The sequence below is a fragment of the Taudactylus pleione genome, unplaced genomic scaffold, assembly GCF_031769625.1.
Source record: "Taudactylus pleione unplaced genomic scaffold, aTauple2 ptg000473l, whole genome shotgun sequence".
Classification (NCBI taxonomy): Eukaryota; Metazoa; Chordata; class Amphibia; order Anura; family Myobatrachidae; genus Taudactylus; species Taudactylus pleione.
Window position 1 is genome coordinate 5350379 of NW_028284875.1, and position 118213 is coordinate 5468591.

The window sequence follows — 118213 nt, forward strand, 5'->3', positions numbered from 1 at the left end:
TATTTGTGTTCTTTGCTTTACAAATCCCAGCATGAAATGTGATTGTACTAACCAGACCTAATAGTGTGGACCCTCATGTTACATTGCAGCAAAACAGATTGATGCAACTCTTTTACCAATAAAGAGGTAGTCTTTTGCATTCCATTTTGTTGACTAACTAAAGTAATGTTTACAGTGTATATGAACCAAAGCAGATATGTGTACTGGTACCTTAAAAACAGTCATGTTTGTGATTTTTTTCTGCCTTCATATCAGGATGTTCAGGTAGCAGATGATAATCATTAACTGATGACATTAGAAAAAAAATTACATTTGCACCAGGTGAGGCTTGAACTCACAACCTTGGCTTTGCTCAACAGATACTGTCTTATAAGTACCGCGCGCTAACCGATTGCGCCACAGGAGCACATGGTCAAAGTGTATTATTTTTAGTTGAGTGATTTTAGCATTGAGTTGACTAAGTATATTAACTTGGTTTATTAATTTTAAATTAGTTACTTTTTAAATCCACTAAACTACTGCACCCAATACTAAAGTACCTAATAAAAGTAATATTCTAATCATAAGTTAATCAATTATATTGTGCATTTGTGTTATTGCCCAGTTTTATGTATCCTTAGGTGTATATTGCAATGAATTCATGCCATTGCTGTACAGTTCAATATTATCAAAATTGTAAAATAATTCCTGTTTATAAATAATTTCTGTTTATTTATCTTAAATAATATTTGCTATAAATATATGTAACTTCAATGTTGCATAGGGAAAATATACACTATAATACCAAAAAGTGCAGTATCTTTAAATAAAAATAATTTAAATCTCACTTGTGCTCTATATTTAAAGGTAAACATTGTTTTTTTGGTCTGTAGCACCTAAATTGTCAGTAAAGTCAGTGTCCAAAGAAATATAAAAAGCAGAAAATTACCCTTTTGATGACATGGATGAAAGGACTTCAAGAAACCCATCAGCAATTGCCATAGACATTGTTATTTTGTAGCCACTCTGATATTAAATTGCAATTAAAACTTAATAGGTATGTTTTGGTATATATGGATTTCATGCAATACCATTAAGACAGTCACCTGCATTGAAAAAAAGCATAACTTCTAGAATGAGAATGAGCATCAAAGGAACATGCATTCTAGATTAGACTTGAAGCCACTGTCCCAGGAGATAGCAAAATTATCCGGAAACTAATCCACAATGTCATCAGGATAAATGTCTGCTTTTAGATACAGGGCCATAATTTTGCAAGCTGAACAGTACCGGATTGTTAAGCAGATAAAAGTTTCTGGTGGAGCCATTTGTGCAGTATCAAGCAAGAATAAAGGGAACATCTCCAGTAATTATATGGATGAAATAAAGCCCAGATGACACTTGAAACCTCAATCCCTAGCTTAGGAGGCCAGTGCATTATCCTTTAGGCCAGTGGGGCTTAGTAACATCTTTGTGTGAAACTGATTTTTTCATTAGTATAATCATTAATTGTTGCGATATAGAAAAGCCGTTTATTTGTGTTCTTTGCTTTACAAATCCCAGCATGAAATGTGATTGTACTAACCAGACCTAATAGTGTGGACCCTCATGTTACATTGCAGCAAAACAGATTGATGAAACTCTTTTACCAATAAAGAGGTAGTCTTTTGCATTCCATTTTGTTGACTAACTAAAGTAATGTTTACAGTGCATATGAACCAAAGCAGATGTGTGTACTGGTACCTTAAAAACAGTCATGTTTGTGATTTTTTTCTGCCTTCATATCAGGATGTTCAGGTAGCAGATGATAATCATTAACTGATGACATTAGAAAAAAAATTACATTTGCTCCAGGTGAGGCTTTAACTCACAACCTCGGCATTGCTCAACAGATACTGTCTTATAAGTACTGCGCGCTGACCGATTGCACCACAGGAGCACATGGTCAAAGTGTTTTATTTTTAGTTGAGTGATTTTAGCATCGAGTTGACTAAGTATATTAACTTGGTTTATTAATTTTAAATTAGTTACTTTTTAAATCCACTAAACTACTGCACCCAATACTAAAGTACCTAATAAAAGTAATATTCCAATCATAAGTTAATCAATTATATTGTGCATTTGTGTTATTGCCCAGTTTTATGTATCCTTAGGTGTATATTGCAATGAATTCATGCCATTGCTGTACAGTTCAATATTATCAAAATTGTAAAATAATTCCTATTTATAAATAATTCCTGTTTATTTATCTTAAATAATATTTGCTATAAATATATGTAACTTCAATGTTGCATAGGGAAAATATACACTATAATACCAAAAAGTGCAGTATCTTTAAATAAAAATAAGTTAAATCTCACTTGTGCTCTATATTTAAAGGTAAACATTGTTTTTTTGGTCTGTAGCACCTAAATTGTCAGTAAAGTCAGTGTCCAAAGAAATATAAAATGCAGAAAATTACCCTTTTGATGACATGGATGAATGGACTTCAAGAAACCCATCAGCAATTGCCATAGACATTGTTATTTTGTAGCCACTCTGATATTAAATTGCAATTAAAACTTAATAGGTATGTTTTGGTATATATGGATTTCATGCAATATCATTAAGACAGTCACCTGCATTGAAAAAAAAGCATAACTTCTGGTGGAGCCATTTGTGCAGTATCAAGCAAGAATAAAGGGAACATCTCCAGTAATTATATGGATGAAATAAAGCCCAGATGAGACTTGAAACCACAATCCCTAGCTTAGGAGGCCAGTGCCTTATCCATTAGGCCAGTGGGGCTTAGTAACATCTTTGTGTGAAACTGATTTTTTCATTAGTATAATCATTAATTGTTGCGATATAGGAAAGCCGTTTATTTGTGTTCTTTGCTTTACAAATCCCAGCATGAAATGTGATTGTACTAACCAGACCTAATAGTGTGGACCCTCATTTTACATTGCAGCAAAACAGATTGATGCAACTCTTTTACCAATAAAGAGGTAGTCTTTTGCATTCCATTTTGTTGACTAACTAAAGTAATGTTTACAGTGCATATGAACCAAAGCAGATGTGTGTACTGGTACCTTAAAAACAGTCATGTTTGTGATTTTTTTCTGCCTTCATATCAGGATGTTCAGGTAGCAGATGATAATCATTAACTGATGACATTAGAAAAAAAATTACATTTGCTCCAGGTGAGGCTTGAACTCACAACTTCGGCATTGCTCAACAGATACTGTCTTATAAGTACCGCGCGCTAACCGATTGCGCCACAGGAGCACATGTTCAAATTGTGTTATTTTTAGTTGAGTGATTTTAGCATCGAGTTGACTAAGTATATTAACTTGGTTTATTAATTTTAAATTAGTTACTTTTTAAATCCACTAAACTACTGCACCCAATACTAAAGTACCTAATAAAAGTAATATTCTAATCATAACCGATTGCACCACAGGAGCACATGGTCAAAGTGTATTATTTTTAGTTGAGTGATTTTAGCATCGAGTTGACTAAGTATATTAACTTGGTTTATTAATTTTAAATTAGTTACTTTTTAAATCCACTAAACTACTGCACCCAATACTAAAGTACCTAATAAAAGTAAAATTCTAATCATAAGTTAATCAATTATATTGTGCATTTGTGTTATTGCCCAGTTTTATGTATCCTTAGGTGTATATTGCAATGAATTCATGCCATTGCTGTACAGTTCAATATTATCAAAATTGTAAAATAATTCCTGTTTATAAATAATTCCTGTTTATTTATCTTAAATAATATTTGCTATAAATATATGTAACTTCAATGTTGCATAGGGAAAATATACACTATAATACCAAAAAGTGCAGTATCTTTAAATAAAAATAAGTTTAATCTCACTTGTGCTCTATATTTAAAGGTAAACATTGTTTTTTTGGTCTGTAGCACCTAAATTGACATGGATGAAAGGACTTCAAGAAACCCATCAGCAATTGCCATAGACATTGTTATTTTGTAGCCACTCTGATATTAAATTGCAATTAAAACTTAATAGGTATGTTTTGGTATATATGGATTTCATGCAATACCATTAAGACAGTCACCTGCATTGAAAAAAAGCATAACTTCTAGAATGAGAATGAGCATCAAAGGAACATGCATCCTAGATGAGACTTGAAGCCACTGTCCCAGGTGATAGCAAACTTATCCGGAAACTAATCCACAATGTCATCAGGATAAATGTCTGCTTTTAGATACAGGGCCATAATTTTGCAAGCTGAACAGTACCGGATTGTTAAGCAGATAAAAGTTTCTGGTGGAGCCATTTGTGCAGTATCAAGCAAGAATAAAGGGAACATCTCCAGTAATTATATGGATGAAATAAAGCCCAGATGAGACTTGAAACCACAATCCCTAGCTTAGGAGGCCAGTGCCTTATCCATTAGGCCAGTGGGGCTTAGTAACATCTTTGTGTGAAACTGATTTTTTAATTAGTATAATCATTAATTGTTGCGATATAGGAAAGCCGTTTATTTGTGTTCTTTGCTTTACAATTCCCAGCATGAAATGTGATTGTACTAACCAGACCTAATAGTGTGGACCCTCATGTTACATTGCAGCAAAACAGATTGATGCAACTCTTTTACCAATAAAGAGGTAGTCTTTTGCATTCCATTTTGTTGACTAACTAAAGTAATGTTTACAGTGCATATGAACCAAAGCAGATGTGTGTACTGGTACCTTAAAAACAGTCATGTTTGTGATTTTTTACTGCCTTCATATCAGGATGTTCAGGTAGCAGATGATAATCATTAACTGATGACATTAGAAAAAGAATTACATTTGCTCCAGGTGAGGCTTGAACTCACAACCTCGGCATTGCTCAACAGATACTGTCTTATAAGTACTGCGCGCTGACCGATTGCACCACAGGAGCACATGGTCAAAGTGTATTATTTTTAGTTGAGTGATTTTAGCATCGAGTTGACTAAGTATATTAACTTGGTTTATTAATTTTAAATTAGTTACTTTTTAAATCCACTAAACTACTGCACCCAATACTAAAGTACCTAATAAAAGTAAAATTCTAATCATAAGTTAATCAATTATATTGTGCATTTGTGTTATTGCCCAGTTTTATGTATCCTTAGGTGTATATTGCAATGAATTCATGCCATTGCTGTACAGTTCAATATTATCAAAATTGTAAAATAATTCCTGTTTATAAATAATTCCTGTTTATTTATCTTAAATAATATTTGCTATAAATATATGTAACTTCAATGTTGCATAGGGAAAATATACACTATAATACCAAAAAGTGCAGTATCTTTAAATAAAAATAAGTTTAATCTCACTTGTGCTCTATATTTAAAGGTAAACATTGTTTTTTTGGTCTGTAGCACCTAAATTGTCAGTAAAGTCAGTGTCCAAAGAAATATAAAAAGCAGAAAATTACCCTTTTGATGACATGGATGAAAGGACTTCAAGAAACCCATCAGCAATTGCCATAGAGTTGTTATTTTGTAGCCACTCTGATATTAAATTGCAATTAAAACTTAATAGGTATGTTTTGGTATATATGGATTTCATGCAATACCATTAAGACAGTCACCTGCATTGAAAAAAAGCATAACTTCTAGAATGAGAATGAGCATCAAAGGAACATGCATCCTAGATGAGACTTGAAGCCACTGTCCCAGGTGATAGCAAACTTATCCGGAAACTAATCCACAATGTCATCAGGATAAATGTCTGCTTTTAGATACAGGGCCATAATTTTGCAAGCTGAACAGTACCGGATTGTTAAGCAGATAAAAGTTTCTGGTGGAGCCATTTGTGCAGTATCAAGCAAGAATAAAGGGAACATCTCCAGTAATTATATGGATGAAATAAAGCCCAGATGAGACTTGAAACCACAATCCCTAGCTTAGGAGGCCAGTGCCTTATCCATTAGGCCAGTGGGGCTTAGTAACATCTTTGTGTGAAACTGATTTTTTAATTAGTATAATCATTAATTGTTGCGATATAGGAAAGCCGTTTATTTGTGTTCTTTGCTTTACAAATCCCAGCATGAAATGTGATTGTACTAACCAGACCTAATAGTGTGGACCCTCATGTTACATTGCAGCAAAACAGATTGATGCAACTCTTTTACCAATAAAGAGGTAGTCTTTTGCATTCCATTTTGTTGACTAACTAAAGTAATGTTTACAGTGCATATGAACCAAAGCAGATGTGTGTACTGGTATCTTAAAAACAGTCATGTTTGTGATTTTTTTCTGCCTTCATATCAGGATGTTCAGGTAGCAGATGATAATCATTAACTGATGACATTAGAAAAAAAATTAAATTTGCTCCAGGTGAGGCTTGAACTCACAACCTCGGCATTGCTCAACAGATACTGTCTTATAAGTACTGCACGCTGACCGATTACACCACAGGAGCACATGGTCAAATTGTATTATTTTTAGTTGAGTGATTTTAGCATCGAGTTGACTAAGTATATTAACTTGGTTTATTAATTTTAAATTAGTTACTTTTTAAATCCACTAAACTACTGCACCCAGTACTAAAGTACCTAATAAAAGTAATATTCTAATCATAAGTTAATCAATTATATTGTGCATTTGTGTTATTGCCCAGTTTTATGTATCCTTAGGTGTATATTGCAATGAATTCATGCCATTGCTGTACAGTTCAATATTAGCAAAATTGTAAAATAATTCCTGTTTATAAATAATTCCTGTTTATTTATCTTAAATAATATTTGCTATAAATATATGTAACTTCAATGTTGCATAGGGAAAATATACACTATAATACCAAAAAGTGCAGTATCTTTAAATAAAAATAAGTTAAATCTCACTTGTGCTCTATATTTAAAGGTAAACATTGTTTTTTTGGTCTGTAGCACCTAAATTGTCAGTATAGTCAGTGTCCAAAGAAATATAAAAAGCAGAAAATTACCCTTTTGATGACATGGATGAAAGGACTTCAAGAAACCCATCAGCAATTGCCATAGACATTGTTATTTTGTAGCCACTCTGATATTAAATTGCAATTAAAACTTAATAGGTATGTTTTGGTATATATGGATTTCATGCAATACCATTAAGACAGTCACCTGCATTGAAAAAAAGCATAACTTCTAGAATGAGAATGAGCATCAAAGGAACATGCATCCTAGATGAGACTTGAAGCCACTGTCCCAGGTGATAGCAAACTTATCCGGAAACTAATCCACAATGTCAACAGGATAAATGTCTGCTTTTAGATACAGGGCCATAATTTTGCAAGCTGAACAGTACCGGATTGTTAAGCAGATAAAAGTTTCTGGTGGAGCCATTTGTGCAGTATCAAGCAAGAATAAAGGGAACATCTCCAGTAATTATATGGATGAAATAAAGCCCAGATGAAACTTGAAACCACAATCCCTAGCTTAGGAGGCCAGTGCCTTATCCATTAGGCCAGTGGGGCTTAGTAACATCCTTGTGTGAAACTGATTTTTTCATTAGTATAATCATTAATTGTTGCGATATAGGAAAGCCGTTTATTTGTGTTCTTTGCTTTACAAATCCCAGCATGAAATGTGATTGTACTAACCAGACCTAATAGTGTGGACCCTCATGTTACATTGCAGCAAAACAGATTGATGCAACTCTTTTACCAATAAAGAGGTAGTCTTTTGCATTCCATTTTGTTGACTAACTAAAGTAATGTTTACTGTGCATATGAACCAAAGCAGATGTGTGTACTGGTACCTTAAAAACAGTCATGTTTGTGATTTTTTTCTGCCTTCATATCAGGATGTTCAGATGATAATCATTAACTGATGACATTAGAAAAAAAATTACATTTGCTCCAGGTGAGGCTTGAACTCACAACCTCGGCATTGCTCAACAGATACTGTCTTATAAGTACCGCGCGCTGACCGATTGCGCCACAGGAGCACATGGTCAAAGTGTATTATTTTTAGTTGAGTGATTTTAGCATCGAGTTGACTAAGTATATTAACTTGGTTTATTAATTTTAAATTAGTTACTTTTTAAATCCACTAAACTACTGCACCCAATACTAAAGTAGCTAATAAAAGTAATATTCTAATCATAAGTTAATGAATTATATTGTGCATTTGTGTTATTGCCCAGTTTTATGTATCCTTAGGTGTATATTGCAATGAATTCATGCCATTGCTGTACAGTTCAATATTATCAAAATTGTAAAATAATTCCTGTTTATAAATAATTCCTGTTTATTTATCTTAAATAATATTTGCTATAAATATATGTAACTTCAATGTTGCATAGGGAAAATATACACTATAATACCAAAAAGTGCAGTATCTTTAAATAAAAATAAGTTAAATCTCACTTGTGCTCTATATTTAAAGGTAAACATTGTTTTTTTGGTCTGTAGCACCTAAATTGTCAGTAAAGTCAGTGTCCAAAGAAATATAAAAAGCAGAAAATTACCATTTTGATGACATGGATGAAAGGACTTCAAGAAACCCATCAGCAATTGCCATAGACATTGTTATTTTGTAGCCACTCTGATATTAAATTGCAATTAAAACTTAATAGGTATGTTTTGGTATATATGGATTTCATGCAATACCATTAAGACAGTCACCTGCATTGAAAAAAAGCATAACTTCTAGAATGAGCATGAGCATCAAAGGAACATGCATCCTAGATGAGACTTGAAGCCACTGTCCCAGGTGATAGCAAACTTATCCGGAAACTAATCCACAATGTCATCAGGATAAATGTCTGCTTTTAGATACAGGGCCATAATTTTGCAAGCTGAACAGTACCGGATTGTTAAGCAGATAAAATTTTCTGGTGGAGCCATTTGTGCAGTATCAAGCAAGAATAAAGGGAACATCTCCAGTAATTATATGGATGAAATAAAGCCCAGATGAGACTTGAAACCACAATCCCTAGCTTAGGAGGCCAGTGCCTTATCCATTAGGCCAGTGGGGCTTAGTAACATCTTTGTGTGAAACTGATTTTTTCATTAGTATAATCATTAATTGTTGCGATATAGGAAAGCCATTTATTTGTGTTCTTTGCTTTACAAATCCCAGCATGAAATGTGATTGTACTAACCAGACCTAATAGTGTGGACCCTCATGTTACATTGCAGCAAAACAGATTGATGCAACTCTTTTACCAATAAAGAGGTAGTCTTTTGCATTCCATTTTGTTGACTAACTAAAGTAATGTTTACTGTGCATATGAACCAAAGCAGATGTGTGTACTGGTACCTTAAAAACAGTCATGTTTGTGATTTTTTTCTGCCTTCATATCAGGATGTTCAGATGATAATCATTAACTGATGACATTAGAAAAAAATTTACATTTGCTCCAGGTGAGGCTTGAACTCACAACCTCGGCATTGCTCAACAGATACTGTCTTATAAGTACCGCGCGCTGACCGATTGCGCCACAGGAGCACATGGTCAAAGTGTATTATTTTTAGTTGAGTGATTTTAGCATCGAGTTGACTAAGTATATTAACTTGGTTTATTAATTTTAAATTAGTTACTTTTTAAATCCACTAAACTACTGCACCCAATACTAAAGTAGCTAATAAAAGTAATATTCTAATCATAAGTTAATGAATTATATTGTGCATTTGTGTTATTGCCCAGTTTTATGTATCCTTAGGTGTATATTGCAATGAATTCATGCCATTGCTGTACAGTTCAATATTATCAAAATTGTAAAATAAATCCTGTTTATAAATAATTCCTGTTTATTTATCTTAAATAATATTTGCTATAAATATATGTAACTTCAATGTTGCATAGGGAAAATATACACTATAATACCAAAAAGTGCAGTATCTTTAAATAAAAATAAGTTAAATCTCACTTGTGCTCTATATTTAAAGGTAAACATTGTTTTTTTGGTCTGTAGCACTTAAATTGTCAGTAAAGTCAGTGTCCAAAGAAATATAAAAAGCAGAAAATTACCCTTTTGATGACATGGAAGAAAGGACTTCAAGAAACCCATCAGCAATTGCCTTAGACATTGTTATTTTGTAGCCACTCTGATATTAAATTGCAATTAAAACTTAATAGGTATGTTTTGGTATATATGGATTTCATGCAATACCATTAAGACAGTCCCCTGCATTGAAAAAAAGCATAACTTCTAGAATGAGAATGAGCATCAAAGGAACATGCATCCTAGATGAGACTTGAAGCCACTGTCCCAGGTGATAGCAAACTTATCCGGAAACTAATCCACAATGTCATCAGGATAAATGTCTGCTTTTAGATACAGGGCCATAATTTTGCAAGCTGAACAGTACCGGATTGTTAAGCAGATAAAATTTTCTGGTGGAGCCATTTGTGCAGTATCAAGCAAGAATAAAGGGAACATCTCCAGTAATTATATGGATGAAATAAAGCCCAGATGAGACTTGAAACCACAATCCCTAGCTTAGGAGGCCAGTGCCTTATCCATTAGGCCAGTGGGGCTTAGTAACATCTTTGTGTGAAACTGATTTTTTCATTAGTATAATCATTAATTGTTGTGATATAGGAAAGCCGTTTAATTGTGTTCTTTGCTTTACAAATCCCAGCATGAAATGTGATTGTCCTAACCAGACCTAATAGTGTGGACCCTCATGTTACATTGCAGCAAAACAGATTGATGCAACTCTTTTACCAATAAAGAGGTAGTCTTTTGCATTCCATTTTGTTGACTAACTAAAGTAATGTTTACAGTGCATATGAACCAAAGCAGATGTGTGTACTGGTTCCTTAAAAACAGTCATGTTTGTGATTTTTTTTCTGCCTTCATATCAGGATGTTCAGGTAGCAGATGATAATCATTAACTGATGACATTAGAAAAAAAATTACATTTGCTCCAGGTGAGGCTTGAACTCTCAACCTCGGCACTGCTCAACAGATACTGTCTTATAAGTACCGCGCGCTGACCGATTGCACCACTGGAGCACATGGTCAAAGTGCATTATTTTTAGTTGAGTGATTTTAGCATTGAGTTGACTAAGTATATTAACTTGGTTTATTAATTTTAAATTAGTTACTTTTTAAATCAACTAAACTACTGCACCCAATACTAAAGTACCTAATAAAAGTAATATTCTAATCATAAGTTAATCAATTATATTGTGCATTTGTGTTATTGCCCAGTTTTATGTATCCTTAGGTGTATATTGCAATGAATTCATGCCATTGCTGTACAGTTCAATATTATCAAAATTGTAAAATAATTCCTGTTTATAAATAATTCCTGTTTATTTATCTTAAATAATATTTGCTATAAATATATGTAACTTCAATGTTGCATAGGGAAAATATACACTATAATACCAAAAAGTGCAGTATCTTTAAATAAAAATAAGTTAAATCTCACTTGTGCTCTATATTTAAAGGTAAACATTGTTTTTTTGGTCTGTAGCACCTAAATTGTCAGTAAAGTCAGTGTCCAAAGAAATATAAAAAGCAGAAAATTACCCTTTTGATGACATGGATGAAAGGACTTCAAGAAACCCATCAGCAATTGCCATAGACATTGTTATTTTGTAGCCACTCTGATATTAAATTGCAATTAAAACTTAATAGGTATGTTTTGGTATATATGGATTTCTTACAATACCATTAAGACAGTCCCCTGCATTGAAAAAAACCAAAACTTCTAGAATGAGAATGAGCATCAAAGGAACATGCATCCTAGATGAGACTTGAAGCGACTGTCCCAGGTGATAGCAAACTTATCCGGAAACTAATCCACAATGTCATCAGGATAAATGTCTGCTTTTAGATACAGGGCCATAATTTTGCAAGCTGAACAGTACCGGATTGTTAAGCAGATAAAAGTTTCTGGTGGAGCCATTTGTGCAGTATCAAGCAAGAATAAAGGGAACATCTCCAGTAATTATATGGATGAAATAAAGCCCAGATGAGACTTGAAACCACAATCCCTAGCTTAGGAGGCCAGTGCCTTATCCATTAGGCCAGTGGGGCTTAGTAACATCTTTGTGTGAAACTGATTTTTTCATTAGTATAATCATTAATTGTTGCGATATAGGAAAGCCGTTTATTTGTGTTCTTTGCTTTACAAATCCCAGCATGAAATGTGATTGTACTAACCAGACCTAATAGTGTGGACCCTCATGTTACATTGCAGCAAAACAGATTGATGCAACTCTTTTACCAATAAAGAGGTAGTCTTTTGCATTCCATTTTGTTGACTAACTAAAGTAATGTTTACAGTGCATATGAACCAAAGCAGATGTGTGTACTGGTACCTTAAAAACAGTCATGTTTGTGATTTTTTTCAGCCTTCATATCAGGATGTTCAGCTAGCAGATGATAATCATTAACTGATGACATTAGAAAAAAAATTACATTTGCTCCAGGTGAGGCTTGAACTCACAACCTCGGCATTGCTCAACAGATACTGTCTTATAAGTACTGCGCGCTGACCGATTGCACCACATGAGCACAATCGGTCTGTGCGCGGTATCATCTGCTACCTGAACATCCTGATATGAAGGCAGAAAAAAATCACAAACATGACTGTTTTTAAGGTACCAGTGCACACATCTGCTTTGGTTCATATGCACTGTAAACATTACTTTAGTTAGTCAACAAAATGGAATGCAAAAGACTACCTCTTTATTGGTAAAAGAGTTGCATCAATCTGTTTTGCTGCAATGTAACATGAGGGTCCACACTATTAGGTCTGGTTAGTACAATCACATTTCATGCTGGGATTTGTAAAGCAAAGAACACAAATAAACGGCTTTCCATTATCACAACAATTAATGATTATACTAATGAAAAAATCAGTTTCACACAAAGATGTTACTAAGCCCCACTGGCCTAATGGATAAGGCACTGTCCTCCTAAGCTAGGGATTGTGGTTTCAAGTCTCATCTGGGCTTTATTTCATCCATATAATTACTGGAGATGTTCCCTTTATTCTTGCTTGATACTGCACAAATGGCTCCACCAGAAACTTTTATCTGCTTAAAAATCCGGTACTGTTCAGCTTGCAAAATTATGTCCCTGTATCTAAAAGCAGACATTTATCCTGATGACATTGTGGATTAGTTTCCGGATAAGTTTGCTATCACCTGGGACAGTGGCTTCAAGTCTCATCTAGGATGCATGTTCCTTTGATGCTCATTCTCATTCTAGAAGTTATGCTTTTTTTCAATGCAGGTGACTGTCTTAATGGTATTGCATGAAATCCATATATACCAAAACATACCTATTAAGTTTTAATTGCAATTTAATATCAGAGTGGCTACAAAATAACAATGTCTATGGCAATTGCTGATGGGTTTCTTGAAGTCCTTTCATCCATGTCATCAAAAGGGTAATTTTCTGCTTTTTTATATTTCTTTGGACACTGACTTTACTGACAATTTAGGTGCTACAGACCAAAAAAACAATGTTTACCTTTAAATATAGAGCACAAGTGAGATTTAACTTATTTTTATTTAAAGATACTGCACTTTTTGGTATTATAGTGTATATTTTCCCTATGCAACATTGAAGTTACATATATTTATAGCAAATATTATATAGGATAAATAAACAGGAATTATTTATAAACAGGAATTATTTTACAATTTTGATAATATTGAACTGTACAGCAATGGCATGAATTCATTGCAATATACACCTAAGGATACATAAAACTGGGCAATAACACAAATGCACAATATAATTGATTAACTTATGATTAGAATATTACTTTTATTAGGTACTTTAGTATAGGGTGCAGTAGTTTAGTGGATTTAAAAAGTAACTAATTTAAAATTAATAAACCAAGTTAATATACTTAGTCAACTTGATGCTAAAATCACTCAACTAAAAATAATAGATTTTGACCATGTGCTCCTGTGGCGCAATCGGTCAGCGCGCGGTACTTATAAGACAGTATCTGTTGAGCAATTGCTTGATAGTGCACAAATGGCTCCACCAGAAACTTTTATCTGCTTAACAATCCGGTACTGTTCAGCTTGCAAAATTATGTCCCTGTATCTAAAAGCAGACATTTATCCTGATGACATTGTGGATTAGTTTCCAGATAAGTTTGCTATCACCTGGGACAGTGGCTTCAAGTCTCATCTAGGATGCATGTTCCTTTGATGCTCATTCTCATTCTAGAAGTTATGCTTTTTTTCAATGCAGGTGACTGTCTTAATGGTATTGCATGAAATCCATATATACCAAAACATACCTATTAAGTTTTAATTGCAATTTAATATCAGAGTGGCTACAAAATAACAATGTCTATTGCAATTGCTGATGGGTTTCTTGAAGTCCTTTCATCCATGTCATCAAAAGGGTAATTTTCTGCTTTTTATATTTCTTTGGACACTGACTTTACTGACAATTTAGGTGCTACAGACCAAAAAAACAATGTTTACCTTTAAATATAGAGCACAAGTGAGATTTAACTTATTTTTATTTAAAGATACTGCACTTTTTGGTATTATAGTGTATATTTTCCCTATGCAACATTGAAGTTACATATATTTATAGCAATTATTATATAGGATAAACAAACAGGAATTATTTATAAACAGGAATTATTTTACAATTTTGATAATATTGAACTGTACAGCAATGGCATGAATTCACTGCAATATACACCTAAGGATACATAAAACTGGGCAATAACACAAATGCACAATATAATTGATTAACTTATGATTAGAATATTACTATTATTAGGTACTTTAGTATTGGGTGCAGTAGTTTAGTGGATTTAAAAAGTAACTGAATTAAAATTAATAAACCAAGTTAATATACTTAGTCAACTTGATGCTAAAATCACTCAACTAAAAATAATGCATTTTGACCATGTGCTCCTGTGGCGCAATTGGTCAGCGCGTAGTACTTATAAGACAGTATCTGTTGAGCAATGCCGAGGTTGTGAGTTCAAGCCTCACCTGGAGCAAATGTAACTTTTTTTCAAATGTCATCAGTTAATGATTATCATCTGCAACCTGAACATCCTGATATGAAGGCAGAAAAAAATCACAAACATGACTGTTTTTAAGGTACCAGTACACACATCTGCTTTGGTTCATATGCACTGTAAACATTACTTTAGTTAGTCAACAAAATGGAATGCAAAAGACTACCTCTTTATTGGTAAAAGAGTTGCATCAATCTGTTTTGCTGCAATGTAATATGAGGGTCCACACTATTAGGTCTGGTTAGTACAATCACATTTCATGCTGGGATTTGTAAAGCAAAGAACACAAATAAATGGCTTTCCATTATCACAACAATTAATGATTATACTAATGAAAAAATCAGTTTCACACAAAGATGTTATTAAGCCCCACTGGCCTAATGGATAAGGCACTGTCCTCCTAAGCTAGGGATTGTGGTTTCAAGTCTCATCTGGGCTTTATTTCATCCATATAATTACTGGAGATGTTCCCTTTATTCTTGCTTGATACTGCACAAATGGCTCCACCAGAAACTTTTATCTGCTTAACAATCCGGTACTGTTCAGCTTGCAAAATTATGTCCCTGTATCTAAAAGCAGACATTTATCCTGATGACATTGTGGATTAGTTTCCGGATAAGTTTGCTATCACCTGGGACAGTGGCTTCAAGTCTCATCTAGGATGCATGTTCCTTTGATGCTCATTCTCATTCTAGAAGTTATGCTTTTTTTCAATGCAGGTGACTGTCTTAATGGTATTGCATGAAATCCATATATACCAAAACATACCTATTAAGTTTTAATTGCAATTTAATATCAGAGTGGCTACAAAATAACAATGTCTATGGCAATTGCTGATGGGTTTCTTGAAGTCCTTTCATCCATGTCATCAAAAGGGTAATTTTCTGCTTTTTATATTTCTTTGGACACTGACTTTACTGACAATTTAGGTGCTACAGACCAAAAAAACAATGTTTACCTTTAAATATAGAGCACAAGTGAGATTTAACTTATTTTTATTTAAAGATACTGCACTTTTTGGTATTATAGTGTATATTTTCCCTATGCAACATTGAAGTTACATATATTTATAGCAAATATTATTTAAGATAAATAAACAGGATTTATTTTACAATTTTGATAATGTTGAACTGTACAGCAATGGCATGAATTCATTGCAATATACACCTAAGGATACATAAAACTGGGCAATAACACAAATGCACAATATAATTGATTAACTTATGATTAGAATATTACTTTTATTAGCTACTTTAGTATTGGGTGCAGTAGTTTAGTGGATTTAAAAAGTAACTAATTTAAAATTAATAAACCAAGTTAATATACTTAGTCAACTTGATGCTAAAATCACTCAACTAAAAATAATAGATTTTGCGCATGTGCTCCTGTGGCGCAATCAGTCAGCACGCGGTACTTATAAGACAGTATCTGTTGAGCAATGCCGAGGTTGTGAGTTCAAGCCTCACCTGGAGCAAATGTAAATTTTTTTCTTATGTCATCAGTTAATGATTATCATCTGCTACCTGAACATCCTGATATGAAGGCAGAAAAAAAATCACAAACATGACTGTTTTTAAGGTACCAGTACACACATCTGCTTTGGTTCATATGCACTGTAAACATTACTTTACTTAGTCAACAAAATGGAATGCAAAAGACTACCTCTTTATTGGTAAAAGAGTTGCATCAATGTGTTTTGCTGCAATGTAGCATGAGGGTCTACACTATTAGGTCTGGTTAGTACAATCACATTTCATGCTCGGATTTGTAAAGCAAAGAACACAAATAAATGGCTTTCCTATATCGCAACAATTAATGATTATACTAATGAAAAAATCAGTTTCACACAAAGATGTTACTAAGCCCCACTGGCCTAATGGATAAGGCACTGGCCTCCTAAGCTAGGGATTGTGGTTTTAAGTCTCATCTGGGCTTTATTTCATCCATATAATTACTGGAGATGTTCCCTTTATTCTTGCTTGATACTGCACAAATGGCTCCACCAGAAACTTTTATCTGCTTAACAATCCGGTACTGTTCAGCTTGCAAAATTATGGCCCTGTATCTAAAAGCAGACATTTATCCTGATGACATTGTGGATTAGTTTCCGGATAAGTTTGCTATCACCTGGGACAGTGGGTTCAAGTCTCATCTAGGATGCATGTTTCTTTGATGCTCATTCTCATTCTAGAAGTTATGCTTTTTTTCAATGCAGGTGACTGTCTTAATGGTATTGCATGAAATCCATATATACCAAAACATACCTATTAAGTTTTAATTGCAATTTAATATCAGAGTGGCTACAAAATAACAATGTCTATGGCAATTGCTGATGGGTTTCTTGAAGTCCTTTCATCCATGTCATCAAAAGGGTAATTTTCTGCTTTTTATATTTCTTTGGACACTGACTTTACTGACAATTTAGGTGCTACAGACCAAAAAAACAATGTTTACCTTTAAATATAGAGCACAAGTGAGATTTAACTTATTTTTATTTAAAGATACTGCACTTTTTGGTATTATAGTGTATATTTTCCCTATGCAACATTGAAGTTACATATATTTATAGCAAATATTATTTAAGATAAATAAATAGGATTTATTTTACAATTTTGATAATATTGAACTGTACAGCAATGGCATGAATTCATTGCAATATACACCTAAGGATACATAAAACTGGGCAATAACACAAATGCACAATATAATTGATTAACTTATGATTAGAATATTACTTTTATTAGGTACTTTAGTATTGGGTGCAGTAGTTTAGTGGATTTAAAAAGTAACTAATTTAAAATTAATAAACCAAGTTAATATACTTAGTCAACTTGATGCTAAAATCACTCAACTAAAAATAATAGATTTTGCGCATGTGCTCCTGTGGCGCAATCAGTCAGCACGCGGTACTTATAAGACAGTATCTGTTGAGCAATGCCGAGGTTGTGAGTTCAAGCCTCACCTGGAGCAAATGTAAATTTTTTTCTTATGTCATCAGTTAATGATTATCATCTGCTACCTGAACATCCTGATATGAAGGCAGAAAAAAAATCACAAACATGACTGTTTTTAAGGTACCAGTACACACATCTGCTTTGGTTCATATGCACTGTAAACATTACTTTACTTAGTCAACAAAATGGAATGCAAAAGACTACCTCTTTATTGGTAAAAGAGTTGCATCAATGTGTTTTGCTGCAATGTAGCATGAGGGTCCACACTATTAGGTCTGGTTAGTACAATCACATTTCATGCTCGGATTTGTAAAGCAAAGAACACAAATAAATGGCTTTCCTATATCGCAACAATTAATGATTATACTAATGAAAAAATCAGTTTCACACAAAGATGTTACTAAGCCCCACTGGCCTAATGGATAAGGCACTGGCCTCCTAAGCTAGGGATTGTGGTTTCAAGTCTCATCTGGGCTTTATTTCATCCATATAATTACTGGAGATGTTCCCTTTATTCTTGCTTGATACTGCACAAATGGCTCCACCAGAAACTTTTATCTGCTTAACAATCCGGTACTGTTCAGCTTGCAAAATTATGGCCCTGTATCTAAAAGCAGACATTTATCCTGATGACATTGTGGATTAGTTTCCGGATAAGTTTGCTATCACCTGGGACAGTGGGTTCAAGTCTCATCTAGGATGCATGTTTCTTTGATGCTCATTCTCATTCTAGAAGTTATGCTTTTTTTCAATGCAGGTGACTGTCTTAATGGTATTGCATGAAATCCATATATACCAAAACATACCTATTAAGTTTTAATTGCAATTTAATATCAGAGTGGCTACAAAATAACAATGTCTATGGCAATTGCTGATGGGTTTCTTGAAGTCCTTTCATCCATGTCATCAAAAGGGTAATTTTCTGCTTTTTATATTTCTTTGGACACTGACTTTACTGACAATTTAGGTGCTACAGACCAAAAAAACAATGTTTACCTTTAAATATAGAGCACAAGTGAGATTTAACTTATTTTTATTTAAAGATACTGCACTTTTTGGTATTATAGTGTATATTTTCCCTATGCAACATTGAAGTTACATATATTTATAGCAAATATTATTTAAGATAAATAAACAGGATTTATTTTACAATTTTGATAATGTTGAACTGTACAGCAATGGCATGAATTCATTGCAATATACACCTAAGGATACATAAAACTGGGCAATAACACAAATGCACAATATAATTGATTAACTTATGATTAGAATATTACTTTTATTAGCTACTTTAGTATTGGGTGCAGTAGTTTAGTGGATTTAAAAAGTAACTAATTTAAAATTAATAAACCAAGTTAATATACTTAGTCAACTTGATGCTAAAATCACTCAACTAAAAATAATAGATTTTGCGCATGTGCTCCTGTGGCGCAATCAGTCAGCACGCGGTACTTATAAGACAGTATCTGTTGAGCAATGCCGAGGTTGTGAGTTCAAGCCTCACCTGGAGCAAATGTAAATTTTTTTCTTATGTCATCAGTTAATGATTATCATCTGCTACCTGAACATCCTGATATGAAGGCAGAAAAAAAATCACAAACATGACTGTTTTTAAGGTACCAGTACACACATCTGCTTTGGTTCATATGCACTGTAAACATTACTTTACTTAGTCAACAAAATGGAATGCAAAAGACTACCTCTTTATTGGTAAAAGAGTTGCATCAATGTGTTTTGCTGCAATGTAGCATGAGGGTCTACACTATTAGGTCTGGTTAGTACAATCACATTTCATGCTCGGATTTGTAAAGCAAAGAACACAAATAAATGGCTTTCCTATATCGCAACAATTAATGATTATACTAATGAAAAAATCAGTTTCACACAAAGATGTTACTAAGCCCCACTGGCCTAATGGATAAGGCACTGGCCTCCTAAGCTAGGGATTGTGGTTTTAAGTCTCATCTGGGCTTTATTTCATCCATATAATTACTGGAGATGTTCCCTTTATTCTTGCTTGATACTGCACAAATGGCTCCACCAGAAACTTTTATCTGCTTAACAATCCGGTACTGTTCAGCTTGCAAAATTATGGCCCTGTATCTAAAAGCAGACATTTATCCTGATGACATTGTGGATTAGTTTCCGGATAAGTTTGCTATCACCTGGGACAGTGGGTTCAAGTCTCATCTAGGATGCATGTTTCTTTGATGCTCATTCTCATTCTAGAAGTTATGCTTTTTTTCAATGCAGGTGACTGTCTTAATGGTATTGCATGAAATCCATATATACCAAAACATACCTATTAAGTTTTAATTGCAATTTAATATCAGAGTGGCTACAAAATAACAATGTCTATGGCAATTGCTGATGGGTTTCTTGAAGTCCTTTCATCCATGTCATCAAAAGGGTAATTTTCTGCTTTTTATATTTCTTTGGACACTGACTTTACTGACAATTTAGGTGCTACAGACCAAAAAAACAATGTTTACCTTTAAATATAGAGCACAAGTGAGATTTAACTTATTTTTATTTAAAGATACTGCACTTTTTGGTATTATAGTGTATATTTTCCCTATGCAACATTGAAGTTACATATATTTATAGCAAATATTATTTAAGATAAATAAATAGGATTTATTTTACAATTTTGATAATATTGAACTGTACAGCAATGGCATGAATTCATTGCAATATACACCTAAGGATACATAAAACTGGGCAATAACACAAATGCACAATATAATTGATTAACTTATGATTAGAATATTACTTTTATTAGGTACTTTAGTATTGGGTGCAGTAGTTTAGTGGATTTAAAAAGTAACTAATTTAAAATTAATAAACCAAGTTAATATACTTAGTCAACTTGATGCTAAAATCACTCAACTAAAAATAATAGATTTTGCGCATGTGCTCCTGTGGCGCAATCAGTCAGCACGCGGTACTTATAAGACAGTATCTGTTGAGCAATGCCGAGGTTGTGAGTTCAAGCCTCACCTGGAGCAAATGTAAATTTTTTTCTTATGTCATCAGTTAATGATTATCATCTGCTACCTGAACATCCTGATATGAAGGCAGAAAAAAAATCACAAACATGACTGTTTTTAAGGTACCAGTACACACATCTGCTTTGGTTCATATGCACTGTAAACATTACTTTACTTAGTCAACAAAATGGAATGCAAAAGACTACCTCTTTATTGGTAAAAGAGTTGCATCAATGTGTTTTGCTGCAATGTAGCATGAGGGTCCACACTATTAGGTCTGGTTAGTACAATCACATTTCATGCTCGGATTTGTAAAGCAAAGAACACAAATAAATGGCTTTCCTATATCGCAACAATTAATGATTATACTAATGAAAAAATCAGTTTCACACAAAGATGTTACTAAGCCCCACTGGCCTAATGGATAAGGCACTGGCCTCCTAAGCTAGGGATTGTGGTTTCAAGTCTCATCTGGGCTTTATTTCATCCATATAATTACTGGAGATGTTCCCTTTATTCTTGCTTGATACTGCACAAATGGCTCCACCAGAAACTTTTATCTGCTTAACAATCCGGTACTGTTCAGCTTGCAAAATTATGGCCCTGTATCTAAAAGCAGACATTTATCCTGATGACATTGTGGATTAGTTTCCGGATAAGTTTGCTATCACCTGGGACAGTGGGTTCAAGTCTCATCTAGGATGCATGTTTCTTTGATGCTCATTCTCATTCTAGAAGTTATGCTTTTTTTCAATGCAGGTGACTGTCTTAATGGTATTGCATGAAATCCATATATACCAAAACATACCTATTAAGTTTTAATTGCAATTTAATATCAGAGTGGCTACAAAATAACAATGTCTATGGCAATTGCTGATGGGTTTCTTGAAGTCCTTTCATCCATGTCATCAAAAGGGTAATTTTCTGCTTTTTATATTTCTTTGGACACTGACTTTACTGACAATTTAGGTGCTACAGACCAAAAAAACAATGTTTACCTTTAAATATAGAGCACAAGTGAGATTTAACTTATTTTTATTTAAAGATACTGCACTTTTTGGTATTATAGTGTATATTTTCCCTATGCAACATTGAAGTTACATATATTTATAGCAAATATTATTTAAGATAAATAAACAGAAATTATTTATAAACAGGAATTATTTTACAATTTTGATAATATTGAACTGTACAGCAATGGCATGAATTCATTGCAATATACACCTAAGGATACATAAAACTGGGCAATAACACAAATGCACAATATAATTAATTATCTTATGATTAGAAAATTACTTTTATTAGGTACTTTAGTATTGGGTGCAGTAGTTTAGTGAATTTAAAAAGTAACTAATTTAAAATTAATAAACCAAGTTAATATACTTAGTCAACTCGATGCTAAAATCACTCAACTAAAAATAATACACTTTGACCATGTGCTCCTGTGGCGCAATCGGTCAGCACGCGGTACTTATAAGACAGTATCTATTGAGCAATGCCGAGGTTGTGAGTTCAAGCCTCACCTGGAGCAAATGTAACTTTTTTTCAAATGTCATCAGTTAATGATTATCATCTGCTACCTGAACATCCTGATATGAAGGCAGAAAAAAATCACAAACATGACTGTTTTTAAGGTACCAGTGCACACATCTGCTTTGGTTCATATGCACTGTAAACATTACTTTAGTTAGTCAACAAAATGGAATGCAAAAGACTACCTCTTTATTGGTAAAAGAGTTGCATCAATCTGTTTTGCTGCAATGTAACATGAGGGTCCACACTATTAGGTCTGGTTAGTACAATCACATTTCATGCTGGGATTTGTAAAGCAAAGAACACAAATAAACGGCTTTCCATTATCACAACAATTAATGATTATACTAATGAAAAAATCAGTTTCACACAAAGATGTTACTAAGCCCCACTGGCCTAATGGATAAGGCACTGTCCTCCTAAGCTAGGGATTGTGGTTTCAAGTCTCATCTGGGCTTTATTTCATCCATATAATTACTGGAGATGTTCCCTTTATTCTTGCTTGATACTGCACAAATGGCTCCACCAGAAACTTTTATCTGCTTAACAATCCGGTACTGTTCAGCTTGCAAAATTATGTCCCTGTATCTAAAAGCAGACATTTATCCTGATGACATTGTGGATTAGTTTCCGGATAAGTTTGCTATCACCTGGGACAGTGGCTTCAAGTCTCATCTAGGATGCATGTTCCTTTGATGCTCATTCTCATTCTAGAAGTTATGCTTTTTTTCAATGCAGGTGACTGTCTTAATGGTATTGCATGAAATCCATATATACCAAAACATACCTATTAAGTTTTAATTGCAATTTAATATCAGAGTGGCTACAAAATAACAATGTCTATGGCAATTGCTGATGGGTTTCTTGAAGTCCTTTCATCCATGTCATCAAAAGGGTAATTTTCTGCTTTTTATATTTCTTTGGACACTGACTTTACTGACAATTTAGGTGCTACAGACCAAAAAAACAATGTTTACCTTTAAATATAGAGCACAAGTGAGATTTAACTTATTTTTATTTAAAGATACTGCACTTTTTGGTATTATAGTGTATATTTTCCCTATGCAACATTGAAGTTACATATATTTATAGCAAATATTATTTAAGATAAATAAACAGAAATTATTTATAAACAGGAATTATTTTACAATTTTGATAATATTGAACTGTACAGCAATGGCATGAATTCATTGCAATATACACCTAAGGATACATAAAACTGGGCAATAACACAAATGCACAATATAATTAATTATCTTATGATTAGAAAATTACTTTTATTAGGTACTTTAGTATTGGGTGCAGTAGTTTAGTGAATTTAAAAAGTAACTAATTTAAAATTAATAAACCAAGTTAATATACTTAGTCAACTCGATGCTAAAATCACTCAACTAAAAATAATACACTTTGACCATGTGCTCCTGTGGCGCAATCGGTCAGCACGCGGTACTTATAAGACAGTATCTATTGAGCAATGCCGAGGTTGTGAGTTCAAGCCTCACCTGGAGCAAATGTAACTTTTTTTCAAATGTCATCAGTTAATGATTATCATCTGCTACCTGAACATCCTGATATGAAGGCAGAAAAAAATCACAAACATGACTGTTTTTAAGGTACCAGTGCACACATCTGCTTTGGTTCATATGCACTGTAAACATTACTTTAGTTAGTCAACAAAATGGAATGCAAAAGACTACCTCTTTATTGGTAAAAGAGTTGCATCAATCTGTTTTGCTGCAATGTAACATGAGGGTCCACACTATTAGGTCTGGTTAGTACAATCACATTTCATGCTGGGATTTGTAAAGCAAAGAACACAAATAAACGGCTTTCCATTATCACAACAATTAATGATTATACTAATGAAAAAATCAGTTTCACACAAAGATGTTACTAAGCCCCACTGGCCTAATGGATAAGGCACTGTCCTCCTAAGCTAGGGATTGTGGTTTCAAGTCTCATCTGGGCTTTATTTCATCCATATAATTACTGGAGATGTTCCCTTTATTCTTGCTTGATACTGCACAAATGGCTCCACCAGAAACTTTTATCTGCTTAACAATCCGGTACTGTTCAGCTTGCAAAATTATGGCCCTGTATCTAAAAGCAGACATTTATCCTGATGACATTGTGGATTAGTTTCCGGATAAGTTTGCTATCACCTGGGACAGTGGCTTCAAGTCTCATCTAGGATGCATGTTCCTTTGATGCTCATTCTCATTCTAGAAGTTATGCTTTTTTTCAATGCAGGTGACTGTCTTAATGGTATTGCATGAAATCCATATATACCAAAACATACCTATTAAGTTTTAATTGCAATTTAATATCAGAGTGGCTACAAAATAACAATGTCTATGGCAATTGCTGATGGGTTTCTTGAAGTCCTTTCATCCATGTCATCAAAAGGGTAATTTTCTGCTTTTTATATTTCTTTGGACACTGACTTTACTGACAATTTAGGTGCTACAGACCAAAAAAACAATGTTTACCTTTAAATATAGAGCACAAGTGAGATTTAACTTATTTTTATTTAAAGATACTGCACTTTTTGGTATTATAGTGTATATTTTCCCTATGCAACATTGAAGTTACATATATTTATAGCAAATATTATTTAAGATAAATAAACAGGATTTATTTTACAATTTTGATAATATTGAACTGTACAGCAATGGCATGAATTCATTGCAATATACACCTAAGGATACATAAAACTGGGCAATAACACAAATGCACAATATAATTGATTAACTTATGATTAGAATATTACTTTTATTAGGTACTTTAGTATTGGGTGCAGTAGTTTAGTGGATTTAAAAAGTAACTAATTTAAAATTAATAAACCAAGTTAATATACTTAGTCAACTTGATGCTAAAATCACTCAACTAAAAATAATAGATTTTGCGCATGTGCTCCTGTGGCGCAATCAGTCAGCACGCGGTACTTATAAGACAGTATCTGTTGAGCAATGCCGAGGTTGTGAGTTCAAGCCTCACCTGGAGCAAATGTAAATTTTTTTCTTATGTCATCAGTTAATGATTATCATCTGCTACCTGAACATCCTGATATGAAGGCAGAAAAAAAATCACAAACATGACTGTTTTTAAGGTACCAGTACACACATCTGCTTTGGTTCATATGCACTGTAAACATTACTTTACTTAGTCAACAAAATGGAATGCAAAAGACTACCTCTTTATTGGTAAAAGAGTTGCATCAATGTGTTTTGCTGCAATGTAGCATGAGGGTCCACACTATTAGGTCTGGTTAGTACAATCACATTTCATGCTCGGATTTGTAAAGCAAAGAACACAAATAAATGGCTTTCCTATATCGCAACAATTAATGATTATACTAATGAAAAAATCAGTTTCACACAAAGATGTTACTAAGCCCCACTGGCCTAATGGATAAGGCACTGGCCTCCTAAGCTAGGGATTGTGGTTTCAAGTCTCATCTGGGCTTTATTTCATCCATATAATTACTGGAGATGTTCCCTTTATTCTTGCTTGATACTGCACAAATGGCTCCACCAGAAACTTTTATCTGCTTAACAATCCGGTACTGTTCAGCTTGCAAAATTATGGCCCTGTATCTAAAAGCAGACATTTATCCTGATGACATTGTGGATTAGTTTCCGGATAAGTTTGCTATCACCTGGGACAGTGGGTTCAAGTCTCATCTAGGATGCATGTTTCTTTGATGCTCATTCTCATTCTAGAAGTTATGCTTTTTTTCAATGCAGGTGACTGTCTTAATGGTATTGCATGAAATCCATATATACCAAAACATACCTATTAAGTTTTAATTGCAATTTAATATCAGAGTGGCTACAAAATAACAATGTCTATGGCAATTGCTGATGGGTTTCTTGAAGTCCTTTCATCCATGTCATCAAAAGGGTAATTTTCTGCTTTTTATATTTCTTTGGACACTGACTTTACTGACAATTTAGGTGCTACAGACCAAAAAAACAATGTTTACCTTTAAATATAGAGCACAAGTGAGATTTAACTTATTTTTATTTAAAGATACTGCACTTTTTGGTATTATAGTGTATATTTTCCCTATGCAACATTGAAGTTACATATATTTATAGCAAATATTATTTAAGATAAATAAACAGAAATTATTTATAAACAGGAATTATTTTACAATTTTGATAATATTGAACTGTACAGCAATGGCATGAATTCATTGCAATATACACCTAAGGATACATAAAACTGGGCAATAACACAAATGCACAATATAATTGATTATCTTATGATTAGAATATTACTTTTATTAGGTACTTTAGTATTGGGTGCAGTAGTTTAGTGAATTTAAAAAGTAACTAATTTAAAATTAATAAACCAAGTTAATATACTTAGTCAACTCGATGCTAAAATCACTCAACTAAAAATAATACACTTTGACCATGTGCTCCTGTGGCGCAATCGGTTAGCGCGCGGTACTTATAAGACAGTATCTGTTGAGCAATGCCGAGGTTGTGAGTTCAAGCCTCACCTGGAGCAAATGTAATTTTTTTTCTAATGTCATCAGTTAATGATTATCATCTGCTACCTGAACATCCTGATAGGAAGGCAGAAAAAAATCACAAACATGACTGTTTTTAAGGTACCAGTACACACATCTGCTTTGGTTCATATGCACTGTAAACATTACTTTAGTTAGTCAACAAAATGGAATGCAAAAGACTACCTCTTTATTGGTAAAAGAGTTGCATCAATCTGTTTTACTGCAATGTAACTTGAGGGTCCACACTATTAGGTCTGGTTAGTACAATCACATTTCATGCTGGGATTTGTAAAGCAAAGAACACAAATAAACGGCTTTCCTATATCGCAACAATTAATGATTATACTAATGAAAAAATCAGTTTCACACAAAGATGTTACTAAGCCCCACTGGCCTAATGGATAAGGCACTGGCCTCCTAAGCTAGGGATTGTGGTTTCAAGTCTCATCTGGGCTTTATTTCATCCATATAATTACTGGAGATGTTCCCTTTATTCTTGCTTAATACTGCACAAATGTCTCCACCAGAAACTTTTATCTGCTTAACAATCCGGTACTGTTCATCTTGCAAAATTATGGCCCTGTATCTAAAAGCAGACATTTATCCTGATGACATTGTGGATTAGTTTCCGGATAAATTTGCTATCACCTGGGACAGTGGCTTCAAGTCTCATCTAGGATGCATGTTCCTTTTATGCTCATTCTCATTCTAGAAGTTATGCTTTTTTTCAAAGCAGGTGACTGTCTTAATGGTATTGCATGAAATCCATATATACCAAAACATACCTATTAAGTTTTAATTGCAATTTAATATCAGAGTGGCTACAAAATAACAATGTCTATTGCAATTGCTGATGGGTTTCTTGAAGTCCTTTCATCCATGTCATCAAAAGGGTAATTTTCTGCTTTTTATATTTCTTTGGACACTGACTTTACTGACAATTTAGGTGCTACAGACCAAAAAAACAATGTTTACCTTTAAATATAGAGAACAAGTGAGATTTAACTTATTTTTATTTAAAGATACTGCACTTTTTGGTATTATAGTGTATATTTTCCCTATGCAACATTGAAGTTACATATATTTATAGCAAATATTATTTAAGATAAATAAACAGGAATTATTTATAAACAGGAATTATTTTACAATTTTGAGAATATTAGACTGTACAGCAATGGCATGAATTCATTGCAATATACACCTAAGGATACATAAAACTGGGCAATAACAATGTTTACCTTTAAATATAGAGCACAAGTGAGATTTAACTTATTTTTATTTAAAGATACTGCACTTTTTGGTATTATAGTGTATATTTTCCCTATGCAACATTGAAGTTACATATATTTATAGCAAATATTATTTAAGATAAATAAACAGGAATTATTTATAAACAGGAATTATTTTACAATTTTGATAATATTGAACTGTACAGCAATGGCATGAATTCATTGCAATATACACCTAAGGATACATAAAACTGGGCAATAACACAAATGCACAATATAATTGATTAACTTATGATTAGAATATTACTTTTATTAGGTACTTTAGTATTGGGTGCAGTAGTTTAGTGGATTTAAAAAGTAACTAATTTAAAATTAATAAACCAAGTTAATATACTTAGTCACCTCGATGCTAAAATCACTCAACTAAAAATAATACACTTTGCCCATGTGCTCCTGTGGCGCAATCGGTCAGCGCGCAGTACTTATAAGACAGTATCTGTTGAGCAATGCCGAGGTTGTGAGTTCAAGCCTCACCTGGGGCAAATGTAATTTTTTTTCTAATGTCATCAGTTAATGATTATCATCTGCTACCTGAACATCCTGATATGAAGGCAGAAAAAAATCACAAACATGACTGTTTTTAAGTACCAGTACACACATCTGCTTTGGTTCATATGCACTGTAAACATTACTTTAGTTAGTCAACAAAATGGAATGCAAAAGACTACCTCTTTATTGGTAAAAGAGTTGCATCAATCTGTTTTGCTGCAATGTAACATGAGGGTCCACACTATTAGGTCTGGTTAGTACAATCACATTTCATGCTGGGATTTGTAAAGCAAAGAACACAAATAAACATCTTTCCTATATCGCAACAATTAATGATTATACTAATGAAAAAATCAGTTTCACACAAAGATGTTACTAAGCCCCACTGGCCTAATGGATAAGGCACTGGCCTCCTATGCCAGGGATTGTGGTTTCACGTCTCATCTGAGCTTTATTTCATCCATATAATTACTTGAGATGTTCCCTTTATTCTTGCTTGATACTGCACAAATGGCTCCACCAGAAACTTTTTTCTGCTCAACAATCCGGTACTTTTCAGCTTGCAAAATTATGGCCCTGTATCTAAAAGCAGACATTTATCCTGATGACATTATGGATTAGTTTCCGGATAAGTTTGCTATCACCTGGGACAGTGGCTTCAAGTCTCATCTAGGATGCATGTTCCTTTGATGCTCATTCTCATTCTAGAAGTTATGCTTTTTTTCAATGCAGGTGACTGTCTTAATGGTATTGCATGAAATCCATATATACCAAAACATACCTATTAAGTTTTAATTGCAATTTAATATCAGAGTGGCTACAAAATAACAATGTCTATGGCAATTGCTGATGGGTTTCTTGAAGTCCTTTCATCCATGTCATCAAAAGGGTAATTTTCTGCTTTTTATATTTCTTTGGACACTGACTTTACTGACAATTTAGGTGCTACAGACCAAAAAAACAATGTTTACCTTTAAATATAGAGCACAAGTGAGATTTAACTTATTTTTATTTAAAGATACTGCACTTTTTGGTATTATAGTGTATATTTTCCCTATGCAACATTGAAGTTACATATATTTATAGCAAATATTATTTAAGATAAATAAACAGGAATTATTTATAAACAGGAATTATTTTACAATTTTGATAATATTGAACTGTACAGCAATGGCATGAATTCATTGCAATATACACCTAAGGATACATAAAACTGGGCAATAACACAAATGCACAATATAATTGATTAACTTATGATTAGAATATTACTTTTATTAGGTACTTTAGTATTGGGTGCAGTAGTTTAGTGGATTTAAAAAGTAACTAATTTAAAATTAATAAACCAAGTTAATATACTTAGTCAACTCGATGCTAAAATCACTCAACTAAAAATAATACACTTTGGCCATGTGCTCCTGTGGCGCAATAGGTTAGCGCGCGGTACTTATAAGACAGTATCTGTTGAGCAATGCTGAGGTTGTGAGTTCAACCCTCACCTGGAGCAAATGTAATTTTTTTTCTAATGTCATCAGTTAATGATTATCATCTGCTACCTGAACATCCTGATATGAAGGCAGAAAAAAATCACAAACATGACTGTTTTTAAGGTACCAGTACACACATCTGCTTTGGTTCATATGCACTGTAAACATTACTTTAGTTAGTCAACAAAATGGAATGCAAAAGACTACCTCTTTATTGGTAAAAGAGTTGCATCAATCTGTTTTGCTGCAATGTAACATGAGGGTCCACACTATTAGGTCTGGTTAGTACAATCACATTTCATGCTGGGATTTGTAAAGCAAAGAACACAAATAAACGGCTTTCCTATATCGCAACAATTAATGATTATACTAATGAAAAAATCAGTTTCACACAAAGATGTTACTAAGCCCCACTGGCCTAATGGATAAGGCACTGGCCTCCTAAGCTAGGGATTGTGGTTTTAAGTCTCATCTGGGCTTTATTTCATCAATATAATTACTGGAGATGTTCCCTTTATTCTTGCTTGATACTGCACAAATGTCTCCACCAGAAACTTTTATCTGCTTAACAATCCGGTACTGTTCAGCTTGCAAAATTATGGCCCTGTATCTAAAAGCAGACATTTATCCTGATGACATTGTGGATTAGTTTCCGGATAAGTTTGCTATCACCTGGGACAGTGACTTCAAGTCTCATCTAGGATGCATGTTCCTTTGATGCTCATTCTCATTCTAGAAGTTATGCTTTTTTTCAAAGCAGGTGACTGTCTTAATGGTATTGCATGAAATCCATATATACCAAAACATACCTATTAAGTTTTAATTGCAATTTAATATCAGAGTGGCTACAAAATATCAATGTCTATGACAATTGCTGATGGGTTTCTTGAAGTCCTTTCATCCATGTCATCAAAAGGGTAATTTTCTGCTTTTTATATTTCTTTGGACACTGACTTTACTGACAATTTAGGTGCTACAGACCAAAAAAACAATGTTTACCTTTAAATATAGAGAACAAGTGAGATTTAACTTATTTTTATTTAAAGATACTGCACTTTTTGGTATTATAGTGTATATTTTCCCTATGCAACATTGAAGTTACATATATTTATAGCAAATATTATTTAAGATAAATAAACAGGAATTATTTATAAACAGGAATTATTTTACAATTTTGATAATATTGAACTGTACAGCAATGGCATGAATTCATTGCAATATACACCTAAGGATACATAAAACTGGGCAATAACACAAATGCACAATATAATTGATTAACTTATGATTAGAATATTACTTTTATTAGGTACTTTAGTATTGGGTGCAGTAGTTTAGTGGATTTAAAAAGTAACTAATTTAAAATTAATAAACCAAGTTAATATACTTAGTCACCTCGATGCTAAAATCACTCAACTAAAAATAATACACTTTGCCCATGTGCTCCTGTGGCGCAATCGGTCAGCGCGCAGTACTTATAAGACAGTATCTGTTGAGCAATGCCGAGGTTGTGAGTTCAAGCCTCACCTGGGGCAAATGTAATTTTTTTTCTAATGTCATCAGTTAATGATTATCATCTGCTACCTGAACATCCTGATATGAAGGCAGAAAAAAATCACAAACATGACTGTTTTTAAGTACCAGTACACACATCTGCTTTGGTTCATATGCACTGTAAACATTACTTTAGTTAGTCAACAAAATGGAATGCAAAAGACTACCTCTTTATTGGTAAAAGAGTTGCATCAATCTGTTTTGCTGCAATGTAACATGAGGGTCCACACTATTAGGTCTGGTTAGTACAATCACATTTCATGCTGGGATTTGTAAAGCAAAGAACACAAATAAACATCTTTCCTATATCGCAACAATTAATGATTATACTAATGAAAAAATCAGTTTCACACAAAGATGTTACTAAGCCCCACTGGCCTAATGGATAAGGCACTGGCCTCCTATGCCAGGGATTGTGGTTTCACGTCTCATCTGAGCTTTATTTCATCCATATAATTACTTGAGATGTTCCCTTTATTCTTGCTTGATACTGCACAAATGGCTCCACCAGAAACTTTTTTCTGCTCAACAATCCGGTACTTTTCAGCTTGCAAAATTATGGCCCTGTATCTAAAAGCAGACATTTATCCTGATGACATTATGGATTAGTTTCCGGATAAGTTTGCTATCACCTGGGACAGTGGCTTCAAGTCTCATCTAGGATGCATGTTCCTTTGATGCTCATTCTCATTCTAGAAGTTATGCTTTTTTTCAATGCAGGTGACTGTCTTAATGGTATTGCATGAAATCCATATATACCAAAACATACCTATTAAGTTTTAATTGCAATTTAATATCAGAGTGGCTACAAAATAACAATGTCTATGGCAATTGCTGATGGGTTTCTTGAAGTCCTTTCATCCATGTCATCAAAAGGGTAATTTTCTGCTTTTTATATTTCTTTGGACACTGACTTTACTGACAATTTAGGTGCTACAGACCAAAAAAACAATGTTTACCTTTAAATATAGAGCACAAGTGAGATTTAACTTATTTTTATTTAAAGATACTGCACTTTTTGGTATTATAGTGTATATTTTCCCTATGCAACATTGAAGTTACATATATTTATAGCAAATATTATTTAAGATAAATAAACAGGAATTATTTATAAACAGGAATTATTTTACAATTTTGATAATATTGAACTGTACAGCAATGGCATGAATTCATTGCAATATACACCTAAGGATACATAAAACTGGGCAATAACACAAATGCACAATATAATTGATTAACTTATGATTAGAATATTACTTTTATTAGGTACTTTAGTATTGGGTGCAGTAGTTTAGTGGATTTAAAAAGTAACTAATTTAAAATTAATAAACCAAGTTAATATACTTAGTCAACTCGATGCTAAAATCACTCAACTAAAAATAATACACTTTGGCCATGTGCTCCTGTGGCGCAATAGGTTAGCGCGCGGTACTTATAAGACAGTATCTGTTGAGCAATGCTGAGGTTGTGAGTTCAACCCTCACCTGGAGCAAATGTAATTTTTTTTCTAATGTCATCAGTTAATGATTATCATCTGCTACCTGAACATCCTGATATGAAGGCAGAAAAAAATCACAAACATGACTGTTTTTAAGGTACCAGTACACACATCTGCTTTGGTTCATATGCACTGTAAACATTACTTTAGTTAGTCAACAAAATGGAATGCAAAAGACTACCTCTTTATTGGTAAAAGAGTTGCATCAATCTGTTTTGCTGCAATGTAACATGAGGGTCCACACTATTAGGTCTGGTTAGTACAATCACATTTCATGCTGGGATTTGTAAAGCAAAGAACACAAATAAACGGCTTTCCTATATCGCAACAATTAATGATTATACTAATGAAAAAATCAGTTTCACACAAAGATGTTACTAAGCCCCACTGGCCTAATGGATAAGGCACTGGCCTCCTAAGCTAGGGATTGTGGTTTTAAGTCTCATCTGGGCTTTATTTCATCAATATAATTACTGGAGATGTTCCCTTTATTCTTGCTTGATACTGCACAAATGTCTCCACCAGAAACTTTTATCTGCTTAACAATCCGGTACTGTTCAGCTTGCAAAATTATGGCCCTGTATCTAAAAGCAGACATTTATCCTGATGACATTGTGGATTAGTTTCCGGATAAGTTTGCTATCACCTGGGACAGTGACTTCAAGTCTCATCTAGGATGCATGTTCCTTTGATGCTCATTCTCATTCTAGAAGTTATGCTTTTTTTCAAAGCAGGTGACTGTCTTAATGGTATTGCATGAAATCCATATATACCAAAACATACCTATTAAGTTTTAATTGCAATTTAATATCAGAGTGGCTACAAAATATCAATGTCTATGACAATTGCTGATGGGTTTCTTGAAGTCCTTTCATCCATGTCATCAAAAGGGTAATTTTCTGCTTTTTATATTTCTTTGGACACTGACTTTACTGACAATTTAGGTGCTACAGACCAAAAAAACAATGTTTACCTTTAAATATAGAGAACAAGTGAGATTTAACTTATTTTTATTTAAAGATACTGCACTTTTTGGTATTATAGTGTATATTTTCCCTATGCAACATTGAAGTTACATATATTTATAGCAAATATTATTTAAGATAAATAAACAGGAATTATTTATAAACAGGAATTATTTTACAATTTTGATAATATTGAACTGTACAGCAATGGCATGAATTCATTGCAATATACACCTAAGGATACATAAACTGGGCAATAACACAAATGCATAATATAATTGATTAACTTATGATTAGAATATTACTTTTATTAGGTACTTTAGTATTGGGTGCAGTAGTTTAGTGGATTTAAAAAGTAACTAATTTAAAGTTAATAAACCAAGTTAATATACTTAGTCAACTCGATGCTAAAATCACTCAACTAAAAATAATACACTTTGACCATGTGCTCATGTGGCGCAATAGGTTAGCGCGCGGTACTTATAAGACAGTATCTGTTGAGCAATGCCGAGGTTGTGAGTTCAAGCCTCAACTGGAGCAAATGTAATTTTTTTTCTAATGTCATCAGTTAATGATTATCATCTGCTACCTGAACATCCTGATATGAAGGCAGAAAAAAATCACAAACATGACTGTTTTTAAGGTACCAGTACACACATCTGCTTTGGTTCATATGCACTGTAAACATTACTTTAGTTAGTCAACAAAATGGAATGCAAAAGACTACCTCTTTATTGGTAAAAGAGTTGCATCAATCTGTTTTGCTGCAATGTAACATGAGGGTCCACACTATTAGGTCTGGTTAGTACAATCACATTTCATGATGGGATTTGTAAAGCAAAGAACACAAATAAACGGCTTTCCTATATCGCAACAATTAATGATTATACTAATGAAAAAATCAGTTTCACACAAAGATGTTACTAAGCCCCACTGGCCTAATGGATAAGGCATTGGCCTCCTAAGCTAGCGATTGTGGTTTCAAGTCTCATCTGGGCTTTATTTCATCCATATAATTACTGGAGATGTTCCCTTTATTCTTGCTTGATACTGCACAAATGTCTCCACCAGAAACTTTTATCTGCTTAACAATCCGGTACTGTTCAGCTTGCAAAATTATGGCCCTGTATCTAAAAGCAGACATTTATCCTGATGACATTGTGGATTAGTTTCCGGATAAGTTTGCTATCACCTGGGACAGTGGCTTCAAGTCCCATCTAGGATGCATGTTCCTTTGTTGCTCATTCTCATTCTAGAAGTTATGCTTTTTTTCAATTCAGGTGACTGTCTTAATGGTATTGCAGAAAATCCATATATACCAAAACATACCTATTAAGTTTTAATTGCAATTTAATATCAGAGTGGCTACAAAATAACAATTTCTATTGCAATTGCTGATGGGTTTCTTGAAGTCCTTTCATCCATGTCATCAAAAGGGTAATTTTCTGCTTTTTATATTTCTTTGGACACTGACTTTACTGACAATTTAGGTGCTTCAGACCAAAAAAACAATGTTTACCTTTAAATATAGAGCACAAGTGAGATTTAACTTATTTTTATTTAAAGATACTGCATTTTTTGGTATTATAGTGTATATTTTCCCTATGCAACATTAAAGTTACATATATCTATAGCAAATATTATTTAAGATAAATAAACAGGAATTATTTTACAATTTTGATAATATTGAACTGTACAACAATGGCATGAATTCATTGCAATATACACCTATGGATACATAAAACTGGGCAATAACACAAATGCACAATATAATTGATTACCTTATGATTAGAATATTACTTTTTTTAGGTACTTTATTATTGGGTGCAGTAGTTTAGTGGATTTAAAAAGTAACTAATTTAAAATGAATAAACCAAGTTAATTTACTTAGTCAACTCGATGCTAAAATCACTCAACTAAAAATAATGCACTTTGACCATGTGCTCCTGTGGCGCAATCGGTCTGTGCGCAGAACTTAAAAGACAGTATCTGTTGAGCAATGCTGAGGTTGTGAGTTCAAGCCTCACCTGGAGCAAATGTAATTTTTTTTCTAATGTCATCAGTTAATGATTATCATCTGCTTCCTGAACATCCTGATATGAAGGCAGAAAAAAAACACAAACATGACTGTTTTTAAGTACCAGTACACACAGCTGCTTTGGTTCATATGCAGTGTAAACATTACTTTAGTTAGTCAACAAAATGGAATGCAAAAGACTACCTCTTTATTGGTAAAAGAGTTGCATCAATCTGTTTTGCTGCAATGTAACATGAGGGTCCACACTATTAGGTCTGGATAGTACAATCACATTTCATGCTGGTATTTGTAAAGCAAAGAACACAAATAAACGATTAGTTTCCTGAAAAGTTTACTATCACCTGGGACAGTGGCTTCAAGTCCCATCTAGGATGCATGTTCCTTTGTTGCTCATTCTCATTCTAGAAGTTATGCTTTTTTTCAATTCAGGTGACTGTCTTAATGGTATTGCAGAAAATCCATATATACCAAAACATACCTATTAAGTTTTAATTGCAATTTAATATCAGAGTGGCTACAAAATAACAATTTCTATTGCAATTGCTGATGGGTTTCTTGAAGTCCTTTCATCCATGTCATCAAAAGGGTAATTTTCTGCCTTTTATATTTCTTTGGACACTGACTTTACTGACAATTTAGGTGCTTCAGACCAAAAAAACAATGTTTACCTTTAAATATAGAGCACAAGTGAGATTTAACTTATTTTTATTTAAAGATACTGCATTTTTTGGTATTATAGTGTATATTTTCCCTATTCAACATTAAAGTTACATATATCTATAGCAAATATTATTTAAGATAAATAAACAGGAATTATTTTACAATTTTGATAATATTGTACTGTACAATAATGGCATGAATTCATTGCAATATACACCTATGGATACATAAAACTGGGCAATAACACAAATGCACAATATAATTGATTACCTTATGATTAGAATATTACTTTTATTAGGTACTTTAGTATTGGGTGCAGTAGTTTAGTGGATTTAAAAAGTAACTAATTTAAAATGAATAAACCAAGTTAATTTACTTAGTCAACTCGATGCTAAAATCACTCAACTAAAAATAATGCACTTTGACCATGTGCTCCTGTGGCGCAATCGGTCTGTGCGCAGAACTTAAAAGACAGTATCTGTTGAGCAATGCTGAGGTTGTGAGTTCAAGCCTCACCTGGAGCAAATGTAATTTTTTTTCTAATGTCATCAGTTAATGATTATCATCTGCTTCCTGAACATCCTGATATGAAGGCAGAAAAAAAACACAAACATGACTGTTTTTAAGTACCAGTACACACAGCTGCTTTGGTTCATATGCAGTGTAAACATTACTTTAGTTAGTCAACAAAATGGAATGCAAAAGACTACCTCTTTATTGGTAAAAGAGTTGCATCAATCTGTTTTGCTGCAATGTAACATGAGGGTCCACACTATTAGGTCTGGATAGTACAATCACATTTCATGCTGGTATTTGTAAAGCAAAGAACACAAATAAACGATTAGTTTCCTGAAAAGTTTACTATCACCTGGGACAGTGGCTTCAAGTCCCATCTAGGATGCATGTTAATTTGTTGCTCATTCTCATTCTAGAAGTTATGCTTTTTTTCAATTCAGGTGACTGTCTTAATGGTATTGCAGAAAATCCATATATACCAAAACATACCTATTAAGTTTTAATTGCAATTTAATATCAGAGTGGCTACAAAATAACAATTTCTATTGCAATTGCTGATGGGTTTCTTGAAGTCCTTTCATCCATGTCATCAAAAGGGTAATTTTCTGCCTTTTATATTTCTTTGGACACTGACTTTACTGACAATTTAGGTGCTTCAGACCAAAAAAACAATGTTTACCTTTAAATATAGAGCACAAGTGAGATTTAACTTATTTTTATTTAAAGATACTGCATTTTTTGGTATTATAGTGTATATTTTCCCTATTCAACATTAAAGTTACATATATCTATAGCAAATATTATTTAAGATAAATAAACAGGAATTATTTTACAATTTTGATAATATTGTACTGTACAATAATGGCATGAATTCATTGCAATATACACCTATGGATACATAAAACTGGGCAATAACACAAATGCACAATATAATTGATTACCTTATGATTAGAATATTACTTTTATTAGGTACTTTAGTATTGGGTGCAGTAGTTTAGTGGATTTAAAAAGTAACTAATTTAAAATGAATAAACCAAGTTAATTTACTTAGTCAACTCGATGCTAAAATCACTCAACTAAAAATAATGCACTTTGACCATGTGCTCCTGTGGCGCAATCGGTCTGTGCGCAGAACTTAAAAGACAGTATCTGTTGAGCAATGCTGAGGTTGTGAGTTCAAGCCTCACCTGAAGCAAATGTAATTTTTTTTCTAATTTCATCAGTTAATGATTATCATCTGCTTCCTGAACATCCTGATATGAAGGCAGAAAAAAAACACAAACATGACTGTTTTTAAGTACCAGTACACACAGCTGCTTTGGTTCATATGCACTGTAAAAATTACTTTAGTTAGTCAACAAAATGGAATGCAAAAGACTACCTCTTTATTGGTAAAAGAGATGCATCAATCTGTTTTGCTGCAATGTAACATGAGGGTCCACACTATTAGGTCTGGATAGTACAATCACATTTCATGCTGGGATTTGTAAAGCAAAGAACACAAATAAATGGCTTTCCTATATTGCAACAATTAATGATTATACTAATGAAAAAATCAGTTTCACTCAAGATGTTACTAAGCCCCAGTGGCCTAATGGATAAGGCACTGGCCTCCTTAGCCAGGCATTGTGGGTTCAAGTCCCATCTGGGATGATAGGCTTTATTTCATTAAAATAATTTTGGAGATGTTCCTTTCATTCTTGCTTCATACTGCACAAATGGCTCCACCAGAAACTTTTATCTGCTTATCAATCCGGAACTGTTCAGCTTGCAAAATTATGGCCCAGTATCTAAAAGCAGACATTTATCCTAATGACATTGTGGATTAGTTTCCTGAAATGTTTACTATCACCTGGGACAGTGGCTTCAAGTCCCATCTAGGATGCATGTTCCTTTGTTGCTCATTCTCATTCTAGAAGTTATGTTTTTTTTCAATTCAGGTGACTGTCTTAATGGTATTGCAGAAAATCCATATATACCAAAACATACCTATTAAGTTTTAATTGCAATTTAATATCAGAGTGGCTACAAAATAACAATTTCTATTGCAATTGCTGATGGGTTTCTTGAAGTCCTTTCATCCATGTCATCAAAAGGGTAATTTTCTGCCTTTTATATTTCTTTGGACACTGACTTTACTGACAATTTAGGTGCTTCAGACCAAAAAAACAATGTTTACCTTTAAATATAGAGCACAAGTGAGATTTAACTTATTTTTATTTAAAGATACTGCATTTTTTGGTATTATAGTGTATATTTTCCCTATTCAACATTAAAGTTACATATATCTATAGCAAATATTATTTAAGATAAATAAACAGGAATTATTTTACAATTTTGATAATATTGTACTGTACAATAATGGCATGAATTCATTGCAATATACACCTATGGATACATAAAACTGGGCAATAACACAAATGCACAATATAATTGATTACCTTATGATTAGAATATTACTTTTTTTAGGTTCTTTAGTATTGGGTGCAGTAGTTTAGTGGATTTAAAAAGTAACTAATTTAAAATTAATAAACCAAGTTAATTTACTTAGTCAACTCGATGCTAAAATCCCTCAACTAAAAATAAAGTGCTTTGTCCATGTGCTCCTGTGGCGCAATCGGTCTGTGCGCGGTACTTATGAGACAGTATCTGTTGAGCAATCCTGAGGTTGTGAATTCAAGCCTCACCTGAAGCAAATGTAATTTTTTTTCTAATTTCATCAATTAATGATTATCATCTGCTTCCTGAACATCCTGATATGAAGGCAGAAAAAAAACACAAACATGACTGTTTTTAAGTACCAGTACACACAGCTGCTTTGGTTCATATGCACTGTAAAAATTACTTTAGTTAGTCAACAAAATGGAATGCAAAAGACTACCTCTTTATTGGTAAAAGAGATGCATCAATCTGTTTTGCTGCAATGTAACATGAGGGTCCACACTATTAGGTCTGGATAGTACAATCACATTTCATGCTGGGATTTGTAAAGCAAAGAACACAAATAAATGGCTTTCCTATATTGCAACAATTAATGATTATACTAATGAAAAAATCAGTTTCACTCAAGATGTTTCTAAGCCCCAGTGGCCTAATGGATAAGGCACTGGCCTCCTAAGCCAGGCATTGTGGGTTCAAGTCCCATCTGGGATGATAGGCTTTATTTCATTAAAATAATTTTGGAGATGTTCCTTTCATTCTTGCTTCATACTGCACAAATGGCTCCACCAGAAACTTTTATCTGCTTATCAATCCGGAACTGTTCAGCTTGCAAAATTATGGCCCAGTATCTAAAAGCAGACATTAATCCTAATGACATTGTGGATTAGTTTCCTGAAAAGTTTACTATCACCTGGGACAGTGGCTTCAAGTCCCATCTAGGATGCATGTTCCTTTGTTGCTCATTCTCATTCTAGAAGTTATACTTTTTTTCAATTCAGGTGACTGTCTTAATGGTATTGCAGAAAATCCATATATACCAAAACATACCTATTAAGTTTTAATTGCAATTTAATATCAGAGTGGCTACAAAATAACAATTTCTATTGCAATTGCTGATGGGTTTCTTGAAGTCCTTTCATCCATGTCATCAAAAGGGTAATTTTCTGCTTTTTATATTTCTTTGGACACTGACTTTACTGACAATTTAGGTGCTTCAGACCAAAAAAACAATGTTTACCTTTAAATATAGAGCACAAGTGAGATTTAACTTATTTTTATTTAAAGATACTGCATTTTTTGGTATTATAGTGTATATTTTCCCTATGCAACATTAAAGTTACATATATCTATAGCAAATATTATTTAAGATAAATAAACAGGAATTATTTTACAATTTTGATAATATTGAACTGTACAACAATGGCATGAATTCATTGCAATATACACCTATGGATACATAAAACTGGGCAATAACACAAATGCACAATATAATTGATTACCTTATGATTAGAATATTACTTTTATTAGGTACTTTATTATTGGGTGCAGTAGTTTAGTGGATTTAAAAAGTAACTAATTTAAAATGAATAAACCAAGTTAATTTACTTAGTCAACTCGATGCTAAAATCACTCAACTAAAAATAATGCGCTTTGACCATGTGCTCCTGTGGCGCAATCGGTCTGTGCGCAGAACTTAAAAGACAGTATCTGTTGAGCAATGCTGAGGTTGTGAGTTCAAGCCTCACCTGGAGCAAATGTAATTTTTTTTCTAATGTCATCAGTTAATGATTATCATCTGCTTCCTGAACATCCTGATATGAAGGCAGAAAAAAAACACAAACATGACTGTTTTTAAGTACCAGTACACACAGCTGCTTTGGTTCATATGCAGTGTAAACATTACTTTAGTTAGTCAACAAAATGGAATGCAAAAGACTACCTCTTTATTGGTAAAAGAGTTGCATCAATCTGTTTTGCTACAATGTAACATGAGGGTCCACACTATTAGGTCTGGATAGTACAATCACATTTCATGCTGGGATTTGTAAAGCAAAGAACACAAATAAACGGCTTTCCTATATCGCAACAATTAATGATTATACTAATGAAAAATTCAGTTTCACTCAAAGATGTTACTAAGCCCCAGTGGCCTAATGGATAAGGCACTGGCCTTCTAAGCCAGGGGTTGTGGGTTCAAGTCCCATCTGGGGCTTTATTTCTTTAAAATAATTTTGGAGATGTTCCTTTCATTCTTGCTTCATACTGCACAAATGGCTCCACCAGAAACTTTTATCTGCTTATCAATCCGGAACTGTTCAGCTTGCAAAATTATGGCCCAGTATCTAAAAGCAGACATTTATCCTAATGACATTGTGGATTAGTTTCCTGAAAAGTTTACTATCACCTGGGACAGTGGCTTCAAGTCCCATCTAGGATGCATGTTCCTTTGTTGCTCATTCTCATTCTAGAAGTTATACTTTTTTTCAATTCAGGTGACTGTCTTAATGGTATTGCAGAAAATCCATATATACCAAAACATACCTATTAAGTTTTAATTGCAATTTAATATCAGAGTGGCTACAAAATAACAATTTCTATTGCAATTGCTGATGGGTTTCTTGAAGTCCTTTCATCCATGTCATCAAAAGGGTAATTTTCTGCTTTTTATATTTCTTTGGACACTGACTTTACTGACAATTTAGGTGCTTCAGACCAAAAAAACAATGTTTACCTTTAAATATAGAGCACAAGTGAGATTTAACTTATTTTTATTTAAAGATACTGCATTTTTTGGTATTATAGTGTATATTTTCCCTATGCAACATTAAAGTTACATATATCTATAGCAAATATTATTTAAGATAAATAAACAGGAATTATTTTACAATTTTGATAATATTGAACTGTACAACAATGGCATGAATTCATTGCAATATACACCTATGGATACATAAAACTGGGCAATAACACAAATGCACAATATAATTGATTACCTTATGATTAGAATATTACTTTTTTTAGGTACTTTATTATTGGGTGCAGTAGTTTAGTGGATTTAAAAAGTAACTAATTTAAAATGAATAAACCAAGTTAATTTACTTAGTCAACTCGATGCTAAAATCACTCAACTAAAAATAATGCACTTTGACCATGTGCTCCTGTGGCGCAATCGGTCTGTGCGCGGTACTTATAAGACAGTATCTGTTGAGCAATCCTGAGGTTGTGAATTCAAGCCTCACCTGAAGCAAATGTAATTTTTTTTCTAATTTCATCAGTTAATGATTATCATCTGCTTCCTGAACATCCTGATATGAAGGCAGAAAAAAAACACAAACATGACTGTTTTTAAGTACCAGTACACACAGCTGCTTTGGTTCATATGCACTGTAAAAATTACTTTAGTTAGTCAACAAAATGGAATGCAAAAGACTACCTCTTTATTGGTAAAAGAGATGCATCAATCTGTTTTGCTGCAATGTAACATGAGGGTCCACACTATTAGGTCTGGATAGTACAATCACATTTCATGCTGGGATTTGTAAAGCAAAGAACACAAATAAATGGCTTTCCTATATTGCAACAATTAATGATTATACTAATGAAAAAATCAGTTTCACTCAAGATGTTACTAAGCCCCAGTGGCCTAATGGATAAGGCACTGGCCTCCTAAGCCAGGCATTGTGGGTTCAAGTCCCATCTGGGATGATAGGCTTTATTTCATTAAAATAATTTTGGAGATGTTCCTTTCATTCTTGCTTCATACTGCACAAATGGCTCCACCAGAAACTTTTATCTGCTTATCAATCCGGAACTGTTCAGCTTGCAAAATTATGGCCCAGTATCTAAAAGCAGACATTTATCCTAATGACATTGTGGATTAGTTTCCTGAAAAGTTTACTATCACCTGGGACAGTGGCTTCAAGTCCCATCTAGGATGCATGTTCCTTTGTTGCTCATTCTCATTCTAGAAGTTATGCTTTTTTTCAATTCAGGTGACTGTCTTAATGGTATTGCAGAAAATCCATATATACCAAAACATACCTATTAAGTTTTAATTGCAATTTAATATCAGAGTGGCTACAAAATAACAATTTCTATTGCAATTGCTGATGGGTTTCTTGAAGTCCTTTCATCCATGTCATCAAAAGGGTAATTTTCTGCTTTTTATATTTCTTTGGACACTGACTTTACTGACAATTTAGGTGCTTCAGACCAAAAAAACAATGTTTACCTTTAAATATAGAGCACAAGTGAGATTTAACTTTTTTTTATTTAAAGATACTGCATTTTTTGGTATTATAGTGTATATTTTCCCTATGCAACATTAAAGTTACATATATCTATAGCAAATATTATTTAAGATAAATAAACAGGAATTATTTTACAATTTTGATAATATTGAACTGTACAACAATGGCATGAATTCATTGCAATATACACCTATGGATACATAAAACTGGGCAATAACACAAATGCACAATATAATTGATTACCTTATGATTAGAATATTACTTTTTTTAGGTACTTTATTATTGGGTGCAGTAGTTTAGTGGATTTAAAAAGTAACTAATTTAAAATGAATAAACCAACAAGTTCCTTTGTTGCTCATTCTCATTCTAGAAGTTATGCTTTTTTTCAATTCAGGTGACTGTCTTAATGGTATTGCAGAAAATCCATATATACCAAAACATACCTATTAAGTTTTAATTGCAATTTAATATCAGAGTGGCTACAAAATAACAATTTCTATTGCAATTGCTGATGGGTTTCTTGAAGTCCTTTCATCCATGTCATCAAAAGGGTAATTTTCTGCTTTTTATATTTCTTTGGACACTGACTTTACTGACAATTTAGGTGCTTCAGACCAAAAAAACAATGTTTACCTTTAAATATAGAGCACAAGTGAGATTTAACTTATTTTTATTTAAAGATACTGCATTTTTTGGTATTATAGTGTATTTTTTCCCTATGCAACATTAAAGTTACATATATCTATAGCAAATATTATTTAAGATAAATAAACAGGAATTATTTTACAATTTTGATAATATTGAACTGTACAACAATGGCATGAATTCATTGCAATATACACCTATGGATACATAAAACTGGGCAATAACACAAATGCACAATATAATTGATTACCTTATGATTAGAATATTACTTTTTTTAGGTACTTTATTATTGGGTGCAGTAGTTTAGTGGATTTAAAAAGTAACTAATTTAAAATGAATAAACCAAGTTAATTTACTTAGTCAACTCGATGCTAAAATCACTCAACTAAAAATAATGCACTTTGACCATGTGCTCCTGTGGCGCAATCGGTCTGTGCGCAGAACTTAAAAGACAGTATCTGTTGAGCAATGCTGAGGTTGTGAGTTCAAGCCTCACCTGGAGCAAATGTAATTTTTTTTCTAATGTCATCAGTTAATGATTATCATCTGCTTCCTGAACATCCTGATATGAAGGCAGAAAAAAAACACAAACATGACTGTTTTTAAGTACCAGTACACACAGCTGCTTTGGTTCATATGCAGTGTAAACATTACTTTAGTTAGTCAACAAAATGGAATGCAAAAGACTACCTCTTTATTGGTAAAAGAGTTGCATCAATCTGTTTTGCTGCAATGTAACATGAGGGTCCACACTATTAGGTCTGGATAGTACAATCACATTTCATGCTGGTATTTGTAAAGCAAAGAACACAAATAAACGATTAGTTTCCTGAAAAGTTTACTATCACCTGGGACAGTGGCTTCAAGTCCCATCTAGGATGCATGTTCCTTTGTTGCTCATTCTCATTCTAGAAGTTATGCTTTTTTTCAATTCAGGTGACTGTCTTAATGGTATTGCAGAAAATCCATATATACCAAAACATACCTATTAAGTTTTAATTGCAATTTAATATCAGAGTGGCTACAAAATAACAATTTCTATTGCAATTGCTGATGGGTTTCTTGAAGTCCTTTCATCCATGTCATCAAAAGGGTAATTTTCTGCCTTTTATATTTCTTTGGACACTGACTTTACTGACAATTTAGGTGCTTCAGACCAAAAAAACAATGTTTACCTTTAAATATAGAGCACAAGTGAGATTTAACTTATTTTTATTTAAAGATACTGCATTTTTTGGTATTATAGTGTATATTTTCCCTATTCAACATTAAAGTTACATATATCTATAGCAAATATTATTTAAGATAAATAAACAGGAATTATTTTACAATTTTGATAATATTGTACTGTACAATAATGGCATGAATTCATTGCAATATACACCTATGGATACATAAAACTGGGCAATAACACAAATGCACAATATAATTGATTACCTTATGATTAGAATATTACTTTTATTAGGTACTTTAGTATTGGGTGCAGTAGTTTAGTGGATTTAAAAAGTAACTAATTTAAAATTAATAAACCAAGTTAATTTACTTAGTCAACTCGATGCTAAAATCCCTCAACTAAAAATAAAGTGCTTTGTCCATGTGCTCCTGTGGCGCAATCGGTCTGTGCGCGGTACTTATAAGACAGTATCTGTTGAGCAATCCTGAGGTTGTGAATTCAAGCCTCACCTGAAGCAAATGTAATTTTTTTTCTAATTTCATCAGTTAATGATTATCATCTGCTTCCTGAACATCCTGATATGAAGGCAGAAAAAAAACACAAACATGACTGTTTTTAAGTACCAGTACACACAGCTGCTTTGGTTCATATGCACTGTAAAAATTACTTTAGTTAGTCAACAAAATGGAATGCAAAAGACTACCTCTTTATTGGTAAAAGAGATGCATCAATCTGTTTTGCTGCAATGTAACATGAGGGTCCACACTATTAGGTCTGGATAGTACAATCACATTTCATGCTGGGATTTGTAAAGCAAAGAACACAAATAAATGGCTTTCCTATATTGCAACAATTAATGATTATACTAATGAAAAAATCAGTTTCACTCAAGATGTTACTAAGCCCCAGTGGCCTAATGGATAAGGCACTGGCCTCCTAAGCCAGGCATTGTGGGTTCAAGTCCCATCTGGGATGATAGGCTTTATTTCATTAAAATAATTTTGGAGATGTTCCTTTCATTCTTGCTTCATACTGCACAAATGGCTCCACCAGAAACTTTTATCTGCTTATCAATCCGGAACTGTTCAGCTTGCAAAATTATGGCCCAGTATCTAAAAGCAGACATTTATCCTAATGACATTGTGGATTAGTTTCCTGAAAAGTTTACTATCACCTGGGACAGTGGCTTCAAGTCCCATCTAGGATGCATGTTCCTTTGTTGCTCATTCTCATTCTAGAAGTTATGCTTTTTTTCAATTCAGGTGACTGTCTTAATGGTATTGCAGAAAATCCATATATACCAAAACATACCTATTAAGTTTTAATTGCAATTTAATATCAGAGTGGCTACAAAATAACAATTTCTATTGCAATTGCTGATGGGTTTCTTGAAGTCCTTTCATCCATGTCATCAAAAGGGTAATTTTCTGCTTTTTATATTTCTTTGGACACTGACTTTACTGACAATTTAGGTGCTTCAGACCAAAAAAACAATGTTTACCTTTAAATATAGAGCACAAGTGAGATTTAACTTTTTTTTATTTAAAGATACTGCATTTTTTGGTATTATAGTGTATATTTTCCCTATGCAACATTAAAGTTACATATATCTATAGCAAATATTATTTAAGATAAATAAACAGGAATTATTTTACAATTTTGATAATATTGAACTGTACAACAATGGCATGAATTCATTGCAATATACACCTATGGATACATAAAACTGGGCAATAACACAAATGCACAATATAATTGATTACCTTATGATTAGAATATTACTTTTTTTAGGTACTTTATTATTGGGTGCAGTAGTTTAGTGGATTTAAAAAGTAACTAATTTAAAATGAATAAACCAACAAGTTCCTTTGTTGCTCATTCTCATTCTAGAAGTTATGCTTTTTTTCAATTCAGGTGACTGTCTTAATGGTATTGCAGAAAATCCATATATACCAAAACATACCTATTAAGTTTTAATTGCAATTTAATATCAGAGTGGCTACAAAATAACAATTTCTATTGCAATTGCTGATGGGTTTCTTGAAGTCCTTTCATCCATGTCATCAAAAGGGTAATTTTCTGCTTTTTATATTTCTTTGGACACTGACTTTACTGACAATTTAGGTGCTTCAGACCAAAAAAACAATGTTTACCTTTAAATATAGAGCACAAGTGAGATTTAACTTATTTTTATTTAAAGATACTGCATTTTTTGGTATTATAGTGTATTTTTTCCCTATGCAACATTAAAGTTACATATATCTATAGCAAATATTATTTAAGATAAATAAACAGGAATTATTTTACAATTTTGATAATATTGAACTGTACAACAATGGCATGAATTCATTGCAATATACACCTATGGATACATAAAACTGGGCAATAACACAAATGCACAATATAATTGATTACCTTATGATTAGAATATTACTTTTTTTAGGTACTTTATTATTGGGTGCAGTAGTTTAGTGGATTTAAAAAGTAACTAATTTAAAATGAATAAACCAAGTTAATTTACTTAGTCAACTCGATGCTAAAATCACTCAACTAAAAATAATGCACTTTGACCATGTGCTCCTGTGGCGCAATCGGTCTGTGCGCAGAACTTAAAAGACAGTATCTGTTGAGCAATGCTGAGGTTGTGAGTTCAAGCCTCACCTGGAGCAAATGTAATTTTTTTTCTAATGTCATCAGTTAATGATTATCATCTGCTTCCTGAACATCCTGATATGAAGGCAGAAAAAAAACACAAACATGACTGTTTTTAAGTACCAGTACACACAGCTGCTTTGGTTCATATGCAGTGTAAACATTACTTTAGTTAGTCAACAAAATGGAATGCAAAAGACTACCTCTTTATTGGTAAAAGAGTTGCATCAATCTGTTTTGCTGCAATGTAACATGAGGGTCCACACTATTAGGTCTGGATAGTACAATCACATTTCATGCTGGTATTTGTAAAGCAAAGAACACAAATAAACGATTAGTTTCCTGAAAAGTTTACTATCACCTGGGACAGTGGCTTCAAGTCCCATCTAGGATGCATGTTCCTTTGTTGCTCATTCTCATTCTAGAAGTTATGCTTTTTTTCAATTCAGGTGACTGTCTTAATGGTATTGCAGAAAATCCATATATACCAAAACATACCTATTAAGTTTTAATTGCAATTTAATATCAGAGTGGCTACAAAATAACAATTTCTATTGCAATTGCTGATGGGTTTCTTGAAGTCCTTTCATCCATGTCATCAAAAGGGTAATTTTCTGCCTTTTATATTTCTTTGGACACTGACTTTACTGACAATTTAGGTGCTTCAGACCAAAAAAACAATGTTTACCTTTAAATATAGAGCACAAGTGAGATTTAACTTATTTTTATTTAAAGATACTGCATTTTTTGGTATTATAGTGTATATTTTCCCTATTCAACATTAAAGTTACATATATCTATAGCAAATATTATTTAAGATAAATAAACAGGAATTATTTTACAATTTTGATAATATTGTACTGTACAATAATGGCATGAATTCATTGCAATATACACCTATGGATACATAAAACTGGGCAATAACACAAATGCACAATATAATTGATTACCTTATGATTAGAATATTACTTTTATTAGGTACTTTAGTATTGGGTGCAGTAGTTTAGTGGATTTAAAAAGTAACTAATTTAAAATTAATAAACCAAGTTAATTTACTTAGTCAACTCGATGCTAAAATCCCTCAACTAAAAATAAAGTGCTTTGTCCATGTGCTCCTGTGGCGCAATCGGTCTGTGCGCGGTACTTATAAGACAGTATCTGTTGAGCAATCCTGAGGTTGTGAATTCAAGCCTCACCTGAAGCAAATGTAATTTTTTTTCTAATTTCATCAGTTAATGATTATCATCTGCTTCCTGAACATCCTGATATGAAGGCAGAAAAAAAACACAAACATGACTGTTTTTAAGTACCAGTACACACAGCTGCTTTGGTTCATATGCACTGTAAAAATTACTTTAGTTAGTCAACAAAATGGAATGCAAAAGACTACCTCTTTATTGGTAAAAGAGATGCATCAATCTGTTTTGCTGCAATGTAACATGAGGGTCCACACTATTAGGTCTGGATAGTACAATCACATTTCATGCTGGGATTTGTAAAGCAAAGAACACAAATAAATGGCTTTCCTATATTGCAACAATTAATGATTATACTAATGAAAAAATCAGTTTCACTCAAGATGTTACTAAGCCCCAGTGGCCTAATGGATAAGGTACTGGCCTCCTAAGCCAGGCATTGTGGGTTCAAGTCCCATCTGGGATGATAGGCTTTATTTCATTAAAATAATTTTGGAAATGTTCCTTTCATTCTTGCTTCATACTGCACAAATGGCTCCACCAGAAACTTTTATCTGCTTATCAATCCGGAACTGTTCAGCTTGCAAAATTATGGCCCAGTATCTAAAAGCAGACATTTATCCTAATGACATTGTGGATTAGTTTCCTGAAAAGTTTACTATCACCTGGGACAGTGGCTTCAAGTCCCATCTAGGATGCATGTTCCTTTGTTGCTCATTCTCATTCTAGAAGTTATGCTTTTTTTCAATTCAGGTGACTGTCTTAATGGTATTGCAGAAAATCCATATATACCAAAACATACCTATTAAGTTTTAATTGCAATTTAATATCAGAGTGGCTACAAAATAACAATTTCTATTGCAATTGCTGATGGGTTTCTTGAAGTCCTTTCATCCATGTCATCAAAAGGGTAATTTTCTGCTTTTTATATTTCTTTGGACACTGACTTTACTGACAATTTAGGTGCTTCAGACCAAAAAAACAATGTTTACCTTTAAATATAGAGCACAAGTGAGATTTAACTTATTTTTATTTAAAGATACTGCATTTTTTGGTATTATAGTGTATATTTTCCCTATGCAACATTAAAGTTACATATATCTATAGCAAATATTATTTAAGATAAATAAACAGGAATTATTTTACAATTTTGATAATATTGAACTGTACAACAATGGCATGAATTCATTGCAATTATACACCTATGGATACATAAAACTGGGCAATAACACAAATGCACAATATAATTGATTACCTTATGATTAGAATATTACTTTTATTAGGTACTTTATTATTGGGTGCAGTAGTTTAGTGGATTTAAAAAGTAACTAATTTAAAATGAATAAACCAAGTTAATTTACTTAGTCAACTCGATGCTAAAATCACTCAACTAAAAATAATGCGCTTTGACCATGTGCTCATGTGGCGCAATCGGTCTGTGCGCAGAACTTAAAAGACAGTATCTATTGAGCAATCCTGAGGTTGTGAGTTCAAGCCTCACCTGGAGCAAATGTAATTTTTTTTCTAATGTCATCAGTTAATGATTATCATCTGCTTCCTGAACATCCTGATATGAAGGCAGAAAAAAAACACAAACATGACTGTTTTTAAGTACCAGTACACACAGCTGCTTTGGTTCATATGCAGTGTAAACATTACTTTAGTTAGTCAACAAAATGGAATGCAAAAGACTACCTCTTTATTGGTAAAAGAGTTGCATCAATCTGTTTTGCTACAATGTAACATGAGGGTCCACACTATTAGGTCTGGATAGTACAATCACATTTCATGCTGGGATTTGTAAAACAAAGAACACAAATAAACGGCTTTCCTATATCGCAACAATTAATGATTATACTAATGAAAAATTCAGTTTCACTCAAAGATGTTACTAAGCCCCAGTGGCCTAATGGATAAGGCACTGGCCTCCTAAGCCAGGGATTGTAGGTTCAAGTCCCATCTGGGGTGATAGGCTTTATTTCTTTAAAATAATTTTGGAAATGTTCCTTTCATTCTTGCTTCATACTGCACAAATGGCTCCACCAGAAACTTTTATCTGCTTATCACTCCGGAACTGTTCAGCTTGCAAAATTATGGCCCAGTATCTAAAAGCAGACATTTATCCTAATGACATTGTGGATTAGTTTTCTGAAAAGTTTACTATCACCTGGGACAGTGGCTTCAAGTCCCATCTAGGATGCATGTTCCTTTGTTGCTCATTCACATTCTAGAAGTTATGCTTTTTTTCAATTCAGGTGACTGTCTTAATGGTATTGCAGAAAATCCATATATACCAAAACATACCTATTAAGTTTTAATTGCAATTTAATATCAGAGTGGCTACAAAATAACAATTTCTATTGCAATTGCTGATGGGTTTCTTGAAGTCCTTTCATCCATGTCATCAAAAGGGTAATTTTCTGCCTTTTATATTTCTTTGGACACTGACTTTACTGACAATTTAGGTGCTTCAGACCAAAAAAACAATGTTTACCTTTAAATATAGAGCACAAGTGAGATTTAACTTATTTTTATTTAAAGATACTGCATTTTTTGGTATTATAGTGTATATTTTCCCTATTCAACATTAAAGTTACATATATCTATAGCAAATATTATTTAAGATAAATAAACAGGAATTATTTTACAATTTTGATAATATTGTACTGTACAATAATGGCATGAATTCATTGCAATATACACCTATGGATACATAAAACTGGGCAATAACACAAATGCACAATATAATTGATTACCTTATGATTAGAATATTACTTTTATTAGGTACTTTAGTATTGGGTGCAGTAGTTTAGTGGATTTAAAAAGTAACTAATTTAAAATTAATAAACCAAGTTAATTTACTTAGTCAACTCGATGCTAAAATCCCTCAATTAAAATAAAGTGCTTTGTCCATGTGCTCCTGTGGTGCAATCGGTCTGTGTGCGGTACTTATAAGACAGTATCTGTTGAGCAATCCTGAGGTTGTGAAATCAAGCCTCACCTGAAGCAAATGTAATTTTTTTTCTAATGTCATCAGTTAATGATTATCATCTGCTTCCTGAACATCCTGATATGAAGGCAGAAAAAAAACACAAACATGACTGTTTTTAAGTACCAGTACACACAGCTGCTTTGGTTCATATGCAGTGTAAACATTACTTTAGTTAGTCAACAAAATGGAATGCAAAAGACTACCTCTTTATTGGTAAAAGAGTTGCATCAATCTGTTTTGCTGCAATGTAACATGAGGGTCCACACTATTAGGTCTGGATAGTACAATCACATTTCATGCTGGTATTTGTAAAGCAAAGAACACAAATAAACGGCTTTCCTATATCGCAACAATTATTGATTATACTAATGAAAAATTCAGTTTCACTCAAAGATGGTACTAAGTCCCAGTGGCCTAATGGATAAGGCACTGGCCTCCTAAGCCAGGGATTGTGGGTTCAAGTCCCATCTGGGGTGATAGGCTTTATTTCTTTAAAATAATTTTGGAAATGTTCCTTTCATTCTTGCTTCATACTGCACAAATGGCTCCACCAGAAACTTTTATCTGCTTATCACTCCGGAACTGTTCAGCTTGCAAAATTATGGCCCAGTATCTAAAAGCAGACGTTTATCCTAATGACATTGTGGATTAGTTTTCTGAAAAGTTTACTATCACCTGGGACAGTGGCTTCAAGTCCCATCTAGGATGCATGTTCCTTTGTTGCTCATTCTCATTCTAGAAGTTATGTTTTTTTTCAATTCAGGTGACTGTCTTAATGGTATTGCAGAAAATCCATATATACCAAAACATACCTATTAAGTTTTAATTGCAATTTAATATCAGAGTGGCTACAAAATAACAATTTCTATTGCAATTGCTGATGCGTTTCTTGAAGTCCTTTCATCCATGTCATCAAAAGGGTAATTTTCTGCCTTTTATATTTCTTTGGACACTGACTTTACTGAAAATTTAGGTGCTTCAGACCAAAAAAACAATGTTTACCTTTAAATATAGAGCACAAGTGAGATTTAACTTATTTTTATTTAAAGATACTGCATTTTTTGGTATTATAGTGTATATTTTCCCTATTCAACATTAAAGTTACATATATCTATAGCAAATATTATTTAAGATAAATAAACAGGAATTATTTTACAATTTTGATAATATTGTACTGTACAATAATGGCATGAATTCATTGCAATATACACCTATGGATACATAAAACTGGGCAATAACACAAATGCACAATATAATTGATTACCTTATGATTAGAATATTACTTTTATTAGGTACTTTAGTATTGGGTGCAGTAGTTTAGTGGATTTAAAAAGTAACTAATTTAAAATGAATAAACCAAGATAATTTACTTAGTCAACTCGATGCTAAAATCACTCAACTAAAAATAATGCGCTTTGACCATGTGCTCCTGTGGCGCAATCGGTCTGTGCGCAGAACTTAAAAGACAGTATCTGTTGAGCAATGCTGAGGTTGTGAGTTCAAGCCTCACCTGGAGCAAATGTAATTTTTTTTCTAATGTCATCAGTTAATGATTATCATCTGCTTCCTGAACATCCTGATATGAAGGCAGAAAAAAAACACAAACATGACTGTTTTTAAGTACCAGTACACACAGCTGCTTTGGTTCATATGCAGTGTAAACATTACTTTAGTTATTCAACAAAATGGAATGCAAAAGACTACCTCTTTATTGGTAAAAGAGATGCATCAATCTGTTTTGCTGCAATGTAACATGAGGGTCCACACTATTAGGTCTGGATAGTACAATCACATTTCATGCTGGGATTTGTAAAGCAAAGAACACAAATAAATGGCTTTCCTATATTGCAACAATTAATGATTATACTAATGAAAAAATCAGTTTCACTCAAGATGTTACTAAGCCCCAGTGGCCTAATGGATAAGGTACTGGCCTCCTAAGCCAGGCATTGTGGGTTCAAGTCCCATCTGGGATGATAGGCTTTATTTCATTAAAATAATTTTGGAGATGTTCCTTTCATTCTTGCTTCATACTGCACAAATGGCTCCACCAGAAACTTTTATCTGCTTATCACTCCGGAACTGTTCAGCTTGCAAAATTATGGCCCAGTATCTAAAAGCAGACGTTTATCCTAATGACATTGTGGATTAGTTTTCTGAAAAGTTTACTATCACCTGGGACAGTGGCTTCAAGTCCCATCTAGGATGCATGTTCCTTTGTTGCTCATTCTCATTCTAGAAGTTATGTTTTTTTTCAATTCAGGTGACTGTCTTAATGGTATTGCAGAAAATCCATATATACCAAAACATACCTATTAAGTTTTAATTGCAATTTAATATCAGAGTGGCTACAAAATAACAATTTCTATTGCAATTGCTGATGCGTTTCTTGAAGTCCTTTCATCCATGTCATCAAAAGGGTAATTTTCTGCCTTTTATATTTCTTTGGACACTGACTTTACTGAAAATTTAGGTGCTTCAGACCAAAAAAACAATGTTTACCTTTAAATATAGAGCACAAGTGAGATTTAACTTATTTTTATTTAAAGATACTGCATTTTTTGGTATTATAGTGTATATTTTCCCTATTCAACATTAAAGTTACATATATCTATAGCAAATATTATTTAAGATAAATAAACAGGAATTATTTTACAATTTTGATAATATTGTACTGTACAATAATGGCATGAATTCATTGCAATATACACCTATGGATACATAAAACTGGGCAATAACACAAATGCACAATATAATTGATTACCTTATGATTAGAATATTACTTTTATTAGGTACTTTAGTATTGGGTGCAGTAGTTTAGTGGATTTAAAAAGTAACTAATTTAAAATGAATAAACCAAGATAATTTACTTAGTCAACTCGATGCTAAAATCACTCAACTAAAAATAATGCGCTTTGACCATGTGCTCCTGTGGCGCAATCGGTCTGTGCGCAGAACTTAAAAGACAGTATCTGTTGAGCAATGCTGAGGTTGTGAGTTCAAGCCTCACCTGGAGCAAATGTAATTTTTTTTCTAATGTCATCAGTTAATGATTATCATCTGCTTCCTGAACATCCTGATATGAAGGCAGAAAAAAAACACAAACATGACTGTTTTTAAGTACCAGTACACACAGCTGCTTTGGTTCATATGCAGTGTAAACATTACTTTAGTTATTCAACAAAATGGAATGCAAAAGACTACCTCTTTATTGGTAAAAGAGATGCATCAATCTGTTTTGCTGCAATGTAACATGAGGGTCCACACTATTAGGTCTGGATAGTACAATCACATTTCATGCTGGGATTTGTAAAGCAAAGAACACAAATAAATGGCTTTCCTATATTGCAACAATTAATGATTATACTAATGAAAAAATCAGTTTCACTCAAGATGTTACTAAGCCCCAGTGGCCTAATGGATAAGGTACTGGCCTCCTAAGCCAGGCATTGTGGGTTCAAGTCCCATCTGGGATGATAGGCTTTATTTCATTAAAATAATTTTGGAGATGTTCCTTTCATTCTTGCTTCATACTGCACAAATGGCTCCACCAGAAACTTTTATCTGCTTATCAATCCGGAACTGTTCAGCTTGCAAAATTATGGCCCAGTATCTAAAAGCAGACATTTATCCTAATGACATTGTGGATTAGTTTCCTGAAAAGTTTACTATCACCTGGGACAGTGGCTTCAAGTCCCATCTAGGATGCATGTTCCTTTGTTGCTCATTCTCATTCTAGAAGTTATGCTTTTTTTCAATTCAGGTGACTGTCTTAATGGTATTGCAGAAAATCCATATATACCAAAACATACCTATTAAGTTTTAATTGCAATTTAATATCAGAGTGGCTACAAAATAACAATTTCTATTGCAATTGCTGATGGGTTTCTTGAAGTCCTTTCATCCATGTCATCAAAAGGGTAATTTTCTGCTTTTTATATTTCTTTGGACACTGACTTTACTGACAATTTAGGTGCTTCAGACCAAAAAAACAATGTTTACCTTTAAATATAGAGCACAAGTGAGATTTAACTTATTTTTATTTAAAGATACTGCATTTTTTGGTATTATAGTGTATATTTTCCCTATGCAACATTAAAGTTACATATATCTATAGCAAATATTATTTAAGATAAATAAACAGGAATTATTTTACAATTTTGATAATATTGAACTGTACAACAATGGCATGAATTCATTGCAATATACACCTATGGATACATAAAACTGGGCAATAACACAAATGCACAATATAATTGATTACCTTATGATTAGAATATTACTTTTATTAGGTACTTTATTATTGGGTGCAGTAGTTTAGTGGATTTAAAAAGTAACTAATTTAAAATGAATAAACCAAGTTAATTTACTTAGTCAACTCGATGCTAAAATCACTCAACTAAAAATAATGCGCTTTGACCATGTGCTCATGTGGCGCAATCGGTCTGTGCGCAGAACTTAAAAGACAGTATCTATTGAGCAATCCTGAGGTTGTGAGTTCAAGCCTCACCTGGAGCAAATGTAATTTTTTTTCTAATGTCATCAGTTAATGATTATCATCTGCTTCCTGAACATCCTGATATGAAGGCAGAAAAAAAACACAAACATGACTGTTTTTAAGTACCAGTACACACAGCTGCTTTGGTTCATATGCAGTGTAAACATTACTTTAGTTAGTCAACAAAATGGAATGCAAAAGACTACCTCTTTATTGGTAAAAGAGTTGCATCAATCTGTTTTGCTACAATGTAACATGAGGGTCCACACTATTAGGTCTGGATAGTACAATCACATTTCATGCTGGGATTTGTAAAACAAAGAACACAAATAAACGGCTTTCCTATATCGCAACAATTAATGATTATACTAATGAAAAATTCAGTTTCACTAAAAGATGTTACTAAGCCCCAGTGGCCTAATGGATAAGGCACTGGCCTCCTAAGCCAGGGATTGTAGGTTCAAGTCCCATCTGGGGTGATAGGCTTTATTTCTTTAAAATAATTTTGGAAATGTTCCTTTCATTCTTGCTTCATACTGCACAAATGGCTCCACCAGAAACTTTTATCTGCTTATCACTCCGGAACTGTTCAGCTTGCAAAATTATGGCCCAGTATCTAAAAGCAGACATTTATCCTAATGACATTGTGGATTAGTTTTCTGAAAAGTTTACTATCACCTGGGACAGTGGCTTCAAGTCCCATCTAGGATGCATGTTCCTTTGTTGCTCATTCTCATTCTAGAAGTTATGTTTTTTTTCAATTCAGGTGACTGTCTTAATGGTATTGCAGAAAATCCATATATACCAAAACATACCTATTAAGTTTTAATTGCAATTTAATATCAGAGTGGCTACAAAATAACAATTTCTATTGCAATTGCTGATGGGTTTCTTGAAGTCCTTTCATCCATGTCATCAAAAGGGTAATTTTCTGCCTTTTATATTTCTTTGGACACTGACTTTACTGAAAATTTAGGTGCTTCAGACCAAAAAAACAATGTTTACCTTTAAATATAGAGCACAAGTGAGATTTAACTTATTTTTATTTAAAGATACTGCATTTTTTGGTATTATAGTGTATATTTTCCCTATTCAACATTAAAGTTACATATATCTATAGCAAATATTATTTAAGATAAATAAACAGGAATTATTTTACAATTTTGATAATATTGTACTGTACAATAATGGCATGAATTCATTGCAATATACACCTATGGATACATAAAACTGGGCAATAACACAAATGCACAATATAATTGATTACCTTATGATTAGAATATTACTTTTATTAGGTACTTTAGTATTGGGTGCAGTAGTTTAGTGGATTTAAAAAGTAACTAATTTAAAATGAATAAACCAAGTTAATTTACTTAGTCAACTCGATGCTAAAATCACTCAACTAAAAATAATGCGCTTTGACCATGTGCTCCTGTGGCGCAATCGGTCTGTGCGCAGAACTTAAAAGACAGTATCTGTTGAGCAATGCTGAGGTTGTGAGTTCAAGCCTCACCTGGAGCAAATGTAATTTTTTTTCTAATGTCATCAGTTAATGATTATCATCTGCTTCCTGAACATCCTGATATGAAGGCAGAAAAAAAACACAAACATGACTGTTTTTAAGTACCAGTACACACAGCTGCTTTGGTTCATATGCAGTGTAAACATTACTTTAGTTATTCAACAAAATGGAATGCAAAAGACTACCTCTTTATTGGTAAAAGAGATGCATCAATCTGTTTTGCTGCAATGTAACATGAGGGTCCACACTATTAGGTCTGGATAGTACAATCACATTTCATGCTGGGATTTGTAAAGCAAAGAACACAAATAAATGGCTTTCCTATATTGCAACAATTAATGATTATACTAATGAAAAAATCAGTTTCACTCAAGATGTTACTAAGCCCCAGTGGCCTAATGGATAAGGTACTGGCCTCCTAAGCCAGGCATTGTGGGTTCAAGTCCCATCTGGGATGATAGGCTTTATTTCATTAAAATAATTTTGGAGATGTTCCTTTCATTCTTGCTTCATACTGCACAAATGGCTCCACCAGAAACTTTTATCTGCTTATCAATCCGGAACTGTTCAGCTTGCAAAATTATGGCCCAGTATCTAAAAGCAGACATTTATCCTAATGACATTGTGGATTAGTTTCCTGAAAAGTTTACTATCACCTGGGACAGTGGCTTCAAGTCCCATCTAGGATGCATGTTCCTTTGTTGCTCATTCTCATTCTAGAAGTTATGCTTTTTTTCAATTCAGGTGACTGTCTTAATGGTATTGCAGAAAATCCATATATACCAAAACATACCTATTAAGTTTTAATTGCAATTTAATATCAGAGTGGCTACAAAATAACAATTTCTATTGCAATTGCTGATGGGTTTCTTGAAGTCCTTTCATCCATGTCATCAAAAGGGTAATTTTCTGCTTTTTATATTTCTTTGGACACTGACTTTACTGACAATTTAGGTGCTTCAGACCAAAAAAACAATGTTTACCTTTAAATATAGAGCACAAGTGAGATTTAACTTATTTTTATTTAAAGATACTGCATTTTTTGGTATTATAGTGTATATTTTCCCTATGCAACATTAAAGTTACATATATCTATAGCAAATATTATTTAAGATAAATAAACAGGAATTATTTTACAATTTTGATAATATTGAACTGTACAACAATGGCATGAATTCATTGCATTATACACCTATGGATACATAAAACTGGGCAATAACACAAATGCACAATATAATTGATTACCTTATGATTAGAATATTACTTTTATTAGGTACTTTATTATTGGGTGCAGTAGTTTAGTGGATTTAAAAAGTAACTAATTTAAAATGAATAAACCAAGTTAATTTACTTAGTCAACTCGATGCTAAAATCACTCAACTAAAAATAATGCGCTTTGACCATGTGCTCATGTGGCGCAATCGGTCTGTGCGCAGAACTTAAAAGACAGTATCTATTGAGCAATCCTGAGGTTGTGAGTTCAAGCCTCACCTGGAGCAAATGTAATTTTTTTTCTAATGTCATCAGTTAATGATTATCATCTGCTTCCTGAACATCCTGATATGAAGGCAGAAAAAAAACACAAACATGACTGTTTTTAAGTACCAGTACACACAGCTGCTTTGGTTCATATGCAGTGTAAACATTACTTTAGTTAGTCAACAAAATGGAATGCAAAAGACTACCTCTTTATTGGTAAAAGAGTTGCATCAATCTGTTTTGCTACAATGTAACATGAGGGTCCACACTATTAGGTCTGGATAGTACAATCACATTTCATGCTGGGATTTGTAAAACAAAGAACACAAATAAACGGCTTTCCTATATCGCAACAATTAATGATTATACTAATGAAAAATTCAGTTTCACTCAAAGATGTTACTAAGCCCCAGTGGCCTAATGGATAAGGCACTGGCCTCCTAAGCCAGGGATTGTAGGTTCAAGTCCCATCTGGGGTGATAGGCTTTATTTCTTTAAAATAATTTTGGAAATGTTCCTTTCATTCTTGCTTCATACTGCACAAATGGCTCCACCAGAAACTTTTATCTGCTTATCACTCCGGAACTGTTCAGCTTGCAAAATTATGGCCCAGTATCTAAAAGCAGACATTTATCCTAATGACATTGTGGATTAGTTTTCTGAAAAGTTTACTATCACCTGGGACAGTGGCTTCAAGTCCCATCTAGGATGCATGTTCCTTTGTTGCTCATTCACATTCTAGAAGTTATGCTTTTTTTCAATTCAGGTGACTGTCTTAATGGTATTGCAGAAAATCCATATATACCAAAACATACCTATTAAGTTTTAATTGCAATTTAATATCAGAGTGGCTACAAAATAACAATTTCTATTGCAATTGCTGATGGGTTTCTTGAAGTCCTTTCATCCATGTCATCAAAAGGGTAATTTTCTGCCTTTTATATTTCTTTGGACACTGACTTTACTGACAATTTAGGTGCTTCAGACCAAAAAAACAATGTTTACCTTTAAATATAGAGCACAAGTGAGATTTAACTTATTTTTATTTAAAGATACTGCATTTTTTGGTATTATAGTGTATATTTTCCCTATTCAACATTAAAGTTACATATATCTATAGCAAATATTATTTAAGATAAATAAACAGGAATTATTTTACAATTTTGATAATATTGTACTGTACAATAATGGCATGAATTCATTGCAATATACACCTATGGATACATAAAACTGGGCAATAACACAAATGCACAATATAATTGATTACCTTATGATTAGAATATTACTTTTATTAGGTACTTTAGTATTGGGTGCAGTAGTTTAGTGGATTTAAAAAGTAACTAATTTAAAATTAATAAACCAAGTTAATTTACTTAGTCAACTCGATGCTAAAATCCCTCAACTAAAAATAAAGTGCTTTGTCCATGTGCTCCTGTGGTGCAATCGGTCTGTGTGCGGTACTTATAAGACAGTATCTGTTGAGCAATCCTGAGGTTGTGAAATCAAGCCTCACCTGAAGCAAATGTAATTTTTTTTCTAATGTCATCAGTTAATGATTATCATCTGCTTCCTGAACATCCTGATATGAAGGCAGAAAAAAAACACAAACATGACTGTTTTTAAGTACCAGTACACACAGCTGCTTTGGTTCATATGCAGTGTAAACATTACTTTAGTTAGTCAACAAAATGGAATGCAAAAGACTACCTCTTTATTGGTAAAAGAGTTGCATCAATCTGTTTTGCTGCAATGTAACATGAGGGTCCACACTATTAGGTCTGGATAGTACAATCACATTTCATGCTGGTATTTGTAAAGCAAAGAACACAAATAAACGGCTTTCCTATATCGCAACAATTAATGATTATACTAATGAAAAATTCAGTTTCACTCAAAGATGGTACTAAGTCCCAGTGGCCTAATGGATAAGGCACTGGCCTCCTAAGCCAGGGATTGTGGGTTCAAGTCCCATCTGGGGTGATAGGCTTTATTTCTTTAAAATAATTTTGGAAATGTTCCTTTCATTCTTGCTTCATACTGCACAAATGGCTCCACCAGAAACTTTTATCTGCTTATCACTCCGGAACTGTTCAGCTTGCAAAATTATGGCCCAGTATCTAAAAGCAGACGTTTATCCTAATGACATTGTGGATTAGTTTTCTGAAAAGTTTACTATCACCTGGGACAGTGGCTTCAAGTCCCATCTAGGATGCATGTTCCTTTGTTGCTCATTCTCATTCTAGAAGTTATGTTTTTTTTCAATTCAGGTGACTGTCTTAATGGTATTGCAGAAAATCCATATATACCAAAACATACCTATTAAGTTTTAATTGCAATTTAATATCAGAGTGGCTACAAAATAACAATTTCTATTGCAATTGCTGATGGGTTTCTTGAAGTCCTTTCATCCATGTCATCAAAAGGGTAATTTTCTGCCTTTTATATTTCTTTGGACACTGACTTTACTGAAAATTTAGGTGCTTCAGACCAAAAAAACAATGTTTACCTTTAAATATAGAGCACAAGTGAGATTTAACTTATTTTTATTTAAAGATACTGCATTTTTTGGTATTATAGTGTATATTTTCCCTATTCAACATTAAAGTTACATATATCTATAGCAAATATTATTTAAGATAAATAAACAGGAATTATTTTACAATTTTGATAATATTGTACTGTACAATAATGGCATGAATTCATTGCAATATACACCTATGGATACATAAAACTGGGCAATAACACAAATGCACAATATAATTGATTACCTTATGATTAGAATATTACTTTTATTAGGTACTTTAGTATTGGGTGCAGTAGTTTAGTGGATTTAAAAAGTAACTAATTTAAAATGAATAAACCAAGTTAATTTACTTAGTCAACTCGATGCTAAAATCACTCAACTAAAAATAATGCGCTTTGACCATGTGCTCCTGTGGCGCAATCGGTCTGTGCGCAGAACTTAAAAGACAGTATCTGTTGAGCAATGCTGAGGTTGTGAGTTCAAGCCTCACCTGGAGCAAATGTAATTTTTTTTCTAATGTCATCAGTTAATGATTATCATCTGCTTCCTGAACATCCTGATATGAAGGCAGAAAAAAAACACAAACATGACTGTTTTTAAGTACCAGTACACACAGCTGCTTTGGTTCATATGCAGTGTAAACATTACTTTAGTTATTCAACAAAATGGAATGCAAAAGACTACCTCTTTATTGGTAAAAGAGATGCATCAATCTGTTTTGCTGCAATGTAACATGAGGGTCCACACTATTAGGTCTGGATAGTACAATCACATTTCATGCTGGGATTTGTAAAGCAAAGAACACAAATAAATGGCTTTCCTATATTGCAACAATTAATGATTATACTAATGAAAAAATCAGTTTCACTCAAGATGTTACTAAGCCCCAGTGGCCTAATGGATAAGGTACTGGCCTCCTAAGCCAGGCATTGTGGGTTCAAGTCCCATCTGGGATGATAGGCTTTATTTCATTAAAATAATTTTGGAGATGTTCCTTTCATTCTTGCTTCATACTGCACAAATGGCTCCACCAGAAACTTTTATCTGCTTATCAATCCGGAACTGTTCAGCTTGCAAAATTATGGCCCAGTATCTAAAAGCAGACATTTATCCTAATGACATTGTGGATTAGTTTCCTGAAAAGTTTACTATCACCTGGGACAGTGGCTTCAAGTCCCATCTAGGATGCATGTTCCTTTGTTGCTCATTCTCATTCTAGAAGTTATGCTTTTTTTCAATTCAGGTGACTGTCTTAATGGTATTGCAGAAAATCCATATATACCAAAACATACCTATTAAGTTTTAATTGCAATTTAATATCAGAGTGGCTACAAAATAACAATTTCTATTGCAATTGCTGATGGGTTTCTTGAAGTCCTTTCATCCATGTCATCAAAAGGGTAATTTTCTGCCTTTTATATTTCTTTGGACACTGACTTTACTGACAACTTAGGTGCTTCAGACCAAAAAAACAATGTTTACCTTTAAATATAGAGCACAAGTGAGATTTAACTTATTTTTATTTAAAGATACTGCATTTTTTGGTATTATAGTGTATATTTTCCCTATTCAACATTAAAGTTACATATATCTATAGCAAATATTATTTAAGATAAATAAACAGGAATTATTTTACAATTTTGATAATATTGTACTGTACAATAATGGCATGAATTCATTGCAATATACACCTATGGATACATAAAACTGGGCAATAACACAAATGCACAATATAATTGATTACCTTATGATTAGAATATTACTTTTATTAGGTACTTTAGTATTGGGTGCAGTAGTTTAGTGGATTTAAAAAGTAACTAATTTAAAATGAATAAACCAAGTTAATTTACTTAGTCAACTCGATGCTAAAATCCCTCAACTAAAAATAAAGTGCTTTGTCCATGTGCTCCTGTGGCGCAATCGGTCTGTGTGCGGTACTTATAAGACAGTATCTGTTGAGCAATCCTGAGGTTGTGAAATCAAGCCTCACCTGAAGCAAATGTAATTTTTTTTCTAATGTCATCAGTTAATGATTATCATCTGCTTCCTGAACATCCTGATATGAAGGCAGAAAAAAAACACAAACATGACTGTTTTTAAGTACCAGTACACACAGCTGCTTTGGTTCATATGCAGTGTAAACATTACTTTAGTTAGTCAACAAAATGGAATGCAAAAGACTACCTCTTTATTGGTAAAAGAGTTGCATCAATCTGTTTTGCTGCAATGTAACATGAGGGTCCACACTATTAGGTCTGGATAGTACAATCACATTTCATGCTGGTATTTGTAAAGCAAAGAACACAAATAAACGGCTTTCCTATATCGCAACAATTAATGATTATACTAATGAAAAATTCAGTTTCACTCAAAGATGTTACTATGCCCCAGTGGCCTAATGGATAAGGCACTGGCCTCCTAAGCCAGGGATTGTAGGTTCAAGTCCCATCTGGGGTGATAGGCTTTATTTCTTTAAAATAATTTTGGAAATGTTCCTTTCATTCTTGCTTCATACTGCACAAATGGCTCCACCAGAAACTTTTATCTGCTTATCACTCCGGAACTGTTCAGCTTGCAAAATTATGGCCCAGTATCTAAAAGCAGACATTTATCCTAATGACATTGTGGATTAGTTTTCTGAAAAGTTTACTATCACCTGGGACAGTGGCTTCAAGTCCCATCTAGGATGCATGTTCCTTTGTTGCTCATTCTCATTCTAGAAGTTATGTTTTTTTTCAATTCAGGTGACTGTCTTAATGGTATTGCAGAAAATCCATATATACCAAAACATACCTATTAAGTTTTAATTGCAATTTAATATCAGAGTGGCTACAAAATAACAATTTCTATTGCAATTGCTGATGGGTTTCTTGAAGTCCTTTCATCCATGTCATCAAAAGGGTAATTTTCTGCCTTTTATATTTCTTTGGACACTGACTTTACTGAAAATTTAGGTGCTTCAGACCAAAAAAACAATGTTTACCTTTAAATATAGAGCACAAGTGAGATTTAACTTATTTTTATTTAAAGATACTGCATTTTTTGGTATTATAGTGTATATTTTCCCTATTCAACATTAAAGTTACATATATCTATAGCAAATATTATTTAAGATAAATAAACAGGAATTATTTTACAATTTTGATAATATTGTACTGTACAATAATGGCATGAATTCATTGCAATATACACCTATGGATACATAAAACTGGGCAATAACACAAATGCACAATATAATTGATTACCTTATGATTAGAATATTACTTTTATTAGGTACTTTAGTATTGGGTGCAGTAGTTTAGTGGATTTAAAAAGTAACTAATTTAAAATTAATAAACCAAGTTAATTTACTTAGTCAACTCGATGCTAAAATCACTCAACTAAAAATAATGCGCTTTGACCATGTGCTCCTGTGGCGCAATCGGTCTGTGCGCAGAACTTAAAAGACAGTATCTGTTGAGCAATGCTGAGGTTGTGAGTTCAAGCCTCACCTGGAGCAAATGTAATTTTTTTTCTAATGTCATCAGTTAATGATTATCATCTGCTTCCTGAACATCCTGATATGAAGGCAGAAAAAAAACACAAACATGACTGTTTTTAAGTACCAGTACACACAGCTGCTTTGGTTCATATGCAGTGTAAACATTACTTTAGTTAGTCAACAAAATGGAATGCAAAAGACTACCTCTTTATTGGTAAAAGAGTTGCATCAAACTGTTTTGCTGCAATGTAACATGAGGGTCCACACTATTAGGTCTGGATAGTACAATCACATTTCATGCTGGTATTTGTAAAGCAAAGAACACAAATAAACGATTAGTTTCCTGAAAAGTTTACTATCACCTGGGACAGTGGCTTCAAGTCCCATCTAGGATGCATGTTCCTTTGTTGCTCATTCTCATTCTAGAAGTTATGCTTTTTTTCAATTCAGGTGACTGTCTTAATGGTATTGCAGGAAATCCATATATACCAAAACATACCTATTAAGTTTTAATTGCAATTTAATATCAGAGTGGCTACAAAATAACAATTTCTATTGCAATTGCTGATGGGTTTCTTGAAGTCCTTTCATCCATGTCATCAAAAGGGTAATTTTCTGCCTTTTATATTTCTTTGGACACTGACTTTACTGACAATTTAGGTGCTTCAGACCAAAAAAACAATGTTTACCTTTAAATATAGAGCACAAGTGAGATTTAACTTATTTTTATTTAAAGATACTGCATTTTTTGGTATTATAGTGTATATTTTCCCTATTCAACATTAAAGTTACATATATCTATAGCAAATATTATTTAAGATAAATAAACAGGAATTATTTTACAATTTTGATAATATTGTACTGTACAATAATGGCATGAATTCATTGCAATATACACCTATGGATACATAAAACTGGGCAATAACACAAATGCACAATATAATTGATTACCTTATGATTAGAATATTACTTTTTTTAGGTTCTTTAGTATTGGGTGCAGTAGTTTAGTGGATTTAAAAAGTAACTAATTTAAAATTAATAAACCAAGTTAATTTACTTAGTCAACTCGATGCTAAAATCCCTCAACTAAAAATAAAGTGCTTTGTCCATGTGCTCCTGTGGCGCAATCGGTCTGTGCGCGGTACTTATGAGACAGTATCTGTTGAGCAATCCTGAGGTTGTGAATTCAAGCCTCACCTAAAGCAAATGTAATTTTTTTTCTAATTTCATCAATTAATGATTATCATCTGCTTCCTGAACATCCTGATATGAAGGCAGAAAAAAAACACAAACATGACTGTTTTTAAGTACCAGTACACACAGCTGCTTTGGTTCATATGCACTGTAAAAATTACTTTAGTTAGTCAACAAAATGGAATGCAAAAGACTACCTCTTTATTGGTAAAAGAGATGCATCAATCTGTTTTGCTGCAATGTAACATGAGGGTCCACACTATTAGGTCTGGATAGTACAATCACATTTCATGCTGGGATTTGTAAAGCAAAGAACACAAATAAATGGCTTTCCTATATTGCAACAATTAATGATTATACTAATGAAAAAATCAGTTTCACTCAAGATGTTACTAAGCCCCAGTGGCCTAATGGATAAGGCACTGGCCTCCTAAGCCAGGCATTGTGGGTTCAAGTCCCATCTGGGATGATAGGCTTTATTTCATTAAAATAATTTTGGAGATGTTCCTTTCATTCTTGCTTCATACTGCACAAATGGCTCCACCAGAAACTTTTATCTGCTTATCAATCCGGAACTGTTCAGCTTGCAAAATTATGGCCCAGTATCTAAAAGCAGACATTAATCCTAATGACATTGTGGATTAGTTTCCTGAAAAGTTTACTATCACCTGGGACAGTGGCTTCAAGTCCCATCTAGGATGCATGTTCCTTTGTTGCTCATTCTCATTCTAGAAGTTATACTTTTTTTCAATTCAGGTGACTGTCTTAATGGTATTGCAGAAAATCCATATATACCAAAACATACCTATTAAGTTTTAATTGCAATTTAATATCAGAGTGGCTACAAAATAACAATTTCTATTGCAATTGCTGATGGGTTTCTTGAAGTCCTTTCATCCATGTCATCAAAAGGGTAATTTTCTGCTTTTTATATTTCTTTGGACACTGACTTTACTGACAATTTAGGTGCTTCAGACCAAAAAAACAATGTTTACCTTTAAATATAGAGCACAAGTGAGATTTAACTTATTTTTATTTAAAGATACTGCATTTTTTGGTATTATAGTGTATATTTTCCCTATGCAACATTAAAGTTACATATATCTATAGCAAATATTATTTAAGATAAATAAACAGGAATTATTTTACAATTTTGATAATATTGAACTGTACAACAATGGCATGAATTCATTGCAATATACACCTATGGATACATAAAACTGGGCAATAACACAAATGCACAATATAATTGATTACCTTATGATTAGAATATTACTTTTATTAGGTACTTTATTATTGGGTGCAGTAGTTTAGTGGATTTAAAAAGTAACTAATTTAAAATGAATAAACCAAGTTAATTTACTTAGTCAACTCGATGCTAAAATCACTCAACTAAAAATAATGCACTTTGACCATGTGCTCCTGTGGCGCAATCGGTCTGTGCACAGAACTTAAAAGACAGTATCTGTTGAGCAATGCTGAGGTTGTGAGTTCAAGCCTCACCTGGAGCAAATGTAATTTTTTTTCTAATGTCATCAGTTAATGATTATCATCTGCTTCCTGAACATCCTGATATGAAGGCAGAAAAAAAACACAAACATGACTGTTTTTAAGTACCAGTACACACAGCTGCTTTGGTTCATATGCAGTGTAAACATTACTTTAGTTAGTCAACAAAATGGAATGCAAAAGACTACCTCTTTATTGGTAAAAGAGTTGCATCAATCTGTTTTGCTACAATGTAACATGAGGGTCCACACTATTAGGTCTGGATAGTACAATCACATTTCATGCTGGGATTTGTAAAGCAAAGAACACAAATAAACGGCTTTCCTATATCGCAACAATTAATGATTATACTAATGAAAAATTCAGTTTCACTCAAAGATGTTACTAAGCCCCAGTGGCCTAATGGATAAGGCACTGGCCTCCTAAGCCAGGGGTTGTGGGTTCAAGTCCCATCTGGGGCTTTATTTCTTTAAAATAATTTTGGAGATGTTCCTTTCATTCTTGCTTCATACTGCACAAATGGCTCCACCAGAAACTTTTATCTGCTTATCAATCCGGAACTGTTCATCTTGCAAAATTATGGCCCAGTATCTAAAAGCAGACATTTATCCTAATGACATTGTGGATTAGTTTCCTGAAAAGTTTACTATCACCTGGGACAGTGGCTTCAAGTCCCATCTAGGATGCATGTTCCTTTGTTGCTCATTCTCATTCTAGAAGTTATGCTTTTTTTCAATTCAGGTGACTGTCTTAATGGTATTGCAGAAAATCCATATATACCAAAACATACCTATTAAGTTTTAATTGCAATTTAATATCAGAGTGGCTACAAAATAACAATTTCTATTGCAATTGCTGATGGGTTTCTTGAAGTCCTTTCATCCATGTCATCAAAAGGGTAATTTTCTGCTTTTTATATTTCTTTGGACACTGACTTTACTGACAATTTAGGTGCTTCAGACCAAAAAAACAATGTTTACCTTTAAATATAGAGCACAAGTGAGATTTAACTTATTTTTATTTAAAGATACTGCATTTTTTGGTATTATAGTGTATATTTTCCCTATGCAACATTAAAGTTACATATATCTATAGCAAATATTATTTAAGATAAATAAACAGGAATTATTTTACAATTTTGATAATATTGAACTGTACAACAATGGCATGAATTCATTGCAATATACACCTATGGATACATAAAACTGGGCAATAACACAAATGCACAATATAATTGATTACCTTATGATTAGAATATTACTTTTTTTAGGTACTTTATTATTGGGTGCAGTAGTTTAGTGGATTTAAAAAGTAACTAATTTAAAATGAATAAACCAACAAGTTCCTTTGTTGCTCATTCTCATTCTAGAAGTTATGCTTTTTTTCAAGTCAGGTGACTGTCTTAATGGTATTGCAGAAAATCCATATATACCAAAACATACCTATTAAGTTTTAATTGCAATTTAATATCAGAGTGGCTACAAAATAACAATTTCTATTGCAATTGCTGATGGGTTTCTTGAAGTCCTTTCATCCATGTCATCAAAAGGGTAATTTTCTGCTTTTTATATTTCTTTGGACACTGACTTTACTGACAATTTAGGTGCTTCAGACCAAAAAAACAATGTTTACCTTTAAATATAGAGCACAAGTGAGATTTAACTTATTTTTATTTAAAGATACTGCATTTTTTGGTATTATAGTGTATATTTTCCCTATGCAACATTAAAGTTACATATATCTATAGCAAATATTATTTAAGATAAATAAACAGGAATTATTTTACAATTTTGATAATATTGAACTGTACAACAATGGCATGAATTCATTGCAATATACACCTATGGATACATAAAACTGGGCAATAACACAAATGCACAATATAATTGATTACCTTATGATTAGAATATTACTTTTTTTAGGTACTTTATTATTGGGTGCAGTAGTTTAGTGGATTTAAAAAGTAACTAATTTAAAATGAATAAACCAAGTTAATTTACTTAGTCAACTCGATGCTAAAATCACTCAACTAAAAATAATGCACTTTGACCATGTGCTCCTGTGGCGCAATCGGTCTGTGCGCAGAACTTAAAAGACAGTATCTGTTGAGCAATGCTGAGGTTGTGAGTTCAAGCCTCACCTGGAGCAAATGTAATTTTTTTTCTAATGTCATCAGTTAATGATTATCATCTGCTTCCTGAACATCCTGATATGAAGGCAGAAAAAAAACACAAACATGACTGTTTTTAAGTACCAGTACACACAGCTGCTTTGGTTCATATGCAGTGTAAACATTACTTTAGTTAGTCAACAAAATGGAATGCAAAAGACTACCTCTTTATTGGTAAAAGAGTTGCATCAATCTGTTTTGCTGCAATGTAACATGAGGGTCCACACTATTAGGTCTGGATAGTACAATCACATTTCATGCTGGTATTTGTAAAGCAAAGAACACAAATAAACGATTAGTTTCCTGAAAAGTTTACTATCACCTGGGACAGTGGCTTCAAGTCCCATCTAGGATGCATGTTCCTTTGTTGCTCATTCTCATTCTAGAAGTTATGCTTTTTTTCAATTCAGGTGACTGTCTTAATGGTATTGCAGAAAATCCATATATACCAAAACATACCTATTAAGTTTTAATTGCAATTTAATATCAGAGTGGCTACAAAATAACAATTTCTATTGCAATTGCTGATGGGTTTCTTGAAGTCCTTTCATCCATGTCATCAAAAGGGTAATTTTCTGCCTTTTATATTTCTTTGGACACTGACTTTACTGACAATTTAGGTGCTTCAGACCAAAAAAACAATGTTTACCTTTAAATATAGAGCACAAGTGAGATTTAACTTATTTTTATTTAAAGATACTGCATTTTTTGGTATTATAGTGTATATTTTCCCTATTCAACATTAAAGTTACATATATCTATAGCAAATATTATTTAAGATAAATAAACAGGAATTATTTTACAATTTTGATAATATTGTACTGTACAATAATGGCATGAATTCATTGCAATATACACCTATGGATACATAAAACTGGGCAATAACACAAATGCACAATATAATTGATTACCTTATGATTAGAATATTACTTTTATTAGGTACTTTAGTATTGGGTGCAGTAGTTTAGTGGATTTAAAAAGTAACTAATTTAAAATTAATAAACCAAGTTAATTTACTTAGTCAACTCGATGCTAAAATCCCTCAACTAAAAATAAAGTGCTTTGTCCATGTGCTCCTGTGGCGCAATCGGTCTGTGCGCGGTACTTATAAGACAGTATCTGTTGAGCAATCCTGAGGTTGTGAATTCAAGCCTCACCTGAAGCAAATGTAATTTTTTTTCTAATTTCATCAGTTAATGATTATCATCTGCTTCCTGAACATCCTGATATGAAGGCAGAAAAAAAACACAAACATGACTGTTTTTAAGTACCAGTACACACAGCTGCTTTGGTTCATATGCACTGTAAAAATTACTTTAGTTAGTCAACAAAATGGAATGCAAAAGACTACCTCTTTATTGGTAAAAGAGATGCATCAATCTGTTTTGCTGCAATGTAACATGAGGGTCCACACTATTAGGTCTGGATAGTACAATCACATTTCATGCTGGGATTTGTAAAGCAAAGAACACAAATAAATGGCTTTCCTATATTGCAACAATTAATGATTATACTAATGAAAAAATCAGTTTCACTCAAAGATGTTACTAAGCCCCAGTGGCCTAATGGATAAGGTACTGGCCTCCTAAGCCAGGCATTGTGGGTTCAAGTCCCATCTGGGATGATAGGCTTTATTTCATTAAAATAATTTTGGAGATGTTCCTTTCATTCTTGCTTCATACTGCACAAATGGCTCCACCAGAAACTTTTATCTGCTTATCAATCCGGAACTGTTCAGCTTGCAAAATTATGGCCCAGTATCTAAAAGCAGACATTTATCCTAATGACATTGTGGATTAGTTTCCTGAAAAGTTTACTATCACCTGGGACAGTGGCTTCAAGTCCCATCTAGGATGCATGTTCCTTTGTTGCTCATTCTCATTCTAGAAGTTATGCTTTTTTTCAATTCAGGTGACTGTCTTAATGGTATTGCAGAAAATCCATATATACCAAAACATACCTATTAAGTTTTAATTGCAATTTAATATCAGAGTGGCTACAAAATAACAATTTCTATTGCAATTGCTGATGGGTTTCTTGAAGTCCTTTCATCCATGTCATCAAAAGGGTAATTTTCTGCTTTTTATATTTCTTTGGACACTGACTTTACTGACAATTTAGGTGCTTCAGACCAAAAAAACAATGTTTACCTTTAAATATAGAGCACAAGTGAGATTTAACTTATTTTTATTTAAAGATACTGCATTTTTTGGTATTATAGTGTATATTTTCCCTATGCAACATTAAAGTTACATATATCTATAGCAAATATTATTTAAGATAAATAAACAGGAATTATTTTACAATTTTGATAATATTGAACTGTACAACAATGGCATGAATTCATTGCAATTATACACCTATGGATACATAAAACTGGGCAATAACACAAATGCACAATATAATTGATTACCTTATGATTAGAATATTACTTTTATTAGGTACTTTATTATTGGGTGCAGTAGTTTAGTGGATTTAAAAAGTAACTAATTTAAAATGAATAAACCAAGTTAATTTACTTAGTCAACTCGATGCTAAAATCACTCAACTAAAAATAATGCGCTTTGACCATGTGCTCATGTGGCGCAATCGGTCTGTGCGCAGAACTTAAAAGACAGTATCTATTGAGCAATCCTGAGGTTGTGAGTTCAAGCCTCACCTGGAGCAAATGTAATTTTTTTTCTAATGTCATCAGTTAATGATTATCATCTGCTTCCTGAACATCCTGATATGAAGGCAGAAAAAAAACACAAACATGACTGTTTTTAAGTACCAGTACACACAGCTGCTTTGGTTCATATGCAGTGTAAACATTACTTTAGTTAGTCAACAAAATGGAATGCAAAAGACTACCTCTTTATTGGTAAAAGAGTTGCATCAATCTGTTTTGCTACAATGTAACATGAGGGTCCACACTATTAGGTCTGGATAGTACAATCACATTTCATGCTGGGATTTGTAAAACAAAGAACACAAATAAACGGCTTTCCTATATCGCAACAATTAATGATTATACTAATGAAAAATTCAGTTTCACTCAAAGATGTTACTAAGCCCCAGTGGCCTAATGGATAAGGCACTGGCCTCCTAAGCCAGGGATTGTAGGTTCAAGTCCCATCTGGGGTGATAGGCTTTATTTCTTTAAAATAATTTTGGAAATGTTCCTTTCATTCTTGCTTCATACTGCACAAATGGCTCCACCAGAAACTTTTATCTGCTTATCACTCCGGAACTGTTCAGCTTGCAAAATTATGGCCCAGTATCTAAAAGCAGACATTTATCCTAATGACATTGTGGATTAGTTTTCTGAAAAGTTTACTATCACCTGGGACAGTGGCTTCAAGTCCCATCTAGGATGCATGTTCCTTTGTTGCTCATTCACATTCTAGAAGTTATGCTTTTTTTCAATTCAGGTGACTGTCTTAATGGTATTGCAGAAAATCCATATATACCAAAACATACCTATTAAGTTTTAATTGCAATTTAATATCAGAGTGGCTACAAAATAACAATTTCTATTGCAATTGCTGATGGGTTTCTTGAAGTCCTTTCATCCATGTCATCAAAAGGGTAATTTTCTGCCTTTTATATTTCTTTGGACACTGACTTTACTGACAATTTAGGTGCTTCAGACCAAAAAAACAATGTTTACCTTTAAATATAGAGCACAAGTGAGGTTTAACTTATTTTTATTTAAAGATACTGCATTTTTTGGTATTATAGTGTATATTTTCCCTATTCAACATTAAAGTTACATATATCTATAGCAAATATTATTTAAGATAAATAAACAGGAATTATTTTACAATTTTGATAATATTGTACTGTACAATAATGGCATGAATTCATTGCAATATACACCTATGGATACATAAAACTGGGCAATAACACAAATGCACAATATAATTGATTACCTTATGATTAGAATATTACTTTTATTAGGTACTTTAGTATTGGGTGCAGTAGTTTAGTGGATTTAATAAGTAACTAATTTAAAATTAATAAACCAAGTTAATTTACTTAGTCAACTCGATGCTAAAATCCCTCAACTAAAAATAAAGTGCTTTGTCCATGTGCTCCTGTGGCGCAATCGGTCTGTGTGCGGTACTTATAAGACAGTATCTGTTGAGCAATCCTGAGGTTGTGAAATCAAGCCTCACCTGAAGCAAATGTAATTTTTTTTCTAATGTCATCAGTTAATGATTATCATCTGCTTCCTGAACATCCTGATATGAAGGCAGAAAAAAAACACAAACATGACTGTTTTTAAGTACCAGTACACACAGCTGCTTTGGTTCATATGCAGTGTAAACATTACTTTAGTTAGTCAACAAAATGGAATGCAAAAGACTACCTCTTTATTGGTAAAAGAGTTGCATCAATCTGTTTTGCTGCAATGTAACATGAGGGTCCACACTATTAGGTCTGGATAGTACAATCACATTTCATGCTGGTATTTGTAAAGCAAAGAACACAAATAAACGGCTTTCCTATATCGCAACAATTAATGATTATACTAATGAAAAATTCAGTTTCACTCAAAGATGGTACTAAGTCCCAGTGGCCTAATGGATAAGGCACTGGCCTCCTAAGCCAGGGATTGTGGGTTCAAGTCCCATCTGGGGTGATAGGCTTTATTTCTTTAAAATAATTTTGGAAATGTTCCTTTCATTCTTGCTTCATACTGCACAAATGGCTCCACCAGAAACTTTTATCTGCTTATCACTCCGGAACTGTTCAGCTTGCAAAATTATGGCCCAGTATCTAAAAGCAGACGTTTATCCTAATGACATTGTGGATTAGTTTTCTGAAAAGTTTACTATCACCTGGGACAGTGGCTTCAAGTCCCATCTAGGATGCATGTTCCTTTGTTGCTCATTCTCATTCTAGAAGTTATGTTTTTTTTCAATTCAGGTGACTGTCTTAATGGTATTGCAGAAAATCCATATATACCAAAACATACCTATTAAGTTTTAATTGCAATTTAATATCAGAGTGGCTACAAAATAACAATTTCTATTGCAATTGCTGATGGGTTTCTTGAAGTCCTTTCATCCATGTCATCAAAAGGGTAATTTTCTGCCTTTTATATTTCTTTGGACACTGACTTTACTGAAAATTTAGGTGCTTCAGACCAAAAAAACAATGTTTACCTTTAAATATAGAGCACAAGTGAGATTTAACTTATTTTTATTTAAAGATACTGCATTTTTTGGTATTATAGTGTATATTTTCCCTATTCAACATTAAAGTTACATATATCTATAGCAAATATTATTTAAGATAAATAAACAGGAATTATTTTACAATTTTGATAATATTGTACTGTACAATAATGGCATGAATTCATTGCAATATACACCTATGGATACATAAAACTGGGCAATAACACAAATGCACAATATAATTGATTACCTTATGATTAGAATATTACTTTTATTAGGTACTTTAGTATTGGGTGCAGTAGTTTAGTGGATTTAAAAAGTAACTAATTTAAAATGAATAAACCAAGTTAATTTACTTAGTCAACTCGATGCTAAAATCACTCAACTAAAAATAATGCGCTTTGACCATGTGCTCCTGTGGCGCAATCGGTCTGTGCGCAGAACTTAAAAGACAGTATCTGTTGAGCAATGCTGAGGTTGTGAGTTCAAGCCTCACCTGGAGCAAATGTAATTTTTTTTCTAATGTCATCAGTTAATGATTATCATCTGCTTCCTGAACATCCTGATATGAAGGCAGAAAAAAAACACAAACATGACTGTTTTTAAGTACCAGTACACACAGCTGCTTTGGTTCATATGCAGTGTAAACATTACTTTAGTTATTCAACAAAATGGAATGCAAAAGACTACCTCTTTATTGGTAAAAGAGATGCATCAATCTGTTTTGCTGCAATGTAACATGAGGGTCCACACTATTAGGTCTGGATAGTACAATCACATTTCATGCTGGGATTTGTAAAGCAAAGAACACAAATAAATGGCTTTCCTATATTGCAACAATTAATGATTATACTAATGAAAAAATCAGTTTCACTCAAGATGTTACTAAGCCCCAGTGGCCTAATGGATAAGGTACTGGCCTCCTAAGCCAGGCATTGTGGGTTCAAGTCCCATCTGGGATGATAGGCTTTATTTCATTAAAATAATTTTGGAGATGTTCCTTTCATTCTTGCTTCATACTGCACAAATGGCTCCACCAGAAACTTTTATCTGCTTATCAATCCGGAACTGTTCAGCTTGCAAAATTATGGGCCAGTATCTAAAAGCAGACATTTATCCTAATGACATTGTGGATTAGTTTCCTGAAAAGTTTACTATCACCTGGGACAGTGGCTTCAAGTCCCATCTAGGATGCATGTTCCTTTGTTGCTCATTCTCATTCTAGAAGTTATGCTTTTTTTCAATTCAGGTGACTGTCTTAATGGTATTGCAGAAAATCCATATATACCAAAACATACCTATTAAGTTTTAATTGCAATTTAATATCAGAGTGGCTACAAAATAACAATTTCTATTGCAATTGCTGATGGGTTTCTTGAAGTCCTTTCATCCATGTCATCAAAAGGGTAATTTTCTGCTTTTTATATTTCTTTGGACACTGACTTTACTGACAATTTAGGTGCTTCAGACCAAAAAAACAATGTTTACCTTTAAATATAGAGCACAAGTGAGATTTAACTTATTTTTATTTAAAGATACTGCATTTTTTGGTATTATAGTGTATATTTTCCCTATGCAACATTAAAGTTACATATATCTATAGCAAATATTATTTAAGATAAATAAACAGGAATTATTTTACAATTTTGATAATATTGAACTGTACAACAATGGCATGAATTCATTGCAATATACACCTATGGATACATAAAACTGGGCAATAACACAAATGCACAATATAATTGATTACCTTATGATTAGAATATTACTTTTATTAGGTACTTTATTATTGGGTGCAGTAGTTTAGTGGATTTAAAAAGTAACTAATTTAAAATGAATAAACCAAGTTAATTTACTTAGTCAACTCGATGCTAAAATCACTCAACTAAAAATAATGCGCTTTGACCATGTGCTCATGTGGCGCAATCGGTCTGTGCGCAGAACTTAAAAGACAGTATCTATTGAGCAATCCTGAGGTTGTGAGTTCAAGCCTCACCTGGAGCAAATGTAATTTTTTTTCTAATGTCATCAGTTAATGATTATCATCTGCTTCCTGAACATCCTGATATGAAGGCAGAAAAAAAACACAAACATGACTGTTTTTAAGTACCAGTACACACAGCTGCTTTGGTTCATATGCAGTGTAAACATTACTTTAGTTAGTCAACAAAATGGAATGCAAAAGACTACCTCTTTATTGGTAAAAGAGTTGCATCAATCTGTTTTGCTGCAATGTAACATGAGGGTCCACACTATTAGGTCTGGATAGTACAATCACATTTCATGCTGGTATTTGTAAAGCAAAGAACACAAATAAACGGCTTTCCTATATCGCAACAATTAATGATTATACTAATGAAAAATTCAGTTTCACTCAAAGATGGTACTAAGTCCCAGTGGCCTAATGGATAAGGCACTGGCCTCCTAAGCCAGGGATTGTGGGTTCAAGTCCCATCTGGGGTGATAGGCTTTATTTCTTTAAAATAATTTTGGAAATGTTCCTTTCATTCTTGCTTCATACTGCACAAATGGCTCCACCAGAAACTTTTATCTGCTTATCACTCCGGAACTGTTCAGCTTGCAAAATTATGGCCCAGTATCTAAAAGCAGACGTTTATCCTAATGACATTGTGGATTAGTTTTCTGAAAAGTTTACTATCACCTGGGACAGTGGCTTCAAGTCCCATCTAGGATGCATGTTCCTTTGTTGCTCATTCTCATTCTAGAAGTTATGTTTTTTTTCAATTCAGGTGACTGTCTTAATGGTATTGCAGAAAATCCATATATACCAAAACATACCTATTAAGTTTTAATTGCAATTTAATATCAGAGTGGCTACAAAATAACAATTTCTATTGCAATTGCTGATGGGTTTCTTGAAGTCCTTTCATCCATGTCATCAAAAGGGTAATTTTCTGCCTTTTATATTTCTTTGGACACTGACTTTACTGAAAATTTAGGTGCTTCAGACCAAAAAAACAATGTTTACCTTTAAATATAGAGCACAAGTGAGATTTAACTTATTTTTATTTAAAGATACTGCATTTTTTGGTATTATAGTGTATATTTTCCCTATTCAACATTAAAGTTACATATATCTATAGCAAATATTATTTAAGATAAATAAACAGGAATTATTTTACAATTTTGATAATATTGTACTGTACAATAATGGCATGAATTCATTGCAATATACACCTATGGATACATAAAACTGGGCAATAACACAAATGCACAATATAATTGATTACCTTATGATTAGAATATTACTTTTATTAGGTACTTTAGTATTGGGTGCAGTAGTTTAGTGGATTTAAAAAGTAACTAATTTAAAATGAATAAACCAAGTTAATTTACTTAGTCAACTCGATGCTAAAATCACTCAACTAAAAATAATGCGCTTTGACCATGTGCTCCTGTGGCGCAATCGGTCTGTGCGCAGAACTTAAAAGACAGTATCTGTTGAGCAATGCTGAGGTTGTGAGTTCAAGCCTCACCTGGAGCAAATGTAATTTTTTTTCTAATGTCATCAGTTAATGATTATCATCTGCTTCCTGAACATCCTGATATGAAGGCAGAAAAAAAACACAAACATGACTGTTTTTAAGTACCAGTACACACAGCTGCTTTGGTTCATATGCAGTGTAAACATTACTTTAGTTATTCAACAAAATGGAATGCAAAAGACTACCTCTTTATTGGTAAAAGAGATGCATCAATCTGTTTTGCTGCAATGTAACATGAGGGTCCACACTATTAGGTTTGGATAGTACAATCACATTTCATGCTGGGATTTGTAAAGCAAAGAACACAAATAAATGGCTTTCCTATATTGCAACAATTAATGATTATACTAATGAAAAAATCAGTTTCACTCAAGATGTTACTAAGCCCCAGTGGCCTAATGGATAAGGTACTGGCCTCCTAAGCCAGGCATTGTGGGTTCAAGTCCCATCTGGGATGATAGGCTTTATTTCATTAAAATAATTTTGGAGATGTTCCTTTCATTCTTGCTTCATACTGCACAAATGGCTCCACCAGAAACTTTTATCTGCTTATCAATCCGGAACTGTTCAGCTTGCAAAATTATGGCCCAGTATCTAAAAGCAGACATTTATCCTAATGACATTGTGGATTAGTTTCCTGAAAAGTTTACTATCACCTGGGACAGTGGCTTCAAGTCCCATCTAGGATGCATGTTCCTTTGTTGCTCATTCTCATTCTAGAAGTTATGCTTTTTTTCAATTCAGGTGACTGTCTTAATGGTATTGCAGAAAATCCATATATACCAAAACATACCTATTAAGTTTTAATTGCAATTTAATATCAGAGTGGCTACAAAATAACAATTTCTATTGCAATTGCTGATGGGTTTCTTGAAGTCCTTTCATCCATGTCATCAAAAGGGTAATTTTCTGCTTTTTATATTTCTTTGGACACTGACTTTACTGACAATTTAGGTGCTTCAGACCAAAAAAACAATGTTTACCTTTAAATATAGAGCACAAGTGAGATTTAACTTATTTTTATTTAAAGATACTGCATTTTTTGGTATTATAGTGTATATTTTCCCTATGCAACATTAAAGTTACATATATCTATAGCAAATATTATTTAAGATAAATAAACAGGAATTATTTTACAATTTTGATAATATTGAACTGTACAACAATGGCATGAATTCATTGCAATATACACCTATGGATACATAAAACTGGGCAATAACACAAATGCACAATATAATTGATTACCTTATGATTAGAATATTACTTTTATTAGGTACTTTATTATTGGGTGCAGTAGTTTAGTGGATTTAAAAAGTAACTAATTTAAAATGAATAAACCAAGTTAATTTACTTAGTCAACTCGATGCTAAAATCACTCAACTAAAAATAATGCGCTTTGACCATGTGCTCATGTGGCGCAATCGGTCTGTGCGCAGAACTTAAAAGACAGTATCTATTGAGCAATCCTGAGGTTGTGAGTTCAAGCCTCACCTGGAGCAAATGTAATTTTTTTTCTAATGTCATCAGTTAATGATTATCATCTGCTTCCTGAACATCCTGATATGAAGGCAGAAAAAAAACACAAACATGACTGTTTTTAAGTACCAGTACACACAGCTGCTTTGGTTCATATGCAGTGTAAACATTACTTTAGTTAGTCAACAAAATGGAATGCAAAAGACTACCTCTTTATTGGTAAAAGAGTTGCATCAATCTGTTTTGCTACAATGTAACATGAGGGTCCACACTATTAGGTCTGGATAGTACAATCACATTTCATGCTGGGATTTGTAAAACAAAGAACACAAATAAACGGCTTTCCTATATCGCAACAATTAATGATTATACTAATGAAAAATTCAGTTTCACTCAAAGATGTTACTAAGCCCCAGTGGCCTAATGGATAAGGCACTGGCCTCCTAAGCCAGGGATTGTAGGTTCAAGTCCCATCTGGGGTGATAGGCTTTATTTCTTTAAAATAATTTTGGAAATGTTCCTTTCATTCTTGCTTCATACTGCACAAATGGCTCCACCAGAAACTTTTATCTGCTTATCACTCCGGAACTGTTCAGCTTGCAAAATTATGGCCCAGTATCTAAAAGCAGACATTTATCCTAATGACATTGTGGATTAGTTTTCTGAAAAGTTTACTATCACCTGGGACAGTGGCTTCAAGTCCCATCTAGGATGCATGTTCCTTTGTTGCTCATTCTCATTCTAGAAGTTATGTTTTTTTTCAATTCAGGTGACTATCTTAATGGTATTGCAGAAAATCCATATATACCAAAACATACCTATTAAGTTTTAATTGCAATTTAATATCAGAGTGGCTACAAAATAACAATTTCTATTGCAATTGCTGATGGGTTTCTTGAAGTCCTTTCATCCATGTCATCAAAAGGGTAATTTTCTGCCTTTTATATTTCTTTGGACACTGACTTTACTGAAAATTTAGGTGCTTCAGACCAAAAAAACAATGTTTACCTTTAAATATAGAGCACAAGTGAGATTTAACTTATTTTTATTTAAAGATACTGCATTTTTTGGTATTATAGTGTATATTTTCCCTATTCAACATTAAAGTTACATATATCTATAGCAAATATTATTTAAGATAAATAAACAGGAATTATTTTACAATTTTGATAATATTGTACTGTACAATAATGGCATGAATTCATTGCAATATACACCTATGGATACATAAAACTGGGCAATAACACAAATGCACAATATAATTGATTACCTTATGATTAGAATATTACTTTTATTAGGTACTTTAGTATTGGGTGCAGTAGTTTAGTGGATTTAAAAAGTAACTAATTTAAAATTAATAAACCAAGTTAATTTACTTAGTCAACTCGATGCTAAAATCACTCAACTAAAAATAATGCGCTTTGACCATGTGCTCCTGTGGCGCAATCGGTCTGTGCGCAGAACTTAAAAGACAGTATCTGTTGAGCAATGCTGAGGTTGTGAGTTCAAGCCTCACCTGGAGCAAATGTAATTTTTTTTCTAATGTCATCAGTTAATGATTATCATCTGCTTCCTGAACATCCTGATATGAAGGCAGAAAAAAAACACAAACATGACTGTTTTTAAGTACCAGTACACACAGCTGCTTTGGTTCATATGCAGTGTAAACATTACTTTAGTTAGTCAACAAAATGGAATGCAAAAGACTACCTCTTTATTGGTAAAAGAGTTGCATCAAACTGTTTTGCTGCAATGTAACATGAGGGTCCACACTATTAGGTCTGGATAGTACAATCACATTTCATGCTGGTATTTGTAAAGCAAAGAACACAAATAAACGATTAGTTTCCTGAAAAGTTTACTATCACCTGGGACAGTGGCTTCAAGTCCCATCTAGGATGCATGTTCCTTTGTTGCTCATTCTCATTCTAGAAGTTATGCTTTTTTTCAATTCAGGTGACTGTCTTAATGGTATTGCAGAAAATCCATATATACCAAAACATACCTATTAAGTTTTAATTGCAATTTAATATCAGAGTGGCTACAAAATAACAATTTCTATTGCAATTGCTGATGGGTTTCTTGAAGTCCTTTCATCCATGTCATCAAAAGGGTAATTTTCTGCCTTTTATATTTCTTTGGACACTGACTTTACTGACAATTTAGGTGCTTCAGACCAAAAAAACAATGTTTACCTTTAAATATAGAGCACAAGTGAGATTTAACTTATTTTTATTTAAAGATACTGCATTTTTTGGTATTATAGTGTATATTTTCCCTATTCAACATTAAAGTTACATATATCTATAGCAAATATTATTTAAGATAAATAAACAGGAATTATTTTACAATTTTGATAATATTGTACTGTACAATAATGGCATGAATTCATTGCAATATACACCTATGGATACATAAAACTGGGCAATAACACAAATGCACAATATAATTGATTACCTTATGATTAGAATATTACTTTTATTAGGTACTTTAGTATTGGGTGCAGTAGTTTAGTGGATTTAAAAAGTAACTAATTTAAAATTAAAAACCAAGTTAATTTACTTAGTCAACTCGATGCTAAAATCCCTCAACTAAAAATAAAGTGCTTTGTCCATGTGCTCCTGTGGCGCAATCGGTCTGTGCGCGGTACTTATAAGACAGTATCTGTTGAGCAATCCTGAGGTTGTGAATTCAAGCCTCACCTGAAGCAAATGTAATTTTTTTTCTAATTTCATCAGTTAATGATTATCATCTGCTTCCTGAACATCCTGATATGAAGGCAGAAAAAAAACACAAACATGACTGTTTTTAAGTACCAGTACACACAGCTGCTTTGGTTCATATGCACTGTAAAAATTACTTTAGTTAGTCAACAAAATGGAATGCAAAAGACTACCTCTTTATTGGTAAAAGAGATGCATCAATCTGTTTTGCTGCAATGTAACATGAGGGTCCACACTATTAGGTCTGGATAGTACAATCACATTTCATGCTGGGATTTGTAAAGCAAAGAACACAAATAAATGGCTTTCCTATATTGCAACAATTAATGATTATACTAATGAAAAAATCAGTTTCACTCAAGATGTTACTAAACCCCAGTGGCCTAATGGATAAGGCACTGGCCTCCTAAGCCAGGCATTGTGGGTTCAAGTCCCATCTGGGATGATAGGCTTTATTTCATTAAAATAATTTTGGAGATGTTCCTTTCATTCTTGCTTCATACTGCACAAATGGCTCCACCAGAAACTTTTATCTGCTTATCAATCCGGAACTGTTCAGCTTGCAAAATTATGGCCCAGTATCTAAAAGCAGACATTTATCCTAATGACATTGTGGATTAGTTTCCTGAAAAGTTTACTATCACCTGGGACAGTGGCTTCAAGTCCCATCTAGGATGCATGTTCCTTTGTTGCTCATTCTCATTCTAGAAGTTATGTTTTTTTTCAATTCAGGTGACTATCTTAATGGTATTGCAGAAAATCCATATATACCAAAACATACCTATTAAGTTTTAATTGCAATTTAATATCAGAGTGGCTACAAAATAACAATTTCTATTGCAATTGCTGATGGGTTTCTTGAAGTCCTTTCATCCATGTCATCAAAAGGGTAATTTTCTGCCTTTTATATTTCTTTGGACACTGACTTTACTGAAAATTTAGGTGCTTCAGACCAAAAAAACAATGTTTACCTTTAAATATAGAGCACAAGTGAGATTTAACTTATTTTTATTTAAAGATACTGCATTTTTTGGTATTATAGTGTATATTTTCCCTATTCAACATTAAAGTTACATATATCTATAGCAAATATTATTTAAGATAAATAAACAGGAATTATTTTACAATTTTGATAATATTGTACTGTACAATAATGGCATGAATTCATTGCAATATACACCTATGGATACATAAAACTGGGCAATAACACAAATGCACAATATAATTGATTACCTTATGATTAGAATATTACTTTTATTAGGTACTTTAGTATTGGGTGCAGTAGTTTAGTGGATTTAAAAAGTAACTAATTTAAAATTAATAAACCAAGTTAATTTACTTAGTCAACTCGATGCTAAAATCACTCAACTAAAAATAATGCGCTTTGACCATGTGCTCCTGTGGCGCAATCGGTCTGTGCGCAGAACTTAAAAGACAGTATCTGTTGAGCAATGCTGAGGTTGTGAGTTCAAGCCTCACCTGGAGCAAATGTAATTTTTTTTCTAATGTCATCAGTTAATGATTATCATCTGCTTCCTGAACATCCTGATATGAAGGCAGAAAAAAAACACAAACATGACTGTTTTTAAGTACCAGTACACACAGCTGCTTTGGTTCATATGCAGTGTAAACATTACTTTAGTTAGTCAACAAAATGGAATGCAAAAGACTACCTCTTTATTGGTAAAAGAGTTGCATCAAACTGTTTTGCTGCAATGTAACATGAGGGTCCACACTATTAGGTCTGGATAGTACAATCACATTTCATGCTGGTATTTGTAAAGCAAAGAACACAAATAAACGATTAGTTTCCTGAAAAGTTTACTATCACCTGGGACAGTGGCTTCAAGTCCCATCTAGGATGCATGTTCCTTTGTTGCTCATTCTCATTCTAGAAGTTATGCTTTTTTTCAATTCAGGTGACTGTCTTAATGGTATTGCAGAAAATCCATATATACCAAAACATACCTATTAAGTTTTAATTGCAATTTAATATCAGAGTGGCTACAAAATAACAATTTCTATTGCAATTGCTGATGGGTTTCTTGAAGTCCTTTCATCCATGTCATCAAAAGGGTAATTTTCTGCCTTTTATATTTCTTTGGACACTGACTTTACTGACAATTTAGGTGCTTCAGACCAAAAAAACAATGTTTACCTTTAAATATAGAGCACAAGTGAGATTTAACTTATTTTTATTTAAAGATACTGCATTTTTTGGTATTATAGTGTATATTTTCCCTATTCAACATTAAAGTTACATATATCTATAGCAAATATTATTTAAGATAAATAAACAGGAATTATTTTACAATTTTGATAATATTGTACTGTACAATAATGGCATGAATTCATTGCAATATACACCTATGGATACATAAAACTGGGCAATAACACAAATGCACAATATAATTGATTACCTTATGATTAGAATATTACTTTTATTAGGTACTTTAGTATTGGGTGCAGTAGTTTAGTGGATTTAAAAAGTAACTAATTTAAAATTAAAAACCAAGTTAATTTACTTAGTCAACTCGATGCTAAAATCCCTCAACTAAAAATAAAGTGCTTTGTCCATGTGCTCCTGTGGCGCAATCGGTCTGTGCGGGGTACTTATAAGACAGTATCTGTTGAGCAATCCTGAGGTTGTGAATTCAAGCCTCACCTGAAGCAAATGTAATTTTTTTTCTAATTTCATCAGTTAATGATTATCATCTGCTTCCTGAACATCCTGATATGAAGGCAGAAAAAAAACACAAACATGACTGTTTTTAAGTACCAGTACACACAGCTGCTTTGGTTCATATGCACTGTAAAAATTACTTTAGTTAGTCAACAAAATGGAATGCAAAAGACTACCTCTTTATTGGTAAAAGAGATGCATCAATCTGTTTTGCTGCAATGTAACATGAGGGTCCACACTATTAGGTCTGGATAGTACAATCACATTTCATGCTGGGATTTGTAAAGCAAAGAACACAAATAAATGGCTTTCCTATATTGCAACAATTAATGATTATACTAATGAAAAAATCAGTTTCACTCAAGATGTTACTAAACCCCAGTGGCCTAATGGATAAGGCACTGGCCTCCTAAGCCAGGCATTGTGGGTTCAAGTCCCATCTGGGATGATAGGCTTTATTTCATTAAAATAATTTTGGAGATGTTCCTTTCATTCTTGCTTCATACTGCACAAATGGCTCCACCAGAAACTTTTATCTGCTTATCAATCCGGAACTGTTCAGCTTGCAAAATTATGGCCCAGTATCTAAAAGCAGACATTTATCCTAATGACATTGTGGATTAGTTTCCTGAAAAGTTTACTATCACCTGGGACAGTGGCTTCAAGTCCCATCTAGGATGCATGTTCCTTAGTTGCTCATTCTCATTCTAGAAGTTATGCTTTTTTTCAATTCAGGTGACTGTCTTAATGGTATTGCAGAAAATCCATATATACCAAAACATACCTATTAAGTTTTAATTGCAATTTAATATCAGAGTGGCTACAAAATAACAATTTCTATTGCAATTGCTGATGGGTTTCTTGAAGTCCTTTCATCCATGTCATCAAAAGGGTAATTTTCTGCTTTTTATATTTCTTTGGACACTGACTTTACTGACAATTTAGGTGCTTCAGACCAAAAAAACAATGTTTACCTTTAAATATAGAGCACAAGTGAGATTTAACTTATTTTTATTTAAAGATACTGCATTTTTTGGTATTATAGTGTATATTTTCCCTATGCAACATTAAAGTTACATATATCTATAGCAAATATTATTTAAGATAAATAAACAGGAATTATTTTACAATTTTGATAATATTGAACTGTACAACAATGGCATGAATTCATTGCAATATACACCTATGGATACATAAAACTGGGCAATAACACAAATGCACAATATAATTGATTACCTTATGATTAGAATATTACTTTTTTTAGGTACTTTATTATTGGGTGCAGTAGTTTAGTGGATTTAAAAAGTAACTAATTTAAAATGAATAAACCAAGTTAATTTACTTAGTCAACTCGATGCTAAAATCACTCAACTAAAAATAATGCACTTTGACCATGTGCTCCTGTGGCGCAATCGGTCTGTGCGCAGAACTTAAAAGACAGTATCTGTTGAGCAATGCTGAGGTTGTGAGTTCAAGCCTCACCTGGAGCAAATGTAATTTTTTTTCTAATGTCATCAGTTAATGATTATCATCTGCTTCCTGAACATCCTGATATGAAGGCAGAAAAAAAACACAAACATGACTGTTTTTAAGTACCAGTACACACAGCTGCTTTGGTTCATATGCAGTGTAAACATTACTTTAGTTAGTCAACAAAATGGAATGCAAAAGACTACCTCTTTATTGGTAAAAGAGTTGCATCAATCTGTTTTGCTGCAATGTAACATGAGGGTCCACACTATTAGGTCTGGATAGTACAATCACATTTCATGCTGGTATTTGTAAAGCAAAGAACACAAATAAACGATTAGTTTCCTGAAAAGTTTACTATCACCTGGGACAGTGGCTTCAAGTCCCATCTAGGATGCATGTTCCTTTGTTGCTCATTCTCATTCTAGAAGTTATGCTTTTTTTCAATTCAGGTGACTGTCTTAATGGTATTGCAGAAAATCCATATATACCAAAACATACCTATTAAGTTTTAATTGCAATTTAATATCAGAGTGGCTACAAAATAACAATTTCTATTGCAATTGCTGATGGGTTTCTTGAAGTCCTTTCATCCATGTCATCAAAAGGGTAATTTTCTGCCTTTTATATTTCTTTGGACACTGACTTTACTGACAATTTAGGTGCTTCAGACCAAAAAAACAATGTTTACCTTTAAATATAGAGCACAAGTGAGATTTAACTTATTTTTATTTAAAGATACTGCATTTTTTGGTATTATAGTGTATATTTTCCCTATTCAACATTAAAGTTACATATATCTATAGCAAATATTATTTAAGATAAATAAACAGGAATTATTTTACAATTTTGATAATATTGTACTGTACAATAATGGCATGAATTCATTGCAATATACACCTATGGATACATAAAACTGGGCAATAACACAAATGCACAATATAATTGATTACCTTATGATTAGAATATTACTTTTATTAGGTACTTTAGTATTGGGTGCAGTAGTTTAGTGGATTTAAAAAGTAACTAATTTAAAATTAATAAACCAAGTTAATTTACTTAGTCAACTCGATGCTAAAATCCCTCAACTAAAAATAAAGTGCTTTGCCCATGTGCTCCTGTGGCGCAATCGGTCTGTGCGCGGTACTTATAAGACAGTATCTGTTGAGCAATCCTGAGGTTGTGAATTCAAGCCTCACCTGAAGCAAATGTAATTTTTTTTCTAATTTCATCAGTTAATGATTATCATCTGCTTCCTGAACATCCTGATATGAAGGCAGAAAAAAAACACAAACATGACTGTTTTTAAGTACCAGTACACACAGCTGCTTTGGTTCATATGCACTGTAAAAATTACTTTAGTTAGTCAACAAAATGGAATGCAAAAGACTACCTCTTTATTGGTAAAAGAGATGCATCAATCTGTTTTGCTGCAATGTAACATGAGGGTCCACACTATTAGGTCTGGATAGTACAATCACATTTCATGCTGGGATTTGTAAAGCAAAGAACACAAATAAATGGCTTTCCTATATTGCAACAATTAATGATTATACTAATGAAAAAATCAGTTTCACTCAAGATGTTACTAAGCCCCAGTGGCCTAATGGATAAGGCACTGGCCTCCTAAGCCAGGCATTGTGGGTTCAAGTCCCATCTGGGATGATAGGCTTTATTTCATTAAAATAATTTTGGAGATGTTCCTTTCATTCTTGCTTCATACTGCACAAATGGCTCCACCAGAAACTTTTATCTGCTTATCAATCCGGAACTGTTCAGCTTGCAAAATTATGGCCCAGTATCTAAAAGCAGACATTTATCCTAATGACATTGTGGATTAGTTTCCTGAAAAGTTTACTATCACCTGGGACAGTGGCTTCAAGTCCCATCTAGGATGCATGTTCCTTAGTTGCTCATTCTCATTCTAGAAGTTATGCTTTTTTTCAATTCAGGTGACTGTCTTAATGGTATTGCAGAAAATCCATATATACCAAAACATACCTATTAAGTTTTAATTGCAATTTAATATCAGAGTGGCTACAAAATAACAATTTCTATTGCAATTGCTGATGGGTTTCTTGAAGTCCTTTCATCCATGTCATCAAAAGGGTAATTTTCTGCTTTTTATATTTCTTTGGACACTGACTTTACTGACAATTTAGGTGCTTCAGACCAAAAAAACAATGTTTACCTTTAAATATAGAGCACAAGTGAGATTTAACTTATTTTTATTTAAAGATACTGCATTTTTTGGTATTATAGTGTATATTTTCCCTATGCAACATTAAAGTTACATATATCTATAGCAAATATTATTTAAGATAAATAAACAGGAATTATTTTACAATTTTGATAATATTGAACTGTACAACAATGGCATGAATTCATTGCAATATACACCTATGGATACATAAAACTGGGCAATAACACAAATGCACAATATAATTGATTACCTTATGATTAGAATATTACTTTTTTTAGGTACTTTATTATTGGGTGCAGTAGTTTAGTGGATTTAAAAAGTAACTAATTTAAAATGAATAAACCAAGTTAATTTACTTAGTCAACTCAATGCTAAAATCACTCAACTAAAAATAATGCACTTTGACCATGTGCTCCTGTGGCGCAATCGGTCTGTGCGCAGAACTTAAAAGACAGTATCTATTGAGCAATCCTGAGGTTGTGAGTTCAAGCCTCACCTGGAGCAAATGTAATTTTTTTTCTAATGTCATCAGTTAATGATTATCATCTGCTTCCTGAACATCCTGATATGAAGGCAGAAAAAAAACACAAACATGACTGTTTTTAAGTACCAGTACACACAGCTGCTTTGGTTCATATGCAGTGTAAACATTACTTTAGTTAGTCAACAAAATGGAATGCAAAAGACTACCTCTTTATTGGTAAAAGAGTTGCATCAATCTGTTTTGCTACAATGTAACATGAGGGTCCACACTATTAGGTCTGGATAGTACAATCACATTTCATGCTGGGATTTGTAAAACAAAGAACACAAATAAACGGCTTTCCTATATCGCAACAATTAATGATTATACTAATGAAAAATTCAGTTTCACTCAAAGATGTTACTAAGCCCCAGTGGCCTAATGGATAAGGCACTGGCCTCCTATGCCAGGGATTGTAGGTTCAAGTCCCATCTGGGGTGATAGGCTTTATTTCTTTAAAATAATTTTGGAAATGTTCCTTTCATTCTTGCTTCATACTGCACAAATGGCTCCACCAGAAACTTTTATCTGCTTATCACTCCGGAACTGTTCAGCTTGCAAAATTATGGCCCAGTATCTAAAAGCAGACATTTATCCTAATGACATTGTGGATTAGTTTTCTGAAAAGTTTACTATCACCTGGGACAGTGGCTTCAAGTCCCATCTAGGATGCATGTTCCTTTGTTGCTCATTCTCATTCTAGAAGTTATGTTTTTTTTCAATTCAGGTGACTGTCTTAATGGTATTGCAGAAAATCCATATATACCAAAACATACCTATTAAGTTTTAATTGCAATTTAATATCAGAGTGGCTACAAAATAACAATTTCTATTGCAATTGCTGATGGGTTTCTTGAAGTCCTTTCATCCATGTCATCAAAAGGGTAATTTTCTGCCTTTTATATTTCTTTGGACACTGACTTTACTGAAAATTTAGGTGCTTCAGACCAAAAAAACAATGTTTACCTTTAAATATAGAGCACAAGTGAGATTTCACTTATTTTTATTTAAAGATACTGCATTTTTTGGTATTATAGTGTATATTTTCCCTATTCAACATTAAAGTTACATATATCTATAGCAAATATTATTTAAGATAAATAAACAGGAATTATTTTACAATTTTGATAATATTGTACTGTACAATAATGGCATGAATTCATTGCAATATACACCTATGGATACATAAAACTGGGCAATAACACAAATGCACAATATAATTGATTACCTTATGATTAGAATATTACTTTTATTAGGTACTTTAGTATTGGGTGCAGTAGTTTAGTGGATTTAAAAAGTAACTAATTTAAAATTAATAAACCAAGTTAATTTACTTAGTCAACTCGATGCTAAAATCACTCAACTAAAAATAATGCGCTTTGACCATGTGCTCCTGTGGCGCAATCGGTCTGTGCGCAGAACTTAAAAGACAGTATCTGTTGAGCAATGCTGAGGTTGTGAGTTCAAGCCTCACCTGGAGCAAATGTAATTTTTTTTCTAATGTCATCAGTTAATGATTATCATCTGCTTCCTGAACATCCTGATATGAAGGCAGAAAAAAAACACAAACATGACTGTTTTTAAGTACCAGTACACACAGCTGCTTTGGTTCATATGCAGTGTAAACATTACTTTAGTTAGTCAACAAAATGGAATGCAAAAGACTACCTCTTTATTGGTAAAAGAGTTGCATCAATCTGTTTTGCTACAATGTAACATGAGGGTCCACACTATTAGGTCTGGATAGTACAATCACATTTCATGCTGGGATTTGTAAAGCAAAGAACACAAATAAACGGCTTTCCTATATCGCAACAATTAATGATTATACTAATGAAAAATTCAGTTTCACTCAAAGATGTTACTAAGCCCCAGTGGCCTAATGGATAAGGCACTGGCCTCCTAAGCCAGGGGTTGTGGGTTCAAGTCCCATCTGGGGTGATAGGCTTTATTTCTTTAAAATAATTTTGGAGATGTTCCTTTCATTCTTGCTTCATACTGCACAAATGGCTCCACCAGAAACTTTTATCTGCTTATCAATCCGGAACTGTTCAGCTTGCAAAATTATGGCCCAGTATCTAAAAGCAGACATTTATCCTAATGACATTGTGGATTAGTTTCCTGAAAAGTTTACTATCACCTGGGACAGTGGCTTCAAGTCCCATCTAGGATGCATGTTCCTTTGTTGCTCATTCTCATTCTAGAAGTTATGCTTTTTTTCAATTCAGGTGACTGTCTTAATGGTATTGCAGAAAATCCATATATACCAAAACATACCTATTAAGTTTTAATTGCAATTTAATATCAGAGTGGCTACAAAATAACAATTTCTATTGCAATTGCTGATGGGTTTCTTGAAGTCCTTTCATCCATGTCATCAAAAGGGTAATTTTCTGCTTTTTATATTTCTTTGGACACTGACTTTACTGACAATTTAGGTGCTTCAGACCAAAAAAACAATGTTTACCTTTAAATATAGAGCACAAGTGAGATTTAACTTATTTTTATTTAAAGATACTGCATTTTTTGGTATTATAGTGTATATTTTCCCTATGCAACATTAAAGTTACATATATCTATAGCAAATATTATTTAAGATAAATAAACAGGAATTATTTTACAATTTTGATAATATTGAACTGTACAACAATGGCATGAATTCATTGCAATATACACCTATGGATACATAAAACTGGGCAATAACACAAATGCACAATATAATTGATTACCTTATGATTAGAATATTACTTTTTTTAGGTACTTTATTATTGGGTGCAGTAGTTTAGTGGATTTAAAAAGTAACTAATTTAAAATGAATAAACCAAGTTAATTTACTTAGTCAACTCGATGCTAAAATCACTCAACTAAAAATAATGCACTTTGACCATGTGCTCCTGTGGCGCAATCGGTCTGTGCGCAGAACTTAAAAGACAGTATCTGTTGAGCAATGCTGAGGTTGTGAATTCAAGCCTCACCTGAAGCAAATGTAATTTTTTTTCTAATTTCATCAGTTAATGATTATCATCTGCTTCCTGAACATCCTGATATGAAGGCAGAAAAAAAACACAAACATGACTGTTTTTAAGTACCAGTACACACAGCTGCTTTGGTTCATATGCACTGTAAAAATTACTTTAGTTAGTCAACAAAATGGAATGCAAAAGACTACCTCTTTATTGGTAAAAGAGATGCATCAATCTGTTTTGCTGCAATGTAACATGAGGGTCCACACTATTAGGTCTGGATAGTACAATCACATTTCATGCTGGGATTTGTAAAGCAAAGAACACAAATAAATGGCTTTCCTATATTGCAACAATTAATGATTATACTAATGAAAAAATCAGTTTCACTCAAGATGTTACTAAGCCCCAGTGGCCTAATGGATAAGGTACTGGCCTCCTAAGCCAGGCATTGTGGGTTCAAGTCCCATCTGGGATGATAGGCTTTATTTCATTAAAATAATTTTGGAGATGTTCCTTTCATTCTTGCTTCATACTGCACAAATGGCTCCACCAGAAACTTTTATCTGCTTATCAATCCGGAACTGTTCAGCTTGCAAAATTATGGCCCAGTATCTAAAAGCAGACATTTATCCTAATGACATTGTGGATTAGTTTTCTGAAAAGTTTACTATCACCTGGGACAGTGGCTTCAAGTCCCATCTAGGATGCATGTTCCTTTGTTGCTCATTCTCATTCTAGAAGTTATGCTTTTTTTCAATTCAGGTGACTGTCTTAATGGTATTGCAGAAAATCCATATATACCAAAACATACCTATTAAGTTTTAATTGCAATTTAATATCAGAGTGGCTACAAAATAACAATTTCTATTGCAATTGCTGATGGGTTTCTTGAAGTCCTTTCATCCATGTCATCAAAAGGGTAATTTTCTGCTTTTTATATTTCTTTGGACACTGACTTTACTGACAATTTAGGTGCTTCAGACCAAAAAAACAATGTTTACCTTTAAATATAGAGCACAAGTGAGATTTAACTTATTTTTATTTAAAGATACTGCATTTTTTGGTATTATAGTGTATATTTTCCCTATGCAACATTAAAGTTACATATATCTATAGCAAATATTATTTAAGATAAATAAACAGGAATTATTTTACAATTTTGATAATATTGAACTGTACAACAATGGCATGAATTCATTGCAATATACACCTATGGATACATAAAACTGGGCAATAACACAAATGCACAATATAATTGATTACCTTATGATTAGAATATTACTTTTATTAGGTACTTTATTATTGAGTGCAGTAGTTTAGTGTATTTAAAAAGTAACTAATTTAAAATGAATAAACCAAGTTAATTTACTTAGTCAACTCGATGCTAAAATCACTCAACTAAAAATAATGCACTTTGACCATGTGCTCATGTGGCGCAATCGGTCTGTGCGCAGAACTTAAAAGACAGTATCTATTGAGCAATCCTGAGGTTGTGAGTTCAAGCCTCACCTGGAGCAAATGTAATTTTTTTTCTAATGTCATCAGTTAATGATTATCATCTGCTTCCTGAACATCCTGATATGAAGGCAGAAAAAAAACACAAACATGACTGTTTTTAAGTACCAGTACACACAGCTGCTTTGGTTCATATGCAGTGTAAACATTACTTTAGTTAGTCAACAAAATGGAATGCAAAAGACTACCTCTTTATTGGTAAAAGAGTTGCATCAATCTGTTTTGCTACAATGTAACATGAGGGTCCACACTATTAGGTCTGGATAGTACAATCACATTTCATGCTGGGATTTGTAAAACAAAGAACACAAATAAACGGCTTTCCTATATCGCAACAATTAATGATTATACTAATGAAAAATTCAGTTTCACTCAAAGATGTTACTAAGCCCCAGTGGCCTAATGGATAAGGCACTGGCCTCCTATGCCAGGGATTGTAGGTTCAAGTCCCATCTGGGGTGATAGGCTTTATTTCTTTAAAATAATTTTGGAAATGTTCCTTTCATTCTTGCTTCATACTGCACAAATGGCTCCACCAGAAACTTTTATCTGCTTATCACTCCGGAACTGTTCAGCTTGCAAAATTATGGCCCAGTATCTAAAAGCAGACATTTATCCTAATGACATTGTGGATTAGTTTTCTGAAAAGTTTACTATCACCTGGGACAGTGGCTTCAAGTCCCATCTAGGATGCATGTTCCTTTGTTGCTCATTCTCATTCTAGAAGTTATGTTTTTTTTCAATTCAGGTGACTGTCTTAATGGTATTGCAGAAAATCCATATATACCAAAACATACCTATTAAGTTTTAATTGCAATTTAATATCAGAGTGGCTACAAAATAACAATTTCTATTGCAATTGCTGATGGGTTTCTTGAAGTCCTTTCATCCATGTCATCAAAAGGGTAATTTTCTGCCTTTTATATTTCTTTGGACACTGACTTTACTGAAAATTTAGGTGCTTCAGACCAAAAAAACAATGTTTACCTTTAAATATAGAGCACAAGTGAGATTTCACTTATTTTTATTTAAAGATACTGCATTTTTTGGTATTATAGTGTATATTTTCCCTATTCAACATTAAAGTTACATATATCTATAGCAAATATTATTTAAGATAAATAAACAGGAATTATTTTACAATTTTGATAATATTGTACTGTACAATAATGGCATGAATTCATTGCAATATACACCTATGGATACATAAAACTGGGCAATAACACAAATGCACAATATAATTGATTACCTTATGATTAGAATATTACTTTTTTTAGGTACTTTATTATTGGGTGCAGTAGTTTAGTGGATTTAAAAAGTAACTAATTTAAAATGAATAAACCAAGTTAATTTACTTAGTCAACTCGATGCTAAAATCACTCAACTAAAAATAATGCACTTTGACCATGTGCTCCTGTGGCGCAATCGGTCTGTGCGCAGAACTTAAAAGACAGTATCTGTTGAGCAATGCTGAGGTTGTGAGTTCAAGCCTCACCTGGAGCAAATGTAATTTTTTTTCTAATGTCATCAGTTAATGATTATCATCTGCTTCCTGAACATCCTGATATGAAGGCAGAAAAAAAACACAAACATGACTGTTTTTAAGTACCAGTACACACAGCTGCTTTGGTTCATATGCAGTGTAAACATTACTTTAGTTAGTCAACAAAATGGAATGCAAAAGACTACCTCTTTATTGGTAAAAGAGTTGCATCAATCTGTTTTGCTACAATGTAACATGAGGGTCCACACTATTAGGTCTGGATAGTACAATCACATTTCATGCTGGGATTTGTAAAGCAAAGAACACAAATAAACGGCTTTCCTATATCGCAACAATTAATGATTATACTAATGAAAAATTCAGTTTCACTCAAAGATGTTACTAAGCCCCAGTGGCCTAATGGATAAGGCACTGGCCTCCTAAGCCAGGGGTTGTGGGTTCAAGTCCCATCTGGGGTGATAGGCTTTATTTCTTTAAAATAATTTTGGAGATGTTCCTTTCATTCTTGCTTCATACTGCACAAATGGCTCCACCAGAAACTTTTATCTGCTTATCAATCCGGAACTGTTCAGCTTGCAAAATTATGGCCCAGTATCTAAAAGCAGACATTTATCCTAATGACATTGTGGATTAGTTTCCTGAAAAGTTTACTATCACCTGGGACAGTGGCTTCAAGTCCCATCTAGGATGCATGTTCCTTTGTTGCTCATTCTCATTCTAGAAGTTATGCTTTTTTTCAATTCAGGTGACTGTCTTAATGGTATTGCAGAAAATCCATATATACCAAAACATACCTATTAAGTTTTAATTGCAATTTAATATCAGAGTGGCTACAAAATAACAATTTCTATTGCAATTGCTGATGGGTTTCTTGAAGTCCTTTCATCCATGTCATCAAAAGGGTAATTTTCTGCTTTTTATATTTCTTTGGACACTGACTTTACTGACAATTTAGGTGCTTCAGACCAAAAAAACAATGTTTACCTTTAAATATAGAGCACAAGTGAGATTTAACTTATTTTTATTTAAAGATACTGCATTTTTTGGTATTATAGTGTATATTTTCCCTATGCAACATTAAAGTTACATATATCTATAGCAAATATTATTTAAGATAAATAAACAGGAATTATTTTACAATTTTGATAATATTGAACTGTACAACAATGGCATGAATTCATTGCAATATACACCTATGGATACATAAAACTGGGCAATAACACAAATGCACAATATAATTGATTACCTTATGATTAGAATATTACTTTTTTTAGGTACTTTATTATTGGGTGCAGTAGTTTAGTGGATTTAAAAAGTAACTAATTTAAAATGAATAAACCAAGTTAATTTACTTAGTCAACTCGATGCTAAAATCACTCAACTAAAAATAATGCACTTTGACCATGTGCTCCTGTGGCGCAATCGGTCTGTGCGCAGAACTTAAAAGACAGTATCTGTTGAGCAATGCTGAGGTTGTGAATTCAAGCCTCACCTGAAGCAAATGTAATTTTTTTTCTAATGTCATCAGTTAATGATTATCATCTGCTTCCTGAACATCCTGATATGAAGGCAGAAAAAAAACACAAACATGACTGTTTTTAAGTACCAGTACACACAGCTGCTTTGGTTCATATGCAGTGTAAACATTACTTTAGTTAGTCAACAAAATGGAATGCAAAAGACTACCTCTTTATTGGTAAAAGAGTTGCATCAATCTGTTTTGCTACAATGTAACATGAGGGTCCACACTATTAGGTCTGGATAGTACAATCACATTTCATGCTGGGATTTGTAAAACAAAGAACACAAATAAACGGCTTTCCTATATCGCAACAATTAATGATTATACTAATGAAAAATTCAGTTTCACTAAAAGATGTTTCTAAGCCCCAGTGGCCTAATGGATAAGGCACTGGCCTCCTAAGCCAGGGATTGTAGGTTCAAGTCCCATCTGGGGTGATAGGCTTTATTTCTTTAAAATAATTTTGGAAATGTTCCTTTCATTCTTGCTTCATACTGCACAAATGGCTCCACCAGAAACTTTTATCTGCTTATCACTCCGGAACTGTTCAGCTTGCAAAATTATGGCCCAGTATCTAAAAGCAGACATTTATCCTAATGACATTGTGGATTAGTTTTCTGAAAAGTTTACTATCACCTGGGACAGTGGCTTCAAGTCCCATCTAGGATGCATGTTCCTTTGTTGCTCATTCTCATTCTAGAAGTTATGTTTTTTTTCAATTCAGGTGACTGTCTTAATGGTATTGCAGAAAATCCATATATACCAAAACATACCTATTAAGTTTTAATTGCAATTTAATATCAGAGTGGCTACAAAATAACAATTTCTATTGCAATTGCTGATGGGTTTCTTGAAGTCCTTTCATCCATGTCATCAAAAGGGTAATTTTCTGCCTTTTATATTTCTTTGGACACTGACTTTACTGAAAATTTAGGTGCTTCAGACCAAAAAAACAATGTTTACCTTTAAATATAGAGCACAAGTGAGATTTAACTTATTTTTATTTAAAGATACTGCATTTTTTGGTATTATAGTGTATATTTTCCCTATTCAACATTAAAGTTACATATATCTATAGCAAATATTATTTAAGATAAATAAACAGGAATTATTTTACAATTTTGATAATATTGTACTGTACAATAATGGCATGAATTCATTGCAATATACACCTATGGATACATAAAACTGGGCAATAACACAAATGCACAATATAATTGATTACCTTATGATTAGAATATTACTTTTATTAGGTACTTTAGTATTGGGTGCAGTAGTTTAGTGGATTTAAAAAGTAACTAATTTAAAATTAATAAACCAAGTTAATTTACTTAGTCAACTCGATGCTAAAATCACTCATCTAAAAATAATGCGCTTTGACCATGTGCTCCTGTGGCGCAATCGGTCTGTGCGCAGAACTTAAAAGACAGTATCTGTTGAGCAATGCTGAGGTTGTGAGTTCAAGCCTCACCTGGAGCAAATGTAATTTTTTTTCTAATGTCATCAGTTAATGATTATCATCTGCTTCCTGAACATCCTGATATGAAGGCAGAAAAAAAACACAAACATGACTGTTTTTAAGTACCAGTACACACAGCTGCTTTGGTTCATATGCAGTGTAAACATTACTTTAGTTAGTCAACAAAATGGAATGCAAAAGACTACCTCTTTATTGGTAAAAGAGTTGCATCAATCTGTTTTGCTACAATGTAACATGAGGGTCCACACTATTAGGTCTGGATAGTACAATCACATTTCATGCTGGGATTTGTAAAGCAAAGAACACAAATAAACGGCTTTCCTATATCGCAACAATTAATGATTATACTAATGAAAAATTCAGTTTCACTCAATGATGTTACTAAGCACCAGTGGCCTAATGGATAAGGCACTGGCCTCCTAAGCCAGGGGTTGTGGGTTCAAGTCCCATCAGGGGTGATAGGCTTTATTTCTTTAAAATAATTTTGGAGATGTTCCTTTCATTCTTGCTTCATACTGCACAAATGGCTCCACCAGAAACTTTTATCTGCTTATCAATCCGGAACTGTTCAGCTTGCAAAATTATGGCCCAGTATCTAAAAGCAGACATTTATCCTAATGACATTGTGGATTAGTTTCCTGAAAAGTTTACTATCACCTGGGACAGTGGCTTCAAGTCCCATCTAGGATGCATGTTCCTTTGTTGCTCATTCTCATTCTAGAAGTTATGCTTTTTTTCAATTCAGGTGACTGTCTTAATGGTATTGCAGAAAATCCATATATACCAAAACATACCTATTAAGTTTTAATTGCAATTTAATATCAGAGTGGCTACAAAATAACAATTTCTATTGCAATTGCTGATGGGTTTCTTGAAGTCCTTTCATCCATGTCATCAAAAGGGTAATTTTCTGCCTTTTATATTTCTTTGGACACTGACTTTACTGACAATTTAGGTGCTTCAGACCAAAAAAACAATGTTTACCTTTAAATATAGAGCACAAGTGAGATTTAACTTATTTTTATTTAAAGATACTGCATTTTTTGGTATTATAGTGTATATTTTCCCTATTCAACATTAAAGTTACATATATCTATAGCAAATATTATTTAAGATAAATAAACAGGAATTATTTTACAATTTTGATAATATTGTACTGTACAATAATGGCATGAATTCATTGCAATATACACCTATGGATACATAAAACTGGGCAATAACACAAATGCACAATATAATTGATTACCTTATGATTAGAATATTACTTTTATTAGGTACTTTAGTATTGGGTGCAGTAGTTTAGTGGATTTAAAAAGTAACTAATTTAAAATTAATAAACCAAGTTAATTTACTTAGTCAACTCGATGCTAAAATCCCTCAACTAAAAATAAAGTGCTTTGTCCATGTGCTCCTGTGGCGCAATCGGTCTGTGCGCGGTACTTATAAGACAGTATCTGTTGAGCAATCCTGAGGTTGTGAATTCAAGCCTCACCTGAAGCAAATGTAATTTTTTTTCTAATTTCATCAGTTAATGATTATCATCTGCTTCCTGAACATCCTGATATGAAGGCAGAAAAAAAACACAAACATGACTGTTTTTAAGTACCAGTACACACAGCTGCTTTGGTTCATATGCACTGTAAAAATTACTTTAGTTAGTCAACAAAATGGAATGCAAAAGACTACCTCTTTATTGGTAAAAGAGATGCATCAATCTGTTTTGCTGCAATGTAACATGAGGGTCCACACTATTAGGTCTGGATAGTACAATCACATTTCATGCTGGGATTTGTAAAGCAAAGAACACAAATAAATGGCTTTCCTATATTGCAACAATTAATGATTATACTAATGAAAAAATCAGTTTCACTCAAGATGTTACTAAGCCCCAGTGGCCTAATGGATAAGGCACTGGCCTCCTAAGCCAGGCATTGTGGGTTCAAGTCCCATCTGGGATGATAGGCTTTATTTCATTAAAATAATTTTGGAGATGTTCCTTTCATTCTTGCTTCATACTGTACAAATGGCTCCACCAGAAACTTTTATCTGCTTATCAATCCGGAACTGTTCAGCTTGCAAAATTATGGCCCAGTATCTAAAAGCAGACATTTATCCTAATGACATTGTGGATTAGTTTCCTGAAAAGTTTACTATCACCTGGGACAGTGGCTTCAAGTCCCATCTAGGATGCATGTTCCTTAGTTGCTCATTCTCATTCTAGAAGTTATGCTTTTTTTCAATTCAGGTGACTGTCTTAATGGTATTGCAGAAAATCCATATATACCAAAACATACCTATTAAGTTTTAATTGCAATTTAATATCAGAGTGGCTACAAAATAACAATTTCTATTGCAATTGCTGATGGGTTTCTTGAAGTCCTTTCATCCATGTCATCAAAAGGGTAATTTTCTGCTTTTTATATTTCTTTGGACACTGACTTTACTGACAATTTAGGTGCTTCAGACCAAAAAAACAATGTTTACCTTTAAATATAGAGCACAAGTGAGATTTAACTTATTTTTATTTAAAGATACTGCATTTTTTGGTATTATAGTGTATATTTTCCCTATGCAACATTAAAGTTACATATATCTATAGCAAATATTATTTAAGATAAATAAACAGGAATTATTTTACAATTTTGATAATATTGAACTGTACAACAATGGCATGAATTCATTGCAATATACACCTATGGATACATAAAACTGGGCAATAACACAAATGCACAATATAATTGATTACCTTATGATTAGAATATTACTTTTTTTAGGTACTTTATTATTGGGTGCAGTAGTTTAGTGGATTTAAAAAGTAACTAATTTAAAATGAATAAACCAAGTTAATTTACTTAGTCAACTCGATGCTAAAATCACTCAACTAAAAATAAATGCACTTTGACCATGTGCTCCTGTGGCGCAATCGGTCTGTGCGCAGAACTTAAAAGACAGTATCTGTTGAGCAATGTTGAGGTTGTGAGTTCAAGCCTCACCTGGAGCAAATGTAATTTTTTTTCTAATGTCATCAGTTAATGATTATCATCTGCTTCCTGAACATTCTGATATGAAGGCAGAGAAAAAACACAAACATGACTGTTTTTAAGTACCAGTACACACAGCTGCTTTGGTTCATATGCAGTGTAAACATTACTTTAGTTAGTCAACAAAATGGAATGCAAAAGACTACCTCTTTATTGGTAAAAGAGTTGCATCAATCTGTTTTGCTGCAATGTAACATGAGGGTCCACACTATTAGGTCTGGATAGTACAATCACATTTCATGCTGGTATTTGTAAAGCAAAGAACACAAATAAACGATTAGTTTCCTGAAAAGTTTACTATCACCTGGGACAGTGGCTTCAAGTCCCATCTAGGATGCATGTTCCTTTGTTGCTCATTCTCATTCTAGAAGTTATGCTTTTTTTCAATTCAGGTGACTGTCTTAATGGTATTGCAGAAAATCCATATATACCAAAACATACCTATTAAGTTTTAATTGCAATTTAATATCAGAGTGGCTACAAAATAACAATTTCTATTGCAATTGCTGATGGGTTTCTTGAAGTCCTTTCATCCATGTCATCAAAAGGGTAATTTTCTGCTTTTTATATTTCTTTGGACACTGACTTTACTGACAATTTAGGTGCTTCAGACCAAAAAAACAATGTTTACCTTTAAATATAGAGCACAAGTGAGATTTAATTTATTTTTATTTAAAGATACTGCATTTTTTGGTATTATAGTGTATATTTTCCCTATGCAACATTAAAGTTACATATATCTATAGCAAATATTATTTAAGATAAATAAACAGGAATTATTTTACAATTTTGATAATATTGAACTGTACAACAATGGCATGAATTCATTGCAATATACACCTATGGATACATAAAACTGGGCAATAACACAAATGCACAATATAATTGATTACCTTATGATTAGAATATTACTTTTTTTAGGTACTTTATTATTGGGTGCAGTAGTTTAGTGGATTTAAAAAGTAACTAATTTAAAATGAATAAACCAAGTTAATTTACTTAGTCAACTCGATGCTAAAATCACTCAACTAAAAATAATGCACTTTGACCATGTGCTCCTGTGGCGCAATCGGTCTGTGCGCAGAACTTAAAAGACAGTATCTGTTGAGCAATGCTGAGGTTGTGAGTTCAAGCCTCACCTGGAGCAAATGTAATTTTTTTTCTAATGTCATCAGTTAATGATTATCATCTGCTTCCTGAGCATCCTGATATGAAGGCAGAAAAAAAACACAAACATGACTGTTTTTAAGTACCAGTACACACAGCTGCTTTGGTTCATATGCAGTGTAAACATTACTTTAGTTAGTCAACAAAATGGAATGCAAAAGACTACCTCTTTATTGGTAAAAGAGTTGCATCAATCTGTTTTGCTGCAATGTAACATGAGGGTCCACACTATTAGGTCTGGATAGTACAATCACATTTCATGCTGGTATTTGTAAAGCAAAGAACACAAATAAACGATTAGTTTCCTGAAAAGTTTACTATCACCTGGGACAGTGGCTTCAAGTCCCATCTAGGATGCATGTTCCTTTGTTGCTCATTCTCATTCTAGAAGTTATGCTTTTTTTCAATTCAGGTGACTGTCTTAATGGTATTGCAGAAAATCCATATATACCAAAACATACCTATTAAGTTTTAATTGCAATTTAATATCAGAGTGGCTACAAAATAACAATTTCTATTGCAATTGCTGATGGGTTTCTTGAAGTCCTTTCATCCATGTCATCAAAAGGGTAATTTTCTGCTTTTTATATTTCTTTGGACACTGACTTTACTGACAATTTAGGTGCTTCAGACCAAAAAAACAATGTTTACCTTTAAATATAGAGCACAAGTGAGATTTAACTTATTTTTATTTAAAGATACTGCATTTTTTGGTATTATAGTGTATATTTTCCCTATGCAACATTAAAGTTACATATATCTATAGCAAATATTATTTAAGATAAATAAACAGGAATTATTTTACAATTTTGATAATATTGAACTGTACAACAATGGCATGAATTCATTGCAATATACACCTATGGATACATAAAACTGGGCAATAACACAAATGCACAATATAATTGATTACCTTATGATTAGAATATTACTTTTTTTAGGTACTTTATTATTGGGTGCAGTAGTTTAGTGGATTTAAAAAGTAACTAATTTAAAATGAATAAACCAAGTTAATTTACTTAGTCAACTCGATGCTAAAATCACTCAACTAAAAATAATGCACTTTGACCATGTGCTCCTGTGGCGCAATCAGTCTGTGCGCAGAACTTAAAAGACAGTATCTGTTGAGCAATGTTGAGGTTGTGAGTTCAAGCCTCACCTGGAGCAAATGTAATTTTTTCTAATGTCATCAGTTAATGATTATCATCTGCTTCCTGAACATTCTGATATGAAGGCAGAGAAAAAACACAAACATGACTGTTTTTAAGTACCAGTACACACAGCTGCTTTGGTTCATATGCAGTGTAAACATTACTTTAGTTAGTCAACAAAATGGAATGCAAAAGACTACCTCTTTATTGGTAAAAGAGTTGCATCAATCTGTTTTGCTGCAATGTAACATGAGGGTCCACACTATTAGGTCTGGATAGTACAATCACATTTCATGCTGGTATTTGTAAAGCAAAGAACACAAATAAACGATTAGTTTCCTGAAAAGTTTACTATCACCTGGGACAGTGGCTTCAAGTCCCATCTAGGATGCATGTTCCTTTGTTGCTCATTCTCATTCTAGAAGTTATGCTTTTTTTCAATTCAGGTGACTGTCTTAATGGTATTGCAGAAAATCCATATATACCAAAACATACCTATTAAGTTTTAATTGCAATTTAATATCAGAGTGGCTACAAAATAACAATTTCTATTGCAATTGCTGATGGGTTTCTTGAAGTCCTTTCATCCATGTCATCAAAAGGGTAATTTTCTGCTTTTTATATTTCTTTGGACACTGACTTTACTGACAATTTAGGTGCTTCAGACCAAAAAAACAATGTTTACCTTTAAATATAGAGCACAAGTGAGATTTAACTTATTTTTATTTAAAGATACTGCATTTTTTGGTATTATAGTGTATATTTTCCCTATGCAACATTAAAGTTACATATATCTATAGCAAATATTATTTAAGATAAATAAACAGGAATTATTTTACAATTTTGATAATATTAAACTGTACAACAATGGCATGAATTCATTGCAATATACACCTATGGATACATAAAACTGGGCAATAACACAAATGCACAATATAATTGATTACCTTATGATTAGAATATTACTTTTTTTAGGTACTTTATTATTGGGTGCAGTAGTTTAGTGGATTTAAAAAGTAACTAATTTAAAATGAATAAACCAAGTTAATTTACTTAGTCAACTCGATGCTAAAATCCCTCAACTAAAAATAAAGTGCTTTGTCCATGTGCTCCTGTGGCGCAATCGGTCTGTGCGCGGTACTTATAAGACAGTATCTGTTGAGCAATCCTGAGGTTGTGAATTCAAGCCTCACCTGAAGCAAATGTAATTTTTTTTCTAATTTCATCAGTTAATGATTATCATCTGCTTCCTGAACATCCTGATATGAAGGCAGAAAAAAAACACAAACATGACTGTTTTTAAGTACCAGTACACACAGCTGCTTTGGTTCATATGCACTGTAAAAATTACTTTAGTTAGTCAACAAAATGGAATGCAAAAGACTACCTCTTTATTGGTAAAAGAGATGCATCAATCTGTTTTGCTGCAATGTAACATGAGGGTCCACACTATTAGGTCTGGATAGTACAATCACATTTCATGCTGGGATTTGTAAAGCAAAGAACACAAATAAATGGCTTTCCTATATTGCAACAATTAATGATTATACTAATGAAAAAATCAGTTTCACTCAAGATGTTACTAAGCCCCAGTGGCCTAATGGATAAGGCACTGGCCTCCTAAGCCAGGCATTGTGGGTTCAAGTCCCATCTGGGATGATAGGCTTTATTTCATTAAAATAATTTTGGAGATGTTCCTTTCATTCTTGCTTCATACTGTACAAATGGCTCCACCAGAAACTTTTATCTGCTTATCAATCCGGAACTGTTCAGCTTGCAAAATTATGGCCCAGTATCTAAAAGCAGACATTTATCCTAATGACATTGTGGATTAGTTTCCTGAAAAGTTTACTATCACCTGGGACAGTGGCTTCAAGTCCCATCTAGGATGCATGTTCCTTAGTTGCTCATTCTCATTCTAGAAGTTATGCTTTTTTTCAATTCAGGTGACTGTCTTAATGGTATTGCAGAAAATCCATATATACCAAAACATACCTATTAAGTTTTAATTGCAATTTAATATCAGAGTGGCTACAAAATAACAATTTCTATTGCAATTGCTGATGGGTTTCTTGAAGTCCTTTCATCCATGTCATCAAAAGGGTAATTTTCTGCTTTTTATATTTCTTTGGACACTGACTTTACTGACAATTTAGGTGCTTCAGACCAAAAAAACAATGTTTACCTTTAAATATAGAGCACAAGTGAGATTTAACTTATTTTTATTTAAAGATACTGCATTTTTTGGTATTATAGTGTATATTTTCCCTATGCAACATTAAAGTTACATATATCTATAGCAAATATTATTTAAGATAAATAAACAGGAATTATTTTACAATTTTGATAATATTGAACTGTACAACAATGGCATGAATTCATTGCAATATACACCTATGGATACATAAAACTGGGCAATAACACAAATGCACAATATAATTGATTACCTTATGATTAGAATATTACTTTTTTTAGGTACTTTATTCTTGGGTGCAGTAGTTTAGTGGATTTAAAAAGTAACTAATTTAAAATGAATAAACCAAGTTAATTTACTTAGTCAACTCGATGCTAAAATCACTCAACTAAAAATAATGCACTTTGATCATGTGCTCCTGTGGCGCAATCGGTCTGTGCGCAGAATTTAAAAGACAGTATCTGTTGAGCAATGTTGAGGTTGTGAGTTCAAGCCTCACCTGGAGCAAATGTAATTTTTTTTCTAATGTCATCAGTTAATGATTATCATCTGCTTCCTGAACATTCTGATATGAAGGCAGAGAAAAAACACAAACATGACTGTTTTTAAGTACCAGTACACACAGCTGCTTTGGTTCATATGCAGTGTAAACATTACTTTAGTTAGTCAACAAAATGGAATGCAAAAGACTACCTCTTTATTGGTAAAAGAGTTGCATCAATCTGTTTTGCTGCAATGTAACATGAGGGTCCACACTATTAGGTCTGGATAGTACAATCACATTTCATGCTGGTATTTGTAAAGCAAAGAACACAAATAAACGATTAGTTTCCTGAAAAGTTTACTATCACCTGGGACAGTGGCTTCAAGTCCCATCTAGGATGCATGTTCCTTTGTTGCTCATTCTCATTCTAGAAGTTATGCTTTTTTTCAATTCAGGTGACTGTCTTAATGGTATTGCAGAAAATCCATATATACCAAAACATACCTATTAAGTTTTAATTGCAATTTAATATCAGAGTGGCTACAAAATAACAATTTCTATTGCAATTGCTGATGGGTTTCTTGAAGTCCTTTCATCCATGTCATCAAAAGGGTAATTTTCTGCTTTTTATATTTCTTTGGACACTGACTTTACTGACAATTTAGGTGCTTCAGACCAAAAAAACAATGTTTACCTTTAAATATAGAGCACAAGTGAGATTTAACTTATTTTTATTTAAAGATACTGCATTTTTTGGTATTATAGTGTATATTTTCCCTATGCAACATTAAAGTTACATATATCTATAGCAAATATTATTTAAGATAAATAAACAGGAATTATTTTACAATTTTGATAATATTGAACTGTACAACAATGGCATGAATTCATTGCAATATACACCTATGGATACATAAAACTGGGCAATAACACAAATGCACAATATAATTGATTACCTTATGATTAGAATATTACTTTTTTTAGGTACTTTATTATTGGGTGCAGTAGTTTAGTGGATTTAAAAAGTAACTAATTTAAAATGAATAAACCAAGTTAATTTACTTAGTCAACTCGATGCTAAAATCACTCAACTAAAAATAATGCACTTTGACCATATGCTCCTGTGGCGCAATCGGTCTGTGTGCAGAACTTAAAAGACAGTATCTGTGAGGTTGTGAGTTCAAGCCTCACCTGGAGCAAATGTAATTTTTTTTCTAATGTCATCAGTTAATGATTATCACCTGCTTCCTGAACATCCTGATATGAAGGCAGAAAAAAAACACAAACATGACTGTTTTTAAGTACCAGTACACACAGCTGCTTTGGTTCATATGCAGTGTAAACATTACTTTAGTTAGTCAACAAAATGGAATGCAAAAGACTACCTCTTTATTGGTAAAAGAGTTGCATCAATCTGTTTTGCTGCAATGTAACATGAGGGTCCACACTATTAGGTCTGGATAGTACAATCACATTTCATGCTGGTATTTGTAAAGCAAAGAACACAAATAAACGATTAGTTTCCTGAAAAGTTTACTATCACCTGGGACAGTGGCTTCAAGTCCCATCTAGGATGCATGTTCCTTTGTTGCTCATTCTCATTCTAGAAGTTATGCTTTTTTTCAATTCAGGTGACTGTCTTAATGGTATTGCAGAAAATCCATATATACCAAAACATACCTATTAAGTTTTAATTGCAATTTAATATCAGAGTGGCTACAAAATAACAATTTCTATTGCAATTGCTGATGGGTTTCTTGAAGTCCTTTCATCCATGTCATCAAAAGGGTAATTTTCTGCTTTTTATATTTCTTTGGACACTGACTTTACTGACAATTTAGGTGCTTCAGACCAAAAAAACAATGTTTACCTTTAAATATAGAGCACAAGTGAGATTTAACTTATTTTTATTTAAAGATACTGCATTTTTTGGTATTATAGTGTATATTTTCCCTATGCAACATTAAAGTTACATATATCTATAGCAAATATTATTTAAGATAAATAAACAGGAATTATTTTACAATTTTGATAATATTGAACTGTACAACAATGGCATGAATTCATTGCAATATACACCTATGGATACATAAAACTGGGCAATAACACAAATGCACAATATAATTGATTACCTTATGATTAGAATATTACTTTTTTTAGGTACTTTATTATTGGGTGCAGTAGTTTAGTGGATTTAAAAAGTAACTAATTTAAAATGAATAAACCAAGTTAATTTACTTAGTCAACTCGATGCTAAAATCCCTCAACTAAAAATAAAGTGCTTTGTCCATGTGCTCCTGTGGCGCAATCGGTCTGTGCGCGGTACTTATAAGACAGTATCTGTTGAGCAATCCTGAGGTTGTGAATTCAAGCCTCACCTGAAGCAAATGTAATTTTTTTTCTAATTTCATCAGTTAATGATTATCATCTGCTTCCTGAACATCCTGATATGAAGGCAGAAAAAAAACACAAACATGACTGTTTTTAAGTACCAGTACACACAGCTGCTTTGGTTCATATGCACTGTAAAAATTACTTTAGTTAGTCAACAAAATGGAATGCAAAAGACTACCTCTTTATTGGTAAAAGAGATGCATCAATCTGTTTTGCTGCAATGTAACATGAGGGTACACACTATTAGGTCTGGATAGTACAATCACATTTCATGCTGGGATTTGTAAAGCAAAGAACACAAATAAATGGCTTTCCTATATTGCAACAATTAATGATTATACTAATGAAAAAATCAGTTTCACTCAAGATGTTACTAAGCCCCAGTGGCCTAATGGATAAGGCACTGGCCTCCTAAGCCAGGCGTTGTGGGTTCAAGTCCCATCTGGGATGATAGGCTTTATTTCATTAAAATAATTTTGGAGATGTTCCTTTCATTCTTGCTTCATACTGTACAAATGGCTCCACCAGAAACTTTTATCTGCTTATCAATCCGGAACTGTTCAGCTTGCAAAATTATGGCCCAGTATCTAAAAGCAGACATTTATCCTAATGACATTGTGGATTAGTTTCCTGAAAAGTTTACTATCACCTGGGACAGTGGCTTCAAGTCCCATCTAGGATGCATGTTCCTTAGTTGCTCATTCTCATTCTAGAAGTTATGCTTTTTTTCAATTCAGGTGACTGTCTTAATGGTATTGCAGAAAATCCATATATACCAAAACATACCTATTAAGTTTTAATTGCAATTTAATATCAGAGTGGCTACAAAATAACAATTTCTATTGCAATTGCTGATGGGTTTCTTGAAGTCCTTTCATCCATGTCATCAAAAGGGTAATTTTCTGCTTTTTATATTTCTTTGGACACTGACTTTACTGACAATTTAGGTGCTTCAGACCAAAAAAACAATGTTTACCTTTAAATATAGAGCACAAGTGAGATTTAACTTATTTTTATTTAAAGATACTGCATTTTTTGGTATTATAGTGTATATTTTACCTATGCAACATTAAAGTTACATATATCTATAGCAAATATTATTTAAGATAAATAAACAGGAATTATTTTACAATTTTGATAATATTGAACTGTACAACAATGGCATGAATTCATTGCAATATACACCTATGGATACATAAAACTGGGCAATAACACAAATGCACAATATAACTGATTACCTTATGATTAGAATATTACTTTTTTTAGGTACTTTATTATTGGGTGCAGTAGTTTAGTGGATTTAAAAAGTAACTAATTTAAAATGAATAAACCAAGTTAATTTACTTAGTCAACTCGATGCTAAAATCACTCAACTAAAAATAATGCACTTTGACCATGTGCTCCTGTGGCGCAATCGGTCTGTGCGCAGAACTTAAAAGACAGTATCTGTTGAGCAATGTTGAGGTTGTGAGTTCAAGCCTCACCTGGAGCAAATGTAATTTTTTTTCTAATGTCATCAGTTAATGATTATCATCTGCTTCCTGAACATTCTGATATGAAGGCAGAGAAAAAACACAAACATGACTGTTTTTAAGTACCAGTACACACAGCTGCTTTGGTTCATATGCAGTGTAAACATTACTTTAGTTAGTCAACAAAATGGAATGCAAAAGACTACCTCTTTATTGGTAAAAGAGTTGCATCAATCTGTTTTGCTGCAATGTAACATGAGGGTCCACACTATTAGGTCTGGATAGTACAATCACATTTCATGCTGGTATTTGTAAAGCAAAGAACACAAATAAACGATTAGTTTCCTGAAAAGTTTACTATCACCTGGGACAGTGGCTTCAAGTCCCATCTAGGATGCATGTTCCTTTGTTGCTCATTCTCATTCTAGAAGTTATGCTTTTTTTCAATTCAGGTGACTGTCTTAATGGTATTGCAGAAAATCCATATATACCAAAACATACCTATTAAGTTTTAATTGCAATTTAATATCAGAGTGGCTACAAAATAACAATTTCTATTGCAATTGCTGATGGGTTTCTTGAAGTCCTTTCATCCATGTCATCAAAAGGGTAATTTTCTGCTTTTTATATTTCTTTGGACACTGACTTTACTGACAATTTAGGTGCTTCAGACCAAAAAAACAATGTTTACCTTTAAATATAGAGCACAAGTGAGATTTAACTTATTTTTATTTAAAGATACTGCATTTTTTGGTATTATAGTGTATATTTTCCCTATGCAACATTAAAGTTACATATATCTATAGCAAATATTATTTAAGATAAATAAACAGGAATTATTTTACAATTTTGATAATATTGAACTGTACAACAATGGCATGAATTCATTGCAATATACACCTATGGATACATAAAACTGGGCAATAACACAAATGCACAATATAATTGATTACCTTATGATTAGAATATTACTTTTTTTAGGTACTTTATTATTGGGTGCAGTAGTTTAGTGGATTTAAAAAGTAACTAATTTAAAATGAATAAACCAAGTTAATTTACTTAGTCAACTCGATGCTAAAATCACTCAACTAAAAATAATGCACTTTGACCATATGCTCCTGTGGCGCAATCGGTCTGTGTGCAGAACTTAAAAGACAGTATCTGTGAGGTTGTGAGTTCAAGCCTCACCTGGAGCAAATGTAATTTTTTTTCTAATGTCATCAGTTAATGATTATCACCTGCTTCCTGAACATCCTGATATGAAGGCAGAAAAAAAACACAAACATGACTGTTTTTAAGTACCAGTACACACAGCTGCTTTGGTTCATATGCAGTGTAAACATTACTTTAGTTAGTCAACAAAATGGAATGCAAAAGACTACCTCTTTATTGGTAAAAGAGTTGCATCAATCTGTTTTGCTGCAATGTAACATGAGGGTCCACACTATTAGGTCTGGATAGTACAATCACATTTCATGCTGGTATTTGTAAAGCAAAGAACACAAATAAACGATTAGTTTCTTGAAAAATTTACTATCACCTGGGACAGTGGCTTCAAGTCCCATCTAGGATGCATGTTCCTTTGTTGCTCATTCTCATTCTAGAAGTTATGCTTTTTTTCAATTCAGGTGACTGTCTTAATGGTATTGCAGAAAATCCATATATACCAAAACATACCTATTAAGTTTTAATTGCAATTTAATATCAGAGTGGCTACAAAATAACAATTTCTATTGCAATTGCTGATGGGTTTCTTGAAGTCCTTTCATCCATGTCATCAAAAGGGTAATTTTCTGCCTTTTATATTTCTTTGGACACTGACTTTACTGACAATTTAGGTGCTTCAGACCAAAAAAACAATGTTTACCTTTAAATATAGAGCACAAGTGAGATTTAACTTATTTTTATTTAAAGATACTGCATTTTTTGGTATTATAGTGTATATTTTCCCTATTCAACATTAAAGTTACATATATCTATAGCAAATATTATTTAAGATAAATAAACAGGAATTATTTTACAATTTTGATAATATTGTACTGTACAATAATGGCATGAATTCATTGCAATATACACCTATGGATACATAAAACTGGGCAATAACACAAATGCACAATATAATTGATTACCTTATGATTAGAATATTACTTTTATTAGGTACTTTAGTATTGGGTGCAGTAGTTTAGTGGATTTAAAAAGTAACTAATTTAAAATTAATAAACCAAGTTAATTTACTTAGTCAACTCGATGCTAAAATCCCTCAACTAAAAATAAAGTGCTTTGTCCATGTGCTCCTGTGGCGCAATCGGTCTGTGCGCGGTACTTATAAGACAGTATCTGTTGAGCAATCCTGAGGTTGTGAATTCAAGCCTCACCTGAAGCAAATGTAATTTTTTTTCTAATTTCATCAGTTAATGATTATCATCTGCTTCCTGAACATCCTGATATGAAGGCAGAAAAAAAACACAAACATGACTGTTTTTAAGTACCAGTACACACAGCTGCTTTGGTTCATATGCACTGTAAAAATTACTTTAGTTAGTCAACAAAATGGAATGCAAAAGACTACCTCTTTATTGGTAAAAGAGATGCATCAATCTGTTTTGCTGCAATGTAACATGAGGGTCCACACTATTAGGTCTGGATAGTACAATCACATTTCATGCTGGGATTTGTAAAGCAAAGAACACAAATAAATGGCTTTCCTATATTGCAACAATTAATGATTATACTAATGAAAAAATCAGTTTCACTCAAGATGTTACTAAGCCCCAGTGGCCTAATGGATAAGGCACTGGCCTCCTAAGCCAGGGGTTGTGGGTTCAAGTCCCATCTGGGGTGATAGGCTTTATTTCTTTAAAATAATTTTGGAGATGTTCCTTTCATTCTTGCTTCATACTGTACAAATGGCTCCACCAGAAACTTTTATCTGCTTATCAATCCGGAACTGTTCAGCTTGCAAAATTATGGCCCAGTATCTAAAAGCAGACATTTATCCTAATGACATTGTGGATTAGTTTCCTGAAAAGTTTACTATCACCTGGGACAGTGGCTTCAAGTCCCATCTAGGATGCATGTTCCTTAGTTGCTCATTCTCATTCTAGAAGTTATGCTTTTTTTCAATTCAGGTGACTGTCTTAATGGTATTGCAGAAAATCCATATATACCAAAACATACCTATTAAGTTTTAATTGCAATTTAATATCAGAGTGGCTACAAAATAACAATTTCTATTGCAATTGCTGATGGGTTTCTTGAAGTCCTTTCATCCATGTCATCAAAAGGGTAATTTTCTGCTTTTTATATTTCTTTGGACACTGACTTTACTGACAATTTAGGTGCTTCAGACCAAAAAAACAATGTTTACCTTTAAATATAGAGCACAAGTGAGATTTAACTTATTTTTATTTAAAGATACTGCATTTTTTGGTATTATAGTGTATATTTTACCTATGCAACATTAAAGTTACATATATCTATAGCAAATATTATTTAAGATAAATAAACAGGAATTATTTTACAATTTTGATAATATTGAACTGTACAACAATGGCATGAATTCATTGCAATATACACCTATGGATACATAAAACTGGGCAATAACACAAATGCACAATATAACTGATTACCTTATGATTAGAATATTACTTTTTTTAGGTACTTTATTATTGGGTGCAGTAGTTTAGTGGATTTAAAAAGTAACTAATTTAAAATGAATAAACCAAGTTAATTTACTTAGTCAACTCGATGCTAAAATCACTCAACTAAAAATAATGCACTTTGACCATGTGCTCCTGTGGCGCAATCGGTCTGTGCGCAGAACTTAAAAGACAGTATCTGTTGAGCAATGTTGAGGTTGTGAGTTCAAGCCTCACCTGGAGCAAATGTAATTTTTTTTCTAATGTCATCAGTTAATGATTATCATCTGCTTCCTGAACATTCTGATATGAAGGCAGAGAAAAAACACAAACATGACTGTTTTTAAGTACCAGTACACACAGCTGCTTTGGTTCATATGCAGTGTAAACATTACTTTAGTTAGTCAACAAAATGGAATGCAAAAGACTACCTCTTTATTGGTAAAAGAGTTGCATCAATCTGTTTTGCTGCAATGTAACATGAGGGTCCACACTATTAGGTCTGGATAGTACAATCACATTTCATGCTGGTATTTGTAAAGCAAAGAACACAAATAAACGATTAGTTTCCTGAAAAGTTTACTATCACCTGGGACAGTGGCTTCAAGTCCCATCTAGGATGCATGTTCCTTTGTTGCTCATTCTCATTCTAGAAGTTATGCTTTTTTTCAATTCAGGTGACTGTCTTAATGGTATTGCAGAAAATCCATATATACCAAAACATACCTATTAAGTTTTAATTGCAATTTAATATCAGAGTGGCTACAAAATAACAATTTCTATTGCAATTGCTGATGGGTTTCTTGAAGTCCTTTCATCCATGTCATCAAAAAGGTAATTTTCTGCTTTTTATATTTCTTTGGACACTGACTTTACTGACAATTTAGGTGCTTCAGACCAAAAAAACAATGTTTACCTTTAAATATAGAGCACAAGTGAGATTTAACTTATTTTTATTTAAAGATACTGCATTTTTTGGTATTATAGTGTATATTTTCCCTATGCAACATTAAAGTTACATATATCTATAGCAAATATTATTTAAGATAAATAAACAGGAATTATTTTACAATTTTGATAATATTGAACTGTACAACAATGGCATGAATTCATTGCAATATACACCTATGGATACATAAAACTGGGCAATAACACAAATGCACAATATAATTGATTACCTTATGATTAGAATATTACTTTTTTTAGGTACTTTATTATTGGGTGCAGTAGTTTAGTGGATTTAAAAAGTAACTAATTTAAAATGAATAAACCAAGTTAATTTACTTAGTCAACTCGATGCTAAAATCACTCAACTAAAAATAATGCACTTTGACCATGTGCTCCTGTGGCGCAATCGGTCTGTGCGCAGAACTTAAAAGACAGTATCTGTTGAGCAATGCTGAGGTTGTGAGTTCAAGCCTCACCTGGAGCAAATGTAATTTTTTTTCTAATGTCATCAGTTAATGATTATCATCTGCTTCCTGAACATCCTGATATGAAGGCAGAAAAAAAACACAAACATGACTGTTTTTAAGTACCAGTACACACAGCTGCTTTGGTTCATATGCAGTGTAAACATTACTTTAGTTAGTCAACAAAATGGAATGCAAAAGACTACCTCTTTATTGGTAAAAGAGTTGCATCAATCTGTTTTGCTGCAATGTAACATGAGGGTCCACACTATTAGGTCTGGATAGTACAATCACATTTTATGCTGGTATTTGTAAAGCAAAGAACACAAATAAACGATTAGTTTCCTGAAAAGTTTACTATCACCTGGGACAGTGGCTTCAAGTCCCATCTAGGATGCATGTTCCTTTGTTGCTCATTCTCATTCTAGAAGTTATGCTTTTTTTCAATTCAGGTGACTGTCTTAATGGTATTGCAGAAAATCCATATATACCAAAACATACCTATTAAGTTTTAATTGCAATTTAATATCAGAGTGGCTACAAAATAACAATTTCTATTGCAATTGCTGATGGGTTTCTTGAAGTCCTTTCATCCATGTCATCAAAAGGGTAATTTTCTGCCTTTTATATTTCTTTGGACACTGACTTTACTGACAATTTAGGTGCTTCAGACCAAAAAAACAATGTTTACCTTTAAATATAGAGCACAAGTGAGATTTAACTTATTTTTATTTAAAGATACTGCATTTTTTGGTATTATAGTGTATATTTTCCCTATGCAACATTAAAGTTACATATATCTATAGCAAATATTATTTAAGATAAATAAACAGGAATTATTTTACAATTTTGATAATATTGAACTATACAACAATGGCATGAATTCATTGCAATATACACCTATGGATACATAAAACTGGGCAATAACACAAATGCACAAAATAATTGATTACCTTATGATTAGAATATTACTTTTTTTAGGTACTTTATTATTGGGTGCAGTAGTTTAGTGGATTTAAAAAGTAACTAATTTAAAATGAATAAACCAAGTTAATTTACTTAGTCAACTCGATGCTAAAATCACTCAACTAAAAATAATGCACTTTGACCATGTGCTCCTGTGGCGCAATCGGTCTGTGCGCAGAACATAAAAGACAGTATCTGTTGAGCAATGCTGAGGTTGTGAGTTCAAGCCTCACCTGGAGCAAATGTAATTTTTTTTCTAATGTCATCAGTTAATGATTATCATCTGCTTCCTGAACATCCTGATATGAAGGCAGAAAAAAAACACAAACATGACTGTTTTTAAGTACCAGTACACACAGCTGCTTTGGTTCATATGCAGTGTAAACATTACTTTAGTTAGTCAACAAAATGGAATGCAA

The 118213-nt window shown here is 32.9% G+C and overlaps 51 non-coding genes across 51 annotated transcripts; 47 read left to right on the forward strand and 4 right to left on the reverse strand.

The window, feature by feature from the left end:
- Positions 1 to 3153: 3153 nt before the first annotated feature.
- On the reverse strand, positions 3154 to 3246 carry TRNAI-UAU (transfer RNA isoleucine (anticodon UAU)). The gene is given in 2 exon segments: positions 3154 to 3189; positions 3209 to 3246. It is a non-coding gene; the product is annotated as a tRNA-Ile (tRNA).
- A 1543-nt stretch (positions 3247 to 4789) lies between these two features.
- TRNAI-UAU (transfer RNA isoleucine (anticodon UAU)) lies at positions 4790 to 4882 on the reverse strand. Its single transcript is given in 2 exon segments — positions 4790 to 4825; positions 4845 to 4882. It is a non-coding gene; the product is annotated as a tRNA-Ile (tRNA).
- A 2923-nt stretch (positions 4883 to 7805) lies between these two features.
- Positions 7806 to 7898, reverse strand: TRNAI-UAU (transfer RNA isoleucine (anticodon UAU)). Its single transcript is given in 2 exon segments — positions 7806 to 7841; positions 7861 to 7898. It is a non-coding gene; the product is annotated as a tRNA-Ile (tRNA).
- A 1412-nt stretch (positions 7899 to 9310) lies between these two features.
- TRNAI-UAU (transfer RNA isoleucine (anticodon UAU)) lies at positions 9311 to 9403 on the reverse strand. The gene is given in 2 exon segments: positions 9311 to 9346; positions 9366 to 9403. It is a non-coding gene; the product is annotated as a tRNA-Ile (tRNA).
- A 5405-nt stretch (positions 9404 to 14808) lies between these two features.
- TRNAI-UAU (transfer RNA isoleucine (anticodon UAU)) lies at positions 14809 to 14901 on the forward strand. Its single transcript is given in 2 exon segments — positions 14809 to 14846; positions 14866 to 14901. It is a non-coding gene; the product is annotated as a tRNA-Ile (tRNA).
- Positions 14902 to 22304: 7403 nt separating this feature from the next.
- On the forward strand, positions 22305 to 22397 carry TRNAI-UAU (transfer RNA isoleucine (anticodon UAU)). The gene is given in 2 exon segments: positions 22305 to 22342; positions 22362 to 22397. It is a non-coding gene; the product is annotated as a tRNA-Ile (tRNA).
- Positions 22398 to 23816: 1419 nt separating this feature from the next.
- Positions 23817 to 23909, forward strand: TRNAI-UAU (transfer RNA isoleucine (anticodon UAU)). Its single transcript is given in 2 exon segments — positions 23817 to 23854; positions 23874 to 23909. It is a non-coding gene; the product is annotated as a tRNA-Ile (tRNA).
- Positions 23910 to 26824: 2915 nt separating this feature from the next.
- On the forward strand, positions 26825 to 26917 carry TRNAI-UAU (transfer RNA isoleucine (anticodon UAU)). Its single transcript is given in 2 exon segments — positions 26825 to 26862; positions 26882 to 26917. It is a non-coding gene; the product is annotated as a tRNA-Ile (tRNA).
- Positions 26918 to 28599: 1682 nt separating this feature from the next.
- TRNAI-UAU (transfer RNA isoleucine (anticodon UAU)) lies at positions 28600 to 28692 on the forward strand. The gene is given in 2 exon segments: positions 28600 to 28637; positions 28657 to 28692. It is a non-coding gene; the product is annotated as a tRNA-Ile (tRNA).
- A 1418-nt stretch (positions 28693 to 30110) lies between these two features.
- On the forward strand, positions 30111 to 30203 carry TRNAI-UAU (transfer RNA isoleucine (anticodon UAU)). The gene is given in 2 exon segments: positions 30111 to 30148; positions 30168 to 30203. It is a non-coding gene; the product is annotated as a tRNA-Ile (tRNA).
- Positions 30204 to 31622: 1419 nt separating this feature from the next.
- TRNAI-UAU (transfer RNA isoleucine (anticodon UAU)) lies at positions 31623 to 31715 on the forward strand. Its single transcript is given in 2 exon segments — positions 31623 to 31660; positions 31680 to 31715. It is a non-coding gene; the product is annotated as a tRNA-Ile (tRNA).
- Positions 31716 to 33133: 1418 nt separating this feature from the next.
- On the forward strand, positions 33134 to 33226 carry TRNAI-UAU (transfer RNA isoleucine (anticodon UAU)). Its single transcript is given in 2 exon segments — positions 33134 to 33171; positions 33191 to 33226. It is a non-coding gene; the product is annotated as a tRNA-Ile (tRNA).
- A 7265-nt stretch (positions 33227 to 40491) lies between these two features.
- Positions 40492 to 40564, forward strand: TRNAR-CCU (transfer RNA arginine (anticodon CCU)). Its single transcript has one exon. It is a non-coding gene; the product is annotated as a tRNA-Arg (tRNA).
- A 1428-nt stretch (positions 40565 to 41992) lies between these two features.
- Positions 41993 to 42065, forward strand: TRNAR-UCU (transfer RNA arginine (anticodon UCU)). The gene has a single exon. It is a non-coding gene; the product is annotated as a tRNA-Arg (tRNA).
- Positions 42066 to 43485: 1420 nt separating this feature from the next.
- TRNAR-CCU (transfer RNA arginine (anticodon CCU)) lies at positions 43486 to 43558 on the forward strand. Its single transcript has one exon. It is a non-coding gene; the product is annotated as a tRNA-Arg (tRNA).
- A 3266-nt stretch (positions 43559 to 46824) lies between these two features.
- On the forward strand, positions 46825 to 46897 carry TRNAR-CCU (transfer RNA arginine (anticodon CCU)). Its single transcript has one exon. It is a non-coding gene; the product is annotated as a tRNA-Arg (tRNA).
- Positions 46898 to 50163: 3266 nt separating this feature from the next.
- TRNAR-CCU (transfer RNA arginine (anticodon CCU)) lies at positions 50164 to 50236 on the forward strand. The gene has a single exon. It is a non-coding gene; the product is annotated as a tRNA-Arg (tRNA).
- Positions 50237 to 51665: 1429 nt separating this feature from the next.
- TRNAR-CCU (transfer RNA arginine (anticodon CCU)) lies at positions 51666 to 51738 on the forward strand. The gene has a single exon. It is a non-coding gene; the product is annotated as a tRNA-Arg (tRNA).
- A 1427-nt stretch (positions 51739 to 53165) lies between these two features.
- TRNAR-CCU (transfer RNA arginine (anticodon CCU)) lies at positions 53166 to 53238 on the forward strand. The gene has a single exon. It is a non-coding gene; the product is annotated as a tRNA-Arg (tRNA).
- Positions 53239 to 54665: 1427 nt separating this feature from the next.
- On the forward strand, positions 54666 to 54738 carry TRNAR-CCU (transfer RNA arginine (anticodon CCU)). Its single transcript has one exon. It is a non-coding gene; the product is annotated as a tRNA-Arg (tRNA).
- A 1427-nt stretch (positions 54739 to 56165) lies between these two features.
- On the forward strand, positions 56166 to 56238 carry TRNAR-CCU (transfer RNA arginine (anticodon CCU)). The gene has a single exon. It is a non-coding gene; the product is annotated as a tRNA-Arg (tRNA).
- A 1428-nt stretch (positions 56239 to 57666) lies between these two features.
- On the forward strand, positions 57667 to 57739 carry TRNAR-CCU (transfer RNA arginine (anticodon CCU)). Its single transcript has one exon. It is a non-coding gene; the product is annotated as a tRNA-Arg (tRNA).
- A 1427-nt stretch (positions 57740 to 59166) lies between these two features.
- On the forward strand, positions 59167 to 59239 carry TRNAR-CCU (transfer RNA arginine (anticodon CCU)). The gene has a single exon. It is a non-coding gene; the product is annotated as a tRNA-Arg (tRNA).
- A 1428-nt stretch (positions 59240 to 60667) lies between these two features.
- TRNAR-CCU (transfer RNA arginine (anticodon CCU)) lies at positions 60668 to 60740 on the forward strand. The gene has a single exon. It is a non-coding gene; the product is annotated as a tRNA-Arg (tRNA).
- Positions 60741 to 62168: 1428 nt separating this feature from the next.
- TRNAR-CCU (transfer RNA arginine (anticodon CCU)) lies at positions 62169 to 62241 on the forward strand. Its single transcript has one exon. It is a non-coding gene; the product is annotated as a tRNA-Arg (tRNA).
- Positions 62242 to 63668: 1427 nt separating this feature from the next.
- TRNAR-CCU (transfer RNA arginine (anticodon CCU)) lies at positions 63669 to 63741 on the forward strand. Its single transcript has one exon. It is a non-coding gene; the product is annotated as a tRNA-Arg (tRNA).
- A 1428-nt stretch (positions 63742 to 65169) lies between these two features.
- TRNAR-CCU (transfer RNA arginine (anticodon CCU)) lies at positions 65170 to 65242 on the forward strand. The gene has a single exon. It is a non-coding gene; the product is annotated as a tRNA-Arg (tRNA).
- A 2614-nt stretch (positions 65243 to 67856) lies between these two features.
- TRNAR-CCU (transfer RNA arginine (anticodon CCU)) lies at positions 67857 to 67929 on the forward strand. Its single transcript has one exon. It is a non-coding gene; the product is annotated as a tRNA-Arg (tRNA).
- Positions 67930 to 69357: 1428 nt separating this feature from the next.
- On the forward strand, positions 69358 to 69430 carry TRNAR-CCU (transfer RNA arginine (anticodon CCU)). Its single transcript has one exon. It is a non-coding gene; the product is annotated as a tRNA-Arg (tRNA).
- Positions 69431 to 72690: 3260 nt separating this feature from the next.
- TRNAR-CCU (transfer RNA arginine (anticodon CCU)) lies at positions 72691 to 72763 on the forward strand. The gene has a single exon. It is a non-coding gene; the product is annotated as a tRNA-Arg (tRNA).
- A 1429-nt stretch (positions 72764 to 74192) lies between these two features.
- TRNAR-CCU (transfer RNA arginine (anticodon CCU)) lies at positions 74193 to 74265 on the forward strand. Its single transcript has one exon. It is a non-coding gene; the product is annotated as a tRNA-Arg (tRNA).
- Positions 74266 to 75693: 1428 nt separating this feature from the next.
- TRNAR-CCU (transfer RNA arginine (anticodon CCU)) lies at positions 75694 to 75766 on the forward strand. The gene has a single exon. It is a non-coding gene; the product is annotated as a tRNA-Arg (tRNA).
- Positions 75767 to 77193: 1427 nt separating this feature from the next.
- TRNAR-CCU (transfer RNA arginine (anticodon CCU)) lies at positions 77194 to 77266 on the forward strand. The gene has a single exon. It is a non-coding gene; the product is annotated as a tRNA-Arg (tRNA).
- A 1428-nt stretch (positions 77267 to 78694) lies between these two features.
- Positions 78695 to 78767, forward strand: TRNAR-CCU (transfer RNA arginine (anticodon CCU)). The gene has a single exon. It is a non-coding gene; the product is annotated as a tRNA-Arg (tRNA).
- Positions 78768 to 80194: 1427 nt separating this feature from the next.
- TRNAR-CCU (transfer RNA arginine (anticodon CCU)) lies at positions 80195 to 80267 on the forward strand. Its single transcript has one exon. It is a non-coding gene; the product is annotated as a tRNA-Arg (tRNA).
- A 1428-nt stretch (positions 80268 to 81695) lies between these two features.
- TRNAR-CCU (transfer RNA arginine (anticodon CCU)) lies at positions 81696 to 81768 on the forward strand. Its single transcript has one exon. It is a non-coding gene; the product is annotated as a tRNA-Arg (tRNA).
- A 2613-nt stretch (positions 81769 to 84381) lies between these two features.
- On the forward strand, positions 84382 to 84454 carry TRNAR-CCU (transfer RNA arginine (anticodon CCU)). The gene has a single exon. It is a non-coding gene; the product is annotated as a tRNA-Arg (tRNA).
- A 2613-nt stretch (positions 84455 to 87067) lies between these two features.
- TRNAR-CCU (transfer RNA arginine (anticodon CCU)) lies at positions 87068 to 87140 on the forward strand. Its single transcript has one exon. It is a non-coding gene; the product is annotated as a tRNA-Arg (tRNA).
- Positions 87141 to 89754: 2614 nt separating this feature from the next.
- TRNAR-CCU (transfer RNA arginine (anticodon CCU)) lies at positions 89755 to 89827 on the forward strand. Its single transcript has one exon. It is a non-coding gene; the product is annotated as a tRNA-Arg (tRNA).
- Positions 89828 to 90776: 949 nt separating this feature from the next.
- On the forward strand, positions 90777 to 90869 carry TRNAL-UAA (transfer RNA leucine (anticodon UAA)). Its single transcript is given in 2 exon segments — positions 90777 to 90814; positions 90834 to 90869. It is a non-coding gene; the product is annotated as a tRNA-Leu (tRNA).
- Positions 90870 to 91255: 386 nt separating this feature from the next.
- Positions 91256 to 91328, forward strand: TRNAR-CCU (transfer RNA arginine (anticodon CCU)). Its single transcript has one exon. It is a non-coding gene; the product is annotated as a tRNA-Arg (tRNA).
- A 1428-nt stretch (positions 91329 to 92756) lies between these two features.
- TRNAR-CCU (transfer RNA arginine (anticodon CCU)) lies at positions 92757 to 92829 on the forward strand. The gene has a single exon. It is a non-coding gene; the product is annotated as a tRNA-Arg (tRNA).
- Positions 92830 to 94256: 1427 nt separating this feature from the next.
- On the forward strand, positions 94257 to 94329 carry TRNAR-CCU (transfer RNA arginine (anticodon CCU)). The gene has a single exon. It is a non-coding gene; the product is annotated as a tRNA-Arg (tRNA).
- Positions 94330 to 95757: 1428 nt separating this feature from the next.
- On the forward strand, positions 95758 to 95830 carry TRNAR-CCU (transfer RNA arginine (anticodon CCU)). The gene has a single exon. It is a non-coding gene; the product is annotated as a tRNA-Arg (tRNA).
- Positions 95831 to 97258: 1428 nt separating this feature from the next.
- On the forward strand, positions 97259 to 97331 carry TRNAR-CCU (transfer RNA arginine (anticodon CCU)). The gene has a single exon. It is a non-coding gene; the product is annotated as a tRNA-Arg (tRNA).
- A 1428-nt stretch (positions 97332 to 98759) lies between these two features.
- On the forward strand, positions 98760 to 98832 carry TRNAR-CCU (transfer RNA arginine (anticodon CCU)). Its single transcript has one exon. It is a non-coding gene; the product is annotated as a tRNA-Arg (tRNA).
- Positions 98833 to 100262: 1430 nt separating this feature from the next.
- TRNAR-CCU (transfer RNA arginine (anticodon CCU)) lies at positions 100263 to 100333 on the forward strand. The gene has a single exon. It is a non-coding gene; the product is annotated as a tRNA-Arg (tRNA).
- A 1427-nt stretch (positions 100334 to 101760) lies between these two features.
- Positions 101761 to 101833, forward strand: TRNAR-CCU (transfer RNA arginine (anticodon CCU)). Its single transcript has one exon. It is a non-coding gene; the product is annotated as a tRNA-Arg (tRNA).
- Positions 101834 to 106820: 4987 nt separating this feature from the next.
- TRNAR-CCU (transfer RNA arginine (anticodon CCU)) lies at positions 106821 to 106893 on the forward strand. Its single transcript has one exon. It is a non-coding gene; the product is annotated as a tRNA-Arg (tRNA).
- A 3790-nt stretch (positions 106894 to 110683) lies between these two features.
- TRNAR-CCU (transfer RNA arginine (anticodon CCU)) lies at positions 110684 to 110756 on the forward strand. Its single transcript has one exon. It is a non-coding gene; the product is annotated as a tRNA-Arg (tRNA).
- A 3790-nt stretch (positions 110757 to 114546) lies between these two features.
- TRNAR-CCU (transfer RNA arginine (anticodon CCU)) lies at positions 114547 to 114619 on the forward strand. Its single transcript has one exon. It is a non-coding gene; the product is annotated as a tRNA-Arg (tRNA).
- The last annotated feature ends 3594 nt before the right edge of the window (positions 114620 to 118213 follow it).